This window comes from Clarias gariepinus, chromosome 14, assembly GCF_024256425.1.
Source record: "Clarias gariepinus isolate MV-2021 ecotype Netherlands chromosome 14, CGAR_prim_01v2, whole genome shotgun sequence".
Classification (NCBI taxonomy): Eukaryota; Metazoa; Chordata; class Actinopteri; order Siluriformes; family Clariidae; genus Clarias; species Clarias gariepinus.
In genome coordinates, this window is record NC_071113.1 from 8322023 (window position 1) to 8446684 (window position 124662).

At 38.4% G+C, this 124662-nt stretch overlaps 6 protein-coding genes across 6 annotated transcripts; 3 read left to right on the forward strand and 3 right to left on the reverse strand.

Annotated features, from left to right (window-relative positions):
• Window positions 1–55684: 55684 nt before the first annotated feature.
• Window positions 55685–57538, forward strand: si:ch211-131k2.2 (protachykinin-1). Its single transcript, XM_053511725.1, has 6 exons — window positions 55685–55986; window positions 56289–56385; window positions 56505–56534; window positions 56676–56726; window positions 57250–57312; window positions 57412–57538. The coding sequence occupies exons 1-6, from the start codon at window positions 55873–55875 to the stop codon at window positions 57447–57449; spliced, it is 393 nt and encodes a 130-aa protein (XP_053367700.1). The 5' UTR covers window positions 55685–55872; the 3' UTR covers window positions 57450–57538.
• A 124-nt stretch (window positions 57539–57662) lies between these two features.
• Window positions 57663–77669, reverse strand: kat7b (K(lysine) acetyltransferase 7b). Its single transcript, XM_053511722.1, has 14 exons — window positions 77469–77669; window positions 71630–71777; window positions 68041–68286; window positions 67832–67914; window positions 66972–67055; window positions 66542–66640; window positions 66342–66452; window positions 63644–63835; window positions 61663–61752; window positions 61394–61534; window positions 60721–60814; window positions 60253–60399; window positions 60022–60128; window positions 57663–58473 (listed from the first exon to the last, which is right to left on the reverse strand). Exons 1-14 carry the CDS (start codon window positions 77481–77483, stop codon window positions 58372–58374), a joined length of 1659 nt encoding a protein of 552 aa, XP_053367697.1. The 5' UTR covers window positions 77484–77669; the 3' UTR covers window positions 57663–58371.
• Window positions 77670–79241: 1572 nt separating this feature from the next.
• Window positions 79242–84454, forward strand: ptges3l (prostaglandin E synthase 3 like). Its single transcript, XM_053511723.1, has 8 exons — window positions 79242–79400; window positions 79556–79669; window positions 81057–81123; window positions 82561–82659; window positions 83160–83249; window positions 83406–83465; window positions 83560–83584; window positions 83672–84454. Exons 1-7 carry the CDS (start codon window positions 79372–79374, stop codon window positions 83566–83568), a joined length of 468 nt encoding a protein of 155 aa, XP_053367698.1. The 5' UTR covers window positions 79242–79371; the 3' UTR covers window positions 83569–83584; window positions 83672–84454.
• Window positions 84455–88305: 3851 nt separating this feature from the next.
• On the reverse strand, window positions 88306–92006 carry g6pc1a.1 (glucose-6-phosphatase catalytic subunit 1a, tandem duplicate 1). Its single transcript, XM_053511657.1, has 5 exons — window positions 91701–92006; window positions 91511–91620; window positions 90901–91006; window positions 89511–89626; window positions 88306–89406 (listed from the first exon to the last, which is right to left on the reverse strand). The coding sequence occupies exons 1-5, from the start codon at window positions 91916–91918 to the stop codon at window positions 88910–88912; spliced, it is 1047 nt and encodes a 348-aa protein (XP_053367632.1). The 5' UTR covers window positions 91919–92006; the 3' UTR covers window positions 88306–88909.
• A 1393-nt stretch (window positions 92007–93399) lies between these two features.
• Window positions 93400–96074, forward strand: LOC128541284 (glucose-6-phosphatase catalytic subunit 1). The gene is made up of 5 exons (XM_053511633.1): window positions 93400–93702; window positions 93919–94028; window positions 94174–94282; window positions 94887–95002; window positions 95091–96074. The coding sequence occupies exons 1-5, from the start codon at window positions 93473–93475 to the stop codon at window positions 95591–95593; spliced, it is 1068 nt and encodes a 355-aa protein (XP_053367608.1). The 5' UTR covers window positions 93400–93472; the 3' UTR covers window positions 95594–96074.
• A 4484-nt stretch (window positions 96075–100558) lies between these two features.
• aarsd1 (alanyl-tRNA synthetase domain containing 1) lies at window positions 100559–113576 on the reverse strand. The gene is made up of 12 exons (XM_053510900.1): window positions 113486–113576; window positions 111299–111430; window positions 109984–110143; window positions 108334–108391; window positions 108057–108213; window positions 107545–107661; window positions 106393–106523; window positions 106240–106306; window positions 106054–106145; window positions 104294–104348; window positions 101755–101849; window positions 100559–100982 (listed from the first exon to the last, which is right to left on the reverse strand). Exons 1-12 carry the CDS (start codon window positions 113522–113524, stop codon window positions 100844–100846), a joined length of 1242 nt encoding a protein of 413 aa, XP_053366875.1. The 5' UTR covers window positions 113525–113576; the 3' UTR covers window positions 100559–100843.
• Window positions 113577–124662: the final 11086 nt, after the last annotated feature.

Consider the following 124662-nt stretch of genomic DNA (forward strand, 5'->3'; position numbering starts at 1 on the left):
ACAGTGCATAAACACATTGAAAACTCAGCCTACAATGTATTGCACCATGCAAGTTAACTGGGGTACCTGGATGAAACCCACTAAGCATGAGCAGAACATGCAAGCTCCATGCAGACAGACTGGAGATTAGATGTGAACCCCCAACCGTAAAGTTACTGGACAACAGTACTAACCACTAAGCCGTTTTGTCCCAAGAAGCTTATTAATTTATTACAATGAACTTACATACTTCTACACTCATTTATTGTTCTGCACCTGTATATTGTAATAGTTTATAATTCCATGCTTTTGGTGCCACCCAAAAGATAATTGATTCCCTTTTGAGTATGTTGTCTGCTGTCATCTCAGAGTATATTTATTTATTTATTTATTTATTTATTTATTTAACTGTCACTTCTGGTTTGTTAACTAGGAATCTAAATAGACCTCTATATTTCCTTGCGACAAGTTCTTGGTCACTTTTTTCACTTTAAGATTACAGATTCAAGGACAAAAAAACAAACAAAAAAAAAACATATGCTTAAATACTCTTTATTTCTGAAAATTCTTCTCCAAAATGATTTCCTTGTTTGAATGAAAACTTGCAGTCAGATTCGACTTGAATCTGTTCCAGAGCACCGGCCGGTAGTCCAGCGCAGATGTTCAAATAAGCCCAAGAACAACAAGGAGAGCCTTTTTACACCTGGCAACTCTCAACACAAAAGCTGGAATAGCAGGACTTGCGAGGTTGTCTCAGCTTGACCTTTCCCCTGTAGTGATGTCAATGTATCCCTTGGCCAATTGGAGTGTTCAGCCCTGCCCTTGACTTTGTCGAGTCCAGACACGAAGACAAATGATTCTATCAGATTAAATGTTTTTTAATGACATGTGGAGAAAGCCAGTGTGGACCTTGCTGGAAGCCATATGTAGACTTTCTCTGATAATCTTTTCTAATGAGCCCTAATTTGTAGTCAATCTGTGAATGCACCCTGCTTCACCGGGGGCCCTGAGTGGAATCTTGTTGCTTGTGTTTGTTGCTCCAGATGCACTCCTTAAAATGACAGTAATGTTCTGGGATGGATAGAGTAAGTTTCAGCATTGTTGCATGTGACCAAACATGTTCCGCCTGCAGCATCTGCAATGTCACACAGTCAAAGACTGGGATAAAACAAGGTTCAGCCTTTTCAAAAGAAGGATTTTTTGTGTGCGTGTGTGTGTGCGTGTGTGTGTGTCTGTGTGCAATCTAAGTAAAAAAAAAGTGACTTAAATTTAACCACAATTCAGGTTTCCGTAGCTTTTTACAACAGACAATGTCACAAAGCACAAAGCAGCTTTACAGAAATTCAGATTAAAGAGCGGGCCAGAGGCGACAGCAACAAGAAGAAAAAAAAATCTCCATGAGATGACTTGAGGAAGAAACCTTGACAGGAACCAGACTTAAAAGGAAAACCAGCCTCTTCTAAGAGACCCTATACATGACAGTATGCAGGTATAGAACAGCACAGCCGAATAGTATTAAGTGTGTTGAAGGAATGTTCAATATGGGCGTAGCTTTCTACTTATTTATTTATTTATTTATTTATTTATTTTTAATCACAGCAGCCGCTTTGGGATATAAATCAAGATATGAATCAAGGTTTGAGAAGAAATGTACAGCTCTGGGATATGAGTATTAGATATGGTGCTACTCTAAAGTGGTCTACATTGGAAAAGTAACAAAGAAATGACCAAAGTTTCATTACTTAAGATAAAAGACTACTTCTGACAAAGTGCTGGCTTCCAATCTAGTGCCTGTGTGTTCCTTGAAAATTTCAGAAGAAACACGCTCAATTTATAATTCCTCTAAACAGACAAATCAAACACATCTGTGTAAAGAAGCTGATGCTCAAAACATGATGGTCCTTAGGAAGGCCTCTCAGGATTAACACAGACACTCGAAAAAGAGGCTTCAGAGAATCAGTAGAGGTCAAGTGATGATCCCACGCACAGATAGACAGTGTCCTCCAGTGGTAGCTGTTCATCAAAGGGACTTGGGTGAGAGGAGAGGAGGATTGGCTCTCAGCCGTCACCTGTGATCGCTCAGGCATGGCTGCATTACTGCAGGGGACAGGTTAAAGCTCCTGGCTACGGAGTGACCTCGTCACTCAGCTCAGCCCTTGTCTATGGACAAGACTCTGTTTGAGCCAACAAAGCACCCACATGCCACTTAAAAGAAGGTTTGTTCTTCCTGACAGAGCTCAATTGAGGATAATTGTCTCTTTCAGATCACCACGGCCAATGTGATCTTCCATGCATTGAAATTTAAGGAATGACTGAACACCCCCCCCCCCACCCCCTTACTTTACAAGAAGTGCTTTCTTTAACCCTGGTAACCCAAGCCAGGAAAATGTTTCATGCATTTGTGTTGAAATAATATTAGCACAGGATAAAGAATAAATGCAATGTGGAAGATTTGCACATAAGCACTCAGAATTATCGGCATCGATCACGAGATGGGAATGCGATTGGTGCTTGTGTGAACGTTTATCACCAATCTGTTTGACGTCACCCAGATGGTGAGATTTTCCTGCTCGAATTTTCTCTACCAACACACACACACACCTGCAGCTGCCCTGATAATAAACTCCCAATGGCAGTCCGTTAACAGGCCAGCTGTACAGCAACAACAGAACCATCTGTGAAATTAACATGTTACAAGGTCTGTTATTGGCTAGTACGGGTACTATATCGCACACACAGCTAAACATTTTCTCGTCCTAAACTCACAATTCATTATTCCAAATTTAAAATATTAAAGCGATTCATACAGTAATGAAAATATGGACATAATCATTTCCTTCCACATGAGGAAAGCAGACTACATCAAGCTGGACTAAATAATTTACTGAGGAAATAAAGACAGGTAAGTTTAACCAATCTTTTATAGTTGATGCTATCTTTTAACTATTTCCGAAGCATTTGCCAAAAGTCGCCTCTTCACAGACGTTCACAAGTGTCGACGCATCCATGTGTAGAGTCCCATCCCCTCCATCATGTGGTGACAATGTGTGCTCGCTGGTGGAAGTCTGTGTGAGGAGGAAGCGGGCTGTAGCCCCAAGCGCCTCGACCCAGGGAGGAATGTTTATCGTGTCCAGCGCCTTTGATCTCACCCAGTTAATCACTTCCTGCACACTGTATGTGAACTGCTGCACCACCGCAGAGGGGAAGCAGGGGGACGCCATTTGATGCGGTTTCTCCTGCACTACCTCCTACAAGTCATTAGATGGAGGCCGGATAGATAAGGCGGATAGATGCCGTGGGCTCGGAGTACTGTGGCTGCTCCCTTCAAGTTCTCCAGCGTTCAAAAGTCACTAATTACCATGTGGCACAGCCTCACATCTCCACACGAGCGTTGAGGATCTCGCTGTGAGGTGCAGACAGACGCTACGCAACTCTGGTTCATAGTCTAGCAGTAGTAATGCAGCACTACTGAGGCTTACTTCTGGCGTGGTATGCACAGGAACGTTCTCTGCGACATGAATTCATTACAACCATGAACGCTTAAGATAAGCTGAGCTTTTCATCCTCAACTACTACATGGCTTGGGTCATTGACTGTTAACTGGCTCTCTCAGGATCCATAATGAGGCAGTAATATCAGTCATGAAACAGATTCTCTAGCAACAAACGTCCGAGTCGCCATTGCTCTAGTCTCTGGAGCACTAGCCGGGGTACACCAAGGCACACAATCACACACTCTCTGGGCAATCTGGAAATGCCAATTAGCCTAATCTGCACGTCTTTGGACTGTGGGCGGAAACTGGAGTACCCAGAGGAAACCCACCAAGCACAAGGAGAACATGCAAACTCCACGTACACAAACCAGAGGTAAGGAATCGAACCCTCGACCCTGAAAGTGCGAGGCCATAGTGCTAACCACAGTGCCACCTTCCACCAAAACACAACACCAATAATCATGTTTATCAACCCCTATCAATCACACTCAAATATTATATGGTTCCTCCCCTGTTGCCACTGTTGCCACAAAGTTGGAAGGAAACAGTTGTCTAGTTTTGTTCTTTTGGGACGCTTCTCCACTGAACTTGCAGGATCAAACCAGAATTTCAGAATAACCAGAATTCCAGAATAAGAATGAATTCCCAAAAATTATAATGACTAAATTCCAAAACTAGGCGGCACGGTGGTGTAGTGGTTAGCACTGTCGCCTTGCACCTCCAGGGTCCTGGTCCGATTCCCAGCCAGGCTCGATTCCTGTCTCTGTGTGCATGGAGTTTGTATGTTCTCCCTGTGCTTGGTGGGGATCCTCCGGATACTCCGGTTTCCTCCCACAGTCCAAAGACATGTAGGTTAGGTTAATTGGTGTTCTTAAAATTGCCCTAATGTGTGTATGTCTGTGTGCCCTGCGATGGACTAGCACCCTGTCCAGGGTGTACCACTCCTAGGATAGGCTCCAGGCCCCCTGTGACCCTTAATACAGGATTAAGTGGTATTGATGATGTGTGAGTGAAAGTGAGAAATTCTAAAATTAAACGTTTGCTAAGATTGGAGTAAAAGAACATCCAGACCATAAGGCAAGAGAGAGAGCAGCAAAGTAGTGAACTCTTTGACTAATTAAGCAAATATGAATGACTGTGATGGTTAGGTGTCCATAAACCTTTGAACATTATTTGTCTCTACTTGGAACCCACTTTTTTGAACCCACTATTTGTTGTACGGTTATACATAACAACCCAAACAGTTTTGCAAAATTCAAACAGGCCTTGACACCACAACTTTCACAAAAAAGAATGTAGATTGTAATATATTCAGTTTTTTTTTTTTTTACCATGTTCTGGCGTTTTCTTTAACATTTGCCTTGTTGATTTTTCCACAAGCCTGAGTATTGAACATCCTCAGAACTAGTGAATATCTCACACTCATTCTGCTTTTAACTTTGATTACAGAGCACAATGCACAAAATCCATGTGAGAAAACGATTCCTCATGCTCCCAGAAACACTCTTTCACAATTTGAGTCCTGGAATATGCCTGTCATCAGGGAAGAAACCTCTATTGATGTGATAACCTGGTAATTCAGTACATTTAGGTCATCAGCCTATTAGCTTGACCTATTTTTTTTTTATTTTGCCACATAATGTTGCTAAGCCTAGCGCTGAACTGAGGCAACCCCAGATCATAACACTGCCTCCGAAGGCTTGTACAGTGGTAACTATGCATCTTATAATAATGTGCACTTCATCATACCATATGATCTTATTCCATTGCTCCTGATTCGAGTTGTTATGCTTTCTAGGCAATTTTTGTTTGATTAGTCTTACTAACATGTGGTTTTCTCATACCCACACAGCTGTTTTTCTTCCAATCCTGTGCAAACTCGTCACTGTGTGTAGAAATGCTCTTACTTTTACCATTAAACATTAAACTGTGATTTCTACTGGAGGTTTTTTTATGATGCATTTGTTGCAAGTGATCTCCAATGATATTATTTTTCACAAAATAACATTCCTTTTGTGAAGTTGACAGTTCAGCACCGTCATCACAGGTTTGAAAAATGTTGGACAGTCTTATACAGATCTCCTTAGTTCCTCAAAACTATTGGCATTCATCTTTGCTTGATGAATGCCAATAATTTGACCCTTTTCAAACTTGACTGTTTTGGCAAGGAAATTTTATACCCATAAAATTCACATCATAACTTTATATGTAGTACAATGGAATGGCTCATATTAGCTTTCTTCTTTCTTGAATAATCATAATCCACTTTTAGAGACAGTTTTTGATGTTAATGATAGAATTTTAGTTCAAGACCCCTTGGAGGAACAACTGAATGCTTACTGATTAAACCATTTCTTTATTTTTGAGTGTACTGTATACTTAAGAGTATACAAACTAACCTAGGGACCAAGGGCATGAGGCAGTAATACATGTAATACACTATGGCCACTGCCTCACACATGTAAGTGCAGCTAAACAGAATGGAACACGCTTACTAGCATGTTGTTTGAGAGGTGGGATGAAATCTGAGACACAGGAAGAACCTGCACAGGATCATGATGGATGCCCTGGAGCTGTGTGGCAGCAATGCTACCTCCTGTGTCACTCTGCCATCCTTTAATTACATAATCTAATTATAGAAAACAAGTATGTGGAATCATGGCAATTGTGTATCTGTAATCTGTAAGTGTAGAACATATATTAATTATATATCCAATAATATATTCCTTTATTTTTGTGTAAATAAAATTACACAGACATGTAAGAATCAGATTGTTGGAGATATTTTTGGCACAAATGTAATGACATTACAGTGAAGTATTAATTTAGCTTTTTTTATTTGCAGTAAATCATCATTTGGTTTACACAAATGTAAACCAAATAAACTAGTTGGACAGGAAATGAGTTTTAATTAATCTGAAGGATAGCATTAGTGATTAAACCCACCTTCTCTGTGATCTAATCAACAGTAGTGCCAAAAATAATAATTATAAAAAAAATATCTGCCCTTTGAATAAAATGTTTGTGCCTTGGCTCCTCCAGGGCAGTTGGCATGTTGTGCGCTGACATTTTACTAATGCCAGTAGGTGTAGCTTGTGAGAGCTTGACAAAAAATGTTCATAACCTAGCAATTAAACTAGTTTAGTGTGTAAACTTCGTAAACTAGCATTTATCCTAGTCCAAATTGGTTTGAGCTGCTTTAGCTAGTCAGCTAGCTTATCTACAATGTATTATGCTAGTCATGCTAAAGGATGCAAATTATATTTAAAGAAATATGCATTATTATTTTTTTTTTGCATGATGTTAAGAAACTTCAGTTCAGGGATTATAATATATTTATCACTTAAACTGTGGATTATAAAAGCAATAAGGATTGAGGGATTTGGAATTTTTTAGTAGTTAGCTTTGTAGCTTCTCTTAGGCATAAATAAAACAACACAGAGGCACTTTCGAACAACTTATAAGCAATATTAAGTAGAAGTAATGTTTAAAATAACAACATTGTCATGTAATTTTTTGCAAAAATTGTTTCTGTGACTAGTTTTGCTCCTTCCTCAATACTGAGGTCTATACAGACCTACTTTCACCAATGCTGCAACAAGTGCTGTTACTTTCTATTATCACCATTAGTGGAATGTCTCTCATCCAATCAGATCGCTCGGTCAGTCAAGCTGTTGTACAACAATCAGTACACTAATTGTTTAAGCAGTGTTTCAAGAATGCTTATAATTCCTATACACGCACTGGGACATTTCACTTTGTGTATTACTCTGACCTGGTCTGTTTTTTGCTTTATTAAAACACATTTTTTATTTCAAAACATTACCTCACAAGAGTTAGTGACATTATCAATGGACATGGCAAATGAATTATACGTTCAGAATTATATCTTTATAATATGAAAGCTTACAAATATAAAGGCTTATCAGATGATTTTGAAATTGAGAAAGAAAGAAGAAATAATAGAAAGTTTCTACAGAAACATCTTTAACAAGAGTGTAAAATAAATGTGAACGAGCGAAAAAGTAAACAGACTATTTGTATATACTGTGGGAAGGTTTCTTGATTACAAAACTGTAATATTATGCTTGCAAATATACATTTATTAAATATCAGCGATGCAGGCTTATACCTATGGCCGAAGCACAGCCACGGTGCTTTTAAGGATTACCGCCCTCTAGCTTGTGCGATATTGCACAGTAGATTATAGCTAATTGTATATACTTAATTTGTTGATCAGCATGTTTAATTTTCATTTCTTTTGTTTGGAATTTTAGAGGCATGTTAACCGTTGCATATTTTGCATAGGAACTCCATGTTCTAATGACTGAGAATTTCAGCCTTAAACTGTGGTGGGAACGCTAACCAGAACTAGGGCATCAGGGTGGATCATTCAGGATCAGTTATAACTCAGCATTACACATGATATGTGTAGCTCACCATTGTTGCCTTACATTTCTGATGACTTCAAACTCCTGCCACCTATAGACATAGTGTAGACTATAGACTCAGACACTACAGGCAGTTTGGAAATCAGCCTACAACAAATGTCTTTAGGGAAAACCGGAACAAGCATTGGGAGAACATGCAAACTTTAGGTAGACAAACCGGAGGCAAGATTCAAACCCCTGACCCTGGAGGCATGACATGACAGGGCTAACCTAAGCTAAAAATGATAACAATAACAAGAAAAAACGATTTTAAAGAGGCCTTTAGTGAAGTGTAACATTTTATGACACCACCAAACCACGTCCAGGAACATGAATTGTTACCGTTGGAAGGTCTGATGTGTCGATGTTGGTAAATTATTCAAAATATAATTACTTTGAAGGAGGGACTTTAAGAGTTAAGAGTTTTATAGTGTAAAAATGCAAATATCATAACTTTCCTTAACGGATGGTTTGCATGGATATGTTCACAACAGAGCTTTTGATTTTTTTTTTCCTTTGAAGAAAGAAAGGATTAAATGTAACATTTAGGAATCTGAAAGTGCTTGTGTGAGAGCAGGCCTAGGCTAACCGCCAGTTAACTGTTTGGCCGCTGTTGTCATGGTACATCTTGTCAGAGTGCTTATGAAGAACAGGTTAAAGTTTCTCATATCACTCTCTCAGCAATGCCCTCCAGCTTTTTTTTTTCTTTTTGTATTAGAACTAAATTGGCACAAACTCCTAAACTGTCTTCTTCTTCTTCCTTGCCAGACCACATTCTCTGAGCAGAAGCATCAAACCAGCTCTGGGTCTGTACATTAGACTCCTGGCCATGGGGTGGATGAAGGGGCTGGGGTGTAAATATTCAAGTTAAATTCCAACTTTCTTGTTTTCAAGGTGCGCTGACTAAAAAAAAAAAATTTCACTAAACTTCTACCAACTTACTCCCACGATTACACATTCAGAAGAATTTGCATGAGTCTACACTTGTCTACTAACGGTTAAGTGTACGGTGAAAGGAAGTCATAGCTTTGTAGAATTTTTTTTTTCTTTCATTTATGACATCCAACAAATTGATAGTGTTCATCAGAATTTCTACGGAAGTCTGCATGAAATTTGGTTACCACAGCTGAGCAGAATTCCAGACTAAAATTTTATAACATCCAGTCAATATCTACCATACGCAAACAGAAAACATGCAACAAGGTTCCTCTCATCTGGCACTGTGTGTACATGCCTGTTGCGCAGGGTTGCGTGACTGCACAGAATGAGTGTAAAGGTTCCTGTCCTGCCGCAGGCTAGAGGCACACCGAGATCTCGCTTCTCACTTTGAATCCTCCAAAGGCCTTTAAGAAAGACTCCTATTTAGAAAAAAAAAGGAAAAACAAACAAAAAAAAAATATTTGAGCATTGAGAGATGCCAACGCTGCCCGGCTTCACACAGAAGGGTGTTAGGAGTGAAGACACAGGATGAGAAATGTGCGACAGAACGCAGCTTGGTCAGATCTTTAGCGGTAGTGAGGCCTAAAATTGTGGAGAAGTGAAAACAGACACTAACATTTTGAGTGCAGAATGCAATTTTTTTTAAACCTAATGTGAGCTGGTGGTTAAGTGGTTTTCTTCAGCAGCTGTTTCACACACACACACACACACACACACACACACATGCACACTGCTGATTCATTCTGTTAAAATGCAGACCTTGACTTGAAACCGCCCCCCCGTTATGCAGAGTCACTCTCATCTACAAACTCTCATCCACCTTTAGATAAAAAATCCGAACATGAATAATGACATGAGAAAGACACTTTCAGGCCTCATTTGCTCAAGATTCTCCAAGGACCCAAAGTAGGTGCACATACAGCTGCTGCTGAGACAAAGGGGAGTGCCTTGTAAAGGTTAGGGGTGTGTGTATGTGTGTGTGTGCGTGCTTGAGCGTGTGCGTTTCGGTCTGTCAGAAAAGCTAAGCAGGAAAGAAGGGAAGGGTGGGAAGCGTGGAGAGCCCTGCTGTTTTCCCGTCCCAGGTGGAGCGTTTCAGGCTGGAGAGGTGTGGAGGGGGTGGTGAAATGGGGGTGATGGGCTGGGCTTGACCCCTGCTGGGCCGCCCGAGACCTCCCTCACCTGTTGCGCTCGTGTCTGAACAGGCAAGACTCGGGGCCCATTGTGTTCAAAAGCTCTGCCTCTCACCAGGCGCCCAACTCCCAGAAGCCCTTGCTTCTGTTCTCCACAGTTTCAAGAGCCTCACACCCAAAACAATATGCATGGCAAAAAAAAAAAAAAAAAAAAAACTCTCCCATCTGGCTGTTTTGACTGGGTGCCAGGCAAATCCAAGGCTGGGAGAAAAAGTGAGGAACCCAGAGAGGGATGGAAGGATAGACAGAGAGTATGCAAATGCAAAACACGGGCTTGTGTAACTACCTGCTTATGTAACTGTCTGTATCTGTCTAGTACTGCAAATATCAGAATCTGTATGTAAAAACCGAAGTGGGAGTGGCCTTTGTAAAAGTAATTTTGTAATTAAAAATTCAGTATGACCAGAGGAATAAATATGGTATATTCTCAGCATAGACCTGCTTGCACAGTTTCAATAATAATAATAATAATAATAATAATAATAATAATAATTATTATTATTATTATTGTTGTTGTTGTTGTTGTTGTTGTTATTATTATTATTATTATTATTATTGTACTTGCTGTCAACTCATTTAGTCCATTGTATTTAACAAAAACATAAACAGATTACTAAATTAATTTAACACCAAAACCCTCACCGACCAGGAAATTACTAAGGATGAATGAATGAATGCATGAAAGTAAAAATCTGACATGTTTTTTTTCATGTCATGGCGAAATCTTAGTCCTTTGTCAGAAAATCTATCAATAAATATTTTTTACCTACTATTTATAAATTTAACTCATTTGTCAGGTTTCTATCGTATACATGTCTAACAGCCGATCAAGCCCTTTAGTATAAGAAAAAGACAATGCACACCTACTGTATAGCAACCACACAAGAAAAAAAAAAACAGATAAGCATCAGCAAGCCAAAAAATATCAAATGCCGGAAGAAAGTGTATTTTCTGGCAATGCATGCTTTGTTTCAGTTTCATTTAAGTTAAAAAATAAAATGCCAGCAATAATTTAGAATTAAATGAACAAAATAGGACTGAATATTACTTTTAAATTATGGTATTCTGTTTAAGTAGAGTCACAGAGAACAAGTGTATTGAAGAGAGATGAGTCTACCAGGGGGCAACCCCCACCCCTCATTTACCTGTGATCAGCTTAGGTTGAGGGCTCAGCTGTTATGGCATTTTAGGCGGTGTAGGTTGGGCCATTGTGTTCCTCTACTGTGTGCACGTGACAGCAAAGTGGTTCTTTGGAGACAAAAATGAGGAAGGCTTTTGTTGGTGGGAACTGGCCTCAGGTGCAGGAGACCTCTAACCCTTACAGCTTGCAGGTGGAACAAAATGCCCTTAAGGAGAAGACGAGTTCTCCTGAGCAAACTGGGCTCGAGAGCTGTGGGAACTGGCCTCAGAATCCATCAATTTTAATGCATGCAAAACGTTGCCGTTATTCAACCTCCATGGTGCGTGTTTTAGAAAAAGCAGCACTGGTGTGTGTCACAACACGATTGTTTATTTCTCCTTTTAATTTATTATAAGTGATGATTATCGAAGACTTTGCATGTAGGGCGCAAGATGGCTTGACAAGAATACGTGAGCAACGTTCTTGGCACGTCCTGCCACGAGGCATTGTTTTTTTGTTTTTTTTCCATCAGCCCTCAAAGAAGCGTTGATAACACGTCATCACTAGTGAATCACTGCTAAGTAGACTGTTGATGGATCAGTTATCTCTTTCATGATGATTTTCCTGCTAAGGCCCATCCTTCATCCCAGTCAGTAAAAACCGAAAATGGCTTGGTGACAGGTAGCTCTTTTTGTTGAGCGGAGATGCACAATGCCTTCTCTTACTGCCGACCAACAAAGGAACCAGTGAGGCATGGGCTGCAAAACCAGCTGTGATGTTGTCCACTGTTTCATTGCATTTATTTTTGAGGTGGGAATGACAAACAGATCAGGAGACTGCTAGCAGAGTGAAGCGATGTAGTGTGTTGGAAATCTAACAGTGTTCATAGTTGCACGAAGTTAACCCAGATCTAAAGATGTTCTAAAGATGTTGTGTGGTTTAGAAGTTCACTCCAGTTCCCACTGAACAGTTCTCAGAGTGTTACTGACTCAACACTACCACCAAGTGGTTCCCTCTTTCACTCTTCCTACCCTATGTTCTACTGTACCTCTGCTTGCCATTGAAGAGCGAGTGAGAGAGTGGGTGAGTAGTGGTTAGGCTGGTAAGATGACCTCACTGGAGGAGAAACACGTCCACCAGGATGAGAGTTTCCATTGCACCGTGCCTTTTCTATTCACACCCTGTCTTTATATCACTAACCGACAAACAGGAGAGCTACGGAAAGTAAGGGTGAACTGCTTTTAAATGTACCATAACGAAGTTGAAGAAAGCTAAAAATCTGCTCACAACCCACACACCCCCCCCCCCCCTTCCCCCTACAGGGAAAAAAAAGACAAGAAAACATCGCCCCCGAGTGGACCGCCTTGTAAAACCGATGGCATGCAGAATTTAGACTTGGGGTAAAATTTCAAGTGACTTCTACAGTAGTTGCAAAAAAGGACTAGCTGCAAACTGTATAAACAGGAATCCTTTTTTTCCTGGAAAACTGGAGATAATTTGAAAATTTTCACAACTTGGAAGAACTTTCAAATGAAGGAAATGATCAGGATCTGCATTACTCAGCATTCTGCATAATATAGGGTTCACTATGAAAAACATTTTGATTTTGAATGCGATAAACCACACCTTTATAATTTCCTTCCGTCTCATGCGTCTTTTGCAGAAGCATGTGCTCAGATGATTAGATCTGATCTGACATGAATCATAAGGTTTTAAGCTCATTTGTATCGTCCATGCCAGCACGAATGCACGCTGTCAAACAAAATTGACATGCATGAAATGCTAGAAAATTCTCAAATGCATGTCAAAATTTTGAACATCCTATTTTTCGGGTGAGACGTTGATGATAATATATTATTTGCGTAAAATGTAAAAGAGAATACAATCATTTTAATACTGGTCTTAGATCTTTGGCTTTCGCTATAGTTGATAGGATCAGCTCTGGTCTAGTTGAACCGAATTATTATTCGCAACTACAGATTAATTAAGGATATAGAAGTTGTGTGTCTACTTGTTATTAACAACACTGCCAGTAGAGCATATACAGTAGTAAACCATAACAACTCAGTGTTGCTAACAAGCAGTGATGTCATAAAGTTACTCACATGTAAGGATGTGCATGATTCTTAAAGTGTATTTGTACATTGGGGAAACCGGAGCCTCAATGGGAGCGGTTGAGAGTGTCACGGGAGCTGAATTATTCAAACAGATTCATCGGTACCACTCAAAGGCTTCTTGTCTACTAGTCATATTTACACAAACACTGCTATATTTAAACATATCTCAACATGGATACGTGGGTACAATATATACTTGAGGCGAATAATGACCGCAAAACCAAGTGGGGAGGTACACAAAGAAATACAAACACGTCCGCATAAACCTCCTCGCATGTGCAAACAGACACACAAAAAGTGTGAGCATAAACGGTGTTGGCTTTCTTTCCGTCGTGCAAGGGCGCGTTAGTGCTGGAAACTCGATCTCGCTCAATAATTCACAGTAACACTGGAGTCCAATGCCACTCACTATTGATGGGTCTAAATTTCAATGATGACATCACAACAAAAGGTACAATTTAATAGTCAAGGTAAAACTACATTGATTGGAAATGAATGTATGAAATAGACTATAATTGTGGGGTTTAATATCGTGTCATCCAGAATCTTATTTCGAGTCTTCATTAGTGATAAAGCATGTTGCGCGATAATGATGATGGAAAAATGACACAGTAGCAATCAATCATGGTATTGCATCCTTAAACAAACGTTGTCTCCATTCCCTTAATTGAGCCAGAGGGTGCACGTACAGAGGGGCATAAATCTGTCGCGGCTGTTCCAAAGTAACCAAGTCGCCATCAATAATGAACGCCAGCGCCTCATGCGTGACTAATTCTCACACATCACATGCTTTCTGACATCACAGCAAAGAGCCTGGTCCCGTCAAAGTGTCTCATGATTACTGGTGAGCAGTGAACTGAGGTCATAGACTTGTCCAAATCACAAGCTGTTTCTTAAGGAGCTCTATTAATAAACATTAATAATAAAAGATCAGCTGCGTGATAATGTTATTGTAGTCCTGAGATATAATCTGTAATTAATACCTAAGTGTCTAAATGTAAATACAAACTGGTGTGGTTATGAATAAGCGTCAGGTAGAATGTTGAATCAATTTACTAAATTGCCTCTGTGCATTGCTTTGGCATGTGGAAAACATTTTACTCTACTCTGGCAATGATGGCACCTTTGTTGACTCCCTACAAAGTGGCACTTTCATTACAGCTAAACTCAGGATGACCAAATTGAAGCGCTGACCAAATGTCCTGAGGGCAGGGAAACAAACAAACAAAACAGCAACCGGCTATTAAGTGCTTATTAGGTGCATTGGCATTGAGGCGCCCAGACATTAAATCAAGCCTAGTACAATATTTACAGTATATTAGCCTCAACTGTAACCTTGGACAAAGTTATCAGTCTAGTTAATAAATATAATGTACTTACTTAAATTGGTGTCATGGAAACATGTTCATCCTATTCATGTAGCATGTTTGCAAAGAAGCACACAATAGTCCTCCACATCCCATCAAGAAACGCTTTAGTTTTTCAAATCAGAGCTTTTTAGAGGGTTGTTTTTTTTTTTTTTTTTTTTTTTTTTTTTTTGCTTTTAACATATGTAGCTCAGATGGCTCAGTGGTTAGCACTGTCCCCCATCGCCTCCAGGTTCTGGGCTCGATTCCCACCTCGGGTTCTATGTGCACTGAGATTACATGTTCTCCACGTGCTTGGTGGGTTTTCTCTGGGTACTCACACACAGTCCAAAGGATGTGTCCCGACGATGGATTGGCACCCCATCCAGGGTGTACCCTGCCTCGCGCCCTAAGTCTCCTTTGATAGGCTCCAGCCCCCCTGAATACAGGATAAAATTGTACAGACGATGTGTAAGTGATAGGGCTCAGGATTGTGTAGTAAAGAGTGATATTGGGTGAAGAGGGCAGACAGGGTGCAGTAAGTGTTTAGTGGGCTTGAGATCACTCAATTTATTTCACACCAACCTTCACAGAACTCGATTTCTGTACAGAGGCATTGTCATGCTGGACCAGGCTTGGGTTTCTTAGATTTAGTCTTATTCAGACTTATAAGACTAAAAACTCCCATTATTTCTCTATATAATCTGTTGCTATACTTAATGCGTTTATCCCAACGTTTTAATAGTGCTTGGATACAATTGCATCCAAAACATGTGGAAAGCACTTGGATTGAGATCAGCATTGTACAGGGGATGTGGCAATGCCATTGTAGTCAAGTTTCTGTAATGTGCAAGTGGTGATTGTAGATGATTGTGTGTACAGTTCCCACAGACAGATGCATCTTTCCCCAAGTTATCTGTCTATTATCTCAGTACACCGGAGCCATCATCGGACTGCCTGCTTTTCATCTGGAATGCTGGCCCCCCAGGAACTCCTTTAATGGCCCAAACATGTGGAAAATGGCTTGAAGCGAGGTCAAGACTGTAATCTAGATGTGGCAATAACTCTGAAAATGATCCTCTACCGTGCAAGTGATGTATTGTTGAATTATTGTGTGTACAGTTCCCACATACAGACGAATCTCTTCTGCAAGTCGACGACAAGTTATCTGTTGATATTTATGGATCAGGGGTTCCATTGTACTTGCGCTTGGTCTTCTGTAAATGTCAATTAACTTTATTACCAAGATTCGAATGCCTAGTAGAAGGCTTACCTATTAATGTGATGTATTACTAAAATAAAAGTTAAATGGATCCAAGTGAAATATGAACCTAAAAACAATTTGAGAGTAGCATGTGCTTTGGTCAGGTGCAACCCAGTTAGGATTGTTTTTAACTGAACTCCCGCACATTAGCAGTGTGACAGAAACCTGTCAGTGAGAGCATAAGCTATTAGCATGAACGTAGATTTCTCTGGCAACTCAGCTCTGGATAAACCTGCTCTTTGTTAACATGCAAGCAGACAATCTGACCTGGGGTCTTACACCCTCCTTATCTTAATTGTCATATCAACTGTCCTTAGTTAGAGATTAGCCTAATAAGTGTATCTATTATATTCATGAACATGAGGGAAAACAGAGGTTAATGTAAATTAATGACACCTCACAGCAAAGCAATTACAACTTAATTACAGCTTTTGTCAGGCAAATGACACAATTCGTAGATGCAGTCTGTGACCTAAAGCTAAGTAAAGCTCCACCCCAACTGTTCGCACAGCCTCTACAATTTTTTACCTTTTTATTATTTTTTTTTTCAAATAGTTATAACAATAAAAAAAAAAAAAAGTGAGGCCATCAATGCAGCGTAGAATAAAGTAGAGGAATGTGCAGAATGCGTCTGCTATGTGTGACTTATGCAGCTATGACAGAAGACATCCATCACGGCCGTAGTGTGTCAAGAAACAACATATCAACAACTACAAAGAAAAGAGAAAAAAGTCGACATCCCAGCTTTACATTTCTGTAAGCAGATTTCCAGTACTCATGGGGGGCAAAACATGCCCATTTCGGGAGTTCGTCCAAACTGAGAGCTGGGTGGTAACTGTACATTCCTGGGCTGTGTTTTATATGATTTGGGATGGGTTTGAGCAACTTCAGGCTGTTAACCTAATCACAAATTTGGAATCCTATTTAATCCATTACATGTGTCTCAGAGAATTTTTAGCAGTCTTGCTTAATGTGTTAGGAATAACTTATAATGATTATTGAGCCAGTGACTCAAACATATGTGAACACCAACATTAATTAATTTGCTAAAATATCAGCAATTTGTTTCTCTTATAAAAAAAAAAAAAGAAAAGGATCCTCTGGTTTTCGACATATTATGACCCCAGGCCATTGGAACATGGACTCGGTTAAATATTTGAGGTTTGAATATTTTTTTTCATAAACTAAACCATGCATTTTTTTTTCCCTCCCCAAGTGTTGCACATGTCTAAGGTTTAAACCAGATAAATTGTAAAGGGTGATGAGCTCATGTTGCTGATTTCTTTATGTACTCATTCTGACATGTGTATAGTGTGTATAGTGTGTATTCACATGGCCTCTTTTACCACCACCCACAAACTCATGAGAAAAACAAGGCATCTGCCGAAAGCTGCCATCAGTGGCTGCCCACACACGGGCAAAAAAATAGAGAGAAAAAAAAAAGGGGTGAAAAGAACAATGTGAAGGTGTTGCTGGCTGACGCCGCTGTAAGCCAGTGTGGCTCAGGTGAGGCGGGTGCTCCTTTCAGGTCGGTCGTCTGCACTCTTCCCGTCATAGTCATGAGAAACTCCCAGCATGCCTTCAGGGCCATCTCTCGCCGGTAACAGGTAAGCCTGTTGACACATGTCAAATCCCTCTTCTTTTTCATATGTGTGTGTGTGTATGTGTGTGTGTGTGTGTGTGTTTTCTTTTTGGTTCCCCTCCTCTCCTCAAAGTTTTCGTGAACGTCGTGCAACGCCCTGTCTAAACCGCAGACATCAGAAAAACCGCCCGAGTGAAGCCGGGACTTGTTTGATTGCGCTGCCTCGCAACCTGGGCTTGCACACACACCCTCCACTCCACCTCACAAGAACGCACACACACACACCTCAACCGACGTCAACAATGCCACATGTCCTTCACCTAACAATCCCCGAGGCCTGATCCGGCCTGGGCCAAAGCCATAGCTAAAAAAAAAAAAAAAAAAAAAAGTGGTGAGATGCTGATGGATGAAGGAGAGTGTGGATTCCTAGGACAGGTGTCGGATGCAGGGACTATTTGATCATTTTACATGTGCAGAGCGAGCAGGAAGACGGAGAAAACTGAGGTGGCAAAGGTTAGACGTGCTCTATCGTCACTTTAAAGGAAAAAAAAAAATCACGGCACAGCACCAAAATGTGACTTTTTCTGGAAATGACATCGTTAGAAAACTGAAATAAACCTAATCACCTGTCTTTAAAAAATGTCATTTTGGGCAAATTTTGATTATTTAAAAATATTATCCAGATGTTTCACAGAATGAAAATGCTAACGCTGCAAAAAAAAACAAAAAAACCCTCCATGGTGAGTCAGTTCACCATTTCTTCACAGAGCTTCGGCTAGCGAGTCATGACTTAAAGGAAGAGTGTGGAAAGATGTTAATCAACACAAACACATGCCGCTGTTCTCACCAACATGTCCACTACAACTACAAGCTGGAATCAGTTTCAGTGTTGTACACTGATCCGTGCCTTGTCTTCTACACTCTGATCGCTGATTAACGTGACTACCAGGGCAGGGGATTATAAATTCTAGCACTGCCTTGAATAAAGGACATCTTCCTTGGAGGCACCAGTTGGTCCAGTCTAGGCAGCGCTGCATCAGATACATGTAAACAAGGCTGTCTTGTATTTCCTGTTGCTTTGCATGACAGCCTCTTGGCAGCTTCACACTAGCCTAGCTGCAGCAATGCTTGGCTGATGAAGCAGACGAACTTGCTGGAAGAGGGGATGGGAGGCCAGAAATAGGGAACACACCACCCTGATTTCTAGAACTGTTAGGCACTCGAACAAAACCACAGCGCTCTCAAGAGATCCCGTATAAATATTCTGTCACATAATAGGACCTCTAAATTGTTATCTGGTGAAAAAAAAAAAAAGATGGGAATTTACCAGCCATGTCGGTAGCTTTAACAGCACAGCTGCCAACTTTTTTGAGTGAGATTCTGAAAATAGTGCCATTGGTTCTGTGCATATATGCACGTGACGCATCATTGTCCACGCCAAGCCATTTGTCTAACTTATCTTACCCTGCATGGCTCAGGTTCTGTATATTTTAGCGCTGCTGTTTTAGAGTGAAACAAACCAACAGATGCATGTGATAGTATTTATTCCAGTTGGTAAAAGAATTAAATAGGGCCCACCTTACACACCAGCTGAATCACCTACAGTACATGCTCTCCTGCAGCTTCCTATAGGGCAGCAGGTGTATAGCACAGAACTGTGGGCTCTATATATAAGCACTCTTATTGGGCCCCTTCCTTTTATTAATCCATATCGCTCATATTTCATTCCAGAATTACAAGGGCCCTCCCGTCATTGGGGCCCTGTGTAGTCAGTTCCACTCCCCCCACTATGATGGCCCTCAGGGCAGTACAATTAGGACAGAGAAAATGACAATATTTGCATTTTGCAAGAGAGAATACAACAAAACTCATAATATTATGTGAAATAGTCATGCGGGAACTGTGGAATAAAGGCACTCTACATACTGTACATTCATATAAAGCTCAGAGTCAAGTCACAAAATAGATTTAAAAAAAAGGTAATATACATGTATTTAACTGTGCAGTCAAAAATAAATTGACACTAATGAGGAAAACACAAATCAATAATCATTATAATAATAATAATAATAATAATCATAGCATTACTACTACTACTACTACCACTACTACTACGAATAATAATAATAATAATAATAATAATAATAATAAATAAATAAATAAATAAAAGGAGAAAGTACAGTCAAAAAAGAATCATTATTGATGCAAAAGAAGGGAAGAAAAAAAGAAACAGAATATAAAGTGGGATTTTGCAGCATGTATGATAAATCTTTCTGTTTCTTTTTCAATTCTCTCTCTTAATCATGTTTGTTAGCCTTGGGTGTTCTTATAAATATAAAAAGTGCTGCATGATTAAACTTAATTTTACACAACGTGAATATTAATATGTATTTCCTTTATCGGATAATACTGTCCCTGCCATCACTCACTCCATTAATGCTCCAGCTTGTGTGCTGCAGTCTGTAAATCTATTGAATGTCAAGTTAAAATTTTTTTTTAAATATGTTTAGCAGTGTTATGACTGTTCCAATTATTATCCCTTCTCTTGCATTTGATTGATGCTTTTATGCAGCTGTAAATGCTGCGGGATTACAGGAATATTATTTCTCTTCACTTGGAGAGAAAAGAGAGGACAGAGTATTGTTTCGGGTGTGCTCTGGACACAATACACCTGCTTTGCGATGTAGGGAATTGACTGTAAAATAAAAGCAATGTATAGCTGACTTGTCAGAAAGAGGCTGGCTAAATATTCCATATAGTCTCATAACACAATCTGTGAAAACAAAAAAGATGGAAATTTATCAGCCACGTTGGTAGCTTTAACAAATATTGTGGCAGATGTAGTGTAGGTAAGACATTGGTAGGTATTACAAAAGGGTAACACAAATATCTCTTCCAGCCCAGTGAGATGTTTTGTAAATCTAATAGATGTCTTAATGATTTTCCCCAAAAAATATACACAAGCCCATGCATGAAAAAAAAAAGGAGAAACCAATAATGCAGCCTTCACTACAATTAATGAACAAAAGAAACAATGCAGTATTCCTTTTTTTATTCAATTAAGGACATTACATGATGACTTGCCCTCACACACCATATATATTCTCAGAACTCATGCTGAAGGAGACTTTGGGTGATTACAGGTGTAGTGTGGCAGGAGGCAATAAATCAACAGGGTTGCCAAGAAATCTTGGCAACAAGCATCCTTAAATGAGAAATGAAAATGTGTGCACAGGAACACGGCATGATCTTTTATCGTATTATCTAAACAGAACATGGTGTACCAGTGCCCTCTGCCCCAGGCAATCACTTGCATCACTGGGCACACAGCAAACCTGCAACACACACCATACCCTTTAGGCAATGCAACGGCAGCACCTGGTGACAATTTCAAAAGTCCTTTTTTTATGATCTGTGATATCGCTCTACAATACATCAATAAGCATTTGTCAAATTCTCTTATCCTAGACTGTTTTTGGTGACAAAACTGTTTAAGCCTCGCTTTAGGCTTTAGACTCAGAGGAAGCCTTTCAGCTATCAAGGCGAGAATTCGCTTAGGATAAAAAATCATCTTTTAAAGGAATACATGTAATCATGCTCTAGTCAAAGAGAAAGTTTAAGCAGCTATATCTACACAACCATTCCCTTGATATCCCTGTTGCTCCCATCATAATCCTGCCTCCCTCAAGCTATAACTCCCTCTGGGTCTGGGGATGCACAGTCTGTAATTGTGGAGTAGCCACAGCACATAGACTGGGATATAAATATCCATTTCTCCTATTCCTGTTAAAATAAGAAACAAGAATAAGAAACTGCTGAAGAAAAAAAACAAGAGATCCTTTTTGTGGCGTATTCCAGGTTATTCTTAGACCCTGGCACCTACAGCATCCTGAGCACCACCTCCATGAATATGCTGTGTTTAACTAACATGTTGAGCCCAGGTTAATAGACAGACAATATCTCCACACCGGTGTTGTAAATCTCCTAACGCTGTGACGTCATGCTTGCAAATGGCTATTTCCTTTCTTATACAGTGCTTTGATATTTATTGAGTTACAGTACATAAGAACACAAGAAGTCAAATGTAAACTAATGATCCCTTGATTTACTTGCATTTATAGATTGATCGATGCAATGTTATTATCGCACCTAGTGGTCAAAGATATGGTGTGCAATAACTGCCAACTGATTCGCTTTAGGAATGACAAGAATGAACACGATTGGGGATAAGTATTTTAGAGGGACAGTGCAGGTAGGACGGTTTGGAGACAAAGTTAGAAAGGCCAGTTTAAGGTGGTTTGGACATGTGCAAAGGGGGGATGAGGCGTATATCAGAAGGAGAATGTTAGAGATGGAGCTACCATGCAGGAGGAAAAGAGAAAGGCTCAAGAGGAGGTTTATGGATGTGGTGAGGGAGGACCTGAAGGAGGTTGAAATGACAAAAGAAAATGTGATATATAAAGATAGAGACAAATGGTTCGCTGTGAGGGCCCCTAGCGGGAGCAACTGAAAGAATTATTATTATTATTATTATTATTATTATTATAGACCAAATGGTTGAGATGGAGATTCATGGTATAAGTTGCATTAATTTATTTATTCCTCCAGTCTATAGCAGCCTATATATATATAAATTATATATTCCTTCCTTTGGGAGGAAACCATGGGGAAAAAACCACCGAGAATAAGGATAACATGCAAACTCCATGCACACAGACACCAAGGTGGGAATCGAACCCTCGACCCTGAATGTATGAGGCCACAGTACCACCGTGCCACCTAGCGTCAATACATTTATAAATAAATGAATAATCTGTAAAAAAAAAAAAAATAAAAAAAAAAAAATTAACCTTATATACAAATGTTTTCGGGCATTAGATCAATGGAGATTTACTGTAAAGCCTTTATTATGAAGCAAGTTTGTACATAAGAAAGGTATATGCACCACAGTCACCTTGTTTCCTTATGACAAATTTAGATAAATTTTTTTTTTAAAAAGTCAAATTTTCCCAATGTCCCAATTTTTTGGGCTTGACTTTATTAAACTTGACTTTATTTAGTTAAAGTCAAAGAGTCGTCTACAAAGAGACGATTTTATCAAACTGTGCTGCTAGACTGCGTATGTTGTCTCTTAACTGCCTATTATAAGGTTACTCTAAAAATTCACTACAGCATAAAGTCATGCATAATAGCCTCTCTCTCTCTGAAAATTTTCATTCGTAATTACGTCCTTATTAGGCCTGCCCTGCCCCACCAAACCTATTGTCATCCACTTCTGCTGCTGTGTGCAATGCTAAAACTGTGCAAACATGAAGCCAATCGTTACATTACTTCCTCTTCTTCTCTACACTTAAGCAATAAAACATTAAGGTCAGGTCTTTGTACTGTATGCCAACGTATAAGTCTCCAGCATTAGACTGTATGAGAATCATGATTACTCATCACTGTGAGAAAAAGCAATGACAGTCAATGGAAGCACTCTCTCAGAGCATTTCTTTTTAGAACATTGTCTGAAGTAATAGGTTGAATGTTCTGCCATCACTTTATAGAGATACTGTATACACCAAGCTCTGCATACACCAAGCTGTTGACAAAAAAATGGATCAAAGCAAAAAGCCTGCCGTGTTAAATATCTGCGTGCCTGTGGTTGCTACAGTGCAAACACCTGCCTTATGTGTTCAACACACACAAATATGATCTACCTTCTTACTGCCAATACAGAAACCTACAGCTGACTGATGTCTGGTCTCACAGTATTTCACAGTAATTATTGTCAGTTTTACTGACGACATGACAAAATGACAATGGATTTTATATACATACATTTAAAAGCAGTACAGACTCTACTGATTAGAATGAGGTCATTTAGATCCATTTGTGCTGTTCGTAAGTAACATACAGTACAGTCTGTCTAATCTGTTGGGATCTAGAAAGAAGTAGAATTGGAAGCTAAAAACCAGCCGCAGCAGCAGGAGGAGGAGGTGGAGGGTTCTATGTGTGGAATGCTCCAAACCCGGGGCTGGTGTTGCGACTCGTCCCAGACTCTGTGCCGTCACCGCTGGGGTCTGTGGCCAGACCTCCCTATGCTAGACCTGCTGGCTCCAGATCCCGCCCAGGCCAGTTTAGCTGCTGTGCAGGACCCATAATTACAGTACAACACAGTACCCCCCCCCCACCCATCCCTCCCCCGCCCCCAAACTCCCTCTTCTCTCACTGTTAAAAAAGCAAAGAGGAAAGAGACATGCAGTGCTTAATATGAATATTACAAAGTGTAAAATGTATATACAAGCTAGCAGGAACTTTAATATTAATGTGGTGAGACGGGGAAAGAAAAGATTCGTTGTGGTTTTAGGATCCACTAAAAAACTTGTTTGAGGAAAACTTTATTATAGAGACATGTAGCCGAAAAGAGAGAGAGAGAGAGAGAGAGAGAGAGAGAGAGAGAGAATTTTTCTTATTGAAAAAATTCTCATATAAGAAGGCGCTTAAATTTCCTTTATCAGCTGATCACCTGATCTATTAATCTATTGTTTCTATAGTAACACCTAATTCACAGAGACCTGCTTGGTGGGCGCAGAAGGTTATACTTTCTGGTTTCTTGGGAAAATGAGAGTAAATTGAATGATGGATACTATACGACATTAAATATAATTTAAAAATGTATACAAATTGCAAATTGTCATTTATTAATAGAATAAAAATTATTATTGCTGTGGTGTAAATGCAATGGAACACACAGCATGTACGAGTGTGATGGTGTGCCAATTCAAAGTCACTGTCCCATTGCTGATTATGTTCTTATAAAAGAACATACATCATATATACAGTGCTTTCAGAAAATATTCAGACACCCTTCAAAGTTTTGTTATATTGCAGCCTGATACAGTTTAATTCTTAAAGGTAAATTGTTCCCCTTATTACACACAGTACCCCAAAGTGAAAACATAATTTTACACATTTCTGTTCATTTATTAAAAAGAAAACACTAAATATCACATGTAATAAATTATTCAGACCCCTTGCAACCCTTTGCACAACACCAAGCACACAGACCCCCAGGCGGGAATTAAATCTGGACCCTGGAGGTGCAAGGCAACAGTGCTAACCGCTAAGCCACCATGCTGCCCCTGGGAAAAGCTACAGAAAAAAATCTGCTACACTAATTCTCAAATGGACGAAATTTGCCACAGCCAGGACTCTTCCAAGAGCTAACTGGCCAATCAGGAAGACAGGCCTTAGTAAGAGACAACGGATTGTCACTCTGTCTGAGCTCCAGAGATCCTGTGTGATGGTGGGACAAATTTCTAGATGGACAACCATCACTGCAGCCCTTCACTGATCTGGTCTTTATGGCAGAGTGGCTAGATCGATAATCATTGTAAAACACATAAAGGCCTGCTTAAGGATTGCAAAAAAAAAAAAGCACATGAAGAACTCTTGGACTGTGAAGAATAAAATTTTCTGGTCTGATAACCAACTATCTGGCCCCAACTCTAAGCATTATGTCAGAATGAAACCATGCACCTGCTCAATACCATTCCAACAGTGAAGCATGGTGGTGCTAGCATCTTGCTATGGGGGTGATTTTTGAGCAGGAGATTGTTTAGGGTTGAGGGAAAGCTGAATGGAGCAAAGCACAGAGATATCCTCAGTGAAAACCTGTTCCACAGTGCTCAGGACCTCAGACTGGGACGAAGGTTTACCTTCCAACATGACATGAATAAATGATATGAAGTAAAATCCTCACTTTTGCAGCATTTGGCAGAATCTGTAGAGAGTACAGTTTAGCCCTATATACTTCAGATTCCATCCTGCTACTTTTATTGGAAGTCAGATCATCAATAAACACCAGGGACCTGATTCTCCTTTAGGTCCTCATTTCATTCTCTTCATACCTTTCCTTTTCCATCATTCTAGTACAAGTTAATTTTGGGTTCATCAGTCCAAAGAATCAAATCAAAGTCTAATCTAAATAGTCTTTAAGTGTTACTAGTGGTTTGCAGCGTGTTGTGATGTGCCTAAGTTAAAATTAACCCAGTTAATTTTAATTTTTTACGGATGTTCCAAACTGTTGTTATGGCTGCTCCAAAACTTTTTGCTATCTATCTTATTGGGGTTTATTTCAGCCTAATAGTGGCCTCCATCACTTGCAAAGAGACCTCATGTTTGAATGAACAGAACCACCTCCAGGCCTTTTATCTGCTTGCTTAATCATGCAGTAATGTGGGAGCAGGCCACACCCGGCCATGAAACTGCTTGTCAACCATTTGTTCCATTATTAATGGGCAAACCAAAATAATGTACACTAATGCACTTATTCCAGTGTTTCACTAGTGCCTGGACACCATCAAGGTAGAATGTTTTCTCAGTACATCAGAGCCATGATCAGACTGCCTGCTGAAACGCTGGCCCCCCAGGAACTCCTTTAATGGCCCATACATGCATACTGTAACCAAGTATAAGCAATCTCCCTCTGGGATTACTAAAGTTCTTTGAATTTTGAATCTTGAATGGGAAAATGGCTTGGAGTGAGGTCAGGACTGTACCGGGACTGTAGCAATAACTCCTACCTGAGATCCTATAATGTGTAAGTGGGGTTTGTGAATGATCGTGCGTACAGTTTCCATAGACAGATGCATTGCTTTAGCAAATTGGTGGCAAGTTATTCATCGATAATAATTCCTTTTAAATACTCAAGGGTAGGTTTTACTGCAGTTAAGGGTCTCATCACTATTGTGCCTAAAGTCTATCAATTTTCCATCTTTATTCATGAGAATTTTCTTCTGAAAATTCGTATGACTTGAACAGTTTGATTAACAGAAATTTTCTCCGCTGTTTAAAATCTTCGGTCTATTCACCACATATGCATTAAACATGCAAAGCTAATGAAGCAGACTATAGCAATCACAGATCAAAGGAGGAAATTGTGCATTTCTGAAACTCGAAAGCACAGTTACTTTCTTTTTAATGAACGGGTGCCTCATTGCCCTTTAGTGAAAGAGATGCCAGGTAAATCTACGCTCGCTAAGAGCCATAATTAAGGTTAAATAAGCAGTACAGTATCTGATGATACCGGGAACTTCAAAGCCATAAAACCATATGCACAGAAAGGTCTCTCATTGAAAGCTCAAAGTGTCTTTTGTGGTCCTGCTGGTGTCCTGTAACAGATCACATCATGCACAGTCTAGCATAAAAGAATCTCTAAAATGTCTGTATGAAGAGAAGAGAAATTTAACAGCCAAGTTAGTAAATTTGCCTTTGGGTCAGTCTAGCCCTGACAGATTTACGGATAAAATGTCTTTGCTCCTGTCACTATCGCCGCTGTCTAATGAAGGCCCAGTATGTTTATGCAGCATGCTTCATAAATCTAAGAGGCTTCTCGAGGAATACCTCATCCTCAAGAAAAAGAAACAGGAAAATTATACACTGGATGAGTGGCCTTTCCCATTTTTTCCCCTTCCTTTTTACCTCCGCTGTAATTTCCTTGTAAGCGGAGCTTCCTAAAATAACCTGAACCTAATAATCCCAAACCAAAATACATGCAAGAGTTCCTGGAGGTCCTCTTGGGTGGTTTTCCCTGTTTGGCATTTAGTGGACAGTAGGAAAGTGAGAAAAATTGTAAGCCAGTATTATAGGAGATTAGAAAATAAATCTAAAGAGTGTAAACCTTTGGTTGGGCAGTAAATCAATTTGACAGATGATTCCATTACTGTTTGATTTGATTCAAAAGCAAATCAAATTTTCTCAATTATGGATGATATGATTAAATTACCAGAACAAATAGTGACTCTATTAAGCTTCCTGGAAATATACAGTTTTTTAAAAACTAGAAGCATTCCTTACTTAAAAGCACCTGCTTTATACAGTCTCTATATGTCTAGGTTTTGTCATTTCTGAGTGCTTACATTCACCTGCTGATAAGACAATTTACAAAAAGTTTCTTTAAACATGTTTTTTATTTTTTTAATAGTAAATCAATATTAATTTTTTTTTTTTTTTTTGTAATTTATAAATGCATTTTCTTTACCACAGTGGCCCTTTTATTACTCGTACACTCATATCAGGTGACAATGTATTGTGATGCGTTGACAAAACGAACAAATTTCTACCTATTAAAAGAATCAACATGATCAAATGTATTATCGCTTTAAATTTGATCATGGATTTTATAGTATATGCTCATTTTTAATATCTAGAATATTATTACTACACCAGCACAATATTAGAATCTCTTCAGATAAACTGGGCAACTATTTTAATGACATATAGTTGCATGTGGTACAGCAGTTAATAATACCGCAATGACATAAGCTGTACACTGTGCATGTTTTATTATGTTCTTCGAATACATAATGGCTGTTACATTATTTAAACTATTGAACACTGAGGGATTCAAATGGTTGGAAATTTTCCTTGCCAACTCGACAGATCCCTGTGGTCAATCAAGCTCATCAGGAAGAAATGACAGTTAATTAGCGAGTTCAGTCAATCCTGCTGAAAAACTGTTACCGCTGCTTTGTCAGAACATGAAGGAAAATTGATTTGTGCACAAACTTTATTTTCACTAAACCTCGCCTGCAGGTTAAAAAGTCTATAAAAGTGGATAATCATTGAGGTATTTTTGAAATGTCTAGGATTGGTAAGACATTGTGACCACAGTTTTATTATAGTGTTGAAGACATTTCATCACTCATCTGTAGATCAACAACATACCTGATGACTTTCAATGATGACTTTTTATAGAGTGTTGTTTCAAAGCATATTTATGAAAAGTTGATAGAAAAGAAAAATGTTTCTAGGAGAAGGTGCACAAGCAAAAGGGATGACTGCATACTTAAAAAGTATAAAGTTTGATTGATTCAAGAGAGCTTCAAAAGGAGTGGAGTGATGCTGGAGTCAGACCGACCAGTGCAACACAGCCAACTGTGCAGCCAACAGCCAATCAGCTCCACTTATACTACTTCAGCGCTATTATTTCAGCGATAAAAATATGAACTTAACCCGGTAAAAATATTCACGATAGTTCAAGCTCCGAAACTTCAGGCAGATATCCACAGATTACTACTGCAAAGGTTCCATTCGAGTGGTCGATTTAAGACATACCCACAGTTTGGGGTTTCTAATCTGCAACATAATTGCTCATAACTTCCTTTCTACTCAACATTCTGATTTTACCCAAGGACCGGCAAAGTTTAATTCAATGCTGTCCAGCCAGTTTTACATGATGCTATGACAAAATCTGGTTAGATAGACAGACGGACAGACAGACAGACAAACATACAGAAAATTCTCTGACACTGGGTTCGGGTGCTCCAATGGATGAATTCGATGGTGAATCAAGTTCTGATCACGGTACAGACAAAACCTTGCTTTTATTTATAGGACAAAAAGACTCATTGCATTTAGTTAAATTACTTAATATATTATTATATTAAAATACATATTTTTGAAAGCATTCTTAATGTACAGCACCAAGAGTGTGCAAAGCTATCATCAAAGCAAAAGGTGGCTGTTTTGTAAAAACATATTCTGGGTTATTTAAAATTAATAATGTCAGAATTTCAGTGTCTTCAGTATTGATATACAATGCTGAAATAAAAAAAATAAGATAACTAAAAATAAAGGAAAAACCATTGAATAAGACTGGGACTGTGTATATATATATATATATATATATATATAGTCGGTTCAACGGGTCCTAATGCATCAAAGGCTACACATGGGAAGTTTTGAGCTGTAGGTGAAAAAACCCACTGATGTCTGCTGAAACAGAGATGCCCATGATCTCATTTGAACCAAAGTTTCCAAAGAAACAGACTCCCTTGCTGAGGTCTGAATATACTCTGCCGACACAGCCCCCATTTTTCTCTCCATAATCTCCCCTTACACATTTCTATCAACAGCAGCGACTAACGGCTGTTTATATAGGCAAGGAAAGGAAAATCCTAACCACCAAATCTAAGCAAAAGGTATGCGCTCTAAAATTTGGCATCTAAAAGAAGCTAGATGCTGATTTATGTTTTAGGGTTATTTGTCGTGACTGGCATATTGGTTTCGCTGTTGTTGAAGCATGTGTATAAGTGCGGGGGCATGTGTGGAGCAGTGGGTTGGAAGGTCCTATGGCTCCCAGAGTGACTTGAGACAAGTGGTGACAGCATGTAAAAAAAAATTTCCAATAAATTACAATGAAATACCCATTCGTAACATTTGGTGGTTATTATATATGTAGTACAGAATGAATCGAAAAACAGTCATCATTGCTAATCAGCTCATAATATTATAAGGTTCACTCCAAAGGAACACATTCACATAGATGATACATCTAGAGTGTGTACAATGTGCACTCACGTGGGTGGCACTGGACATGCACAAGTCTCCGTAAATAGACCAGGAGCAACCCGTCTATTTCTCCAGCCTAGATTTCCTTTTCTGAGGTCAGTTTAGGGGATAGAAGTGCTGTGCTGCAAACCTCTAGTCGCCACGACAGACTGCAGCAGCTCCTCCCGGCACACTTCAAGGAGACGACAGCACTGACCGAATGGATAGTCCTCCAGCTAAACCTCACTCTTGGAGACTCGCTGGGGCTGCCGCAGCCAAGGCATGCTCTGCTGCAAGCCAAGGAATTGAGTATACTGGTCAGACAAAGGCACAGGAGGCAAATCCAACTCGTTTATTCGTATTTATTTATACATCTTGGTGGTTTTGCGCTTGGCGTCCCAGACTTACAGACCCCAGGGCGTATATATTCTCACCAGCAACATGGACACGGACAGATGAGAAAGGCTTTATTATTTATTACTGGCACGGCTAAGAGTGAACCGGTTCACTAGTGTAAAAATTCCCTATGGGTAAAGAGACATGCTGTCTGTATAAATAACGCCGCAATACTGTAAGCTATACGTGACAAACAAGGAACGTTTTATCCTTGAAAGATTTTCTGGAAATAAGAGCATCCGAGACACCACAATCAGAAGATATGATATCTTCCGCTGCAGTGCACAGATCACCCATGTAGCTGTTTCCCAGTGTAATGACCTCACTGTCAGCTAAGCGTATGGAACCAATTTAAACACATTTCCCTCGCTTCCTGTGTGAATTGCTCCACATCTGGGCACACCTCCAGCTCAATCACAAGCACGTCCTGCATATTGGCGTACGATGGGGGAGCAGGAAGCTCGAGAGTCCGATGTTGACGAAAAATGTGCTAGATCTGCTCGAAGGTTACACATGGCGGATGGGGTAGTCCCAGTGTCAAAAGGCTCCGCCCAGAGGGTTACACAGACCTTCTGTTGGACCACTTAGATGGCTTCAGACATCAGAATGTCACTGGTGATCTGCACTTTCTGTGTGGATGCGCTCCTGCGTTCAGGTGGTGTTGATTAATATCTTTCAAACCAAAAGTTTGTGGACACCTGACTTTGACACTCGAACGTGGTCCATACATGCCGCCATGATGTTCAACAAGCAAATACATAAATATAAAAACAACCAAGGGGTGTAATGGACCTGTGTTAATGTGTAGAGATGATTAAATCGTAATATCGCACAAGCCTGGTCCGTTGTTAATTACTCAGTTTAGTCAGTATAGGTTTTTTTTTTAATTTACAACACAATTGTTGAGTGTCGAAACCTACCAGACGTTCTGGCGATAGCTAGAAATCTGGCTTACATGACTATGAATGATGCAAGAGTCTGAGTGGGATTAACATGTCTGTGATTTTCTGTTTACAAATGAAAGAGGAATGGTACTCCACATGGTACTAGGTAGCAAGAGCTTTAAAAGAAAAGACGGAAGAATATCAGCTGCCGGAGGTATAAGGCCTATAAAAGAATATCAGAAAGAACAACACATGTAAATGAAGGATGAGTTCTTTAGCCTGAGTGACATTTTTTTGCCTGTGGGTCTACACACACACACACACACACACACACACACATACAGACAGATCTCCATTCTTTAGCCTGCTCCCACAGGCCCCTTTGGTCAGGTCTGTTGCCAAACCCAGACTCAGTGCTGGGAGGGCGGCTGCACGGAGCCTCAGCTTGCTGCTACACACACCGTGGCTTCAAGGAACAGCACTCTCAGCAGCTGGCAGGTCTGCCATGGAAAATTCAAACGCATCAGTAGAGGTGCCAAGGAGGTGTGAACTCAAAGCAGTTCATACGACCGTTCACATCTTCGGTGTTTTGCATATTTCTTTAAAACGTTTAAGAATCAGGAAGCAGACGGCGAATAAGCCACGGATCGTATTTCAAAGGAATCAGGTGTGACTGGTAATTTTCAGCATTCCTCATGGCATCTTGCCCGAGTTTTTCTCATCAGTTGTAGTCTCATTTGAAGAAAAAAAAAAACAGCTAACAATGCACTGAGTGCCAAATGACAATAAGACAAAACACTGTGTAAGTAGGTCTACTTACCTATACAATCCACGAGATAATACAGACAGCTATTAAAGCGATTTTGAGCAGTGCAATTATCCCATAATATATGACATCCCTGATCTGGCAAATTGATTGACGTACTCAGGTGGTGAACACGTTGACATTTCACCTGATGCTCTGCTGCTTAATAACACGCTGTCCCATCAGTGATGGGCCTAATGTGTTTATTTACCCTGTAATCGCTCTCCTTTCACTCCACTCTAATGACAGAGCTCTCAGGCAATAATGTCGGATCACAGGGAATAAGGAGATCGTTAGACTGGGACTGAGGAACGTTGAACGCATGGAGAAAAATCTAAATTGATGTCCCAAATGTTTAGACGTCTGGCTCTATAATGGCTCTCTGATACGTTTTTGTATACTGAAAGCAAATCTACAGTAGTTAGTCTGGCGTTTAATTAAAGCCCAGTGTCGCCTCAATTTGCATATACAGTGACGTACGCTAGGGAGCTGTTCAGTGGAAATCCAAGAAAAGGGAGTTTACGATTTCTTTTTTAAGTCAGCGAAAGCTATTTCGAATACAATACGAAATTTGCCTCCGGCATGTACTGTACTTAAAAGCCACATGATTTATTTATTTATTTTAAAAAATTCTTAATATTAGTAATATTTTTGGGTGGATTTTTCTATTTCTTATTATATACTTATTGCTAAATTTGTATCACAATACAAATTTCCACCTTCATTAACAGAATGTCAAACTGTAGGCGCGTCTTAAATCGACCGCTGGACCGAATTTGTTGAAACTTTGTTGAAAGTGAAATCATCGAATGTTGAGAAGCTGATGTTATGAACATGACATGTTATGCGTCGGATTGGATAATCTACTTTAAAATAAGCTACTAATAAGCTACTTGCTTAATGTAAACACACACCTGCACCAATAGATATTAATTAGAAAAGCTAAACTAAATATGTTTCTGGGATTAGTTTGTATTTTCACTGCTGAATTAACAGCATCAAAGTGGAAATGAAATCTTACAAGATTTAATTTCTTTGTATTGATAAGTTATAAAGAGAGTTCTGCTGTACAGCAAAGACAGACAGACAGACAGACAGACAGGTACGTGGACTTCAACCTTGTTTATGAAGTTTACGATTTTCTTTTTATTTAGCAGAAGCTGTTTCGAAAGAGTCAACACACAATACCAACGTTGCCTTTGGCATGTACTTAAAAGCTCATGTTTTGTTTTGTTTTTTGTAATATTAGTAATATTTTTGGGTGGATGGAACGAATTACATTCATTCACATTATTTCTTATTGATAAATTTGTTTCGCAATACATGTTTCCACCTTAAAAACGCCAATTAACAGAACAAATAAAATTTCTACCCCTGAGGTTCCATTGTATTTTGATTATAATCCTGTACTTTGATTTCCTTATATTGTACTTAGGCAGCACAGTGGTGTAGTGTTTTTTTTTTGTAAGTCGCTGAAAATGTCAACTGAAATAATAGCATTACTCCTTACGTTAAAGCTCATTTTTAGTTTTAATCTTTTAACTATTTCTTAAAGCTCTTTTCCCATCAATGACAGGTAACATAAAAACAGGAACATCCTGATCATTAAGCGGCAAGATGTAGAGTTCTATGCGGAAAAGCATTCCAGTCAGCAGTGATGAGTTCACCTTCAAGGCCTACGCCTACATTCACATGACATTTTATCATAAGTCTCCAGTGTGACATGAATGCTCCTTGTATTATAAGCTAACATCAGACAATGATATAAATATCTGGCGATGTGCAGTTAGATACCTTATGATATACTGTAAATGTGTTCACGAGGGCAAAAAATGACATACTAACATCGTGATAAGGTTCCTTTTTAACTATTCTATTGATGGCATAAAATTGTTTGAAATATATTTGCTATAAACGTGCAAAAAAAAAGTATGATATTTGTACTTGCCATGAGGCTCATGAAGATAATGAGCAGAGGGTTAAAGAGATTGTTAAGTGGGGTAAAGAGTAAGAGCATTTACATACACATTATGTGATGAAAACTCACAGGATTGGGACTAAACATCTATGTGGCCATAAGTAAAACCATTTGTTAAAAAAGGCTTAAATTTGGTAGGGAGCATTAAGATTAAACTTGGAGCAATAGAGAAGAGTCCTGTGGTCTGATGAGTCCGGATTGACCCAAGAGGAAGGGAAGCACATGAAGGCCTCTGGAGACAGTGTTATGATCTGGGGTTGCCTCAGTTGGTCAGGTCTAGACTCAGCAAGATTATGTGGCAAAAAATAAAGTCAGCTGACGACCTGAATGTACTGTAAGACTGGAGTTTTTCTTCCCCAATGGCACGGTTGTATCCCAGGACTCAAATTGTGAGAAAGTAGTTCTGGGAGCATAAAAATCTTTTTTTAAACATGAACTGATCACCACATCGTGTTCCGTAATTAAAGCTAAAGGTGACTTTATAAATAAAATCTTATAGGGTTACATAAAATGTCTAGTCAAAACGTACAATAGCAGTATGAGAACAAGAGTGCAAAAGGTAGTCAAATAAAAAGCATGCAGTAGCGTAGTGTCCGAGGAGTCCTCTACAGACATAGGAAAGTGTAAAAGATATAAATTGGGATTTTTTTATTTTTTATTTAATCCAGTAGAATGTGTATTGTGCAATAAATATGATCTCAAAAATATATTAATATTTTGCACGGAGACAGGACTGAGTCTTAAAAGTGCCCGAAGGTGACGAAGGTGGCCGGTGTCTGGGATGTCGCAGAGGCATGAGCGTAACAGAACTAGAAGGAGTGAAGACTGGATTAGAGGTTATTCAGGATCTTAATGGCATGCAGGTAGAAACTGTTCTTCACAGAAAAACATTGATCCTGAATTTTGAATTGACCTGAAAGCAGTGCATAACAAAAAATGGTGATAAAAAAGAAAAAAGGAAAAACCACTTTCCCTGAGGTATTTACGAAATGATTTAAAGTCTTGCTGAAACAAGACATCACGTCATAATTAATGACAAATAATGACCTGATACAGTTGGGATCTTTATCTTTTGCCTTGTTGGCATCGTTCATGCGAGAAATAAAACAGCGTGCTCTGGAGGGAGAATCAACTTGTGACTCGAACACGAAGCTTGCGTGTGGTATGGCATTGCTCCTGTCCATGAGGTCACTTTTATAACGCTAAAAAAACGTGATGACGTCAAGCTCCAGGAGCACAATAATTACAGGTGCAGACGACAGAGTCTGGGGTTCTGCGGTCAGTCGGGCCGATGATTCAGCCGGATAAGAAGCTGGCCTGCACGCAAGCTGTAATGCTGTGTGCTTTTTGGCCAAGACGTGCGCGCAACCAGACCGTGACGACCTGGCTACCTATGACAGCTCGTCAGAAATCATTTGATGTCAAATCAGGCGGAACTTACAGCTAATCAAACAGGTCTTTTATTTCTGTCTGAGCAAGATGCTTTACAAGACGGCGTGACTGAGAAGAAAAGGAACTAGGCGACTAGAAATCCTTTCAGCATTGTGTTTGTGTTTATACTGTTGGTGATGGTAGGTGTACAAAAAAAAAAAAATAATCCAGTCACCTAGATGCAGTGATGCATGGGAGACATTTCTCTGGCCCTGTTTGATCTCCACAGGAGGGTTTAAGGAATGGCTCCTCTCTAATCTTCACTGTCTGTAAATGAAGGGCCCTTCAGACAGAAGCTTGGCGGGGACGTAAACACTGAAGGAGACACGCCAGTGGCACCACCGTAACATGCTCTTACGCACAAGCTCACAAACACACGCAGGTGTGCATAAAAACGCACCAGTTATGAGACGTGGTTTAGCCCGAATAACGTTCAGAAGGTATGGGATATGCGTAATGTTTATCACGAATGTAGTAAATTTACGGTTCCAGACAAGCTCTGAGAATCTATAGGAGAATATATATATATATATATATATATACACGCACACATAAACGCTCAAATGTGCACACGCCTCCACAACAAAAGGAAACACGCCACGTTATACCGTGCTTATTAAAATGTTTTTTGTTTGTGTCATGGCGTCTTTATTTACTCCGGTGTAGGTGCTGGGGGTGGGTGGATTGTCTGGCTTCGTGCGTGTGCTGTCTCTCGTTCTGTCGGCGTATTTAAAGTGGCTCGGCATTCCAGAGAGTTTTTTTTTTTTTTTTTTTTTCCTTTAGAAGATCTTTGAAGTGTCGCGCCATAACTTAGGTGTGGCGAAGCACATAGCTTTAGGCTGACTGCAATCGCCAGAAAACTGAGCCAACGTGTTGCTCAGATCAAATTCAACCGAGTACATTAAGCTGTGAGAATGCAAGTATGAAAAAGAGATTTTGAGTGTTTTTTTGTTTTTTTTAAGTGTGTATGTACAATATGTGTGTGAGTGAAAGAGTGTGTGTGTGTGTGTGTGTGTGTGTGTGTAGTCTGATCATGCTTGCTGTCTCCGTTTCTGCCGGCCCACATAGACAGTGAGAGAAGTCTGGGCGGACTGCAGGCCACATAACATTTCAGTGCTCTTGCAGAGTGATGTGTTCACTCCCTCCCTCCCTTCTTGTCTCTCTCTCTCTCTCTCTCTCTCTCTCTTCCCTCCTTCTCCTGCCCTTCAAAGCTTCGACATGTCATCTCCCACCACAAAAACAGAGGTGGGAAGACTCACTGGCGCTACTGCTGCCTCAGGGCGTCTGGCACTAAAGCTGCCTGCAAATACTGCAAGCAGAGGAGGGGAATGAAAAAAATAATAATAAAAAAGAAATACAGGGTGTGTGTGTGTTAACAAGGCTTTTAAATCCTACGGCACCAAACCCTGGTGGAGCGCATGTCCGTGTGAGTGTGAGTATGAGTATACGAGCGATAGGTGGCAATCAAGGTGAAAGACATGGAATCGTCAGAGGACAACTATGTAGTGCAAAGTTGAAAACATTTCGAAGATGCACTTCCTGGTTTGATGCACCAATTTTAGAAACACACACCATGAAATCGTGCATGTCAAGATGTCCGAGATGTTCATATGAAATATTAATACGTGTAAGTAAATATTTGCATTTAATCGTGTTTAATTATAACACAAGGCATCATTATAAATGACAGTCATAATAAAATTGTGTAGTTTTTCGGAGTGTGAGGGGGAAAAAAACCCCACTCTGGGATAGGGGTGGCATTTGAAGCTCTGACACTACCTGAAGGGACAATTAAGCTTGTGGCTTTTGCATTTCCCAAAGGAGACAAAGTATACACAAAGTAAGCAAATTTTCCCACTCGAAGCCGAGTACACTCACTCTCAGGACATTCCTATGAAAACTTACGCAAATCTACTGAAAGATAAACGAGATCCAACAAACAGCATTGTGTAGCGGTACGGCTTGTTCTCTACTCAACACATACTCTAGAATACTATTTTGTAGTTATTTTTATAGTGTTTTCTCGATTTATAATGAAAAAAAAATCCTAAACATAACATTAATCCCATTACTCACTCTTGATAACTGCTTTATACTGGTCATACTGGGCATGAGGGATGGGACTCCAGTCCATCGCCTGTCCATATCTTTTAAGGAAAATCCATTTGCAATTAAACATGGCATCTTGAATTCTGTGAACAAAGATTCATTTGTTGTGAGAATAAAACATTCTGGGTTTTTGGAGACCCAACTGTAGTCTAGTTTGTCAGCCATGACCAGCCAAAAAATTTACATTTACATTTAGGCATTTGGCAGACGCCCTTATCCAAAGCGACTTACTTTTTTTTTTTTATCTCAAAATATCTCATTATACAACCAAGCAGTAGGGAGTCCTAGGATTCGAATCTGGGACCTTTCGAACCGTAGTCCACTGAGTAGTCCACTACACCTGAATTTAGGTTGATAAATCTTCTTAAATGCATAGTTGTAACATTCATGAACATTTTATGATTCTTTTCCAACACCTAAGATACAGTATCACAAGCTAGTAAGATAAACCCAACCAACAAATAGGCACAATTCCAAGATGTGCCTCCCTCTTTAATGTTTTATTCATATTTTTAAAGAGTTACATAGCTGATATAAGATAAGACTGATAAGATCATAATAAACTAAATGAGTCAGATAATTCACGTCTTATCAGTTTTCAGAATAACAAGCTTGTAGCTAGTCAATATACTCCACTGATAGTCTTTGGAGTCAAATGATGTATTTTTAGAGAAAATTGCTAGATATTTTGTAACAAATTTTCAAAGTTGCACATTCGCGCTTATTCGTCTATATAGCAAATATTCGAAAAATTTCCGTTTGATTATTGTTGTGTAAAGAGTTTGTTGATGTGTTAAGTTTACGGTGTTTAATGAAGTGAAATAACCTTTCTAGTGGTGGCATGGTGGCTAGCGCTGCTGCCTCGCACCTCCAGGTTTGGGGGATTAAATGTCTGTCTGTGTGTGTGAGACGGGTAAGTCTCCAAATATGTGTTGTAGGTTGATTGGCATATTCAAATTGCGCATAGTGTGGGTGTGTGGGTGTGTGCTTGTTCCCTGCAATTGGTTGGCTCCCCATCCAAGGTGTCCTCTGAGTTCCCTGGGATATGCTCTGGATAAACTACAGTATATGGCAAAAAAAATTATAAATACATAAATATATATATATTTCATATTTTGCTAAATAAAAAAATTGATTTTTTAAAGAGTATTCGATTATAATAGACAACACGGTGGTGAAAAGTGTTTTTGAACTGTCGCCTTGCTGTCATGGTCCGGGTTCAATTCCGGGTCTGCGTACATGGAGTTTGCATGTTTTCCCGGTGCGTGGTAAGTTTCCTCCGTGTCCTCTGGTTTTCCTTCCATAATCGAAAGACATGAAGATTAGGGAAATTGCCTGAAACGTGTGTGAAAGTTGCCCAGCTTTCCTACCACGGCTGTAAAAATAGGAATACCATGGACGGATGGATCAGATTATATTAGCCCTATTGTGTTTGCACATTCTGATTCAATTAAATTGAACATTAGATTTAATCTTAAATATAGTCACATATATGTAGTATATTCTTATTTTAAGATTGCACTAATCCATAAGATTAACCTTCTTCCTAAATATCTTATTTGCTGACTTTAAACTACTGTAATTTTATAATAGGAAATAATATATAAATTTCACTTCTTCGCACAGTATACCGGTTATCTATGCCAAGAGGTTCGGATTGCAATCTCGCTGTCCAGTGCAGCTTGTTCAGTAAGATTTAGTCACTAGCCGAATTGTTATTAAATGTAAATAAATAAATTTAATGAGAAAACATTTAGCTTCGTGCACAATATTAAAACCCATAATGTACGATATATCCAGTGCTTGCATAGAAGCTAAATCTATTTGCACAGAAAGTACCATAGATACCATTCTTGTAGCTTTATTACTATTATTTCCTCTTTAGTAACAAAATGATCCTGGTTGGAGTGGCAGAGGATCCTGGAATTGGGCTGGGAAACATTCTATATGGGATGCACATACACACACATACACACACACACACACACACACACCTATATATCCACCCAGGCCCATGTTATAGTCCTCAAACATATTTATGGAGGAAACTGGAGAACCCTGAGGAAACGTAAAAACAAAGCATATGAAACTCTATACAGACCTGAACTCAAGGTGTAACCAGGGACCCAGTGGTGCTTCGAACATCACATGTATGTAACTTATGGTTTTTTTTTTCTGAATTTAGTCCACTCTCTTTCTCACTCAAGAAAAAAATAAAATAAAATAAAATATATATATATATGTGTGTGTGTGTGTGTGTGTGTGTGTACGACTTACATTCGTTAAAAATGGCATGAGCTCAGGGAGGGAAGCTGGCAGCTGAGCGTGAATCCAAATAATGTTACATAAATGCATGTCTCCGGCACTAAAATAACCAAAGTTCAAAAGATATTTAATGCCATTGTAAACTCAACAAACTTTCCTTCATTCATGTGAAAGTGAGGCCTGCAGCCTGGCAATAGCAGTTTACTTCACCGACTTTGAGCTTAATCTTGAGTAACTGCTTTATTTCGGTACAGTAAGCATCGTAGCGAATCCGGAGCGGATCCTGAGAACACTGGGAATGAAGTGGGAATGTCAAACGCAGAGCACACACACAAGCACAGACTCACTGACACCTTGTTAGACCTTCCAGTTGCCTTAGTGGCATCTTTTCAAGGGATAGGAGGAAACCTGAAAAAATGAGATGAAACCCACATGGACACAAAGGGAACACTGCTGCATGCTTCATTGACATATTTTTTCTTTCGGATTTGCATTATTTTCATGAGAAAAATAAATAAATAAATAAATAAAAAGTCAAATGAACTCCTGGGACCATTCCAAGACCTTGAATGTTTTGACATGCACATCATTCCCACGCCAATACTTCTGAGTAAAATGAAACAATACAATGAATAAAACAAAAAAAAAAAAACAAGAGAGATGCTTAACAAAAACGAGGGCTTAATATCAGTGAAGTGGCTTAATAAGAGAAGATGAGATACATAAAGAGAGAGAGATAGAGTGCAGGTCTCCCGGGAAGAACGCACAAAGTGTCTTGGCTCCCAGAGCTCCAAATACAACTTTAAGAACATGAGAGCGAGGGAAAAAAAAAGTGCCGCCCGGTGTGACACTTGACGGTTTCCTGTGATCTGGGATGCTACACCCTCTATTGTGATGAATCGAGACTTCGTTTCAAACATCTAAACGTGCCATGAGAGATCATCAACATCTCACATAACACGGTGGTGATAAGGTTTTGGATAATATAGCAGATGTCAACCGAGATGAATGCTCACCACAAGAAATATAAACTGCTTGCTTTTACGTGTGAAACGACTGGCAGGGATGTGAGTGTGTGTGTGTGTGTGTGTGTGTGTGTGTGTGTGGGCATGATTTCACCTCTCTGGGGCTATCAAATGTCCCCACAAGTTTTGGAATACCTAAATATATGTTGGGAACCCTGTGAGAAGGTTCGGCCTATGCATCTGCACTAGTTCTATTAATACAGTCAATATAAAAACATCATCGAACGTCTTGTTCTTTTCAGAAATGCTGAACGTCAAACAGTTCAAAAGCACCTATAGGCGTTGACTGGAGTCTCGTTTAATGACTAACACCTGAAACCAACTCGGTAAATATGGCTCTCTGCGCATCCGCGACACTACTGCATGTTTAATTAACCATATTATTTTATGATTGAATGACTAAACTGATTTAGTTCATAATAATGATCATTTCTTTTCTTTTTTTTCTTTCTTTCTTTGATTCAACAAAACCATTGCACGTTGATTGATTGTCTGGATCCTAATCATTCTCAATAATTGCAGCTGTAATTGACATAACAGGTGCACTTTTATAATCTGTAACCTTATTCATAGGGACTCGTATAGCAGACAAGCTATTGATAATCATTAAAAACATGCGTTTGTTCAACAACAGAGAATGCGTAGTAATTGACATTGTGATGATTCATATAATTACGTGTTTCCTTCATGTTTATGGAAGGAGTCTTCAGTTTCAGCTTCCAATTCCAGATTTGATGAAAGTGTGACAAGACGTGTGGGGTTTGTTCACACACACAAAAAAAAAAAAAAAAAATTGACTAACATGGACTACCTTGGTCTCGTGGACGTTCCACAATGTTTAACGTGACTATAATTGGGTCAAATGGATGTGTGGTTGCTAAGTGATTAATAAAAAAAACTGTTAAAGCTAGCCTGAAAAATGAAGTGCTAGCCAACTATGCTAACATAAGAAACTGGAACATGTGCTTATAGAAAAATGGTTGCAGAAACTTTTGCGTCAGGCCACCTCACAGCACTGAGCTGTGGATGGTTTTCCTGTAACGGCCCACACATGATGTGTTTTATTTTATACATACAGCAGCTCAGGCAATAATTTCAACTTTTAAAACTGGTTTAGAACAGGTTTTATAAACCTATAGGTGATAGCATGTGTTGACACACTGACTCACACTTACATCACCTAGTAGGGACTAACATAACACTAAAACTGTTATCTAATTGTTGCTGGCACTTTATTGAAACCTTTTTTTTAAATAAGAAAAAAAAAATATTTTTTTTTATCCATTTTTAAAATAGGAGACCTGTGTAGTCACTGGATAAACCCTTCATTACAAGCACAGAGAGCAGACAGAGGCCTGAGAGCACAAGAATTCAAGTTTATTATTATGAGAAGACTGCCATCCAGTGGTCAAATCAGAAACTGCTTTCTGGTTTACTTTTTATTTCTATTTCTTAAATTGATTTTCCATCACTCAACATGAATCTACCACTTATCAAGGTGCAGGGTTGGAAGACTGTGCACTTAATAAAGCCTTAATTGTAATGGTAGCAGTTTGTTCACTTACAATCCGTCAACACGTGGGGGGAATTACATCGATTATCTCATTACAGTGGCTCAAGTATATTAGGCAGCAACTGAACAGTCAGTTCTCGAAATTGATGTGATGTAACCAGGGAAAATGAGCGAGCGTAAAAATGAGTGAGTGATTTTAATGGCTAGACATCTGGGTCAGAATGTGCTTCCAAGGCAGCAGTGTTCCTGGAATGCAGTGGTTAGTACCTGGCAAAAAAAAGCATCAAGGTTTCAAGGATTCAAGGTTATTACCGATGCATATGGAGAAGAAAGGTAGCCCATCTGGTATAATTCCACAGAGCTAATGTAGTACAAATTGCTGAAATATTATAGAAACCATCAGAACACAAAGTGCATTACAGCTTGTTGTGCATTGGGCTGTGTAGGTATAGGGTGGTCAGAGTGCCCACGATGACCAGAAAACACTCCTATGGATGAAGGAGGCCTGGTCTGATGAATCATATTTTCATTAAAATCAAATACCTCTTGGAAAACATGGGGTATCCATGTTGTTTTGACAAGTAGCACTCGTCTAAACACAGAAAAAAGTACTGTACACCTCTTCACGTCAATGGTCTTTTCCAATGGAGGTGACATCTTTCAGTATTATAATGCGCCTTGCCACACTGCACACATTGTTCAGGAATAGTTTGAGAAACATGGTGATGACTTGGCTTCCAAATCCGCCAGATCTCAATCCAATCAAGAATCCCTGAGATGTGCTGGACAAAAACAACAACAACAAAAAAAGACCCACTATGCGACTGCAAGATACAGGTGGCTTTAATGTTATGGATGATCAGTGAAAACAAGGCAATCAGAGCGGTTGATTTTTGTCTTACATACCTGTACAATGTGAATGCTTGTGATAATATGTACAGACAAATCTCAGCGCTCATTATAGTAGGAACATCAACAAAGATAAAAAGACATGAAGTAAGGAACAGAGAAACAGGCCTGGCCCTGATGGAATGCAACAGGGCTAAGAAGCTTTAGTTAAAGCCGCAGCGGTACCTTTCAGGTGGCCTGTGGAATGACTGCCCTGAGGTGTCATGGGTGTGGAGCCTAGGGCATCATGGGTGGAGAACTAATAAGGTATTGGTAGGTCGGGAACAGCTAGTTAGACTGGAGTTGTCCCCGAGGACGGGCTTAGCAAGCAGCTTTCACACGCAACACCTGAGTTTGTCATGAGGCACATCATTTATTTTTTTAAATAATAATAATAATATTTAAAAAATCCTGATTAATCATATATATATTATTAATTTAACTTGTAAGCTAACTGAACAAAACTGATTCAAAATAGACTGAACACTGATTTAAAAAAATTAATTATAGAATCAGGGATAAGAAGGAAAAAAAATGGAGTAATAATGACAAGGCAAATATTTTCCATACACAAAAGTTCTTAAATATTTTGATCCATTTTTTCCCCATACAGTAATGCATAAGACAATTTACATATGCACTTTCCTGATTGTTCGTACAATCAACGAACATTTACATTAACCACAAATATACCATATTACAACAACTTAAATTAGTTCCACTTTGTAAGTTTGACTGACAAAGAGACAAGCAAAGATTCGACACGTTTATACACAGCCTCGTGTATATGTCAAACTGAAAAACAAACACATTTGATCGACATTCCTTCTGAATGTAACATCTTAAGAATCCAGTCTTGTGTTATGACAATATCTTATTAAAGCAAAGCAGCCTTCAAGAAATCCCGATACAGCATTACGTTTAATCCCTATTTCTAATGTGTTTCTTTAAAGCACTTGGTAGGTTTGATAAATTGATTCGGCATTTAATTGCTTCTGGGAGTGTAACATCTTTGTTCGTCTAAGCTTCGCATAAGATTTTCGGACAACACCAATAATTTATTCCATCTTTTACAGGGTTACGTATATAAAAGAACAATACTGGTATTTCACAAGACTAGATTTTCAAGATGTGACTTTCGTTGGAAAAAATCACAAACTGTCCTTTGATTAAGTGACATTAAAATACATCACATATCAGTATTTTTCTTTCTTTCTTTTAGAAAGGATACAGTATATCCTTTAATAAGAGCCAGTAGCAAAGAACTCTCATGGAGCTCTGGGTCCAATTGAAATTTTTGATTTTGGAAAAACTCACACAGATGTCTGGTGTTTTTAAGCAAAATGATGTGTCTGTAAGTAAAACATGGCAATAAATAAAAAATAATAATAATGTATTTCTATCTTATAAAAATAATAATAATAATAAATGATTTCAAAGCAATGCCTTTTTGAAGAGGTGTTATAAGCCTTCCACATTACTGTAAGCTCTTTAAAATGCCTTGGAGTCATGTAACGTGAGATCAGATAATAATGTAAGCTGTTAATGTAAGCCTTAACGAGGGGATTGTCTGATTTTGTTCTCATTAAGATTAAGTTTATAGATAAGCACATACTGCATGGGCCCTTCCAGTGAGGATCGATCAAGTGTTACATTTTTTAATACAGTTCACGCAGTTCATTTGCGCATAAATATACATACAAACATATTGACACTGAGCCGACCGACAAAGGAGACAGCTGAGATATGGAGTATCGTGAGGAGGATGACACAAATACATGCAGCAGATGAGTCAGGGACCTGGCCCTAGGGCTCACTCCCTTTGGGTAAAAGAAATACGGTAAACACGTTCGTCCTCCCTTTGTTCCATTAAAACCTCCCTTCATAGACACACACACTCCTTCCAGCAAGTGTACATTACCTGCGCAGTCACATCCTCTCGCACGCTTCACAGTGATCAATCACTGATGTCTGTAACATAAAGGTCAATTAAAGACAAAGATTTATAGACATGAGTTATATTTTCCAAACTACGCTGCCTTACAGCACAAATGCCTGAATGCTAACGGGGTCAGTTGGTCTATCGTTCTTACTCAGACCAGAGAACGCAATAACTGACATATAAATAACTAAATGTATATTATTATAAAATTTGAGGAAAGTGATTATAGTTAAATAATAAATGTAAATATAAATGATGGAAAATATGTGAAATAATGTGGAATATAACATCTAAAAATAAATAAATAATAATGCATTCATTTGTGTATGTAGATGTGTGTATTAGTTTATTCAGAAAGTAATACACACACACACACAAACAAATATACTGTACATGCCAAATTATCTTTAGTACTGTGCACATTTAATGTTTATCATGTCTGCATTATCATGTACATAACATAACTTAAAAATATTAATAAATAAATATGTGAAACCAATGACAGACCAGTTTTCAGATGGAAAAATAAATAAATAAATAAAAATCATGTATGTTCCTGGGTTTTGCATGAAAATTGAAAGAAGCGATTGTGACAAAGTTATCAGAAGAACTCATATTCTTAAGCTTACTCAGTAAAACCTTCCAGCTGTTTCACCAAATATTGACTGTGTTTATTTTATCACTCTGTAGTGACTTTGGTAGAAGTTGCTTTTATGTAGAAATTTTTTCGAAGGCATCTTCGCTTATGGCATGTGCCCAAGACCTTTGCACAGTACTGTAAGTAAAACTGTTGTTAGGTTTTACTGAGCTTGCTGGAAAAAATATGTTCTTTAGTTAACCGTGTCTCACTTGCTTCTTTCTTTTTTCATGCAATGCCCAGGGAACTTCATTGGGATTTTAATCTCCACCAGAAAATTGATGTTTTGTAAAATCTTTGTGTTCTTTACAGTCATGCAAATATTGTTCTGTAATGTTATCTATTTACGAATTTATAACCGGTTTTGTACAAAGTGTTGCTGTCAGTTTTGCAAACGCACTTGACAATTCTGTACTTGAATTTTTTTTTTCAGAAATGCTGATCTTCGTGTCTTAAAATACCAACTGTCGTTGTTGTTGTTGTTGTTGTTATTAATTTATCACCATAATTTATTAATGTCATAGGTGTTAATTCGAAGTTTTCTCCAGTATTGTTCTTTAGTTATCTTCGGTATTGTTCTAGAGTATAGAACATAAATCACCAAACAAAAACCACTAAATTAAAAGGTGTGTCCAAACTTTTGAATGATACTGTATATATAAAGCTTGGACTTACTTTCTAATTCCCCAGTCTTTCCTGATTTTTATTTCTTTCTACGATATAAAATATATAAACATTTCTGTCAGACAAAAAATGTATAGAAAAAGTAAACTAGTATGGTGTATATTATATTAATATTATAGTGTGTGTGTGTGTGTGTGTGCGTGCGCGTGTGTGCGTGCGCGTGCGTGCGTGGCAATTTTTGCACATGAAGCAATCAAGCAGGCATGGATTGAACGAGTGACACCAGACACTAGAGTGCTGCAGACGTTGTTTTGACTTTGTGCCCAGACGGATCCAGCAGGTTGTGAAGAAAACGGGACTTTGTAATATTGATTGTTGTATGGTAATTTCATTACATAACATAACAAATTGATCTTATTATCTTGTCATTATTGTCATTCAATCATTACAACATTGAATTTCAATCATTTTGGCGACTAGTTTGTAATTCACCAACACCTAAACACACCCAATAAAACTGCTTATTAACAGCTTAGTTGAATCAGCTCAGTTTGAGCGGAGAAAACACCAAACTGTGAGTTGCTGCTGTATATATTTACATGGATCAGCCATGAACACATTAACATTGATTATAAATTACACATCAGCAGATACACCCATGCCTGTGGAGCCTTAAGGCCAGTCTGCTGCCAAAAAAGTCAATGCTGGCCACAATAGAAAGGCACCAGAACACCCAGTGTACCACAGCCTGCCACAAGTCAGCAAGCGGTGATACAGGCAAAGAGCCCAAGGCTGCCGGCCCGACCTCCAAAGTCCCCAGATCCCAATCCAATTGAGCACCCATAAGATGCGTCAGACAAACAAGGATGTCTTTAAAGGGGACAGAGGGACGGTGTGCCAGACACCACAGCACATCCCCAGAGGTCGTATGGAGTTATTGCTAATCAATGTGTGTGTGTGTGTGTGTGTGTGTGTGCAGTACTGATCCAAATTCCTAGGCACTCTGTGTTTTTTTCTACTACTGTATTTTATGACTTCATTATTAAGTCAGTACAAACCATTTCTGATTTCCAAATATTAGTACTCCAGCAAAAAAAATAGTAGAGTAGAATATCTGAAAGCCAGAAAAGAAAGCAGTGTATTATGCAAAAGGCCACTTTTTAGAGAAAAAGAAAAAAAGCTTATGTGATGTGCATGCTTGGAAAAAATGCAAAAAAAAAAAAAAAACTGAGTAGCTTATGTCCTTATAAAACAGCACAAATTGTACCTGAGACTCAAAGAAAAAAATAGTTTACACTAATTATAGAATTTGTTTCATTAATTACTGTTTTCATTTATTACTGTTTTCTTTTATTATTATTGTAGAAACGTTTTTAAGACAGCAGTTATTTCCCTGTTTCTAAGACTTTTGCCCACCACTGTACATACATACATAAATACATACAGTAAATAAATACAAACATACATACATGCATACATACAGTACATACAGTACATACATACATACAGTACATACAGTACATACCTGCATGCATGAACTACCAGTCAAAAGTTTGGAAACAATTTTTCCTTCTGTGTTTCCTTTTCTTTATTTGAATTATTTTCAACATTACACATTAATACTGAATACATACAAACTATAAAAGAACACTGAATTATGTAGTTAAAAATAGGGTTAGGCAACCCAGCATATGTTTTATATTTAAGCTTTATATAGTAGATTAGCTAAAGTAGTTACATTTAGCTTGCACTTGGTCGAGATGTTTTTTTACTCATGGTGTGATGGGCTCCTCCACTGTTAAGACTGTTGCTTTATCTCAGGGTCGTACCCATACACCCAAGGTTCATTACCGGTAATGATCCTCGACATGAAGGACGGGTCATCCATGGCACTCTGACGAAGTCTTGGCAGTCTTTTTTCCTTTTGCTCCTGGGTTAACAGTCTGGGGACGAACTTGACGGCAACAGTGAGAAATGCCTGGACCGTTCCGTATGACATACCCATAATGGCAGCATCCCAAAATGGCATCATTGTCATGCACGAGTCCCCAAATGGTCCATGTCCAAATGGAAATTTTCATGGGGTTTAAGCTTGTTGAAGGTCTTCCAGATCTCTTGTCGTCTTCCAGTGACATTCTTGCACTCTCTAAGTATGCGTGCCACTCAAAACACCTTGAACAACTCATTGCAGCATCGCCATAAACTTGTATCATGTCAAACGTCTTCAGAAGGTCAAACGCTGGCCATTCTTCCACTGTAGTCACCTGACCAATGCTTTGTTTTGTTGGCAGAGTGATTTAATTAGATTGGTTGCATCCCCCAGTTGGACTGGATGTAAATTTGCAGACCTTTCATTCTGAATTCATTCTGACACTATTGTCAGGAGTTACATCATCAATAAAGATTGCTGCTGCTGTTTTCCTTTGGTAGACCTGTTCCATGTCTGATTATTTTTGGTTTTCTTTATTGTTGCACTGGTATGCGCAAAATGGTTGTGCAAAGGCTCTGATAGATTTTTGTCCACTTTTAGTTAGCTTTATTTTTGGCTTATCGAATGTCGAATAATAGGATCCTTGGTAGGCCAACTAGGGGGCCCTAGTATTTATTTCCATTTTTCCAACCATGATAGGACCTCTAGCCAACATTCTCACATGCATTCACACACTATGGGTAATTTGGAAATAGCAATTAGAATAATCTGCATGTCTTTAGACTGTGGAAGGAAACCGGAGTACCAGGAAGAAACCCACCAAGCACATGCAAACTCCATGCACACAGACCCAGATTTGGGAATCCAACCCAGACCCTGGAGGTGCAAGGCCACATTGCTAATGACTAAGCCACCATACCGCTATTCGGTTGTACTAAACATAATATGAATTATATCTGTTTGCAATGCTAGATGTTGGTATGGAAGGAATAAAGGGAGGAATGCACTTGAGGAATATACATTATCTGCTACACTGGAAAATCTTTAGTACTTCATGGAAACAGAGTATTGAAGTTGACAACTTTATGCAAAATTCATTACACACGTTTGCTTATCAAGCTGTGACTAACTGAACACTATACATATGATGATAAAGGTTAATTTGGGTTTCTGTTATTCTACCCAAGCAAGAAAATTTAGAGGTTATTTAAGACAGGGTTGGAAAGAAAACATGCACGCGCACACACACACACACACACACACACACACACACACACACACACGCACACACCGACCCTTTCTGAAGAAAATTTGACACTTCTGATCTCTCTAGATTTTGGATCAACATGTTAGACAGCACTCTCCACCACCACCATCATCATCAATACACTGATTAAGAAATTATGATAATTAAAACATTATTCTTTTGACTAAAAAAATAGCCATTATATGTAATCTGGGGAGAATCCTTTTATGTAAAAACGACTTAAACAATCAAACCTACTGTAGGTTTGTAATGCCGATCATGACTCTGCACTGCCAAAAACATTCGAGCATGGAACGTTCTGTTCCTCTTAGAGCTCAGATTGTTACAGTGGCCCTGGCACGAAACCAAAAAACTCTTTTATGGTTTTAATAGCTTCAGCACATGAGGTGGCTCAGTATACCAGGAAGCAAAGACTTCTAAATGCCTGAGAACGAGTTGATCTATTTTTATAAAAGGACGATTTCAAACTTAAAAGCAGCAATCTCATTACAATGCAATCAGTCCTTACATAAAGACATTCTACAGATACCCTCGCTGGATGAAGCTGGAGGAAATCATGCTGTATGAAGAACGGACAGTTCTCAGTCATGATTCATCTCATCATCTCAACAGTGTAAAACGAAATCTGAAGAACTGATTGAGCTCAAGCTGGGTTTTTTCTTGAGCACTACAGAGATGTGAGTCTTCCCTTCACTGAAATAATGAGGACGATTTGGGACCTGAATCAGACCTGGCCTTATCGTTCTACTTGTGGCATTCAAGGGAAAGTCTGTGGCCTATCGTATCATTTGCTACTTATCTTTTATATATATATATATATATATATATATATATATATATATATATATATATCTTATAACTCTTAGATCAAAATACAAATTCCACTAATATGGGGACATACTTGAGTAACCGTATTTCATTATTATATTTAAGAATTACTATTATTAGTAAGAAATGATCATTTAAACTGAATACCTCTAACCACTTTCCCAAGAAATACCAAAGTTTTTATGTCTAATATTTTCATTCAGGTCTTTGAAATCTCAAAGGTGAATTCTTCTCTCATCCAGCCATAGATTTTCCATTCAGTGTAGCATCCAATTATTTCAAAAAGCTGTCAAGAACTGTACTAGTTCATCATCTCACTTGCCCTCATCTACAAAATGTTGCACAATGTGGTTATCACTGGCTTTTCATCTACATTTGAACAGAAAGCATTAGACTGTGCTGTGGAACCTGATGATGTGATGTTGGAGCAAGAAAAAGTGTAATTTTCCTTTTTATAAGGCATAAAATCTATCAAATTTGAAAAAAAGCTAATTTGTGTTTAGATTTAATTTTTAGGTTTAATTTGCCTTACTTGAAGAGTTTGTCAACAAAATGAGATAAGTTTTCTGTTTTCGAGAAAAATTAGCTTTTTCAAAAGAAGCAATAAGTGTTACAAATTGATGCAGAATATTTTTGCATGTTTTGTTTGAGTCGCAAGAGTGTCAAAAAGCAAAAATGCGGACAAAGGCTGCATTTGTTTTTGTGATTATTTGAGTATGCAAATTAGTACCAATGAATGCTATGTTGTTTGAATCATGCTCATGCTTTTGATTTCTGTCGTGATACAAACAAAAAGTTAATTAGATTGAGGAAATAATTTTAATTACAAAGGTTGTCTGAGATCATGTAAACATTATAATCAACAGCAAAACTTCAGTTTACACCACCAACGTCCTCCTCTACCAGTTTTAATTTCACTTCGGTACATGACAACAGCTCTTTGTACAGGGGTATTACTGTAACACCAAAAGCTTCTCACACATAGCGCAATCATTCAACGTCTCTTGTACACAAATGGCAAATGGCTCACAAATGGCTCATGCAAGCTTACACTACAGTAGTTATATATACAGTATATAACATGGTATTCACACAACATCCAAAATGCATAATGTCCTATTTTACAGAAAATACCATCGATTCTTCAACATTCTTTAAAATCTTTTTGAGCACATTTGAACCACTCATGGTAGCCACTGTAAAGTACCTTAGCTTCATTAATCATGTGACAGAAAGAAGTAAAGTGATTGGCTTTTCTCAACATCTTGGCTTTTGGTGAAATTCAGGCAGCAATGCGACATGCTTTCTTCAAACAGTGAAAGTTAAAACTTCCAACAATAAGGTTGCACATTGTCTAGGGGTCGCCACAGCGGACCATCTGATCCGCATCCAACTTGTCACAGGTTTTAAACTGGATGCTCTTCCTGATGCAACCCTCCCATTTTATCTGCATTTGTCACCGGCAATGCATGCAGTAGCTGGGTAGCATGGGGCTGGGGCTTGAATCTGGATCCTCAGATCCTCAAATCAACAACCTTGAGAATTAGCAGCCTGAGCCACCACTGCTTCCTGAGAGTAAACGGCACAGTATGGAACAGAAACATCCTCAATCACGTTCGAAAGTCAACCATCAGCTAGATCGTGATTGTGATCTTTGTGCGCAAGATCAAGCGTGTTGTGATCTTGAATGACAATGCACGTCTGCACTCTTCTACTACTCTGTAAAAACTTTATTTTGAAGTGTTAAATATAGTCCTGATCTTACTCCATCATAAGTAACGATTTTTACAAGGTTATATACTGTAGCGGTTTTCTAATTAAATGTCTTGATAATGACAACCTTGTGTGTCAGAAAATAATAATTAACCAAATGGATAAAAATCCAAAAAATGACAAAAGACACTTAAAAATGAACATCACACTTGGATGCCAAACGGATCATATGTGAAGAATATTTTTACTTCTACCTAATGGCTAAATATTGAGTTTAGATTTAAATGTATGTATTGCCACTAATTTTCCATTGCATTTTATAACAAGAGACTGAAACAGCTTTAGTGTTCGTTTCAAGATAATAATAATTTATCTAGACGCTGATGGCAATTTTCTAGAAATGAAGTTATAAATCGATCAATCAGTTAGTTTGTCAATCAAAGCCCAGAAGCACCACGCTGCTGGATTTGAGAAGTCCTACCTATACTGTAAATATAACACACAATATAACACCATATCTGGAGCAGTACCTACACAGCACTGCTGGATATGAGATGGTAATATGGTGTCAGCGCAGTGGGAGTCCTTTTGAAAAAGGCCGTTTTTACATGCAAATGTAGAGCCTCTGATTCCTTTTGATTCAGCACTCAACGTTAGACCTCAGTGTGCTCGCGAGCGCACAAGTGGTGTTCAGGTGAAATTACTGAAAATTGGTTTCTTGCTTTGTTAAGCACCTGTGGCGAGATCAAAGAACACTACTGCGTATGTGTCATCTCGATTTCAATGGGAGGCGATTTTGCAATACCTGATAGGTTAGTCAGTGGAGAAACAAAAGAAAACTTTACACGACCTCATCAATGACAATGTGCAGTTGTTTTTTGGAAGGTTTTAACTGATGATTAAAGAGGAAGCAAAAAAATATCTCACAAAAAAAAAGCCTTATAAAGTAGACTCACAAAATACATCAGAATGTATTTGTCCCCACCTTGCCCTTATTATTGATGGTAAATGAAAGCTTTGGTTTTTCATTTTCATTTATGCCATTTGTTCGGCACCTTGATCCAAAATGACTCACCGGAATGATCATTTAAAATGGATCATCATGTTGAAACTGAAAAAACTAGTTGGGGTTAGTATAGCATCAAAACATTCAGTTGTAACAAAATGCCTGAATGTTTATTCATGTCTTTGGATTTTTTAATATACCTGCAAAGACTAAAGCAGGTTATATTTGTGAAACACAAGACGAAGGTGGCTCCCCACCAAACATACCATGTCTACCAGAGAAATACTGTATATGTCTTTTATAATTGCATCATTTTTATTTTTTATTTCTATGTTATTCAATGATTATTATTATCTTTGTTTATTTTTTATCATTTTTTATTTAGTTTTTTATGCACCTATTTAAAATGCCTTTTAATATTTTTAGTTTCATGTGTTTTAAAAATAAATAAATTTATATGTGTTATTTTGTTTTAATGCTTGGTTCAACTTAGATTGCTGTATGGTACAAATAAATGTTGATTGATTGATTGATTGATTGATTGAAATACATTTTTCCTTTATTTAAATAGGCTGAGAATCATTTTATCTTTAAGTAAAACTACAGTAAGAAAGTAAGACACATAATCTCTAATATTCAAGTGAGTCTGAGCTCCATCTCTCATCATTTCCCTGACAAGTGATCGAGCGTATGATGAACGCTCATCAGAGCCACTCGACTACACCAGAATTCTTATATAACAGAGTTCTTCACTCAAAAGACCAGTTCCAGCCTTTCGAAATCTATTCTGGAACAAGAAAACTAAAAAGAAATGTCACTTTTACCAGTGCTGCCCATTAAAAAGACCAGAAAAAGATAAACGCGTAATGATTAGCTAGACTCTGAAAAAAAGGTAATTAATGCTAATTTGTCTTTTGAACGACATCTGCGTTACTGTGTCTTTACAACAGCTGAACCTCGTCATAGGACTGGCAAAGCCGCTTCATCCTTAAAGCTGGTTGCTCCAAACTACAGCAAGAGGAAATTACAAAGGTCTTTCATAAAAATGGCTAACCAATGACTTCAATGGCCACAGTGAGCTTGATCTCATCTATTTATGGGCTCCAATCAAACAGAAAGCTCAGAAGCTTATGAATAAGTCAGAGACGGATATGAAGAGGATTCAGGAAGTCAATATTTGGTCAATGCAAATCTGATTGGTTCAGTGGACGAGTATGAAACAGTATAAAAAATTCAGGGTAATTTATTGGGTAAATGGGTTCTGGTGACGACAAATAGGAATAATAGGAATATTATATTGAAGGAGTAGTACTGGAATGTTTTAGGGAAAATGCCAGGTTTCTTTTCACCACTAAACCAAATTTTACCAAGTTCTCTTGAACATAGATGAATGCATGTCATTTTTTCCATTGTGCAATTTTTATGAAACATTATGGCTATAAAATTACTTTAACTTAAATCATAAAATCTACTTTTATATCTTTATAAAAAAAATAGCTTTAAAAAAAGCTTTCCTTACAATCTTTGAGAATAATCATATTAAAAATAAATTTAAAGCCACAAATAAAAATACACCCTTATTGGTACCAGCCTGCAACAAGAAAGAATACTATATATATTTCTGACCGTGTATGCAGTCATTAAAACATACAAAATACACAATTTCATCAATTGCATTAACACATTAACATTGATTCTCAATTACTGTATATATCAGTAAACTGGTGACAGGATCATGGGCACACAAGGCTTATTTTTTGCAGCCCAAAAAAAATTAATTTATGATAGATCAATCCATGGCTGCTGACCCAGTCTCCTTCTGGAATCTCATTCCAATCAAGCTCCAATCAAGAAATGACCTGGACAAAAATAAGTCTGATCAATGGAGGGTCCCACCCCACAACCCACAGCACCCAAAGGATCCACTGACACCAAATTACTCTTCCAAAGATCTTGTGGAGTCGTGCCCAAAGGGTCCAGTGCTGCACCGCTGGTACAAGGAAAATCTAGACGATATTAGTTATAATGATTCCACAAGATCTTTTGAACTTACGGTGGTAAAACCATTTTTTTCACCATTCAAATGTTTTACTGCAGGGTTAGGGTTAGTCTCATCACTGTAAATGTCAACCGGGTTTCACCCAATCATTCACAAGATATTTCATCACATGTCCTGGTTTGACTTGAACGCCCTTGGTATATTAAATAACAAAACTACTATATTATGTCTGCATACTTATTTTCCTTTACTTTAAGAATGTAAAACATTAAAAATCTATAAAATACTGTAAGTATCTCAAATGTACATCATTTTATTAGTTGTATGTTTATTGCATTACATGGACATTTTTAATGCACTGTGAATGTGCAGACAAAAAAGTTTTATTGTTTATTTGCTTTATGGATGTCAAATTTGCCTAAAGGAACAATCCCAATCAATAGATTATTCAGGTTATTATGTCTAATTGCAGGAGAGAAAAAAAAGAGCTGATGCAAAACTTGCCATGAGGGTTTGAGCCACTTCATTTAAGAGGTATTTCTATTAAAGAGATTCACATTATGGCAAAGGGGTAGGAGGGTAGGTAAAAAGGGTCATTTTGGTCCGGTACCCAGTACTGTAGAGGGGAGGGGGTTGGCAGTCGTATGTGTATAAATGCACCAAGCACTATGTGAAGGACCAGAGAAAGACTGCAGACTTCACCACATCCTCCCAAAAAAGAAACACGACCTGAAAGAACAATCCACTGGCACATCGGCTGATTAAAAATAAATAAAATTTGTATTTTTCATTTTATTAGTTTACTGAATAATTGTTTACTAAAAAGTCTTTTTTTTTGCCTCTCTTTTTTGATAATGGAAATTTGGAGACTCCTTGCTGTAATCATCTTCATCAGTGTCCTTGCATGCAGTGCTCAAGGAATGTCCTTTACACTTAATAAGGAACACTGGATTTCAAAAAACTGGGAGGTATGTACGGCTCTATAAATGAATATTTCTTACATAAGTAAGCCCAGCTATCAGAGTATATAGATTCATAAATTGCAATTCATATTTTGCAGCCTATTTCTAATATTATGTCTATTAATAATTGAAGAACAGACATTTTTGTATTAGATTAAAATGAAAATAAAAAATTCTGAATTCAATATTTGTTATATATTTTTAAAATAGCAAACACATTTTCTAGCTGTGCCTTTCATACCAACAAACGCGACAGAAAAAAATTTCTTTATTTTACTTAACAACCTTATGTTTTAATGTTTTACTAGGATAAACCTTTGGTGGACTCTTTAGCAAGTGAAGTGGCAAGTATAATCAAGAGATCCAAAGCATACCAGTTCTATGGTCTAATGGGAAAACGTGATGGTGAGATTTCTTTTTGATAGTACATGTCAATGTCTTTGATTAAAATTAATTTTTCACATAGTGTTGTAGATGTATTGTATTAAAAACGGCACACTAATTCATATCTCATTGTTCTATAGATCTTCCGCGCACGAAACAGGGTCAGAAAAGTGAGTAGTGAAAGACTAAAATCTTAGACATATTGGTTATTAAAACCTCTCTTATCACCAAACTGATAATATTCATCAAAGACTAATATATTTATCAAGAATATAGATTTATTTTCTGTTTGTGCTTTGTTCTCTTTGCAGGAAATAAAGGAGAGAAGTTTGTTGGACTAATGGGGAGATCATTAAGAGGAGGTAAATTCTAATACACTATATTTTTGTATCAATATTGCTGTTGATGTAGTGGTGCAAGGCTCGCTCAGTACATCATTCATTCTTGGCATTAATTAATACAACTGTCATTCATCTGGAAACACCAACATTATCTGTGGCACATGAGTGACTGTAATGCTTAGCAAACATGTTCACACTGAAAGAGTAATTGCTAACCTTTGTAAACATGCTCAGAGTTAACGCGGAGCATCAGTCGAGCATCATGCACTCTTTCCACCTTTGCAGGAATGCAAATTGTGTAAATTGCTGAGCAGACATGTTTCTAGTCATTTTAATGCACATTCCTAAAAAAAAAAAAAAAAAAAAATTAACAAATAGATTTCCACTTCAGTAAACATCACTATTTGGTGTTTTTCTTGAAACAAGGCAAAAAATTTGCAGTGTGATATAAAATTCCAACTCTCCAATGTAACTCATTAGATCTGTAAGATAAACTTCAGTTACCCCACCCGACTGTTAAGTTAATGACATTTCTTTTTTGCAGACACTTTCACAAGAATAATTCCAGCCGAGACGAGTACAACTATGCAATCCGACACACAATCAGGTGCTGCATTTTAGATCACACTCCCTGTACTACTGTATGAAGAAATGATTTCCATCGTCTTAATAAAGCTTGATATCTTTGTTTTCTTCTTCTTAACAGATTCCCAAGAGAAATGGGACAAAACTGAATATTACTGATGGTCCAGATTCTGTGCGAGAACGTGGTTATATTTAAAAGGAACAATAAGCATTCCTTTAATGTGAAAATTAAGCCTGGAAATTTTAAATAAACTCTTATTACTTGTTGCACACAAAAAAAGTATATGAACACGTATATAAAGATTTATATAAAACAAACTACAAGTATTAAAAATGTGCACATTTCATTTTCTTTTATTTGTGATCTGAAAAAAACAAAAAAAACATCAAGGAACAAAAAACAGTGACCTCACAGAGAAGGTAAAGGTGAAATACTGTGTGTGCTGATTATACTATACCGAATTGACACCACTCCGAGTATTATACTCGATGCGGAAAACATGTGTCGGATTCCTGTGGTGGGAGTCGCCCGTCACACGGAGCTGTCAGTAGTCTGTGTCATCCCTAATATAAAAGCACTTGATTGAAATATTCAGCTAATTACCAAGTCCATCATCAGTTAGACTGCTGGGTGTGAGAGCTGCATATATGCTTTGTAGTGACGCCTACACTTTGAAACTGAATGGCCCAACCCAATTCCTATCACGTAAAGTTTAGTTTCATCAGATCTGATCCGGTTAATCAAGGCCAGTGAGAATTCGGTAACATCTGAATATTAAGGTGTGTTGGAATTGAGAAACTATTCTTTTTAAAGAACTGGGTGTATCTTCTTTACATCGATGTCCAAAAGTCATCCTTTGAAACGCGAAACGTGATGAAATGTGCTTAAAAGAGAAGATCTGAAAATAATTACAATTGCACAAGAACAAAAAATAAAAATAAAATAAAAAAATACAGAGAGAGAAGTAGAATGGCCACACAGAGACCAAAATAACAATGAACATTGTAAATTCATTGGAAACGACGCTGACGTATGGCAAAGGCTGCAATAGGAGAAAAAAACTGTATTCTGTGGGTCTTTCTAGGTTCCTTTGGGGGGGGTCCATTTCAGAGAACCTGGATCTATGGTCTTGTTGCTGGTCCCTCGTTTGGTCTCTTTTGCTTTCCAATCATCAATCAGATCCTGTGATGACAGACGTCGAGGAACAGTTAATCATATAGTACAGATGGGATAAAAAAAAAAAAAAAAAACTATATGACTAGACTGGATGATATAACAACGTTATTAATGTGACAAGTGATGATGCTTGTATAATAAGCTTCTGTCTGAAGGAAGATAGATTACGTGTAGATTCCAGCTAGTAAAACTTTTAAATCCTGGAACAAGCCAGACTCTTTACTTTAAAGCCACTTTCTGGAAATCCTGAAACATTACGAGTATTTTAATTATAATTAAATAGGATAAAAAATTTGATCTCACAGTAAATCTCATCAAATAACTAACTTGCCATATTTGGCTCAGTAAGAGCTCTACAATACATTTCTACTTAAAATATGACTGACAGCAATCCAGGAGCAATCCCAATCAAGTCAAATAGATTACTCAAAACATGAATAGTATTCTGGCAGTCGTACGTGTATAAATGCACCAAGCACTATGTGAAGGACCAGAGAAAGACTGCAGACTTCACCACATCCTCCCAAAAAAGAAAAAGGCGTGAAAGAACAATCCACTGGCACGGCGACGGATTAAAAATAAATACAATATTTATTTTTCATTTTATTAGTTTATTGATTAATTGTTAATCATATTTTTTTGCCTCTCTTTTTTGATAATGGAAATTTGGAGACTCCTTGCTGTAATAATTTTCATCAGTGTCCTTGCATGCAGTGTTTAAGGAATGTCCTTTACACTTAATAAGGAACACTGGATTTTAAAGAACTGGGAGGGATGTACGGCTCTATGAATGAATATTTCTTACATTAGAAATTCCAGGTATCATCGTATATAGAATATAGATTATATAGATTATATTTTATTTCTGAAGATCTCATCAAAATCTCATCAAATAACTAACTTGCCAGATTTGGCTTCGTAAGAGCTCTACAATACATTTCTACTTAAAATTTGACTGACAGCAATATGATATACATTACATACAAAAAAAAAACATAACATATTCCTGTGTAACCAGAAAAACATGTTTTAAATGTTTTGTTTATTCTGTAAACTGCACAAGTACAGGACACGTTGACTCCACTTTGTAGTTGTCTCCAACACAGTTTCATCTGACATGACACACTGAACCGTCAAGGTAATTATTTAATGTCTGAGCGCAAGAGGAACAGGAGCATTGTTTGTGTTAATCATGGATGATGACTGGATCATAGACAGAACGTTATTTTATATATTTAAAAAAAAATAATAATAAATACATTTTGTGAACCTGGCAATAGATATTTTTCCCCAAATACTAGAACAAATACTTTAAATCCTTTTCAAACTAAGTGTGAGAACTTTATAATACTATGGTGACAGTGTGCAACAATACACTAACATTAAGAGCTGGGTGGCCCTTCTGCTACAGCACTGGCTTATTCAGCTTTCACTTTTTATTATGTCACAGTACATGCTGCATTATTTTGTCTAATTGGTCAGAATGTCTTGCACACAGGTTGATGGTGCAGTGTGCTTGCAACTATATTTACAATTTGTGTTTTGTTCTGTTACCTGTCTCTTTAACACCAAGTGTTTCCCCTTCCAGTACTTCAGCATCTGCAGTGACTGCAACGTGCTGACGATATCCACCGGGTTCACAGCCGTCTCCTGGCTGATCTCTAAACAAAATCAAATTGCACAAAACTTGTGTTATAACTATTTACAACGCACTCTATGTAAAGCGCATGCCTCTTTACTTTTAGTACTCTTTAGATTCACTTTAGACGACTGTCCTGCACTTACCCTTGATGGAGATCTCTTTGCCCTGGAAGTTGTACATGTAGCGCAGCAGGACTTCCTTCCAGTAGCTGCGGTAGCTGATGAGCCCCAGGTCAGAAAGAGGCCTTTCAGGAGATCCCACCTTCTCCTCCACCTTGGACAGCAAATAACCTACAGCAAATGCAAAGGAGGCGGGGTTAGAAAAGACAGACATGCTAAAAAGTTTTAGAACCACATATCAATTATCAAGTTACAACCATCTCGCTTTTTTTTTTTAATCTAAAAAATGTTCTATTAGGAGGAGATAAAAAAAAAAAAGCCTGTCATAGGAGGGAGACTGAGTCAATATGACTAATACATTAGTGAAACTGATTATCAGAATAAACAAAAATGAATCTTCCTAAGGAAGCACAAACACAAGGACACCATCTGCTATTCAGTTCTCAGCGGTATACAGTGCTGTGTCACATAATGCTGTTTATGAACACTCACTAAAATCAATCAGCATCTTGCCATAGCCCTGCCTCATGTACTGTGGCATGGTGAGAATGCAGGACACGTTGTAGTTCAGAAACGAATTTTTCTCCTGCAAAAAACAAAAACAAACAAACCAGGATTAGCAAAACTCTTTCTATCAGTTACAGTAAAACCTTGGTCTGCGAGTGCTTTGCAAGACGAGCAAAAGAGTTAGAAAAAATTTAACTCGATAAGCAATCGAGGTCCTGATATACGAGTATCGTAGTATGTATACGCTTTGTCTGCCGTGATCACAATTGAGCCAATGGCCATTCTCTCTCGCGCACGCTGTGGGATTTTGGGTGATCGTCTCCCATGTTTAGTCTCAGTGCGCTTCTCTCATATAGTAAACACCCGTGCGTGTGTACTATTTACTATAATAAGTGTTAATTTTATTTATTTTTACTTCGTATTAATTATTTTTATAAAAATATTTTTGGGTTGTGGAACGATTCATCCTAGTTTCTATTATTTTTCATGAAATTACAAGCACGCTACCAGAACAAATTATAATCACAATCCAAAGTTTAATTGTATTTATAAATTGTGTGGCAAAAACAAAACAAAAAAAAAACAGCACCACTAAAGCGAGTACAATATGTGTAAGCAGTGTCAGAGAAAACAGAACTAACCACTGGTCCCTCCATACCTTTGAGAAATATCCCACGAGATGGCAGCCCGTGTTGTCCGCCTCGGTCATGACATAAAAAAGAAACGGCTCAACGTCATAGTACAGTGTCTTGTGGTCTAAAAACAGCTTAGCCAGCAAACACAGATTCTGGCAGTAGATCTACAGAGAGAAAGATGAAAGGTCCTTTTGTTAAGGCATGTGTTTGGTCTCCAATAAAAAATAAATAAATAAATAATTCGCACAGCGACACAACACACATGTGATGCTTGTAAACGATCGGCTAGTACCTTGTTTTTTTTCCCGTCTACCTCGAACACGGAGATGGCTCCTTTTCGGTAAACCTCATCCCCTGGGGGGTGTTTCCATACACACTTTGCCTGTGGTGTTCAACTCCATATTAGAAGCAAGAAAGAATCAAACTGCTGCCTAAGCATTATGCATAGCGTAATAATAGAGAAAGGTAGAACTCTGAAATGCTGAACAGGTATCAGGTTGGATTCAATGTGGCATGGCTCGACTTGCCGTCCCTTAGGGCCGCGAGGACTGCACCCTGTTGAATGGCACTGACTATTATACTCAACAGGCTAAAGACCAAGCACTACACTTACTTAGGAACTCTAAACATTAAGCGATCTTAAAGAGAGAAAAAAAACTAATAAACATAGTAATGACATATTAGGGCTGTGCAAAAATATCGATACATCTAACTATCGCGATAATTTCTTTTACGATAGTGTATCGATAGTCAAACCTCATGTATCGATACTACACTTAAGTTTCTAATAGTTTGGAGGCAAGAGAGTTTTTGGTCTAACAGTTTGGTGACAATGAATACCTCATATTAGAGCATTATGTTCCAGTTTTATGTTTACTTGATGAACTTAAATTTTTTTGCTTAAATTTATTTTAGTTTTATAAATTGTTTATTTAATTTATATGTAACTTTAGTGGCATATACATTTTAGTTGAATGTTTAAGTGTTAAGTGTTTTATAACAATATGGACTTCAATCACACTGTGCCGTTCTAATGAATTGGAATGGATGGAAAATAAATTGGAATTGGAATTTTTATTCGTCTGCCTACTTTATCAAGTTGTCAATATAATGTGACACACATACTAATACAAACTATTGCAATATATCACAATATGTATTGTATCGCAATATATCGTGATTTATCGTTTCGTGACCCATGTATCGTGATACGTATCGTATCGTATCGTGAGGCCCTTGCCAATACACAGCCCTATGACATATAGAATAATATAATATTACAGTAAATCCTTGCACATGCATATTTGATTATTATTTCAAGTGTATTCTTAGGTCCTAACTAGGGCTGTGCGATATGGATAAAAGAAGCCCATCACGATTTTCTTGAACAATATTGCGAGCTCGATTATTTTTATCACGATTTTGACACATACAGTGTGTGTGTGTGTGTGTGTTTTAGGGCTGTGTTTTAGCTGTAGCTGACTTTAAGTAGCAAAAAAAAACTAAGGCACACTGTTATGCGCTAAAATGCCTTCCTGCCACAGATTATAAAAATATATGTTTATAAATGATAAATATATAAATTATATATTTTTTCATATACAACATGTATATTTTTATATTGCTCATTTTATAATAAAAATGTTTTGTAATTTTTCATCATAAACAGTATTTATTTAGTGTAAACATTTATGTATTACATGACAAACCCCTGCAAAATAAATGTGCCACAAAATAAACATTATATGAGAATTTGTATTACTTGTCTTATTAAGTATTCGTTTGTCACGTGCCTGGGGGCAATTATAATAGTAATAATATATTTGATAATAATATAATTTTTTGATTGTGGTGTCCTAATATATTTAATAGAGATTATGTAGGGGGGCATTTTTAGATTTAGAAATCGTGCATATTCAAATTGCGATTTCGATACGATTTCAATTAATCACACAGCCATAGTCCTAACACATATTTCATCTAGATTTAGACATCTTCAAAAGTGCTATTGAGATTAACAATTAAATAATTAATAATTGAAATTATTGAGAATAACATGGTTCTTAAGAGTGCCACCACAATGCTCGCAGAATCTCATGTGTCTTTATTATTATTATTAATTAACACTGTTTAATAGAGAGATTAATACAAGGCAAAAGACGATTCTCTTTAAAAATAAAAGGCTATAGCAAAAGAAAAAATACATAAGTCACTTATTAAATCACAGTTTGATTGAAAAGAAATGACATTTTACAAAGCCTGAGATTATGTACCATGTGTCTGCGCAGGATGGTCTGGCTCTTCATGTACTTCAGGCAGAATTCACAGACGTAGAGGCGGCCGAGCCGGGCGTACTCTTCTGGGTACGGCGAGTGGTACCAGGTGTCCAGCTCGTAGCGGCCGAACAGGATGGTTTTTATCATGTTACTGCCTTCGGTAATTTGCCCTTGCATACGCAGCTTCTCCTGAGCAAATCCAACACACGGGGGGAAATATATTTAGAAATATCTCTTTATTTATAAAAATAAAATTTTCCTCTTTTCTTCCACTAAACAAATGTTTTTTCTTTCTTTCATTGAACTACTCTAGTCTACTCTGCTGCTACAAACCAATATTACATACAACTCACTTAAAGTTTAATTAATTAACATATGCATCCGTCCATTTCACCTTATTCTACTTCTTTCTTCTAACTTTAATTTGTTTTGGATATTAAACAGTACCTTTTTATTCAAAGTTTATATATCATATATATCTATATACACTCAACAAAAATATAAACGCAACACCTTTGTTTCTGCTCCGATTTTTCATGAGATGGACTTAAAGATCTAAAATTCATTCCAGATACACAATATTAATACATAATATGCTTTATTGGGGGTCTGGGGACTCAGAACCATTCAGTATCTGGTGTGACCACCATTTGCCTCATGCAGTGCAACACATCATCTTCGCATAGAGTTTATCAGATTGTCAATTGTGGCCTGTGGAATGTTGGTCCGCTCCTCTTCAATGGCTGTGCGAAGTTGTTGGATATTAGTGGGAACTGGTACACGCTGTCGTATACGCCGGTCAAGCACATCCCAAACATGCTTAACGGGTGACATGTCCAGATCCCTGCAACATGGGGCCGTGCATTATCTTGCTGAAACATGAGGTGATGTTCATGGATGTGTGGCACAACAATGGGCCTCAGGATCTCATCACGGTATCTCTGTGCTTCCAAAATGCCATCAATAAAATGTACCTGTGTTTTTCGTCCATAACAGATGCCTGCCCATACCATAACCCCACCACCACCATGGGCCACTCGATCCACAACATTGACATCAGCAAAGCGCTCACCCACACGACGCCACACACGCTGTCTGCCATCTGCCCTGAAAAATGTAAACCGAGATTCATCCGTGAAGAGAACACCTCTCCAACGTGCCAGATGCCATCGAATGTGAGCATTTGCACACTCAAGTCTGTTACAGCGACGAGCTGGAGTCAGGTCAAGACCCCGATGGGGACGACGAGCATGCAGTTGAGCTTCCCTGAGACGGTTTCTGACAGTTTGTGCAGAAATTGTTTGGTTATGCAAACCAATTGTTTCAGCAGCTGTCTGAGTGGCTGGTCTCAGACGATCTTGGAGGTGAACCTGCTGGATGTGAAGGTCCTGGGCTGGTGTGGTTACACGTGGTCTGCGGTTGTGAGGCTGGTTGGATGTACTGCCATATTCTCTGAAGCGCCTTTGGAGACGGCTTATGGTGGAGAAATGAACATTCAATGCACGAGCAACAGATCTGATTGACATTCCTGCTGTCAGCATGCCAATTGCACGCTCCCTCAATGCTTGTGGCATCTGTGGCATTTTGCTGTGAGACAAAATTGCACATTCCAGGGTGGCCTTTTATTGTGGGCAGTATAAGGTACACCTGTGCACTACTCATGATGTCAGATCAGCATCTTGATGTGGCACACCTGTAAGGTGGGATGGATTATCTCAGCAAAGCAGAAGTGCTCACTATCACACATTTAGACTGATTTGTGAACAATATTAGAGAGAAATGATAATATTGTGTATCTGGAACGAATTTTAGAATTTTAGAACGAAGTCCATCTCATGAAAAATCGGAGCAGAAACAAAGGTGTTGCGTTTATATTTTTGTTGAGTGTATATGTATAAGTTTACAGATATCTTATACAGATGTTTATTCAAGCTTTTTGCACTTACAAACTAATTCTTTTTATCATCATTTCAACCTGTTTATATTTAATTTGGTATTTGCACTGATTTTTTTTTACTACTCTGCGGGCCCCATGGGGTTAAATAATTTTTTTTTAATCGAATAGAATTTTAGCATATTATGACTTAAAGCTTTTCCTATTTTACTTGGTGTATGAATTCCAAAAAGGTCTTCAGGATTTTCTAGATCAGTAAACACTTTAGGATTTTCAGCTCACATTGTTCAATAGCAACAATCAAAACACCAGAGGAAAGTTTTAAACAGGAACTTCTTACTGTGCATGAAACCCTAAATGTTTTAAAGTTTCACCTGGAAACCAGATCATGATTCAGCTTTAACATGCAACCTAATAAATGTCACAGTTCATTCTTAAGGACGCACGTACGATACACAACGCGCGGGAATAATGCTGCTTAAGCAGCCACTTCAAGCCATGCCTCAAACATCATCCATTCCCCCTCTGCTTCAGGATGTCACACGTTTCATAACGTCATTTTATTTCTTGAAGCCGGATGCAACAATCAAAATAGATGCGCCCTTTCGAACACACCTCCCGACCTTTTTCAAGAGGTGTGTCAAGAACTGTATGTTCAGGCTTTCCACCAGTCAGGTAAGTCAGTGCAAAGAATAATCTTTTTTCTTTTTAGGCACTCACGTTACAGACGTAATAAACTGTTCTTAAGCTCAAGAGGTCTAGGAGGGCCTACTATAACAACATTCGAAGAGATGGTCTTACCAGATCCTCAGACGCTCTCGCTTGGGCTTTTCTGAAAAGCTCGAGATCATATTCGCTCGTGATGTTCTCCAAGAGAGGCTCTCTTGCTGTTCCGTGGGTCTGCCGATGCTCCTGATGAGAAAAAGAGGACAGATTTAATACGGCAGCCGCGGCCGTGTAGCACAAACACCAAGGCTCAACAAACTAAAGATGCTGCATACCATGTACTTTTCTTTCTGCTCCTTTGACAATCCGGAATCCTTCTTTTTCCTTAATTCTTGCACTTTTTCCTTATATTTTACTTGCCTTGCGGTAGGAGCCTGCGGAAATAATATACAATCATTCTTAAACTTAAGCAGTTCCTGTGTAACAGACGTGACCTCAGTAAATAAGGTGAAAAACAGCTCTGATAACACAAACAACTTTTCATGTTTGCCAGAACGAGACAGTCGAGTTTCACCCCCTAGTGGTACTTCTATCATGTTTACATTTTGCTCACAGAGTCACTGGGTACAGGAGAGAGAGAGAGAGAGAGAGAGACCGTTTCTGATGGTGTTTACGCCCCCTGTCTTATATGAGGAGCTGCCCGTGTGCACTTGTTCAACAAAAACAAAGAAATAATGGAAAAGTTGAACTTAAACCATCATGTACCTGGTGACGTGTAGCATGTCTGTTGTCCTCGTTTTGAGTTTGACTTTTTTCCTCTTCTTCTTTTTCCCGCTCAGTAGCTTTCACCTTAACACACACACAAAAAAAATACAAGTGTTAAACTTACACCAGCCAAGATATAAATTAAAGAACATTAAAATGTACGATACAAAAAATAGGGATGAAATCAGCAGTCACCTTCTGATATGCAATTATCATGATACTACTGTGCTGATTTGATTAAAACTGCGGTTCTATCATGAAGAATCACAAGCATTATTACATTTTCCTCTGATTTTGTTACAATTTTAAAAAAGTTTACAGATTAATTAAATGTAGCCTGTTCCTTCTCAACAAACTAAGCGAGTAATGCACTCTTACTACATAAAATGAAAATGTGTACTGTAAATAGTTCTGAGTACGCAACCTGTAAGATTATAAAGAAACGGTGACGTTTTACCTCCGCAATTACCTCCAGGGTGTCAAAACCTAACTTAAAGGTGAGTGTGCAGGATTTCTAACTCGTTCGATTCAGAATGTTTTACAGTTAGCGATTTTGGATAATGTAAAGCCATGAAAATGCGTTTCTGTTGTGTCATTTGATTCGAGAATCGTTTATATCTGAGGCTGATCAGTGGCGAATCAAACTGAAAACCAGCCGACTCTGGTGACTGGCTGATCGACTGGTTCATCTCTACTATAAATGTCAAAAAAAATAATCAATCGGTTTTAAAGTCAGCAGTTCTTGGCGTCAGTGTGGTCATAAATAAAACGGCAAACAGAAGAATCGTGATTTATAACTAAACCGCTTCTCCATCTTTAATCAAAAACATAAAAAAAAAAAAACAACAACGCTATCAAACCTTGCACTCTTCAGCTGACAGGTTGTGATAAAGAGGACAGCCGGATATGGAGAAGTGTCTTTCATGTTTTCCAGTTAAATGTCCTGTTAAAGGAGAGAAAGAACAAAAAACAAGCTGTGATAAAGTCTGCATCATTCTTTATTAGGAAAAATGATGAAAATAATTAGGGACAATAGTAATGCAGTGTTTTTCATAACAGGTTTACACACCGAGGGAGTTGCATCCAGGTGTGGGACACTTCATGTTAAAGTTGTAGCTCTCGTGGAAGCGCCTGCGCTTTGGCCGATGAGAGGGATCGCTGCCTGAGTCTTTCTGGTCCTTGGCTGCCCCTTCGTCGTGGGACGCATTGGGACTGGAGATGTCGATGTCCGACTCGGACGAGGGAGCATTGCCTGTGGGAGTCCTGGGTGGCGACTCGTCTCGCTCTGCTACCTGCTTCAAGTCTGCTGGTACGTCTAAAGTGAGAAGTAAAACAGATTACGTATAATGGACTGTGTGTGTGTGTGTGTGTGTGTATGTGTGAAAAATCGCTGCAAGGCATGTACAAGTTTATTTTTCTAAATTGTTACTAAAGAAAACAAAAAACACACACAGACAGACAGGCCTGTCAACTTCTGCCTAAGCATTTTGGCGACTGGTTCATTTCAATGTTTATTATTTTAACTAGTCCAACTATTTCAAAACTACAAAACCACCTCTAGACTGTTTTAATAATGCGACACGGTCATATTAACACCTGAAACTTCAAGGAAGGGGATTTCAGTTTGCACCCATCACTGGAATGAAGATGGGTAGGAAGTACCCTAGTTTTATTTTCAACTTTCTGTTTTTATGTAGAAAAACGTTCTCTTCATTATGATTGCAATCAAAAGGAACGAACAGTGCTTCTCTTTCGGAAAACAAAAACAATACAGAAAAAAAATTGATCTTAAGGTAATCAACATGGCGTCTATAAGGCGCGTGCTGTTCTAGAACAATAAATTACCGGCGGCTCTGTGTGATGTGGCCCAAATCAAAGCAGACTTACTGTTTCCACCATTACTGTAAATTTCGCCACAAGAGGTTTTTTTTTTTGTTAAGTGGTGAAAGACGTGATTATTGTTGCAGAACATCTGTGACCCCGAAGTAATTGTGTTATATCATGGCATGGCTGAATTCTCAAGTCTGATTGATCAGAAAGTATCGACAGGGTAAAAATACCCTGGGATTATAAGGATTGTAAGGAGTGTTAATAGAACTAACTTTCCTTAAAGATAATCATCATACACAACTTTAAATGTAACGATAAAGAAGTATTAAGAATGATTTGTTGGATTAATATAAACCTGATTCGCTTTAAAGTCTTACATTACAGTGAAACCTGCTGTTACAGAAAACTAATCAAACTTTGACCAGATCTGAGAATTTAATAGGTCAGTCAGTCAGTTAACTCTTTCCTCTCTAAAGATTTCTATATATTTTCTTATACTTTGTATACTATTTATACTGAATTATATCAAACAGGGGTGTTTCTTTCAGGAGGCACAATCACATGAAAAAAGAAGCAAAAAAAAAAGAAAAAGTCCAGGTTGCACTGTCGAAATAGTAAATAGAAGGTCAGACAGATTGGCTTTGAAACAAGAAAAAGTAAAACCTTGTGTGATTCATTAGAAACTAGTTCTGCAAGATTTAATTAAAAAAATAAGTAAATAATTGAAAGTGCAAACAATATATCTCAAAACTATGACAGTTTCTAAAAAAAAAATATATATATTATACACACACAGAGTACTGTGCAAAAGTCTTAGGCAGGCTCCTGGAATTTGCATGAAAATAAAAAGAAGCGAGTGTGACAAAGTTACCAAAAGAACTCATATTCTCCAGCAAGCTCAGTAAAACCTAACAATTGTTTTTTTTATAAGACTGCACAAATCTATGTCTCCTGATCCCAGGAGCGTACATTAGGTTTTTTGTTTCCATCTGAAAACTCGTCTGTCTTGTACTATATTTTTTTTCGTCAAAGCCATGCATATATTCTCTTGTAATGTTATTTATTTATTACTTTTTAAGTTATATATGGACAACTTAATGATTTTGTACATTGTTATGCAGACATGATAAACACATATAACAAAATTGGTACAGCATATAATATTGGTGCCTAAGACTTTTGCACAGTACTATATATATATATATATATATATATATATATATATATATATATATATATATATAAATGCTATAAGTAAAATAAATACATGACTTAAAATAAATTGGATTAAAGTATTTTTGCATCTGTAATTAAATCGGAAATCTTAAAAAGTCTAAACACAACTATTAAAACGTAGCTGCCAGACACAAATGTATACGAGAATCAATCTAAGAAAGAGTCGCCAAGCGAGACTTGTATAAAATAGGCAATTGCCCCCTCTGCTGACAAAGTATGGAATAGGTGAGGGAGAGATTGACGTCTATTTACTTCTGTTATTCTCACAATACATACACGATATTGTTAAAAACACAGTGGAACCTCGGTTCACAACCTTAAATCGTTCCCAAGTAACCTGATTGTTTGTGCACAGAATCATTTTTTTTCTTATACGAATACATGTAAATAGAAAGAATCCGTTCTCTGTCACTATGAACTATATTTAACTTTGGAGGTATTTTGTTTATACCAAAAAAAAAGAAAAGAAAAAATGAAATAAATAAATAAATAAAGGGAGACTCGATGACGTGAAGATGCGTGTTAATAGGTGCCAGGGGTAGCTCAGTGGTTAAGTCATTGGACTACAGTTCGGAAGATCCCAGGTTCAAACCCCACAACCACCAAGTTGCCACTGTTGGGCCCTTGAGCAAGGCCCTTAACCCCTTAACTGCTCAGATGTGTAATAAGATAAAAATGTAAGTCGCTCTGCCAAATGCCTAAATGTAGATGTTAGAAAGGAGACACACCTTCCATACTAACAACACTCTGTAATTCTCCTTCAGGAGTATGTGGCAGAAGGTTTCATTTTAAAAAATCTTGTTTTTTCAGTGATGCAAAAAAAAAAAAAAAAAAAAAAAACACGTTATTCATAAGTTATTGCACTCTGTTCACAATAGTTTGGTTCAGATGATACTTCTCAAGGATGGACCCTGCTTAATCAACCAAATCATGTCGGAACGAGTATTGGGTTGTTTTTCAGGAGTCGAGCTTGGCCCCTTACTTTCAGTGGAAGGAACTCTTAATGCTTCAGCATCCCAAGACAATTTCATGCTCAACTTTGTGAGAACAGTTTGAGGATGAATGACCCCTTCCTGTTCGAACATGACTGCGCACCAGCCATCATCACATGAAACCATATGGATTAAGAACTGAATGTTACTCAAGTTCATATGCATGTAAAGCCAGGCGAGCAAATGAGTTTTTTTTGGCAATATAGTTTGGTGAACTTTTCCTTAAGTTTGATTTTTGAACTTTTCATTAAGTTTGAAGTTTGATCTCACGTAATGTATGTCTTCAACGTAAAGCAGTTTTATCATGGCCTGTACAAGAAGGAAACGTGTTTTGCTTTTGTTAAATCATGTTATTCGACAGCGCGCTAACGATTTAATACCTGCGAATAACAGATATTAAATAACAGACTGAGTTAAGCCTGGTTCACTGATGTGCGTCGATTTTTTCAAAATCTCTAACACTCCTGTTTTGTTTTGAGAACCAGTTTGTATGGATAAACAGACTGATTAATGGCTAAATTCTAAAGCCTTGGGCACATAGTTCCACTCTGGCGCCGTTTGCTGCTTTTACACTGTTCTTTCTAGCGGTTGTAACTTTACCTTGTGAGCTCTGACTGAGGCGGACAGAAGCTCTAGTTAGCCGTGCGTTACTTCGTGGATTTGCGTCACTGTGCGAGCTGTCGGTCTTCTCGTGCTCTGTGGAGTCATCCGAGTCTGCGGTCCCGTCTGAACTGCTCCCTGCGGCTCTCTGCAAGCAAACGAAGAACAAGAACAACTTTACTCGCTCACAGTGACTCACAAGACCTTGAGTTAGAATAAGGACGATGTTAAACCATTCATTCTCTCGCAAGCTAGTGTCTTCTTGTGCCAGTCCCAAGTCTGGATAAATGCAAAGAGTTGTGTCAGGAAGGGCATCCAACGTAAAAAACGCTTGCCAAATCAATGATGCGAATCAAAAATTTTATTTCCATACCGGATCGGTCGAGGGACGGGTTAACAACGACCGTCACCGGTGCTGTTGACCTACAGGGTGCTAGTGGAAATTGGGCTACTGTTGGTCGAAAAAGGAGGGGAGGAAGGCGTGTTCGAAAGCAGAGAGAGAAAAGAAAAGGCAAGAGTTTAGGAGTCACAGTAGGGACTATGACAGGGAAGGCAAGAGAGTTGGTTGAAATGATGCAGAGAAGGAAGGTGGATATACTGTGCATCCAAGAGACCAGGTGGAAAGGTAGCAAGGTCAGAAGCTTAGGATCAGGGTTCAAATTGTTTTACCATGGTGTGGATAGGAAAAGAAATGGAGTAGGAGTTATTCTGAAAGAGGAGTTTGTAAGGAATGTTCTAGAGGTGAAGAGAGTATCATATAGGGTGATGTGTCTGAAGCTGGAAATTGAAGGGATAATGTTCAATGTTATTAGTGGTTATGCCCCACAGGTAGGATGCGAGTTAGAAGAGAAGGAGAAATTCTGGAGTGAGTTAGATGAAGTGATGCAGATCATCCCCAGAGGTGAGAGAGTGGTGATCGGTGCAGACTTCAATGAACATGTTGGGGAGGGGAACATAGGTGATGAAAATGTGATGGGCAGGTTTGGTCTTCAGGACAGGAATGTAGAAGGACAGATGGTGGTGGACTTTGCAAAGAGGATGGAAATGGCAGTAGTAAATACTTTTCCAGAAGAAGAGGCAGAAACATAGGGTGACATATAAGAGTGGAGGAAGAAGCACTCAGGTGGACTACATCTTGTGTCGACGTTGTAATCTGAAAGAGATCAGTGACTGCAAAGTGTTGGTAGGGGAGAGTGTAGCCAGACAACACAGAATGATGGTGTGTAAAATAACCCTGGTGGTGAGGAAGGTGAAGAAGACAAAGGCAGAGCAGAGGACAAAGTGGTGGAAGCTGAAAAAGGAAAAATGTTGTGTAGTCTTCAGGAAGGAGTTGAGACAGGTTATGGGTGGTCAGGAGGTGCTTCCAGTTGACTGGACAACTACAGCTAAGATGATCAGGGAGACAGGTAGGAGGGTACTTGGTGTTTCATCAGGAAGGGGAAAAGTGGACCAGGAGACTTGGTGGTGGAATGAGAAAGTCCAGGAGCGTATACAGGGAAAGAGGCTAGCTAAGAAGAAGTGGGACACTGAGAGGACTGAAGAGAGTAGACAGGAGTACAGGGAGATGCAGCATAAGGTGAAGGTAGAGGTGGCAAAGGCCAAACAAAGAGCATATGAGGACTTGTATGCTGGGCTGGACAGTAAGGAGGGTGAGGTGGATTTGTACAGGTTGGCGAGGGAGAGAGATAGAGACGGGAAAAATGTGCAGCAGGTTAGAGTGATTAAAGATAGAGATGGAAATTCACTGACAGATGCCAGGAGGGTGATGGGAAGATGAAAGGAGTACTTTAAGGAGTTGATGAATGAGAAAAACGAAAGAGAACAAAGAGTAGAAAAGGGTGACTGTTGTGGAACAGGAAGTAGCAAATATTAGTAAAAGTGAGGTGAGAAGGGCGTTGAAGAGGATGAAGAGTGGAAAGGCTGTTGATCCTGATGACATACTTGTGGAGGTATGGAAATGCTTAGGAGAGGTGGCAGTAGAGTTTCTGACTAGTTTGTTTAACAAGATCTTGGAGAGTGAGAGGATTCCAGAGGAATGGAGAAGAAGTGTATTGGTGCTGATTTTTAAGAACAAGGAAGATGTGCAGAGCTGTGGCAATTACAGAGGCATAAAGCTAATGAGCCAGACAATGAAGCTGTGGGAAAGAGTAGTGAAAGCTAGGTTAAGGTCAGAGGTGAGCATTTGTGAGCAGCAATATGGTTTTATGCCTAGAAAGAATCCCTCAGATGCAGTATTTGCTTTAAGGATGCTGATGGAGAAGTACAGAGATGGTAATAAAGAGTTGCATTGTGTCTTTGTAGATTTAGAGAAAGCGTACGACAGGGTGCCAAGAGAGGAGCTGTGGTGTTGTATGAGGAAGTCTGGAGTGGCAGAGAAGTATGTTAGAGTGATGCAGGACATGTATGAGAGCTGTAGGACAGTGGTAAGATGTGCTGTAGGTGTGACAGAAGAGTTCAAGGTGGAGGTGGGTCTGCATCAAGGATCGGCTCTGAGCCCCTTTTTGCTTGCTCTGGTAATGGACAGGATGACAGATGAGGTAAGACAGGAGTCTCCATGGACTATGATGTTTGCAGATGACATTGTGCTTTGTAGCGAGAGCAGGGAACAGGTGGAGAAAAATCTAGAGAGGTGGAGGTATGCTCTGGAAAGCAAAGGAATGAAGGTTAGCCGCAGCAAGACGGAATACATGTGTGTGAATGAGAGGGACCCAGGAGGATCGGTGAGGCTACAGGGAGCAGAGGTATAGAAGGTGCAGGATTTTAAGTACTTAGGGTCAACGGTCCAGAGCAACGGAGAGTGTGAAAAGGAGGTGAAGAGGCGGGTACAGGCAGGTTGGAATGGGTGGAGAAAAGGGTCAGGTGTGTTGTGCGATAAAAGAGTATCAGCGAAAATGAAAGGAAAGGTGTACAGAACAGTGGTGAGACCAGCAATGCTCTACGGCTTAGAGACAGTGGCACTGAAGAAAAGACAGGAGGCAGAGTTGGAGGTAGCAGAGTTGAAGATGTTGAGGTTCTCTTTGGGAGTGACAAGGATGGATAGGATCGAGAATAGGTTCATCAGAGGGACAACCCATGTTAGATGTTTTGGAGATAAAGTCAGAGAGGCCAGATTGAGGTGGTTTGGACATGTTTAGAGGAGAGATTGTGAATATATCGGTAGAAGGATGCTGAGGTTGGAACTGCCAGGCAGGAGGTCTAGAGGAAGACCAAAGAGGAGATTTATGGATGCAGTGAGAGAGGACATGAAGTTAGTTGGTGTAAGAGTAGAGAATGCAGAGGATAGGGTTAGATGGAGGCAGATGATTCGCTGTGGCGACCCCTAAAAGGGAACAGCCGAAAGACAAAGAAGAAGAACATTCGTTCTCGATAATGATAAATTTACAAATCCTTTTTTAAACTCTTTTTTTTTTCTTATCAGGCTCTAGCAAGACGCACTGACTGATGAGAAAATTTTCTTTCCCTTTTCCTGTGAAGTGAAGACCCGCTGTTTACCTATTCCCTACACAGTAAGCATTTCCCATTAAACTGATCAGCTTCGTTTCCTGCGGTTAGGAATCACACTTAACATGGCTGAACACCCTGTGAAGTGTACTTCAGGCCTATCGGAACGCACCTTATGTCTGATATTTCATGACAAAAGTCAAGAGTAACAATCTCTCTTATCAGCCATGGCTATGAGGATCTGTGGCTAAGACTGGCGCGTGCAACGTGCACACAGACTTCAAAGGAGACCAACTGCACTGATGACGGTGTGTCTAACCAGAGAACTACTTCTATTTGTAGGTAACATTGCTTCCATGTTAAATTTGATCCACAACCTACTTACACCATACTGGTCCCGAGAACACTTTGCCCAGCGGACTAGGGTTACGGTTCCCGAGTGTGGAACGGTTATGTTCTTACTGATCAAAATGTACCGGACTTTGGGGTAAAGTGTTCTCACAATTATCTAATGCTAATAACTTTTAACAAATAAAACTGGGTTGAATTAATAATGGTTCATTTAAAAAGAAATAAATAATGCTAATAATCATAGTAAAATGCTCAGAATTTACATAAATGAAATGGGCAAAGAACATTATATTGTTTTGTTTTTTTATATAAATCATATTTAACGTTATAACTTATAGAATTATGTGAAAATATCAGCAATGTAATTTTCACATAAGGAACACGTGATATATATTATTTTATTGTAGTATTTAATATTATATGTTTTTATCCTAATATAGGTAATTTTTACATATATAAAAATAATATATAAAATAAAATAAAAATTCTTTATTAGCCATGACATTATCTTCACCTGCCTAATATCGAGATATTGAGTAGGTCACCTCTTTGCCACCAAAACAGTGATGCGCTATGTTCTGACACCTTTATAGTGGAACATTTTCGTCATTTCGTCGTTCTCTACACTAGCACTTTCTCTTTGATCGGACTACACGGGCCAGACTTCACTCCCCATGTGTATTAGCCATGGTCATGGGTATAACAACTGGTGACTGGGTCATGGGTGACCAATAAGTTTCCCTACCTTGGAAGGACCCAGTTCCTTTCCTCCTGCCATCACAATTTGCCCATTCTCACATTAGCTACATTTTCAATATCGGCAGAAACAATGTGCAAGCGTAAGGACTTAAGTGACTGTAAGAAGGGCCAGATTTTGATGGCTAGACAACTGGGTCAGAGCAACTCCAGAACTGCAGGTCTTGTGGGATGTTCACAGTCTGCAGTGGACAGGACCGACCAAAAGCGATCCGAGGAAGGAAAACCAATGAACTGACGACAGGGTCATGAGTGGCGAAGGTTTACTGATGCACACGAGGAGTGAAGTCTGGCCAGCGTAGTCTGATCCAACAGAAGCGCTAGTGTAGATCAAATTGGTTAAGGTGACAAAACACACAGTGCATTAATGTTATGGTGGCAAATCTTATTATTATTGCACTTAAGGAAAAGAAATAAAGTATGATGTATATTATACAACATAATACAAATGATATTATTATATTGTTATTATCATCACAATATTATTACAATATAACCAATAGGAATAAACTTAGTATTAAAACTTTATACAAGTTTATCTTTTCCTGAAGTGTGTTTACATTTTTTTGGAGCTAACTCTGTACATAAATAAAATGTTTACATACAGGCAGACAGTTTCTAACTCTCATCATAGTACTAGGAAGGGTAGGTCACGTGACCAATAGCGGATTCGAATCTTTGACCGAGTTCAGGTGAGTCGACTCATTTTCACGCAAACGATTCGGAGTTGGCACACGTTAGCTCATGTGTTAGCCAGCTTACTGAACGTAGCGTTATACCGGTTTCCAGACAAACGCATACACTCTCTAGAAGGGGTTTTTATTTATTGGCGGTATGCGGTTTTGTTTTTCAGAAATATTTATAAAACAGCTAAGTTAGCACAACAATGCTCGTAGATTTTCAGTTAGCTTTAGTGTAACGTTACAGCCAGTGGACGTTTAACACTTCAGCATGTCTATTTACATCCGTCTCACGGTGTTTTTTCGTTATTATTATTGTATCTAAACTATCGAAAACATAATTTATTCGTAATATTCACGTCAAAACCCCGAGCCGAGTTTGAAAAGCCTAACAGGCATCCTGCTAGTACAAAAGAGGAGTCCTGCTATAAAATCCGCGGTTCAATCTCAAATCCATCTCACCAGATACAAAGTGCACTAGATAAACAACCGAGGTATTTAACCAACGCACTAAGTAGTGCACCTATGTAGTGAACACGGATCTTTATGAGGCAACTCCACCCGCGGCTTCGCTAGAAACATTGACCCTTTCGTTACATCTCCATTCTTACCTTTCTTCGAGGCATTATGACAGTAAAGTAATCCCTTTTTCTTCTCAATGGCAAAAAATAACCCTGTCTTTTGTGTTTGTCTTTTTTTTATTTTAAACCGGTTTGCCTTTTTTCATTCAGAGCGCGGACTTTAAAATGGACTAACTGTGTAGTTGAAGCAACAACAGCCTCTATCGCGCGCCACATTCTCTTTTCCGGTTGGAACCAACCAAAACCGGAAATGATGAAGAAAACTGCTGTAAATAATTCCACCAGAAGATGGCGGTGTATACATATGCTATGATTATGTGCCGTCATAATGATTTAAAGCAGCACACTTACTTGTGACTTGTTACTCATTATTACTCTTACTTCATGGTGTAGGTTTCAGAGTCAGTGATATTTAATCATATATATATATATATATATGAGGGCGTTTAAAATACCTGACCCGAGAGCGCAATGTTATATGCTAAAATCAAAATGTTTAGTAAAAATGATGTTATGAACAGTCATGTAGTAGCCAGATAGTGTAGAAGAGAGGTACAACTTAGCTTAAAGAAGGCGGAAGATACTTAGCATTACTAACCTTATTTTATGTCTCTGTATTAATAAGTTAGGCAGAGAGTGATGCCGTACAAAAAGACAGACATGTACACGTGGGCTTCAACCTGAAATAATAACATCACTGATTACGTTAAAACTGATCAGCTTATTTTTAGCTTTAACCTCTTAACTATTTCTACAAACGCTTTACTCGTCAACGACAGGCATAAACGCTAGTACAAAATAAACATGTTAATTAGACACCCAACAAAATGCTAATACTCTGGACCAATTAGGCTTTTGTTTTATTTATAGCTATTTTAATATGATTAAATACAACGGGTGTGTGTATGTCCATGCATGCTTTGTGGGTTTTCTCCGCATACTCCAGTTTCCTCCCACCCACAGTCAGATGTGCTGTCGTCTTCTCCAGGTTTACTCTGAGTTACACTAGATTTCAAAAATCAAATAAATAAATGCAAATGCAAAATGTTAAATATGTAAATAAATAAATATTCTTTCATTGTTCCTGTAAGACTCCCAAGTTGGGTTTTGGAGCATCCAAAAGTTTGGTTGTAATGTACAGTACTGTGCAAAAGTTTGACCTTATCCCTTATTACTTTATATTAAATTAAACTTAATGATGTAGGGTAAATTAAACTATTAATCATGACTACATTAAAAATATACTGTGAGAAAGCCTATCTAGTTGGAAGCAATATATGAAGAAAATTATGGGTGGATCGAACTTTTGCATACTTCTGTTTGTACTAAACTTCCAATTATATTAATTTATTAAGAAATAAAGAGTAAGACATATCATCAATTCTACCTTGGAGAGGCCAATATAGCTAAAAAAGAAATTTAATTTTACCCCACTTGAATATTATAGAAATTTTTATATTCATTAAATATAATTAGGTAAATTTGCTGACAATAGCAGAAAAACATGAAAATGTCCAGAGCAGTGCAATTTTTGCAAACATTTGTTTGTGTGTGGAACCTTAATGCTGCTTAAAAAGGCTGAAGAACATGTGACAACATTTGCACCCATGCTGAGTTTCGAGAAGATTCAACCCCCCTTCCCCACCCCCCACCCCCTTTACACATGGGGGAAAAAGAAAACACTGTGGCTTTCCCGAGTGTTCCACTCAGGCCTTTAAATGGGAATGGGGTGGAGGGGTGAAGGCGGCACCTCTAGCAGCTGATACTGTCCATCCTAAAATAGTCCAGATCACTGAGCTATTCTTCACCCACACACACTGTGCTCCCTCTCAGTGTGGACTAAGAGTTTGCAATATTTCAGGGGAAATATACTGGATTAGACATTAAGAATCCAAACATTTCAACCTGAAAAAGTGATCTCTGAAGACTCAAGATGCCAAAAATTGTCAGACCGGAGAACTGGTGGGTAAAAATCTAGTGTGCTGTGAATATCTGTGTAGACTGTGGTGTAGTTAATGAAATTGAAATAATAATATGTAATAAGTTATTTTTAAAAATTGGTGGCATTTGAATTCAAAGTGTTAATCATGTGATGTTTTGTTCCTTTTTGCTTAAAGTCAGCCAGCAAAAACACTTTGGTATGACCGAAAAAAGTACATTACTGTAAACTTCCTGATTCAGAAAGCGACAAACGTTCAGGTCGACATCCAGGACACCAAAATGATCCTAAGGTGAGAATCTATTGCTATAAAAGTAAAAAGTAAAATTGCTTTCAAATATTGCTAAACCTTGCACAAGTATTAAACCCTTAAAGGTATTTGTTGGTTTTGAATCAAGTAATTCAGACACATTTAGGTTCTTGAACTGGACGGTGAACCTTCACTCCAGTCTCAAGTCTTAATAAAATTTCATCCCTATTCATTCCATACTAGCTTCAGAATATATATCTAGAAATACAGACAACTTTAAGGGATCAAATACGACTGAGATGTGGCCGTGGCCCTCTTATTCCACTTTAGAACGCCAACGTCTGCATTTCTAGGTTTAATCCCAAACAGCGAAAAAATGGAAAGCTGGTATGCTAGGGTGTACAATCTCTTGTCCCACACAGTTAGTAGTGTCCTTAATCAGGGGTTAGAGTGGGATTTGGGATTAAGCCTTATGTTAGAAGCTAGTTAGGCGGAAATAAAACAGCGCAAATGGTTCAGAGACAATATGTAATGACATACAAGCAATTATTAAGGAGACAACGTGTTCAAGTAGTCAAGTCAAGCAGGCTTTTATTGACATTTCAACTATATACAGTTCAGTACAGTGAAACGAAACAGCATTCCTCTAGGACCAAAGTGCTATGTACATACTGTACATCATACATTTACAACATAAATTAACAAGAACTAAGTAGCTAATTTAGACACTTAATTAGCAGACTAGCTGAGACAAAACATTAACAATTTAAAATTAAGTAATTTAGTAAAATTAAGTACCTTACAACAAGACAACTTAAAGTGCACGTGCAAATGTGCAACTTAACGCAACAACACGACAAACAACATGACACAATCCAATACCGAGGTAATGAGTTGAGGCAGTGGGATGAGAACAGTGAACATTTCTTGTTATTAGCAGCGAAGATATAAAAAAAAACAGTCTTTGTGCAAATAGTGTATGTAAATAATGTCCAAAAAGCAATTTTAGGATGGTGTGTGAGATTTCTGGATGGTTATTGATCAGTGCGTTTGTGCTAGTGTGTTTATCAGTTAAGTCCCATCATGATACCAATAATTGTTTAAAATGATAACGTTATCAGATGTGTTCTCATTCTAAGAGCGCTTCAGTGACTAGTTTTGAATGGAATGTAGTTGCTCCTCCCTAAGTACTCCGAACCGTACAGAACGACTTTGGCCCATGCTGAAACCAAAAGCTAGGATAATTAACTATTGTTAAAACACCTGTGATACACATAGTTAAACGTTCCAGTGATGTTACCTTCTATTATCACCACTGTCTCGCTTCCAGGCAGATTTTTCGGTCAGAACTAACTGTTGTTTAAGCTTTAATATCTATGTCAATTCTATATGACATCCCATCTACTAATTAATTTCTTTTGTTTTTCAGTTGCAAAGATGATGATGACAACAACATCTATAATGAGATCGAATTCTATGACCGAGTGCTCAGACATGTAAGCTCACAAACCTGTGCTTCAGCAGCTTTTGTTGTCATGCAAATAATTCATTCATTGTGCACACATGCTCCATGACAGTCTTAAAATTTATTTTATATTCAATTTCTTAGCATAATTTCAACTGCTCGAATGCAATGTGTTCAAATGCAAAATAAATATAAATATCCTGTCTTAAAAACCTTCAGTTTTAAAGGTATTTTTAGCAATGACACAGTCTTTGTTTGTGTGTTTTGACTTTTGGACCATGCTGGATCATATATGACTTATTGCTTTGTGTGGTGAATAACAGCTGACTTCTCAAGCCAGTAAAAAATTACTGTAAAACACCACAGGGCATGTGCTTGTATGTGGTGTGATGCAGCCTGACATAAAGAATATATACAATACTATTATAAAAGGGTATACTAAAGTGTTTTATTCCTCTTATGCAACAGTTATTCATTTAACATTACAATTGTATACAAACTGGGACTTATTTATTTTTCTATATAATCCCCTGCTACACTAATGCATTTATCTCAGGTTTCACTAGTGCTTGAATATCATCAAAATAGACCGTCTGATAAGGCATGATCAGACTGCTCCCTTTGCATCTGAAACCCTGGCCTCCCAGGAACTCCCTTAATGGCCCAAACATGTAGAAATGGCTTGGAACGAGGTCAGGCTTGTGTGAGGGATGGAGAAATACTCCGAGCCGAGTTCATGTAATGCGCAAGTGGTGATGGCGTATGATTGTGCGTACAGTTCCCACAGACAGATGGGTGTCTTTAGCAAGCTTATGCAAGTTGGCATCAAGATATCCATCGATTTAGCTGTTCCACTTGCTGAAAATTCACAGGAACAATTGCAGTGGATTCGCGTATAAGTCAGGGTTCTTTAAAACGTTTGCACCATTCCAAAATTTTTTCTTTCTTTCTTATGCAGGAAAGAGTTTAATTAACATACCATGCTTAAAGTAACATACCATGGTTTAATAACGTGTGCCAGTGGTGGGTCAAATGGTTAAGGCTGTGGGTTTCTGGGTTACTGATCAGAAGGCCAGGTGTTCAACAGCTGCCACTGTTGAGACCTTAAACAAGGCCCTTAACCCTATCTGGTTCAGAGGCACTGGTTCCTGGCTCACCCTGCGCTCTGACCTTAGCTTCCTAACTGGGATATGCTGAAAAATCATTCTACTGTGCTGTAAAGTACATGTGACAAATAACAAAAAAAATGTTCATACAACTCATGATTTGTTTTGGAATTGTTGCTTGTCGTAAGAGTTGAATCCATCATACTGACCAATCAGAACGAAAAATGTAACACTGCTGTAGTGTAAACATGGATAAGAAGTACAGTTTAAGAAAATATGTAACTGACATGGAAAACGCATAATTTGCTTTATAACGGTGTATCATGGAAAAAAAATTCCGTTTGTTTTGTTTTTTCTTTTAGGATTCCCGAGAGAAGGTACTTGACCGGACCATTAATGTTCTGATAAGAAAAATGAAGGACAATGTAGCCTGGCCTCGTCTTACTAAAGACACAGCTAAGGTAACACTAATGATACATTTTGAATTTTAAAAATTTCTTTCATCTTTGCTATGATGTTTCGTGTCATTGGGTCACATTGGGAATCCCTGGGTCGATCGTGAATTTGGGTCATTGTGCAGTTGTAGTGTAGTGTAACGGTTCACATCCTCAGGGGTCTCACGTTTCCTCCGACCTCCCAATAACATGCATGTAAATGGATTGGTGATATTAAATTACCCCTATTTGTGAACGTGTGTGTCCAGGGTGTATTCCGATCTCACACCCAACATTCCTAGGATAGTCTCCAGAAACCACTGTAACCCAGATCAGGAAAAGGTTCCTAGCTGAAGATGAATGAACGTTTGGTAAAGGGCATTCATACCAGAGTAAATGTAGTGAATGTAGTGGTCCGGGTTAGAAGTTATGTGTTTTTCTGAGGAAAATACATATTGAAAAAAATAGATTGATTATACTGATTGACATTTATCCCTCTTACCTTGTTGCTGTTCTGATCCTCACAGCCAGCATGGCTTTCAGTAGACTTCGATAACTGGAGAGATTGGGAAAATGAGCACGAGGAAGGCCAGGCTGAGTTTGAAGAGTACATGGATGTAAGTACACTTCCTCATCACTGTTGCCACTTCGGCTTTCTTTTTCTTTCGAGAAGTTTTTTATCTAAAGCAGTTTACAAGATTGCAGAATATAATCGAGACAAAAATAGTGAGATTATTGCGTAGCTGTTAACTATACACCATTTGGATACATAGATGCTGTCTGACATGAACAAGAAAGGAGAGCCACCCAGCATGGATGACCTTGACCTTGATGTATGTACATCCAAAGCACTGCTTTAAACATTTTGTATATTTATGGAGATTATTAAAAACAGAAAAAATAATAATAATATAATTACCTTCACAGAGTGACTGAGTGACTCCTTGCCAAGGTAAAACTTTATTCAGATAAAATCTCTAAATCTTTTTAACAGCTTCTATATTTCTGTCATTCACAACATTATTTTCCATCCATACAGGTTGTTTTTTGTTCACCCCAATACTGGGGAAAACACCTCACCCCATCACTGATTATTTTTCCATAACAACATGTCACAAAGTGTTTTATTTCTCTTATACCACAGCAATTCACCAATAAACCTTTTCTTGATTTATTTATTATTACATAATTGAAAAAAAATTATTTATAGATACATTTAATGTTGTGAAACAAGTAAACAGTCAAACAGTCCCTTGTTATCTTGTCTCTGGCCCTGACGATAAAGACTCCTTCCAAAAATGTGAAATAATACCTTCAACAATTCTACACATTCTTAATTTAGAAAGTTTAAGGAATGACTGCATTGATACACTGCCGGGTCAAAACACACGTTGCACGCTCTAAGTGTTGTGGCCGGTTTATGTGTGAAAATGATTCCTCATAATCCCAGAAACACTCTTTCACAATTTGAGTCCTGGAATATGCCTGTGCCATCAGAGGAAAAACCTCTATAGGTGTGTGATAACCTGGTCATTTAGTACATCTAGGTCATCAGCTGACTTAATTTTATTGCCACAAAATGTTGCTGAGTCTAGACCTGACCAACTAAACCATCCCTAGATCATAACACTTCCTCCAGAGGCTTGTACAGTGAACACTAAACATGATGGGTGCATCGCTTCATGCTTCTGACGCACTCATCATAAGCATTAGTCTTCTACGTTTTAATAATGAATTGGACAATTCTTAACCCAGTTTCAGTAATTTAAGATCTTCTTAGTTGTTTATTTTTTTTCTTTTATTTTTTTTTGCACGCCAATAATCTGACTCTTTTCTAAAATGGGAAAAAAATTGTATATTTAAATCATTCAAATTTGAGAATTCAACAGTGGCGTGGTATAATTGTTGTTTTTTGTTGTTGTTGCTATTATTATTATTATTATTATTATTACTATTATTATTATTATTATTATTATTATTATTATATAAGATTAACTAATTACTGCTGTTCTTTTCTGACAATTTGGTTATTTATAATTTTTTACAACAATGTTTTGTAAACATATTTAACACTGATTTGTGTAATAAATTCATATAAAAAAGTAAACATTCTGCACTTTGTATAAATGTAATTTTGCAACATGTACAGTTACTGTTACTTCCAAAAATCAGTTTTTTTATTAGTCTGTTTGCCTCGTTTTTTAAATAAAAAAAAAATATTAAAAGCCTGAATCAAAAGTAAAGTACTTTATACAGAATTTAGAGCTATTTTCCACAATACCCTTAAGTAATAGTTTTCTAGTATGCAGCAACTGATGATTTTTTAATAATTTTAAAAAATAATTAGATTTAAGCTACACTTTCGTGAATCAGAAAAAAATATATATAACCAGTTAAACAATTTTTAATATGGAATTTTCACTCTGGAACAATTTAGAGCGACATTGTTTGTTTTTAAAATACATTTGTCAAATATATTTTTTATGTTTTTAGTTGTTTTTTTTTCTTTTATTGTTTCACATCCCTAGTCACAAAATAAAAAAAAAGTAATGTCGAATAAGAAAACATACCATGTTGTGAATAAAGTCGCGTCCTAACATCCGTTACCTCGCTCAGCATCCAGTGATGTTCCACATGGACTGCTGTTGCTCAACTGACTTTTCTTAGCTTTATAGCGACGTCACATCGCACATCCAGCTACGTCAGCTCTCGCAGATGCCAGGTAGATGTTAATGTGTGCCTGCTCTTTTAAAGTTAATGCATTCAAGTCTAGGAGTAAATTAATCTCCAATAACCCATTGACAGACTTCCAGAACCACAGCACAGAAGTGCCAAAAACAGCGATGATCAAATGATAAGGATGCAGTATGTGTCAGAGAGTGTATGTGTCAGAGCGAAATAGCAGCACATGGCTAGGGCACTGACTGACCTATTTATATATATATAAAAAATATATATTTTTTACCTTTTGTAATCGAAACACGTCTCATTAGGACCAATATTTACTGCTTGTATTCCTAACCTGGAATATTTTGTTTAATATTATTAATTTAGTATTTCTTTAAAAAAGTGTTTGGTTCACACTTTGCACGTAATCTTCGTGCAGGAGTGCAAAACATTGATAAGCTTGTTTGCACAGTCTGTGATGTAACACGGTGCTGATCCTCAGGTCTTCCAGTCGTACAAACAAAATGTCCTGCTCAAGAGGTGCAGTGGAGGTAAAGGGCTAAAAGAGAACAACAAGCTGGTTAATATTTAATTGTGGCTCTCAGTATGAGAATGTGCTTAGAGAGGGGTTTGCAGTGTGCAAAACAAGTGGAAGCATTTAAATATGGATTTTTTTTTTCTTTCTATAATAGTCACTTCAGTTAAGTTATCTTCTCTATTGCCTCAATGCCACTGCTACAGTATGTCATCTTTGGTACGGTGTGCTACAGTAATGCACCATTCCTGAATGAAATTATGAATATATTATTAAACATATTATTTCTATGGATATGAGATACTATGCAGCATTAATTATTGCATTTATAATATAAATAGATTCCGTTGTAAATCTGCAAATAAGCAAAACTTTGAAAAATCACTTTTCCAAACTCCGTACTATTTCATTTAAAAATGCTGCATGGTGCATGATCTACTTTTTAATTTCTCATCTAACTTAATATATGAAACTTTTTTTGTTTCAGTTCAACATATATAAATTAAGGGCAGAATTTCCACTCAAGGTAAATATATAAGGTAAAAAAGGTCAGACTAATTTGAAAGAAAAGTTTTTTTACAAAAAAGTACATATTAACATGTAAAGATATATAAGCCAATTTATGTATATATAGTCATAATGTAAACAAATTCTACGAATTTGTGAACACACATTTGTTATTCTAAAAAAGCCAGAATCAAAAGAAAAAAATGTAATTTTTCAGGCTGATAACTCTAAATGAACTTCTCGTCTGCGGCAGAGGTAGGTTTTGGTCTCGCCCACCTGGGATGGCCTTCATGAGAGCCAGTTTCATTATGGTGCTTGACGGATTTTGCAAATGCACTTGACAATACTGTTCTTGCAAGAACTATTACAGAAAGGCTGACCTCTGTGTCTTAAAATAACAACTAACTGTTGTTTTTCTTGTTGTTACATAATTACCTAATCCCATATGTGTTATTTTATAGTTTTGAAATCCCCAGTATTGTTGTGGAATGTAGAAAATAAATCACCAAACAAAAACAAAAAAAATTGCAAGTGTTCTTAAACTTTTGAACAGTAGTGTACATATATATATATTTATATGGTGGCACAGTGGCTAAGTGGTTAGCTCTGTTGCTTTGCACCTCCAGGGTCTGGTTCAATTCCTGGCTTGGGTCTTTGTGCAGGTTCTTCCTGTGCCTGGTGGCTTTTCCTCCAGTTTCCTCCCACAGTCCAAAGACATGCAAATTAGGCTAATCGGCGTTCCCAAATTGCCCGTAGTGTGCGAATGAACGTGTGTGTATGTGTGTGTGCCTGGCGATGAATTGGCACCCCGTTCAGGGTGTACCCTGCTTAATGCCCTAAGTTTTATTGGATAGGTTTGAGGCCCCTCGTGACCCTGTATACAGGATAAAGCGGTACAGATGAAAAGGTTCCAAAAACAAGTTTTATATGTGTACACCACCCAGCCCAAACACAAAGGTCATCACTTGGATTTAACTAAGCAAAAGGTATTCAATTCAATTTCTGTGTCAGCTAATAGCAGGTTATTCAACCCTAACTGGTGCAGTAAGTAGCTTCTTATTTTCTTAAACAACCTTGTCAGAAGACATATTTAACCATTTTTTGGCCTTGATTTAATATACACTGCACAGCCAATAAAAAGCTGCACGTTCCTACATTTAGTTTGACCGCCTTTTGCTTTGATTATGGCATGCATTTGCCGTGGTATCGTTTGATAGGTTTCATAGTTCTCCATTGCGCATATGCAATGTTACAACATTTATTTCCCTCCAGGGTCACATTAATTTCTCCTCGTTCTGTTTTCCTCACACCTTCCAAATACACGCCAGATCCAAGAGTGAATGAACATGCATGTGTGGTATCTAGGCATGTATTTATGTCTCATGTTTAAAAATTCACAACTCTGACAACAGTGAGTGAGTAAACCAGTTGAAATGATTAAACAAAATATTTTAGACAATGAAGAATATATGGATATTTAATCTAGCGGGTCTAAATATTTGACTGGTAATGTTGTGGGGAAAATAAATAAATAAATAAATAATAATAATAATTATAATAATTATAAATAAATAAAATAATAATTATAATTAATAATGATTAATAATAATAATAAAAACATTTTTGCAAGCACAGATGCCATCAATGCATTATCTTTCATTAGACATTAGGTTTGGTTTAATATAGATCAGTGTAATACAAATATTCAATTAGTATGAAAAGAAAAAAGTTTCATCCAAGTATAAAGGATTGCTTGTGTTATGGCTCCAACACAGACTGATGTTTTAAATTCCTAAAAAGGATTAATTCCTTTGTTATTAATTGCTGGGATTTCCCCCACTAATGAGAGAATACCAGAATATAATATTCTCTTTAAAATTATACCTGTATTCCATTTTTCACTTAAATACACATAGAAGTTTAGGATTTATTAAATTTAAAAAACACATCTATAATCTCAAAAAAAAAAATCTATACAATACAGTTGTAACAGCTGGACTTGCATGGTCCCAGTGGCAATTAGTAACTCAGCATTTTACAATTCTACGCATGTAGAACACTATGTTCGGTGAGCAGTACAGAGTACAAGCTGTTAGAGCTGATAGAAAGACCTTTGGACATGTTTTCTTATTGGCTTTAGTGAATGGGTTAGACTCATTCAGAAGATATGAAGGAGATTCCCCAAGTGGACTTTTTTTTTTTTTTAAACCAACAACTGAATAAACGCCTTAGCAGAAGCAAAGCAAATCATACCACACTTCCATCTTAAGAAAATGTCATTATTGCAGTCTTATATTAAGAATCAAGCTAGACATTCAGCCCAGTCATTCTCAGATAATCAAACTGTTGAGAATTTGCAGGGGAACGGCTTTGGCTGAAAAGTTCCTAAGCATGAGATTTTAATTATGATCATTTTTTATTTAAATACTAAACCGTATGTGTGATGTAAGTGGCTTCTGAAGTACATTTAACGAACTTGACAGGGTAAAACCTGATGCTGTAGACGTGCACAGATAAGTACCTGAGCATTTATCACTCGCCAATGTCAACCACTTCATTTTTTTTTTTCTATAAAGCCTTTTCAATTTTATTTTCCTGCACAAGAAAAGACAAACATCTAGGAACAAGTATGGTAGGAACTAAAAGGGCAACTGCACTTTTTGTAAATGACAGAATGTAAAAAATGATATGGTTATCTGACGGGAAACTTAAAAAGTCCAGGAGTTGCAGAAGAACTAATGATATGGAAATACAACCCATTCTGAATGAGGCGCTTGTGCTCTTGGTATAGAGCGGTGAGTGCAGGCCCAAGCCCAGACCAAACAAGCTGCCCACGTTGCGCATCAGGCTGGCGAAGGGCGTCGTATCCAAGTGGACCCAGGTTGGGTTCACGCACCATTTCTGCGCTTTTTCCAAAGTCCACAGCAGATCCACACCCACAGCCTTTAGGAGGACATACAATCCCACGGCAAAAACCAGCAGGAACAGAGAGATGCTGAAGTACCTATGGAGTCTGGTCTTGTAAATCCACTGCTGTCTTGAGAATATCTCAGCTACAGTGATACCTGGCATCCGAAGACAAGATGGTGTTTGATGATTTATGAAAGCCTCTTAGGTAATACAGCTTAGATGAAGGAATAACAATGTCAAGCAAGAATTGTCCACCCACCTGAGATAACTCCACATATAACCTGGTGGGGGAAGTGGGCAGCAACATAAACACGTGACATGCAGACTAACAGCTCTACCAGCCCCAACAGCGTCCATAGCCCCACCTGTAAAAGCCTGGGTGTAGAAGATGCATCAAATCTAGGTTATAACACTTGTGCAGTACCTGAGGATACTTGATCAGCATGATGGTTGGCTGACTTCCATAAACATTAGGATGCATTGTGATGCTACACACCCCATGTGGAGGCTTTTCTTATTGTGTCATACACATGATGGTTGAACTTTTTGGTGTGCTAAACATGGTCTTCTACATGGAAACTGGCATCTTTTTTTATGGTGCCACTAGCAATTGTAGAAAACTTATATGCAATGATCAGTGAAAAACATCAAAAACTATTCAAGCTCACAAGCATGCAAAGATGTTTTTCTTCATGCAACCTTTGTAAATTTCATCTACAGTCATGTTCAAAAGTTAAAACACACATTATTATCTCTTAATAATAATAATAATAATAATAATAATAATAATAATAATAATAAATATCATATGATTAAAGTGAATCTTAGTATTAGGCAAATACAACAAGCACAATTCTGTTTGTATGGTTTGTTTTGGAATGGTTGCCAGGAGAAATCTTTTCTGCCTATAAAGAACACGCATACAGTAACTATTTGTCCATGCATTTGGCGTTAATGCCCAGCGCCATGATTAAGGAATACCAAGCATTATTTTTAGTAACACCTATTGTCAAGCACGGCAGTGGACGGTTGATGCTTTGGGTTTGTTTTGCAGCCACAGGACAAAGTCAATGCACAGTTCATCCATGAACTCCCCTGTATATTAGAGTATTTTAAAGGCAAGTACAAGGCCATCTGTCAAAAACATCAAGGTTTTGGAATGACCTGGTCAAAGACACATTTCAACCCAATTGAAATGATGTAGCAGGACCTTAAAAGAGCTGTGCATAATACCTCAATGAACTGAAGAATGGTCCAAAATTTCTCCCCAATAAAGTCATACAGGAAAAAATTACTGTAAATTATTGATGCTAATGGTGAATCTACAAGCTATTAATCATGGGGTAATGGGTATTGCCCACAAGTATTATTATTTTTTTTTTTTAGGGGGTTCACCATGGTAAATAAATAATGGCACGGTGAAATAATTTATATTGACTAATAATAAGACTAGCAAAGATCAGATAATATTTTACACAAAAACACATAGATTTAAAAGAGGGTGTACTAACTTTTGAGAACGACTGTATTTTATGCTGAAGCCTTTATCATGACATGCTAAAAAAATGTATATAAGAAATAATAAAATAAAGAAAATCTCAAGTGAGGTTGTTAGATTTGGCAGGTGCCTCCCTTTGCTGAAAACTCACCAGTAATGCAAAGCAGAAGGTTTTCTCTGAGCAGCTATGGATAGCATTGATGTGACCATTGCATACCCTACCGCAGCAGAGCCCATTGCATGTCCAGAAGGACTTCCTTAAGGAAAAAGAAGCAAAAAGAAGTTTGTTTTTTTAGGGTTTGGTTTTTAAACTTGTCAAGAAATGCTTCTTTTTTTTCTATTCAGATAATGGATTTGACAGATTGCAGAGTTAACCATGCAAATAGTGGTGCAAAATCCGTGAACCACTTTAGGCATCTGTCTCTATCAATGCATAGTAAACAATATAACTACAAATGTCTTATACTACGGCCTATCAAGATAAGATTAGGGTCATACAAAGGGCCAATGTAGGAAAAGTCATTTCATCCAACCATACCAGTTTAATTCAGGTTAATGATTTATTCCTATCAACTTATTGATTTCAAAGGTAGTCCTTAGAGTATAGCATTAAGATAACAATTAAGACATCATCATCATCTAGTCAGAGTCTGAGTTGCACAACCATTTACAATAAGAAAAATGCACTGACTGTGCAACATTAATCAATATGATTAAAGATAATAGCATTAACGAGTGTTGCATTGTGTCATGCATAATACCTGGTCCAGTCTCACACGTGATGGGAAGCTGCCTGAGGGCAGGGGCTGGGTCAGTGCCATAAAACCTGGTTTCATGGACCCACCAATAAGGCCGTTCTCCGAAAAGAACCCTGCAAACCAAAACGTCACTGAGATGCAAAGCAGTTTGAATAAAAGTGTAAACATGTTTCCAAATTTCCGAACCTCTTACCATTTTAGCACCAGGTTAAGCCAGTCCCCAACCACGCCCACCCAGATGAGCTTGATGCCAACATCTCTTTTCAGGTGGAACCAGATGGGGAAGAAGATGAAGAAAGTGGTATGGAGGTCCGCCCCATAGGAAATGAGCTGAAACCAACTATCATAGGCAATGTATTCTTTCTGCAAATAAACCGCCAGGCTCACCCCCCAACTATGGAGCAGATCCATGACTCAGTGACTACAAATGCAGGGCGCTTAGCCCAGCACAATCACTGACGCACAAATGACGGGGATTCAAGCGTCCAGACTTGACGGTTTTACCTCTGGCAGCTGGACTTTATTCAAGGCCGGATCATTATGTTTACATGGCTCCTGCTGAATCCAGGAGTCTCAAGGGTCCATGACCTTTTCACCCGCTGTGATGGTGAAGGGGGCCAGGATTGATAACAAAAAACATGCGCTAAGATGATTGGTCCAGACACACAGGGGATGATGTCACATGGAGACACTAACGTCATCAAACCAAACAAATAAGGGTATTCTAGGACTGACATTTTTTTTTCAGTATTATATGATAATATTAATATATATATTTTTAATTCATTCTTTAGTAGATCTGTTTAAAAAAAAAAACATAAGTAATTAATACAGTACCACATTTATCGCCCTGGATATTTTCCAGTGCTGGGTTTAAACTCTTAATAATAAAGCTGATAATTGCTTTAAAATGATTAAAACCCAATATCTCTGTTCTCACACAAAGATGAATGCAAATCAATAGTAACTTTAGTACTTATGCTTGGGAAAAAAAACTGAAATTTCATGATGTAGATTATGATTTTTTTAACAAGTTTTAAAACAGGAATTAAAACAGGTTATTTTTAGATTGTGTCATTGAACAGCGCCATTGAAGTGTCATTGAAGGCTCCATCACTAATTTACCATATAAGAGGATATGTAATTTTACTGCTGTTTTTACTGCATATTTTAAATGAACTGCACATGACTTAACAAAATGAATGTACAACTGAAATTCTGCTTTGCACATCATATTCAGACGCTCTGATGGGCTACCCTAGATCACTGGAGCGATAAGGACGTAATGGTGAACTTTTAGGCGTAGACTTTATCACAAATAGTTAAGCTACCGGATAAATAAAGTATTTCTTATTTATATTTGGCGTTATATCAAATTGGTACAATTATATGCAAATTTACTAGATCAAATTTTATTTTTATTAATTAATTAATAAACAATTTAACTGAAAACATTTAAGAATCTGCAGGACACGATAATTAAAAAAAACTCAATAATAAAATAAAATCTGTTTAACCAGTTTTAAATTGGCTTACAACTAAAGATATGATAATAATTATAAGAATAATAAGAAGAAGAAAAAGAAGATGTAGACATGGTAACTAATGGCGATTAATAAGGTCCCACTTATTTTGCAGGGTTTGGGGTTCAATCCAAGTCGCATTCCTATAATTTCTCTTCCGCCCCTTAACTTGTTTTTGTCCTGTCAGGTGTCCAACAAACAGGCTGTTTGTTAACTGTATCTAACTTTTTTTCCCCTTCTCTCTGTCCCCTCTGTTTTATTACACATGTGCAAGGTCCAAAGATCAGCGTTGTCCATGCGTTCAGCTGGTGGGCCTGCTGATATAAAGCCTAGAGCCAGCATGCTCAAAGACATCACTCCTCTCTCTCTCTCTTTCTCTCTCTTGTTCACTCTCTCCAATCAACATTTGGCTTTAGTTTTTTGGAAGAGGAACGCCATCGGAATGAACGCCATGATGGATGCTATGCATGACTATGGTGTGACTGCCACGCAGTATCTACAGACTAACTACAAAGATGCACAGGACTGGTTTCTGTTCGTCTCCTTCGCCGCTGATCTGCGCAACACATTCTTCATCTTCTTTCCTATTTGGTTTCACCTCAGGGCATCTGTGGGCATCAAACTCATCTGGGTGGCTGTGGTCGGGGATTGGCTCAACCTTGTCTTCAAATGGTAAGGCATGGTGAACTACATATATAGTACAATATATATATAAAAATAAAAGTATATAAATGTATATCAAGTATTATTTTCTGTTAAAAAAACAAAATCCCTATATGGTGATCACTAGAATAACATGTTTTCTCTATGATTTTGTTACACCAAGTTTTCATGGCTTACATACAATAATTTATAATAATTGTTTCCCCTCCAATTTCTGAAATAAAGGATCCTATTTGGAGAGCGGCCCTACTGGTGGGTCCACGAGACACCCTACTACAGCAACATTTCCGTACCGCACATTGAACAGTTTCCCGTGACCTGTGAGACGGGCCCAGGTGCGTCCTCTCATCACCACACACCCCAAACCACATGACTTTTAACCACACCACTATACAGTATACGCACTACAGATTAAACCTCATGACTATGACTTGGCTTTGATTTGACCTCATTAATGGTTTGCTCATGTGGCTGATGCAGGTAGTCCATCGGGTCATGCTATGGGCGCAGCTGGAGTTTACTATGCCATGGTCACCTCCATCCTGACCATCATGCTGAGCAGAAAGACAACAGATTCCACGAAGGCACTGTAAGAGACTTACGTTAATAGCAATGATCAATTTCTCATTAAACAATATTTAGCTTAAGATGAAATAGGGGTGCACTGGAGTACTGAAGCCAAAATTAGTAAAGGGATATCAAGGAGCATTTGAAAAGCACATACGCTAATAGGTTACTAGGCTAGGTTTGTTTATTTAAAATATGTTGCACTAACAAGTTATACGAGCTACCTTGTTTTTTTTAGAAAGTGTTTCTCTAAAGCTAAGTTTTATCGTCTTCAGAGTGTTGGAATTTCTTGTTGCTGAGCATGTTTACATTATTACGATAAGGACTCTAATTTTCCCTTAGCTAAGGTTAGCCAGGTTGTTGGTACCTGCCATGTGCAGCTACTATAGCAAAGACAGTTCTCATAAGTTTTACACTTAAGAGGTTATAACACGCTACTTTGGATCGTATAAGGGTATCATAGTTCCTTCCTTTGAGATCTTAAAAAAATACATCTAATAGCATGTAGTGGTATCAGAATCTTCACGGTTTTAAGTAAGTGAGCCCTGAATCAAACAATACAATTATTGGTATCCATGCACTCCTAATGTTAAAATGTTTGTTTTTTTCCCCCTTAAATGTTCCAGGTACTTGCGTGGCACACTCTGGACTCTTTTCTGGACCGTTCAGATCTGCGTTTGTCTCTCCAGAGTCTTCCTCGCTGCTCATTTCCCTCATCAGGTCATTGCTGGTGTAATAACAGGTCAGTTCTCTTTTACAATTCAGTCTCTATGGAACTTCTGAGCCGGACTGGGACCAAACGAACTAAAAATCTCGGGTCTCCCTGACAGGTATGATCGTGGCTGAAGTCTTCAACAGACAGAGGTGGATCTACTACGCCAGCCTGCAGAGGTACTTCAACATCACTTTGTTCCTGCTGGCATTCGCGGTGGGATTTTACATCCTGTTAAAGGCCGTAGGTGTGGATCTGCTGTGGACTTTGGAAAAAGCGCAGAAATGGTGCGTGAACCCAGCCTGGGTCCACCTGGACACGACGCCGTTCGCAAGCCTGCTGCGTAACATGGGCACCCTGTTCGGGCTGGGTCTGGGCCTGCATTCGCCCCTCTACACGGAGAGCAAGAAGAGTACCAGCGCCCCCTTTAGGATCGGCTGCGTACTCGGCTCTCTCCTCCTGCTCCACCTCTTCGACTCCATCAAGCCGCCGACGCACACGGCAGCGCTCTTCTACCTGCTCTCGTTCTGTAAGAGCGCCACCGTACCTCTGGTCACCGTCAGCATCATCCCGTACTGTGTATCCGGAGCCCTGAGTTTACCAAGCAAGAAACACCTCTAAAAGAACTTCTAAAAGACAATTCTAGTAAGAACACAAACCATCAGCAGTATTTTACAAAGCTTTCATTCTTCACAACACATTCAACTAGTATGCAACTGGGTTGGTTTCCTTCCTGCAACCCTACTGTAAAAAAAAAAAACTGTTTATTGCTCAGGATTATAGTGTTGTGTTTAGATTATCGTTATATTTAATCTCATAACTCGCACCTTAGTGCCCTTTCAGCAGACTGAGGATAGGCTTGGCATCCAGCCCAAGCACACAATTGCTTTTCGATGAGGTTCGTTTTTAAGAACTGAGATGTAATACTTTTACGACAGGGAAGATGAAGAACATTTCGTGCAATCTAACAGAAAGTGCTGCCTGCCTGTAACGGGAAAAACCCTCAGTGTTTCTCTGTGTGTATGGAAATATTAGTTGTCTGAGCCTTCTGTAAAATGTTATTTTTAGTAATGTTTATTTTTAATAAAACATTTAAAAATTTGTGGAGCGAGCTTGTCATTTATCAGCAGTTATGCTCTTCTAGACATAGACACTTTTTTGGTATCTCAAAAAAAATTTGAATGATTTTTTATTATATAATATATAATATTATTATATTATATTACGATCTGTGTACAGTATTTTGTCTTTTAACTCTAAATGAGTAAACAGCCATCAATGGACTCACAGAAGTTTGTCAAAAAGCGTTTAAGGAATCTTCAAGTTATTGTAGAAATTCCAATTATAGTGATGAATGTATTTGCTTTTTGGTTAGATTTTTTATTTTTTTTACCAATTGTTAGGATTTTGACGGCTGCTTTAACAAAAATGCCAACAATTAATTGAGGAAATCAGAATCAGCAAAGGGTTGGTTTGATTCCGCCTGACGTGAGTGGAGTTTCTTTGTTTTTTTTTCAGTTGCAGACAAGTCATGCTTTTTTTTAACTGTTTATAATTATATTTAATGATGTTCTTGTGGCAGAAAACGTACTGACTCCTTACGGCATACTTCACCATATCAACAATTATCTAGTGATCTATTACAGTATAATTCATTATACAACAGTTAATTTCACCCGAGCAATCTAATTGGAGTCATGCTTACAGTGCTGAGACGTTAATGAATTATATCCATCACTCCGTAGTACTGAGGAGAGAGAGAGAGCTGTTGCATGTAAATACTCACACTCAAAACCAGCCATGGAAGCACTTTCCAAAAGAATGGGATCACTCGCAAATTTCTTTTTGGAGAAGGAGAGGAGAAGCTCATTTAGAGTTACCAGCCTCAGAAATCACCAAAATTAACAAACAGCACCTCAGATTAGAGCCGTTATGAAGGATTTACAAAGCAGAAGTAGCAGATACATTTTGATCTCAACTGTTCAAATTATTGTAGAAAAAAAAAAAAATCAAGAATGACCATATAGTTAGAAAGTGATCCCAAATTCTTTGTACTGTATCTGACAACGTCATGTCATTTTAAATAATACTATGTCTTCTTAATAATTGCTACCAAGTTGTTCCAATGGAGTTGATATGCTTAAGGAGAATAAGTGGAAATATAAAGAGATGTACACGACTGTTCACCACCTCTATGGTTTATTCTCCTACATAGTAGCGGTTAGAACTTAAAACTACTTTAACTGTTGGTTGTCAACTGTCAGTCGCCCGCAGAGGTGTCAAGTAACGAAGTACAAACACTTTGTTACCTTACTTAAGTAGAACTTTTGGGTATCTATACTTTACTGGAGTAATTATTTTTTAGCCGACTTTTTACTTCTACTCCTTACATTTTCACGCAATTATCTGTACTTTCTGCTTCTTACATTTTAAAAATAGCTTTGTTACTCCTATTTTATTTCAGCTTGTCATTCAAAAAACAAACAAACAAAAAACATCTGGATAAGTCGCACCATCTGGATGGAGCGAATTAGATTGTGGTTGGATGAGAAGTATAAACACACCATTCCGACACCCTATTGGTTGGTACGCGATCCATCGCACCTGCACATGATGTCACGTCACACACACCAGCAAGGACGTTTGAATTAAATAGTAATTTCGGTTGATAAGGTTGTGATAAGTAGACGAAGATGTCTGTGATAGAGACTCAAGATTCGAGCGAAATGTCACAACCAAGCACCAAGCCTTAGGTTTTATCCTTAATGCTTTTCCCCCTCATGTTACTTTTATACTTTAAGTAGTTTTGAAACCAGTACTTTTACACTTTTACTTGAGTTAAAAAACTTGAGTTGATACTTCAACTTCTAAAGAAGTCTTTTTAAACCCCAGTATCTATACTTCCACTCAAGTAATGAATGTGAATACTTTTGACACCACTGGTCGCCAGCTTCGCTAGTGGTGGCTGGAATTCCTCAAGCAGGACTTGGTTGTTGGTAACAATTGTTGTATTAAAACAATAACACACAGAGGGAGTGCTGAACGTGAGCGCGGCTCTGATGCCTTCTGTACTCAGACTACACCCTCGTGCCTACGATGACATCACAGCCATGCTGATATTCATCACAACAGCACTCACACTTGTGTGATATTGCTTAAGTATTGCCAATCTTTAGATGTAGTCTGTCCATCATACATGTCCTTACAGGTACAGTGGTGTGAAAAACTATTTGCCCCCTTCCTGATTTCTTATTCTTTTGCATGTTTGTCACACAAAATGTTTCTGATCATCAAACACATTTAACTATTAGTCAAAGATAACACAAGTAAACACAAAATGCAGTTTTTAAATGATGGTTTTTATTATTTAGGGAGAAAAACAATCCAAATCTAAATGGCCCTGTGTGAAAAAGTGATTGCCCCCCTTGTTAAAAAATAACTTAACTGTGGTTTATCACATCTGAGTTCAATTTCTGTAGTCACCCCCAGGCCTGATTACTGCCACACCTGTTTCGAACAAGAAATCACTTAAATAGGAGCTACCTGACACAGAGAATTAGACCAAAAGCACCTCAAAGGCTAGACATCATGCCAAGATCCAAAGAAATTCAGGAACAAATGAGAACAAAAGTAATTGAGATCTATCAGTCTGGTAAAGGTTATAAAGCCATTTCTAAAGCTTTGGGACTCCAGCGAACCACAGTGAGAGCCATTATCCACAAATGGCAAAAACATGGAACAGTGGTGAACCTTCCCAGGAGTGGCCGGCCGACCAAAATTACCCCAAGAGCGCAGAGACAACTCATCCGAGAGGCCACAAAAGACCCCAGGACAACATCTAAAGAACTGCAGGCCTCACTTGCCTCAATTAAGGTCAGTGTTCACGACTCCACCATAAGAAAGATTTCCAAGGCGCAAACCACTTTTAAGCAAAAAGAACATTAAGGCTCCTCTCAATTTTGCTAAAAAACATTTTAATGATTGCCAAGACTTTTGGGAAAATACCTTGTGGACCAACGAGACAAAAGTTGAACTTTTTGGAAGGTGCGTGTCCCGTTACATCTGGCGTAAAAGTAACACAGCATTTCAAAAAAAGAACATCATACCAACAGTAAAATATGGTGGTGGTAGTGTGATGGTCTGGGGTTGTTTTGCTGCTTCAGGACCTGGAAGGCTTGCTATGATAGATGGATCCATGAATTCTACAATCTACCAAAAAATCCAGAAGGAGAATGTCCGGCCATCTGTTCATCATCTCAAGCTGAAGCGATCTTGGGTGCTGCAGCAGGACAATGACCCAAAACACACCAGCAAATCCACCTCTGAATGGCTGAAGAAAAACAAAATGAAGACTTTGGAGTGGCCTAGTCAAAGTCCTGACCTGAATCCTATTGAGATGTTGTGGCATGACCTTAAAAAGGCAGTTTATGCTAGAAAACCCTTAAATAAAGCTGAATTACAACAATTCTGCAAAGATGAGTGGGCCAAAATTCCTCCAGAGTGCTGTAAAAGACTCGTTGCAAGTTATCGCAAACGCTTGATTGCAGTTATTGCTGCTAAGGGTGGCCCAACCAGTTATTAGGTTCAGGGGGCAATTACTTTTTCACACAGGGCCATGTAGGTTTGGATTCTTTTTCTCCGTAAATAATAAAAACCATCATTTAAAAACTGCATTTTGTGTTTACTTGTGTTATCTTTGACTAATAGTTAAATGTGTTTGATGATCAGAAACATTTTGTGAGACAAACATGCAAAAGAATAAGAAATCAGGATGGGGGCAAATAGTTTTTCACACCACTGTGTATGAGCAGTTTATATAGAAAAAATACTTTAACACACAGGAAAGAGTGTATTAATGTATGTCCCCATCTGTCCATTACTGCTTTACCACTTGTCCTTCAGCTTCTCTACGATTGTTTCTGTTTCTGTCAGGATATCATTTTATTCCCAAGATTTACAGACTATCTGACTCATTCTGTAGTCCAAGATTAGCATTGTTAATACACAGAGCTAGCATGTAGCATGGCATAACATAGGATATGATAGGCTAGTCAGGTTATACTGTCATGTCACACATTGGCTGTTTTTTTACTTTTCAATAAAAATTATAATCCTAAGGAATAAACGGTGGTAAAGGTATGTGTTGGATGTTGTAATCAGTACTTTAGCTCTAACTCGTTACCTACTTTCTATCTTGCTAGTTAGCACCTAGCCTAACGGCTAAAATTATGCCGCCTGCCTTCTCACAAAAATGCCACCATCGCATGAATTCACAGATTTACACTAAAATGGTAAATCACAAATGTGTAAATATACTATAACAACAAATTGAGCATGATTTAAATATAAATTTTGACATTTTTTGAAAGCTTTAAAATTATATAAAATTTTAAATAATCCTTGTGATTGTGTAAAGCTGCTTAGCAACAGTGTCAATTGTAAAAAGCGCTATACAAATACAATTTAATTTAATATCATTATAAACATGTGATTTCAGTTACAGTCAGCACTACCGTCCATACGGCTGTAAAAGACGTTACTCAAGATCATTTTAAAAAGCTCTGTGGTATAAATGATGACACTATACACATTGTAATTAGTTTATTTACACATCTAGAGAACTGATCTGCCTGGGTTTCATGTGAGCATGTGTGTGCTTCTCATTCTCTTGCTTTACATATGCTTCATAATAAATGTGATTGAACTCAATTTGCCGAAGAGCACAAAGATCAGCAAATAACTGAAAAGATGTACAATCAGGTAAAATGGTTAGAACTATATTATATTTCATAATGGCTGTTCCATAGAGTGGGTTCTCGTCACTCCTGCTGAAGCATGCAGCATGCTCTTTAGTCAGTGAGGTCATCTCTGTCACTCCTCTCCCGCAGTACGGCGGCGACTGTGCTCCTGCAGTAAAGCCTCCACCTCGGATCTCTTCGCCAGGCTGTTGGCTTTACCTTGGAAACGGCCGCCCTTTCCTGCTCCTTTTCCCTGCAGCAGTTCTGCTACCCTGTGTGTGTGGGGCAGACGCAACAATATCATAGCTAATTCACTTAAAAAAGCTTCAAAACAGTGGACTTTTTTGACCTGATAATTACAACATTTCTTAGCTAGTTGATTTACTTTATTTGTGGAGTAACCTATACACTGAAGAGTCTATCGCTTTAACTCTATTTGAAGTTTGACCATAAGTGACAGATTCATGTATCGCATCCTTTTATGAAATGTAGTACGGTGCAAAGGCCTCCTCATTTCTTTATATTTTGCTACCAAAAAGCCAGAATTCTTGTATTTTTAATGCAATAGTTCTTCAAATGACCTAAAGTACTTTTTGGCTCTCATTTTTAGTCCGGTCTCTGATCAGTGTCAAAGGAATATTTTTTGTTTGTTAAGCCACACAGTGACCTACTGTATGAATCATTCAGCCATCAAAATCTAACTTCATGCATGAGTCAGTGAGAAACAGATGCAGATGGTAACAGATGATCAGTCCAGCGATGAGTATATTGGTTATCAGAACAGACAGGAGGGGATATGAGGTTGCTGCCGAGGTTGTTGCGTGAACAACCGATTTTTCTTTTTACGCACTTTTCAGCCTGTCACAGTAAACTTTTGTTCTCATTTTTTTAATTTTAATCTACATAATTTAATTCATATTTAATATGGACAAATTAGACTTTTGCACAATACTGTACATCGACAGAACTATTTAAATCAATACACTGGAGTGACAGACACGGAGTAAAGCAGCAGGAGAAATCCATGGTTGTTATTTGCCTTACCGTGGCCCCACTTCAGTTACGAGGTTCTCGGGCCCTGCAAGTAAAAACAGACCCGCCCCTTTCTCTTCCCCGACTGTCAGAAAGATGACTGTGTCCTGCACACAAAGAGGAAATCATGACTGAAGACACCATAAAGAGAGTTCGATATGTACTTTAACCCTAATCTTTTATTTATTATTAAGACATTGTTTCACGTTGGGTCATGCATGTTTCCCTCATGTCTACAACTGCACATAGTCAATTCCAGGATTACTGGTGACCATGATGACTCTAAGTAAGCATTAATACACACAGTATATAAAAATAGTTCTTACAGGCAGTGAGTGATATTTTAAGCTTAAGAGCAACAGTCAATATAGGGTAAAATCACCTACAAGCCACCAGTTGTGTGAAAATGCCTTAACACAAATTTACAAAAAATATTCCAGGAAAAGCGCTGGCTTGTGTAAACCTACTGTAAATAAAATGCAAGCTATTGTTTAGGAAAATAGTTTTTAGAGTAGTTGATCAGAAATTTCAGCTTTTCTAGAATTAATCCATAGTGAAGCCTGAACTATAGAGTTCAGACAGCATCAAACAAAAATACTTAGAGAAAATAAAACTTTTGTCGGACTCATTAAGTTCACCCATGTGGAAAAGTTCTCAGAAGGGTTTAATTATACAGTGGGGCAAAAAAGTATTTAGTCAGCCACCAATTGTGCAAGTTCTCCCACTTAAAAAGATGAGAGAGGCCTGTAATTTTCATCATAGGTATACCTCAACTATAAGAGACAAAATAAGAAAAAAAAAATCCAGAAAATCACATTGTCTTATGAATTTATTCGCAAATTATGGTGGAAAATAAGTATAACAAATTTTCATTCCAATACTTTGTTATATACACTTTGTTGGCAATGGCAGAGGTCAAACGTTTTCTGTAGGTCTTCACAAGGTTTTTACACACTGTTGCTGGTATTTTGGCCCATTCCTCCATGCAGATCTCCTCTAGAGCAGTGATGTTTTAAGGCTGTCGCTGGGCAACACGGACTTTCAATTCCCTCCAAAGATTTCCTATGAGGTTGAGATCTGAGATCTGGAGATTGGCTAGGCCACTCCAGGACCTTGAAATGCTCCTTACAAAGCCACTCCTTCGTTGCCCGGGCGTTGTGTTTGGGATCATTGTCATGCTGAAAGACCTAGTCACGGTTCAGCTTCAACGCCCTTGCCGATGGAAGGAGAGTTTCACTCAAAATCTCACGATACATGGCCCCATTCATTCTTTCCTTTACATGAATCAGTCGTCCTGGTCCCTTTGCAGAAAAACAGCCCCAAAGCATGATGTTTCCACCCCCATGCTTCACAGTAGGTATGGTGTTCTTTGGATGCAACTCAGCATTCTTTCTCCTCCAAACACGAAGTTCTATTTTGGTTTCATCTGACCATATGACATTCTCCCAATCCTCTTCCGGATCATCCAAATGCCCTCTAACAAACTTCAGACGGGTCTGGGCATGTACTGGCTTAAGCAGGGGGACACGTCTGGCACTGAAGGATTCCCTGGCGACGCAGTGTGTTACTAATGGTAGCCTTTTTACTTTGGTCCCAGCTCTCTGCAGGTCATTCACTAGGTCCCCCTTGTGGGTCTGGGATTTTTGCTCACAGTTCTTGTGATCTTTTTGACCCCATGGGGTGAGATCTTGCGTGGAGCCCCAGATCGAGGGAGATTATTAGTGTTCTTGTATGTCTTCCATTTTCTAATAATTGCTCCTTCAGTTGATTTCTCCACACCAAGCTGCTTACTTATTGCAGATTCAGTCTTCCCAGCCTGGTGCAGGTCTACAATTTTGTTTCTGGTGTCCTTTGGCCATAGTGGAGTTTGGAGTGTGACTGTGAGTTTGTAAACAGGTGTCTTTTATACTGAAAACTGATGCCATTAGTACAGGTGATGAGTGCAGGACAGAGGAGCCCCTTAAAGAAGTTGTTACAGGTTTGTGAGAACCAGAAATCTTGCGTGTTTGTTATTGACCAAATACTTATTTTATCGAGGACTTTACCAATTAATTCATTAAAAATCCTACAATGTGATTTTCTGGATTTCGTTTTTTTATTTTGTAGTTGTGGTATACCTATGAGAAAGGGGTTCTCTCGTGCAAACATTCCAAACAGCTTGTTTCTTGGGGAATTTTATACTTGGTGCAAATTCAAAAAATACTATCAAGAAATATTTTCCTGAACACTAGCTTGTTCATAACGTTCTGGGAATATTTTATTTTGGTTAACACAGTCAGTACCTTTCCTGAAACATTTCAGGAAATTTGTGACATGACATTTTTACATATTGAGCAATTTAACAATAAAAGATTTGCATTTAATAGGTTTGGGTTGTATTTAAATATTTATTTCTATTTGAAACGGTTTGGCAGACACCCTTAAACAGAGCAATTTTATATTTATGGGGTGTCAGTTTTGGAAGTGGTTCCTACAGTGCCTAATGTAGTAATGTAATCATTAAATCTTACAGTTATTATTTAGCTTATGTCTATTCGTGTAGTAAACTTACCTGAAAGCCAATTTCATTTGCAATGATGTTCATGAACTCATTGTCACCATCCTTGCTATGAGCACAGGAAAAGAAAAGAAAAAAAAAAAGCATAAAAAAAGCAAGATCTTTAAAGCTACTAATATAAAATATGTATTTTAACACAATGGCTGGCCAAAAAGGTCTCAAGTTTGTGGAATAAATGTGGCCAGGAAAAAGAAATCATGATCAGAGATCATTTAAACGCTTAGTGCAAGTTGCATTGTAAAAAATCATTAAAAATCACAATGTGCCAAGATCTCACACCACTGGGACTAAACAGCTGTGTGGCCATAAGGAAACCACCTGTTAGTAAGACTATTCAGATTCATTTGACAATGAAAAAGAAGCAATGGGAAAACGTTACATGGTCTGATCTGTTCAGTCTGACACTACTCCAGAGCGATGGAGTAAGAAAGGAAACCTCTGGAGGCAGTGTTATGATCTGGGGTTGCTTCAGTTGCTTAGGTCTAGACTCAACAGTGTACTTTATGTGGCAATAAAATGAAATCAGCTGACGACCTGAATGTACTGAACGAACAGGTTATCATATTGGTAGAGTTTTTATATACACAGTACTGACGTATACAGTACTGAAAAGATGTTCACAGTATACAGTACTGAAAAGATGAACAATATTACCTTGTTGTCATTACCTTGTGAGTTTATTTCTCCTGAAAAAGAGTTAGTGTGTTGATTTATCACGGAATGGTAAATTACGGGAAACATCACGACCTGTTTCGGAAACAGCAACATGCAGGACAGACGAGCTCTACAGAGGGTGGAGCGCATCATCCGCACCGAGCTCCCTGACCTGCACTCAATCTACGCCAAGAGGTGCTGGACCAAGGCCAGGAAGATGGTGACCTCAGCCACCCCAGCATTGGACTATTAAAATTATCTATTTGACTCATCCTGGACATTCATGGACACTTATGGACACCTGCACATTCATGCACACTTACCTATTTATATTTTATTTCTTGGATCACTGCACACAAGTCACTTTAATAAGACACTTTCATGCATATTTGCACACCTCCAGTTGTTTTTTTTATTTACTCTATATTTTCTATATTGTACAGAATATTTTTTATTTTTATCCCACTGTAGCTAAATTTATTCTTTATTGTATTTCTTTTTTATTTATATTTATTTCCTATTAATTAGCTTTTATTTTTAAGGTCACGGGCTGTCGTGTTAGCATTTAACTGCATATCGTACTGTGTATGAGACAAATAAAATTTTTATTTGATTTAAATGCGTAATGTAAGTGTTCTAAGTGTGTCATATTATCACGCAGATTCTCAACCTAAAATCCTGAAGCAAAGGTCGCTGCAGGCAAAAGCGTAATGCAGAAACAGTTCTTGGCAGATCTGTAAAGCTAAACACACTCTCTTTTAACGTTCCCCACAAGTAGGAATCAGGTGGTGTAATATCGGGAGAATGGGACACGTACGGGGAGAACCTAATCTGCCACCATTTTTAAACTTCACCACGTTCACTACCACTTTTTTTTTACTAAAGCTTTTCCCTTTGTTCGCGAGACCCATTTCCAACAACAATTCTCCACAACACAACTTCCTTTTCACTCCTGGGAACATGTGACCCATGGATAAACGCAAATGCACGTCCGAGATGCGCTAATGTCAGTACTATATACTTTGGCGCATACCGTATTACCTCGTGCCACTTTTTTTTGGCCAGGCAGTGAATGTTTAGGTGTTGAGACAGACACGTACTTGTGCAAACTGAAGAAGTTGCCTCTTTCTGGCTGACTCTTGAAGTTTTGTGCGATAAGAACTGCCATGTCTCTGAGAATAGTGAGGTTACTCTGCAAAAAAAACAAAGAAGTTAGTTTAAGTTTAATGAATCCTACAGCAACTACTAGTTTTAGTACTAGTACTAGTAACACTACTTAGTTTTACCTTCTGAAGGCGCTTGACTGTTTTCTGTAGTTTGTCCACAGCATCGACGTGCTCATCTGGTCCTGTTCTGAGGGACACCAGATGTAAGAATAATTAAGCAGGATTTCAGGATAACCACTTACAGAATGGCGCTCGTTCTCTCCGCGCACTTACTTCAGCAGCGACGTTAGTGACTTCTCCATGTTGTAACTTTTTTCAGCATATTTCAATACTCTGTTTCCAGCTATAAAAATTAAGTTGGTCTTGTTTTTCTTCCCTTTCTCTGTCCCAAGAATCTTGATCACCTTGCAAAGCAAGAACAGATGATATAAATTGAAAAAAAACATAATATAACATGACATGATATAAATTGGAAAAAAAAAGAAAAAAAAATTACATTTACACTACTTTAAATGTTTTGAGCACAAGTTTCACACGGTCTAAACTAAAACTCAAAACACCACAAAACCTCTAAAGACACTGATGAGTTAGATAAACTAAAAAAGTACTTGGTTATGTGGTTGACACTACAGGCCACAATGCTAAATGGAAATTTATAAAAGGATGTCAGTGCTAAGAACAGAAGTTTTAGTTATCACTTATTTCTATCACTAACTTTAAGCTGGCATAAAGAGAATTTGTAAACATCAAGTAGATTCTAGAATAAAACTAGACTGGTCATCAGGCTGTGTCCCAAATTCACACATACTGTTATGTTCACTATTTATGGGGACTTATTATACAAAGCTCACTTTTTAGACGTTGTTAGACATTCAGATGGGTCTCACACAAAAAATGTGGGCAAAACCTGTTCAGTTCAGTGAGCTCTGAATGTGTACCAGGTTTCTCATGTATACGTTAGTGTATATGAGCTAAGCAGCAAAATCTTGTGTGACAGTCCCACGGCTCTCAGCAGATTCGCAACCTATTTGCGGCAGATTCCAACCTGTGTGCTGATTTTTAAGACATTTTGCGCGTGTTAAGAGAAGTTTATTATCCTTGGAAGAACAAGAAGGCACTTGCACTATTGGTCATCATAGCAATGATGTAACAGCTATGACGTCATAGTGCTTGGGCCCCTTATAAAAATGACTCGCTTATTTATGCTACAGTATGTAACATGTAAGGAATAAATTACTTCTGGACAAAGCTGTTGTTAGTAAATAAATCCCTGCTAAATCTTAACACGATTGCTAGTTAAGACACTGAAGCTAAGGTGTGCTGTTTTAAATTAAAACCGCAATTTTATTTAATTGTTTGCCACGACACCCACGTATCTCCAGCTCCAGACTAAAGACACTTATCTATCACAGGCTGCTTACTAACCTGTAGATGACTGAGATTAGACACATGGGTCCCACAGCACATATTGGCATCTACTCCCTCAATATCGATGATCCTGATCGGTCCAGCATGATCGTCAGGAAGCCCTCTGCTTCTTACCTGCACACATACAGACGTGACTTTAGTGGTCTTCTGTGCCCAAAACTAGCTAAAATTGTCTCACCAACATCCTGTTTCACTCTCAGCCACATTACACAGTTGAGTCAGAAAGCACACACACATACACACAAACACAAGCACACACACACAAGCACAAAATCTTACCCAGGACCCAAAATATAGGGGACAGGGGTAGCTCAGTGCTTAAGGCATTGGAAAACGGTTCGGAAGATCCCAGGTTCAAACCCCACAACCACCAAGTTGCCACTGTTGGGCCCTTGAGCAAGGCCCTTAACCCTCAACTGCTCAGATGTGTAATGAGATAAAAATGTTAGTCGCTCTGGATAAGAGCGTCTGCCAAATGCTTAAATGTAAATGTAAATATAAACACACACCTTCTCCATTGCAGGGTCGTCTATAGAGAGGAGGTGCACGTTGACTGGGACATGAGCTCGGATTCTCTTGTTGACCTTGTCCTCCAGCGTTTCCATCTCTCCTGGCTTCACAGAGGCCGTATCCAGCTCGATGCTGCTGCGCTGGCGGCCCAACTCCCTGCAGCACACACATACAGTAGTACGCACACATATCTTACTGCTGTTTAAGCTTTAATAAAAATGAAATGGGTTTGCAAAAATTTGTGAAATTGGTACAAAATCAGAGTTTACACAGTACCATGATGTAGTTTTGTAGCCAAACATGGTGTCTGCCAAGGCAGTGATCAGATGCTGACCTGTGGACGAATCACATAAAGTAGAGGCTAAAACTTAAACATTAGTTTTTAGTTCAAAAATATAAATTATTAAAGGTAATTCTAACTGACAGGTTATTTTATAAGAAATAAAAATTTTATGTTTGACAAATGTAACAATGTCTTATAAGTATAATAAACACTTCAGGATGTACACATTATAAAATATCAAACTACTGAGGCAGGGGTAAGTTGCTTGTAAGCAGGGGTGAAAAGAGTAATAAAATTTTGTACTCACTGTTACTTCAGTGAAATTTTAGTAAAGTGCAAGTAAAGTTACCAGTGTGAAAAATCTACTCAAGTAAAAGTAAAAAGTGGCTCATTAAAAATTAACTCAGGGTAAAAGTTACCGAGTTACTTTTTAAAAAAGCAGGGGTGGGTTGAGGGATAGTGTAGTTTAAAGTCTCATGTGCTTCATGAGAATTTGGTGGCATTTTGCTTTCAGATGGGTCTGAATCACTGGCATCTGTTTTGTCCGTCTCCATCGTTCTTGTGAATTTAGTGCGTTTGTTCTCCACGACCATTAATCAATCATTGCAATTGCTTAATTGATTTTTTTTATTGATTTATTTTTTACTCTGTAACAAATATAATTTAAAATGTAGCGAAGTACAATACTTCTAACAATACATAACTTAAGTAAAAGTAAAATTACAGCTCATTCTTTACTTTGCTTGTACAGTAAGTTGCTCTAGATGAGGGCATCTGCCAAATGCCTTAAAGGTAAATATACTGCTTCGCATTGGGAAGCTTCTCACCACAAAGCTGCTGATCATTTTCCTACAAAAGCTTGTGCTATCATGTTCTGTTCACTGCAATAATAATCCTAATATTCCGATAATAAAATATAAAAATATTGATAGAGCTTGTGGGATAATCTAGGAGCAACCTTCACTTCTGAATAATAAATCCACGTGCAGTTATGCAAATGACCACTAGGTTTAAAAATGAGTCAATCTCTATAGAGCCCTGGGTAAAAATTACCAAGTTTACAACAAAAATAAAATGTTTGCAGTCTAGTGCAAAAACAATATTGGTCGCCGTAATGCCATGTACAATCCTGACCCCACTCCAAGCCATTTCCACATGTGTAGGTCATTAAAGGAGTTCCTGGAAGGCCAACGTTTAGGAAATGAAGCAGGCAGTCCAATTATGGCACCGGCGTACTGGGAAAACTTTCTAATTCGATGGTATTTAGGCACCGTAATCCATTTGGTCGTGATTTTCCATTTATGGCAACTGTATGACGGGTGATTTTAAACTTTCTCATCAGTTAAAATGACATTAAGCCATAAAATTATACATTATAAGAGGCGTGCAATTTGAGTGACAGTAGCACAGGAGTCAACAAAAATGGCGACAATCAGAGCTTCACATTGAAATCCTACAAATGATGTCACGGAGGGTTTGTCCCATATTTATATATATATATATATATATATATATATATATATGCACATACAGTCTACAATGACCACAGATACTAAATTTAAAAATCCGCTGTTGTTTGATCTATCATAAAATTTCATGGCTGATATAGTGTAGGAAGTAAAATGGGTGTGTGTATGCTGTACCTGAATGCTGCTGCATGTGATCAAACCGACGCTCCCAGTCTACCTTGAGCCGAACCTCCCGGCCTTTCTCCAAAGCTGATCTGAGGAAGTGCACTGCCTCTGCTCCCTGCCTCAACACTCGCACCACCTCCAGATCGTCAATGGTTCCATGGTCATCAGGCTGTGACGCAAATTTACACACATTCAAACTGTTACATACACTACAGAGACCAAAACACAACAAGTACTGTAACTTATTGTTTGCTACACATTAGGCTAAATGATAGACAAGATATTGTGTCATAAATTTGTAAGAGCCTATTAGGGTGCAGTACGTAATTGCAGGTCATAAGTTCCCAGGTATAATGTCTGATTCAACCTTGAGCAACACCAGACACACAGAGCGGCTTGCCAAATTTCATCGATTAAGTTAAATTAAATGCAGAGCGTCACCAAGACCTCAGTGACAACTGCACATTTTAGCATTGTCAAACTGGAACTTTTGATAAACTACCTAGTTTACATACCTAAACTACCTTTATTTCTTTATACAATCTTCTGCTACAGTAATGCACTTATCTCAGTGCTGCACTAGTGCCTGAATACCATCGAACTAGAAAGTTTTCCCAGTATGCCGGCGCCATGATTGGACTGCCTGCTTCATTTCTTAAACGTCGGCCTTCCAGGAACTCCTTTAATGACCTACACATGTTGAAATGGCTTGGAGTGGGGTCAGGATTGGAGTGGGGTCATGTGGCAATAACTCCCGGACGTGTTTTTTTAATGTGCAGGTGGTGTTGGTAAATGACTGAGTGTACAGTTCAAACAGACAGATCCGTTTCTTCCACAACCTAGTGAGACGGTATCTAATGATTTTCAAGGATCAAGTCTCACTACTCATCCAAGTAGCTTCATCAGTCTGAAGTGAGGTATTACCCTAACAAGAGGGAAAACCAGTTGATGTTACTTCTGCATAATTTTGTAGTATGTCTTTCCCTGGAACCAAGAAGCCAAATCCTGTTCCACTACGACAATAAAGACAAATTTTCCCAAGGAGTCTTCAGAGCTTGACTGCCCTTCACTGGAACTCCGACTGAACCCCAGGCCTCCTCGTCCTACAACAGACCCTGACCTCACTAATGCTCTTGTAGCTGAATGAACACAAGTCAAGACAAGCACCCTTTAAAGACAAGTGGAAATCCTTCCTAAAAAAACATAGGAGGAGAGTGATGGTCAGGTGTCTGCAAACTTTAAGTCAAATATAATGCTTCAGAAAGCTTATATCCACCCCCCCTTCCTTGGCCGTGTCATGGTGTAAATGCACAGTAAAATTCACCTGTCCACCTCCCTCAGGGAACAGAATGGTGTCTTTTAGTATGATGTTAAAACCCTGCACTTTTTCTTTCTTGCCGTTGTTGTTGTCCAGCTTCAGTTCGGCGGGTGAACAGGAGACCACCGACGTGACAAACTGTGAAAGGTAACAGAAAAGCAGTAAGTTGTCTGTTTGTTTAAAGTAACACACTGTATATGCTTTGCTTCATAGCAATCGGCCCACGGGAAGAAAAGATATGCTACTTATATATTTAAATGGAAAACAACCTTATATTATAAAAAAAAATCGACCTTAAAAAAATAATTTTTTCATCTCAAAATTTACAGATGCCGCTGTAGGTTTTTTAAGTGCGCAATTTAATTCCACACACACACACACACATATATATATATATATATATATATATATACATACACACACAGTATATACACATACAGTATATGTGTGTATATAGTGTATATACACATACAGTATACAGTATATATACAGTGTCACCTTGGATGGTGAGCATAATTCATTCCGAAAGCGGGCTCGTATTCCAAAAAACTTGATGAAACTCAAATTATTCATTCCACAGCCCAAAAAATAAATACATAAAAATAATTAATACAAAATATAAAGTAAAAATAAAACAAATTAACCTGCACTTTACCTTAAAAAAGTACAAATAAATCCTGACAGATAAGTATTTCCGTTTACGCGCGCAGGCGCTGTGTATGTGTGAATCTAAAGTAAGCGGAGAGGAGCAATCAGCCCCTCCCGTCTCTCCCTTCTTATCTTATACAGTAAACCTTTCTCCTCTCTTATTTGAATTTCACACAAACACACACACATTAACGGAAAGACTGTTTTGTCAGAAAAATGTGCAAGAAACATCAAATAAAAACACAAAATAAAATGTTTTACGCGCAAATACATTATAGTAAACAGTACACGCATTGATTATACCAGTGAACGTATACATACGATTACGCACAATTCTGCAGTGCAAGAGAGAAAAAAAACATTGGTTCAATTGTGATCACAGAGAAAGGCTAACCTCTGTGTCTTTAAATAATAACTGACTGCTGTTACATAATTATCTAATTCCATATGTGTTATTTCATAGTTTTGAAATCCCCAAATTTGTTGTGGAATGTAGAAAATAACTCAAACAATTACAAGTGTGTGTATATATTCTTTTGTGTGGCAGCTCATGTGTCACCACACTGACTCCAAAATCTATTTTTTAAGTCAATTTTTTTTGAGGCTGTAAAATGGTGTCATTCCTCTATAATCCTACAGAGGGTGCTCTACACATTCTCAGGCAGCACAGCACTCTCTCTGTGGTGGAGCAAAGTGTGAAGTTGGTTTAGAATTCTAATCAAATTTGAGAAATAAAATTACTAATGAGTCCGGAAAAATTATTTAAATTGTGATATTTATGGAATCGCAATACAAATCAAACCGGCAACTGAGCAACGTGAGAAAAATCCTATCAGATGGGATCCCTGAGGGGACCCCAAAAAATTAAAAATAAATGAAATAAAAAATGCATACCCACAGTTGTTACCTATTCCCTTTATAAAAACTCAAAATGAATTAGGGCAGTAATGTGTAGTTTTATGTTTCCTCTATAGATAGTTTTCGCACCATCGTTAAAGCTATGATGTGACAGTCAGAAGAAAGGCGTACATATTGCTCATGTTGAAGTGTGTATACTTTTCATGTGTGTGTATATACACAATTCCAGTCAAAAGTTTAGGCACAATTTCTTCAATCTAGAACAATACTAGAGATTTCAAAACCATGAAATAACACATATTGAATTATGTGCATTATATACACACACATTTTGTCATACCATCTTTGTGAGGACCTTCCACTAACTAATAATGCAGCTATTAAAGTAATAAATACTAAGTCTACACATCTCAGCTGCACCAAAAGTAAACATTTTCTAAAGTTTATTTTTGTTCATTACTTTAAATTTACTTTATTTCTAGACATGCCCATTCATGAATGTCCCCACAAAGTCCCTGCTCAGATATTCTGGCCCTCTTGGAGACACTGACAGACTGCTAGCAGAAGAGTTAGCCGCTTAGCTAACAGTGTGCGAGGAGCTTTATTTCGTTCGCAAGAAATATCTACAACAGCTAATTTTAAACATTAATATCTAATGCAAATATACCGTGTGGGAATTTTACATACTTCCTGCATGTAACAGTCTCTCTGACACTGAAACGCCATGATACACACAGCAGATAACGCCGGAAAAATGTCCCCTGATACTGACTGAGGAGTCAATATGGCGCTGTTTTTCAAAATAATAGTCCCCACTTTACTCCACACACGTGTGAGTTTAGTGTCAATTTTCAGCTCTTTTCAAATTTAGTCTTAGTCTTAGTGCCGGAATAAGTGTTCCTGAAAAGTTTTTATCATATTTAGTCAATCTTATCTTATTTTTGTTTAGTCAAGTTTTAGTCTACTAAAAGTCTGGACATTTTAGTCTAGTTTTAGGCAGAGGAACCTACAAGTATTTTAGTCTATAATATTTTAGCAATAAGATTATTATTATTTATTTATTTATTTATTTATTTATTATTGATGATTAATTATGACTTATTTTAGCAAGATTAATATTATTATTTATTATTATTATTGTTAATTATTATTATTGTTATTGTTAATTGTTATTACAATAATAATTATAATAATTATTAATTATTTTAGCAATAAGATTATTATTTATCATTATTTATTTATTATTATTGATGATTAATTATGACTTATTTTAGCAATAAGATTAATATGATTATTTATTTATTATTATTATTGTTAATTGTTATTATAATTATTATAGTTATTGTTATTAATTATTTTAGCAATAAGATTATTATTAATTAACCCTACAGTCAAATTATTCTAGCCAACCCTCATTTTTTAAAGTTTTTTTTACAAAATAATTATCTTAACATTTAAAATGTATCTTTTCATCTGATGTTTTCAGCTAATTATATTTCTTATTTCTTTTTACCCGTCACAACTACTGCTGCATGTTTTTTTTGTTTTTTTAACTACAAAACAATAGGAGCAGTATGGACAGTGTTTTGAAACTTTTTTTTTTTAATGAATTTACACACTTGGACTGTTGCAGCTCCTATAGGTCACAATCATTTGCTAACCTATTAGATTAATGATTTTTTCATTGATTTAACTATAAAATAAAATACATCAGAACATAATTATGTCATCATGTTATCATGTTACAAGGAGGCTGTAAAATAGGGTGATTTTTATGGTATACTGTACCTTTATGCGTCTTTTAATTGTGTGCCCACACTGTTTCTCCTCTAATATTACTACTGTACACACTTTTTTCTTCGGTTTAATATAAAAAAAATGATGAGGACCCATATAGGGCTTAAATCAAACTTTACAAATGCACACACACATGAAACACCGGCATACACATATATGAAACAATCACACATATAATATATATATATATATATATATATATATATATATATATATATATATATATATATATATATATATATACTAACTGCTCAAACAACCACATATGAAATGTGCACGCACGCACACACACAAACGCTCAGTGCATACTGTTTGTGTGTGTTTGAGTAAAGTTTGATTTAAGCCGTATACGGCGCCTCATAAAAATGGGCCCAAATATCATCTATTCTCTTTGGCTCGAGGAATACTGCTGTCATGACGAAAAGTTAAAGATGACTGAGCTGCAACTAAGATCAAGATAAGATCACTGCACGTGCAAACTACTCTTGATATGCTGCTTCTCGTGCCATAATAAATTGTCTTTTTTCGTCAACAATATTGCATGCTGATTTCTTCACTGTCACTGTTTATTGTCATTATTTATTGTTTATTTTCATTGACAAAATGAACACTAGTGTGAGTATATACACCAATGAACCATAACACTGATGATCAGATATACAGTATACTGCACACTAGGGACAGGATGGGCACCCAGCCTGTCCGGTCTGATCCCACAGACAATCCAAGGCAGCACATTTACCTTCTTCATTCATGTTCCATACCGCCTCTGTGTGCATGGAGATTGCATGTTCTCCCCGTGTTTGGCAGCCCATAAGCAGGGCAAGATTAAAGAAAAAGGCAATAAGGATAAACAATAAAAGTTTAGATAAACATCAAAAATTCAAAAATTTTCAAAAATTATGTTGTGCTGAGTGTAAATGTTGATTGCTGTTCATCAGTATATTTTTAATTAATACAACATATTGGGATTAATATGATAATGATAGTTACAATGGTACCTTGGCATACAAATGCCCTGCCTTATGAATTTTCGCCTTAAGAACAGAAATTTGTCTGACCGTACGATGCATTTTCAGCATACGAACGAATGAACCAAACCGACCCAAACTGAATGCCAGGTAAGTTGTGCGTCCATCCGTTGCTTGCATCAGGAAAAGGCCAAACAGTGAGTTTAGAACTAAGAATCAACCCATGATACTAAAGTTGCCTTTGGCATGCATTCAAAGGCTATGTGAATTTTCACACGTTTTTGTAATATTTTTGGGTGGCTGGAATAGATTATCTGCATTTACGTTATTTTGTATGGGGAAAATCCCTGTACTGTAGAATCACAGAAGAACTCGCCTCCAGAAAGAACTCGATTTGTATAAAGAGGTTCCTAGTTGCAGAGTAACCACTTTGTAAGGGATAAAAAAAAACAGATACCAAAACCACTAGCCAAAACATACTGAATATGACACCAGGGCTTTAGATTGCCAGACACACACACACTAATTCACACTTCTACTGGAATGTTTACTGGAGCTTTCTACTGACATGTCTTGGGAGGTGGGAAGAAAACAGAGAACCTGAAAGCAACTCACATAGACATGAAGAAAATGGTCAATAAAACAGCCATAAATGCAGAAATAAAGCAATTAGACACTAAAATATGTTTACAAAAGAACCACATAAGTACAGAAATGTATAGATTATATAGCTATACGACTACCACCAAACCACTGGAACATAACTCAGACATAATGATTTTCTAATGTTTAGATAGTTTTTTCTAACAGATAGAGATCCAACAGTTTAGATATTTTTTCCTTAACAATTCATCAACGATGTCCTGAGAGACATGCATGCTACAAGTTCGTTTATATCACCATATCACCATAATGGGCCAATGGGTGTTAACCTTTATATCACCATATCACCATAAAGCATCTTAACTATTCATATACATTACTGTGCAAAAGTCTTAGGTACTAGGACCCAGAAGTTAAGTGGTCGCAAACCAAGAAGTATAAAAGGAGTAAACAAACCATAGCACCTCGCTCAGTCATTGAGTTTTGCCCATGCCACGTCGGAACCGTTCGTCAAATCAAAAGTGAGTACTCACTTTCTTGGCTTTGCTTCCTGATCGAGTGTGTATTTATAGGACGCGGGTTAGATTGTGTCTTTCCATTGCTCCCCATTTGTGAGAGTCCTTAGATCAAATAGCGTGATTATCCGGCCTACTCGTGTTCTTTCGCGTTTGAGTTTACTATTCATGCAACAAAGGGCTAACCGCTAAAGCTATGTCTTCTGGTCACCTAAGGTTAGTTCTTGACAGAATGACTGAGCCAGCCGCGGTGAACCCAGCGGATCACGCGCACCTCTGCGACGTGGTAGATCAGCACGCCGAGCTTATCAACAAGCTAACCGAAGAGATCGCTAATCTGCGCCTGGGCTTCCAAGACGTCTCAGCCTTGTGCCGCTAGGTCGTGGAGCTCCGGCGGGAGAACGTTGATCTCCGTGCGGCTATGGATAGCGCGGCTAGCTGGTCTCCCGTCGGAGCGGCCGCGGCGCCACACCAATCCCCCCCCCCTTCTAATGTATCCAGCTCCAGCCGGGTTCCGTTCCTCCCGGCGGCCACCTCTACTCTCTGTTAGCTACCAAGACGCAGTCGATGGAGGAATACATCAGGAGACATGCTAGGCCAATGGGTGTTCGTTTACTTAGACAATATTCTCATATACTCCCGCACCATCAAAGAACATATCCAACATGTCCGGGCTGTTCTCAAGAGATTGCTCGCTCACCAACTGTACGGTAAGTTGGAAAAATGTGCTTTTCACAAGCACTCCACCACGTTTCTGGGTTTTGTCATCTCGCCCCAGGGTGTGGCCATGGACCCGCAGAAACTAGAGGCTGTTCGTCATTAGCCCCTACTCAGAACTCTCAAACAGCTTCAACGGTTTCTCGGGTTTGCGAACTTCTACCGTCGCTTTGTCTGAGGCTACAGTACATTTGCAGCACCACTGACCAGTCTGACCAGGCCCACATCTCATCCCTTCCAACTCACGCCTGCTGCCATCTCTGCATACAAAGAATTTCTGGCACTTCCAGATAAATGGGATGGCACGGATGGGAAGTGCAGTGTGTTTTTGACAGCGCTTGTTCTGGTGTTCGAGTTCAACCAGCCACCAGGTACTCCACCGATTGGCTACGCATTGCTCTCCTGGTTTCGTTGCTATCCGGTCAGGCAGCTGAGTGGGCCACGGCAGTTCTACGGGCAGAAACAGACACAGCCCACTCCTACAACAAATTTACCCGCCAACTCAAATTCACTTTCGAACACCCAGCGGGCGAGGTGGAGACCGACACCAAACTCTACCATCTGCGGCAGGGAGGATCGTCCGTGAACCAGTACACAGCTGAATTCCGGACCCTCGCTGTGCAAACCAACTGGGGAGATGCCACGCTCTGGACATCCTTTTACAAGGGACTGGCTTCACGAATAAAAGACGAGCTCCGTATTGATCAGCGCCTTCCACCGCCCAAAGCCAGCCCCGAGGACCCTGCACCCACCTTCTCCTACGCCATACCACGACCACCTACAGCCTTCACCACCACCACTACCGGACCTGTCGGATCTCCACCTCCTGCCGTGGTTGACACCGGAGCCAGGGAACCCATGCAACTAGGACGCGCCTCCCTGTCCGTAGCGGAACGCGACTGACGGTATCGAGGGGGTTTGTGTGAACTGGGTCGGCAGCACACCCCTGGGCGATCTGCCCAATTTGCCCGGGAAACAAGGAGAGACTCACCGGGCCCCCTCCACCTCTCCACCACGACCAGCGCCACCATCTCACGCCTCACAGTCCAGATAACCCTCCAATTTGGCCACAAACGAGTTCGAAGTACTGCGTTCATCGACTTCCGGTGCCGCTGGTAACTTCATTGACTCTACATATGCCAAAGAATTGGAGGTGAAGATCGAGGCTTTATCCTAACCGGTTAAAATCACTTCTGTTGACGGTCGGCCCCTTTCATCCAGCCCTATCCACCAACCCAACTCATCATGCTCACTATAGACCAACACAAGGAACAGATTCAACTCCACCTCACATCCATCTCATCTCCTCCCATCATCCCCGGATACCCTTGGCTGCTGCAGCACGACCCCCTCATTTCATGAAACCAAAACCGAATCCTCCAGTGGGGGCCGACCTGTACTGAACTTTGCCCACGGGCCCGGGCTCGAACGTGTTCCACGGAGTCAGAGGCCCCCGATGTCGACATTAACGCCATCCCTCCTGCCTATCGTGACCTGGCTGGAGTCTTTGGTAAAAGAAGAGCCACCCACCTTTCACCCCATCGGCCTTACGACCTGGCGATAGAGCTCCAGCCGGGTTCCGTTCCTCCCGGCGGCCACCTCTACTCTCTTGTTAGCTACCAAGACGCAGTCGATGGAGGAATACATCAGGAGACATGCTAGGCCAATGGGTGTTCGTTTACTTAGACAATATTCTCATATACTCCCGCACCATCAAAGAACATATCCAACATGTCCGGGCTGTTCTCAAGAGATTGCTCGCTCACCAACTGTACGGTAAGTTGGAAAAATGTGCTTTTCACAAGCACTCCACCACGTTTCTGGGTTTTGTCATCTCGCCCCAGGGTGTGGCCATGGACCCGCAGAAACTAGAGGCTGTTCGTCATTAGCCCCTACTCAGAACTCTCAAACAGCTTCAACGGTTTCTCGGGTTTGCGAACTTCTACCGTCGCTTTGTCTGAGGCTACAGTACATTTGCAGCACCACTGACCAGTCTGACCAGGCCCACATCTCATCCCTTCCAACTCACGCCTGCTGCCATCTCTGCATACAAAGAACTCTGTCACCGCTTCACCACCACCCCTGTTCTTCTTCATCCAGATGCCAACCAACCGTTGTTGCGGATGTGGGCGCCGGCGCTGTTATCTCCCAACGAGGTCCAGACCAAAGCTACACCCATGTGGCTTCTACTCCAAGAAATTTGACCCCACTCAGCAGCGATACGGGGTAGGGGACCGCGAGCTGTTGGGCATAAAGTGGGCCTTGTAGGAATGGCGTCACTGGCTCCAGGGCGCCAGTGAGCCATTCATTGTCCGGACAGATCACCAGAACCTCATTACCATCAGGAACCTCAAACAACTCAATCCACGACAGGCACGGTGGGCATTATTCTTTGAACAGTTCAACTTTCATCTGTCATACCGCCTGGGGTCCAAAAACACCAAGGCTGACACCCTATCCTGACAACAGGAGGAAGACGTCACCTGGGCGGACCCCGTGCCTGTCATACCAACTTCACGCATCATTGCACCCCTTCAATGGGATTTAGAAACGAGGGTTCGCCAGGCTCAGGCTGCGGAGGCTGGGCCAGCAGGTGCGCCGCCTGGACGACTCTATGTGCCCGAACCTTTAAGAGCTGAGGTCCTCCAGTGGGGCCACTCCTTGCCTGTCGCCGGCGCCCCGGAAACCGAAGGCAAGCCAACTGTACCATCCAACGTATCGACGCCAGCTACATCACCCAACACCGCCGTCGACACTCTCTGGGACGTTTGTATAAAGTAGGTGACAAGGTATGGCTCTCAACAAAAAACCTCCATCTACACACAGAATCCCAGAAACTTTCACCAAGATTCATCGGCTCATGCCGCATCAATCTACAGATCAACCCTGTCACCTACCGGCTTTAGCTGCCTGCGGCGCTCCGGATTCACCCAGTATTTCATATTTCTCAACTAAAACCCTTCACCACTTCACCTATGGCAACACCCACCCCCCTCGCTCCTCCTCCCCGAATCATTGACGGCGGTCCCGTCTACACCGTGCCCGGAAGTTAAGCGGTCGCGAACCAGGAAGTATAAAAGGAGTAAACAAACAATAGCACCTCATTCAGTCATTGAGTTTTGCCTATGCCACGTAGGAATCGTTTGTCAAATCAAAAGTGAGTACTCATTTTCTTGGCTTTGCTTTCTGATCGAGTGTGTATTTATAGGATGCAGGTTAGATTGTGTCTTTCCCTTGCTCCCCATTTGTGAGAGTCCTTTGATCAAATCGCGTTCTTCCGCATTTGGGTTTACCATTTACGCTAAGGGCTAACTGCTAAAGCTACGTTTTCTGGTCACCTAAGGTTAGTTCTTGACAATTTGTTGTGACAATCCTTTGAGGACCCTTTAGTGTCAAGTATAGTTTGTGCAGTTTTATAAGGAAATTAGCTAATAAGTTTTTACTGAGAATCCTGCAGAACAAACTGTGCTTTAACTGAGAAGTTGGACTGCTGCACCTGCTTCTTTTTTGCCTGCAAAACACATTAGCTTCCAATTGGTTTTTGGTGGAATACTGATGTTTGAAAATCTGAAATGCTTTTGTACAGTAATTAACTTGTGAAAAACAACTATACCAAGTTTAAAGAAAACATAAAGAAGCCTAGTTTTTCAGTTTTTGCGACAAACCATGTTGGGAACACAGCAAACATGTGGAAGATGCTTTGGTCAGATGAGACTAAAATTGAATTTCTTGGCCTAAATGCAACTAATAATAATTGTGGTGCAGGCGTTCCTTGCCGAATGGAACAACAGGCACAACTTCTTGAAAAACTTCTGTAAATGCTGCCTTAAAAAAAAAACTGTCTCTCGGACTAGACGCTTAATCTTCATGAGAGTTGGCGATTTGCTGCTAGTGGCGGGAATGCAAAAGTAGCCAGCGTCATCAAGGTAGTTTCATCACAGGCGTTCCTCCCTGAATGTATTAGTAGGCAGCATCATCATCAGCTTCTATGTCATGCTGTGACTATGTCACAGGCGCTCCTAAATGAATGAACAGTAGGCAGCGCCATTGTGGCGAAAACACGCTTGGGTGCTTGGGCCCGTTCATTTTTGCTTGAAATTTTTTTTGTTGTTGTGAGAGGCCTAAAAAGAGGTCACATATTACAGTATATGCTATCAAAAATTTTTACAGTTTATTTTTTCTGCACCTTCTAACTTTGTGGTGGAATACTGATGTGTGAAAATCAGAAATGTTTTTGTACCGACTCAATAATAATGTCATAAAAAATATAACAAAGTTTGTAATAAGAACAAGAAAAATGTTGCACAGTACTGGATAAACTATATATTTTTTGTTTTTCTTATATCAAATGAAATCAACTGACACAAAAAGAGCATAAGAGTGGCTAGGAATAAGCGATCTAGCCCCCTGTGTGTATGTATAGTCTAAAAGCTGATTGATTTTTCCATCCCCACAGCTAATTACATACAGTACTATAAAACATTTGCTCACCTTTTTACATGTTGATTAAACCTATACTGTTAATTTGTCATTTTGTTGTTTTGCCCTTTGCCCCCTTGCCTTATTATTTGTCTTATCACTTTCAGGCTCCCTTGCCAACATTGTTCTTTGTCTATACTGATTATGTACAATTACAATACAGTACATGTTAATTACCATTCATTTGCATTTCACTTGGCTGTTAATTGATATGTACTGTATAAAGGCCAGCTTTCTTCTGTCTGTGGTTCTCACCATTCCAGTTTTTTTCTCTTTCATGAGAGCTTGGCATGAACGAAGTGGATAAAGAGCTCAGGAAAAAGCTAAGAGACATTGCATTGTTATATGTGGTGTAGGACACTATAGTGACCGCACCCTTTACCAGAAAAAGCATATCAACTCAATATCATGACCAGCAAACAGTCTGGATCCAAACCCTCATGAAAATCTTTGGCCATCGCAAGGCCATAGAAAAATGATATCTGAGAGATTTTATTACATTATTAAGACTATCAATAGTTAATAATATATAATTATATATCCCTTTAATATAAGATAATACGCATGAAATGTGTTTTGCTATTAGTTTATTAAATTGTTGTGTGTGTGGGTGTGTGTGGGATGGTTTCTGTAAATCCTAATTCTAATCCAAATATTTTAACATTCATCCTAAATTAAAATTTTATTACTAGATTTTAATTTGATCTTTAACAATAAACCTAAACATACATCTAAATCACATGCTCTAATTTGATCTTTCAACCTTGATCCTAACATCTACACCGTAGTCCTAAAATCTAAAGTACAGCAGAACCTCCGCATACAAATTTTATTTATTCTGGAGGCAAAAATTCCTATTTTAAATATTTAAATAAGAAATAATATAAATGCAGAAAATATGTACCAGCCATCCAGAAATATTACCAATATTACAAAAAATTACGTAGATTTTGAACTCCTGTTGAAGGCAATGTTGGTATAGAAGCTGACTCTTTCGAAACAGCTTTCACTAACTGAAAAAGTTCATAAACTCACTTTGCTGGGTTTATTTACACTGACACAAGCAAGTTTTGAACGGGCTCCCAGGCGTACATGCAACTTAGCTGCTGCCGGTTTTGGTTAGGCAAAAATTCATAAGGGATGGGCATGCGGTTCCACTATACTGTATAATCCTTACTTTGATCTTAACATGCAAAGGTTAATCTGAAATCTAATTTGATAATCTGAATTTGAATCTAAAATGAATCTTACCTACATTTTTATTCTAAACCTTAGTCCAAGTTGACCTGTTATGTCACAGACAAATTGGTTGCATGTCCAGTGGTGAAAACATGGACAACTTTATAGAGCTGCATATTTGATACATTCTGTACACTTTACTTTTTGTACAAATAAGATACACGCTGTCCCTTGGGTTTATGGTGCTATTCAAAGGCAAACAACACTACCATTATACATTTACGCTGTTAAACCTTTTAGTTAATTTCTAAAGTGGAACAGTAATACAAGCGCCAAGTTTTTGTGTCTAATTGGGGTATATGTACCGGAGTAGCTGGACTCTCAACCGCATTATCTGTGTGTGCTAATCCGACTTTGAGAAGATTTATTTAGTACAAATTTCAGTTAGACAAGCATCTGCATTTATTTTAAAAGTATGGTCTTATTTGGAATAGCATTATCAGTCGGATTAACACAACTCAGTTTTAACCTACTAAACGGATTTCCACATAGAAACAAGGTTACAGTGGGCAAACTGGGAGCAATCATTGAGTAGATATGATTGGATACTTCACAAATCTGCAATGGCCAAGGAGATGATGATGGAACTTTTATCTGGTGCTGTTTTAATGAAACATATCAAGACGGCTTATTTTTTCCAGTCTAATTTCCCCAGTCATTTATGATATGGGTTTGTATGTCAGGTAAAGGACCAGGGGAGATGGCAGGCATTATCTTAACAGTCAGTGTACAGGTATTCATTGAAATTTTGGAAACTTTTCTCATCGTGCTGGTTATGATGAAGTCGTGTTTCAAGATCTTGACCAAGAAAAAAAGTCATAGCAACCCTCTATCCTATTGTTAACCACTATTTAAGGAAACTAGAACCAGGTTGATGGAGAAAATAGTTTTTTATTAATAAAGTTCTTGCCAAGGCCATAGGCCAAGGAAGGCAGGACGTGCAAAGTGCTAACCACTTAGCCACCGCGCCACCAGCTATTAAAAGGATTTTGTCATATATATGTTTGTTTATTTATTAGCAACAAAGCAAAAAATGGTTGAACATCCTCTATAACAGAAAGAACATGACAAGGTAGTAGTAACCCCACAAACACAGAGAATGTAGTTCATATTATGCAGCGGATAATTCAATACACATATATCATCAGCAGCTACAGTTACAGACATTAACTTTTTACAGACCTTAACATTGTTACAGTCATCAACATTGTTACAGTTTACCTGTTACAATGTATAAATAACACTCTTATGGAGTTATGGACTTATGTTTACATATTCTTTCACTTACAATGCTTTTGCAGTCGTAATATCCAGAATAAAAACATAATCAGGCAATCATGTCTCATTTATCTTTCATTCATCTTCTAAACCACTTTAGTCGCAGGGGCCTGGAGCCCTCCCCAGAAGACTTTGAAGGAAACACACCAAGCATGGGGAGAACATGCAAAATCAATGCACTTAATCCCTCGACCCTGGAGGTTCTAGGCCACGCTGCTAACCACTGTGCCACCGTGTCGCCCCACTGTATTTCATTCAGCAAAAG

Excerpts from the sequence above, each read along its gene's own strand:
- si:ch211-131k2.2 (XM_053511725.1), top strand. The coding sequence starts at position 55,873 with ATGGAAATTTGGAGACTCCTTGCTGTAATCATCTTCATCAGTGTCCTT. Across the intron at positions 55,987-56,288 it reads GGATTTCAAAAAACTGGGAG|GATAAACCTTTGGTGGACTC; the intron begins GTATGTACGGCT and ends ATGTTTTACTAG. Across the intron at positions 56,386-56,504 it reads TCTAATGGGAAAACGTGATG|ATCTTCCGCGCACGAAACAG; the intron begins GTGAGATTTCTT and ends ATTGTTCTATAG.
- kat7b (XM_053511722.1), bottom strand. Across the intron at positions 66,641-66,971 it reads GACATGCTACACGTCACCAG|GCTCCTACCGCAAGGCAAGT; the intron begins GTACATGATGGT and ends TTATTTCCGCAG. Across the intron at positions 61,535-61,662 it reads TAGACGGGAAAAAAAACAAG|ATCTACTGCCAGAATCTGTG; the intron begins GTACTAGCCGAT and ends TTCTCTCTGTAG.
- ptges3l (XM_053511723.1), top strand. The coding sequence starts at position 79,372 with ATGCCAAAAATTGTCAGACCGGAGAACTG. Across the intron at positions 79,670-81,056 it reads GACACCAAAATGATCCTAAG|TTGCAAAGATGATGATGACA; the intron begins GTGAGAATCTAT and ends TTTGTTTTTCAG. Across the intron at positions 81,124-82,560 it reads ATGACCGAGTGCTCAGACAT|GATTCCCGAGAGAAGGTACT; the intron begins GTAAGCTCACAA and ends TTTTTCTTTTAG.
- g6pc1a.1 (XM_053511657.1), bottom strand. The coding sequence starts at position 91,918 with ATGGATCTGCTCCATAGTTGGGGGGTGAGCCTGGCGGTTTATTTGCAG. Across the intron at positions 91,621-91,700 it reads CTTAACCTGGTGCTAAAATG|GGTTCTTTTCGGAGAACGGC; the intron begins GTAAGAGGTTCG and ends TTTGGTTTGCAG. Across the intron at positions 89,407-89,510 it reads TATATGTGGAGTTATCTCAG|GTATCACTGTAGCTGAGATA; the intron begins GTGGGTGGACAA and ends TTCGGATGCCAG.
- LOC128541284 (XM_053511633.1), top strand. The coding sequence starts at position 93,473 with ATGAACGCCATGATGGATGCTATGCATGACTATGGTGTGACTGCCACG. Across the intron at positions 93,703-93,918 it reads CTCAACCTTGTCTTCAAATG|GATCCTATTTGGAGAGCGGC; the intron begins GTAAGGCATGGT and ends TCTGAAATAAAG. Across the intron at positions 95,003-95,090 it reads CATTGCTGGTGTAATAACAG|GTATGATCGTGGCTGAAGTC; the intron begins GTCAGTTCTCTT and ends TCTCCCTGACAG.
- aarsd1 (XM_053510900.1), bottom strand. The coding sequence starts at position 113,524 with ATGGCGTTTCAGTGTCAGAGAGACTGTTACATGCAGGAA. Across the intron at positions 106,307-106,392 it reads TCACTAACGTCGCTGCTGAA|AACAGGACCAGATGAGCACG; the intron begins GTAAGTGCGCGG and ends GGTGTCCCTCAG. Across the intron at positions 101,850-104,293 it reads CAAATGAAATTGGCTTTCAG|GACACAGTCATCTTTCTGAC; the intron begins GTAAGTTTACTA and ends CTTTGTGTGCAG.